This window comes from Prunus avium, chromosome 1 (genome assembly GCF_965620075.1).
Source record: "Prunus avium chromosome 1, drPruAviu1.hap1.1, whole genome shotgun sequence".
NCBI lineage: Eukaryota > Viridiplantae > Streptophyta > Magnoliopsida > Rosales > Rosaceae > Prunus > Prunus avium.
Genome location: NC_142284.1, coordinates 60,353,295 through 60,491,733, shown reverse-complemented (window position 1 = coordinate 60,491,733; position 138,439 = coordinate 60,353,295). Strand labels below are relative to the sequence as shown.

Genomic DNA, 138,439 nt, shown 5'->3' with positions numbered 1-138,439 from the left:
AAATATAAACTTGAAACTGTGTTTGATATTTGAACTGTTTTTCTTTTTTCTTTTTCTTCTCAGGTTGGTGGGTGGACACAAGTTTATGGTGATATCCTATCATTCGCCATCATAAGAGGAGCTTCACACACAGCTCCATCTACACAACCAAAGAGATCACTTGCGCTGTTTAAGTCATTTCTAGGAGGCAAACCACTGCCAGCCCAAGCATGATCAGCTCTCCATGGACCTGTAATTTATCAGCAAATGAATGCACCCTCCGGATCCTCTCCCATAAAACTATTGATCAATAAATTGATGAGTTAGGAATGCCATGGTCTCTAATTTGCAATTCTTGTAAAATGAATGATGTCCCCTAGGTTATATACATTTTTAACATCATTTGAGGTTTGCCTTTAACAGAAAATTGCAGCTAGCAGCGAGAGCATTTGCAAATTGCATGCATAATGAACCCTTTAAATATGAACCACTCGCTGTTACCACATCGTGAAAATACATATGGTTTTATTTATTGATGATGCGAACAATGAGAAATTTGTCCTAAATATTTGGATGACACCTAAAAATTTGTCTTTTTTATTTATTTATTTATTTTAAATATTTTTTTTTCCAGGAAAGGCAGAGATGGGGGGCTGAAAAACCACTCATACTGCCTAAATTGGTCCAACCAAACCAATCCAAGCAATTTGGTTAGTTTTTACGATAGAAAGGTGAAATATGGACCGAACTGAGCAAAATGCAATTAGTTTGGTTCTACTCATTTTAGTCTATTTGGAGGATGTTGTACTAAACATAAGACCTTGTTATCAACACCCTGAACACACACAACCCAGAAAGTATGAAGAATTGCACACCACGCATAGTGGCACACATAACAAAGAAACAACAAAAGAACATAAAGATTTATAGCGGTTGGTCGACAGAGGAGAGCCACGATATGATATTGTGGTGGTACATGCAACTAAACTGGTGTTGTTGTTATGGCATGGTTAAGTGGGCGGCCTAAAACAGAGTTAGGAGATTTGTGTCGTAGTTGGCTGATCATCATATTTGCTCAATAAGGTTATCTACTCTCGTTGATGGAACCAAAATATGAACACCAAAATGGAGAGCAAATAACCTTGTTGAGCAAAATGTGAGTTTTAGGACTTAATTGAGCTATATATTTTTTTGGTTGAAAATTCCATTATAAAGTTGGTCATGTGATGAAACTTGACTAATTTTAATGAAACTTTTGTCTAAATACTACAATAAGGACCAAATTGATGGGCAGACCAAAATATGATGGACTACATTGATTGATTTGAAAGTTAAAGGACTAAAATGAGGACTTTCAAAAAGTTTACGGACTACTTGTGATAACAACCCTAAAAAAAGCTATATCTATATATCTATAAGGGTAAAATGCCTTACTGAAACATTCAAAATTCCCATATTAACCTTGGTCAAAATGTTAAAACAATCTCCTACCCTCCTTTCTCTTTTCTCTTCAAGCACGATTGTGACAGTGGGAGTCCTTCTCCTCCTCCCACTTCCTTTCTCAATCTCTCCCTCACCTAGCTTGCTGCTCTCCTTGTGGTGGGGAAAGCTTGATTGGATTGTGGAGAAAGTGGAGTTTAGATATGTAGCCAGATTACATAGATATTGGCTTTTATGGCCATATCTATTTGGATATTTAGTTTGTTGGTGTTTTTTGTGTGTGCTCTTGTTGTAGGTACTTGGTTTGGCTGTGATAACGGTGACATCGACGACACCAATTGCACCAATGGCGGCGGCTTTATGGGTCTTCTTTTCGGGTTTGCCTTCTTTCAAGCCATAGTCATGGGCTTGGGTTGGTTGTGGTTGGGTTTTAGTTTTAGTTTTGGTATAATAAGTGCATCAACTGTATTGAGTTTGATGTGGGGTTGTGGTTTTTCTTTGAGAGAATTTAGGTTTGTATGTTGCGTTATGGGTGTTGTATTTGATTATTACAGACCTTTATATTTGTACTGCGTTTATGACGTAATTTATAAATACAATCTTCCTAGCGTTTGGGGAAAAAAAGAAGTTAAAATAAAAAACATTTTATTTTGAAACACAAGGGCGAAAAAAAAAACATTTTATTAAGTAAGAATAAATTAGTAGATTTACAAACTGTTTAAATTACGTATCCAAAAAAAAAAAACTGTTTAAATTAAATTAAATATGAAAAAATTGAAAAAAATACATAATCTGCACTTGCGCATAAAACTAGGAAAAAAACACCTCCACAACTGTAAGCATTTTGGATTTATTTATTTATTTAAAAGTTATAAAACTCAAAATTTTAAGATTTAAAAAGTAAAATAAGAACATAAAAAAGAACGTCCCAAGCCAACGGAGTCAAGTGGGAATATATTTTCCCTTTTGTTTTTTGCTTTTAATTTATTTTTCTGTTTTTTTTGAAATAAGCTCGAGGCGGGGTTCTCTTCGCGCCCTTGAGACCAAAACCGAAAACCCAGACATTTCATGCCCAAACGCCAAACCCCTTCGACCTAAAAAGAAAATAGTCGCCAAATCCATCTCTCTCTAAACTCTCGTCACCGCCATGGACGAGACCTCCATCATTTCGAAGCTTGAAACCTCCTGCTCCAGCGGCCTTCATCCCCTCGTCTCCGACTACCTTCAGCCATTTACCCAACTTCAGAATCCCAAGAAAACCAAAAAATCAACCAAATCCCAAGACCAGCAAACCCTTCTCCGTTCGCTTGCTAAGAAGTTCCTCCCCTTCCTCAACCGCACGCTATCCCTTCTCCCCAAACGCCTCGCCGGTTTCTCCAAGTTAGATGACGAATTTACCCTCGAACTCTTCGATATTTACAGGCTTTGCCTCGATTGCCTGGACTCCCTGTCCTCTGTGTTGTCCGGTACGCCCTACTCGTTTAATCTCCAGAGGGTTCGGATGGTGACATGCCTTGAGGCATGTGGGCGGTACAAGGATGCAGAGAGCGAGGGGTTTAGGGTTTTGGAGAGCCTTAAAGCGATTGAATTTGGGTCAAACAGACGGGTCAAATCGGACCGAAGATTTGTGCCAGACGTGGAGAAGGGGAGCGGTGATAAGGATTTGGGGTCTTTGGTAGGAGGAATTGTGGTGACGCTTGTGAGATGTGCGGGCATGAATCAAAATAAGGATAGTGAGGTGTATAGGAGGGTGCTTTGTTTGGTTGAGGAGGTCATGCCGTGGTTCAGGTGAGTGAATTCGATTTAATTTTCGGAGAATAATTTGTGTTTGGTTCCTGGAAAAATAAGGGAAATGGGCATCTCCGAATTATAGCTACTTAATCATTTGTGGTCATTTGAATTATTACTACAGTTCTCTAGGTTTGCCGGCACAGTTTCACTGCCAAAATGCTAACTTGCTGGTTACTTTTTTAGCATTTGAAGCACTTGTTCAGAACTACCAAGAACATAAAATTTGCTTCAATAAAATTAATTATGACTTTAAGGCTATGATAAGTAGTTAACTGATTGGTATACGTGATATCAAATATTTTAGGGTATTAGACGCAAACACATATGAGAAGTTGCACAGGATGCTTGTGTCCTCTCTGAGTAAATGTACTCAATTTTTAGTCGGGGAGCTATCATCGTTTGAGGGAGATCTTGTGAAAATGTTCTGCCTTGTAACCATGACTGAGTATGCCAAGTCATCAATGAACGATCAAATTTTCAAGGTAGCCTATGTTTGATTTTTCAGTTATGGTTTTATAGAAAAGTTCATGTGTTTATCTGATCAGTCTTTTCTTTTCTTCATGCAGTTTGCTCATCGGATCTGTTCATCTTTATTTTTGTTTCAAGAGGATAGATGCTTACTCATTGACATATTATTTTGCGTGTTGGACTCCCTTGTTCGCGAATGTAAGGTAACACTGTCAGAGTTAAATGTATATTTTAGGATTGAGGAATGTGGTTTGACTAAGATGTCTATGTTCATCAATCTTCAGTACCCTTGTCAATGTTAATTTCAAAATATTCGCTTGAAGGCTGAGCCAGTTTCTATTAGATATTTTGACCCCTATTTCAACTGAATGGAAGTACAAAAGGCAGGAACATAATTAGTTGCTTTTCTATGTAAGTCTTGAACTTTTTGATAACATATACTAATTAAGCTAAATAAGGTTATGTAAAAATATATTTGCATGCAGGTGATTATGCTATATCTTCTAGGTTCAAAGTGCTTTGCCCCTTTCGCAAACCTATGATGTCTTGGGAATTATACATCAAGCTCATGCAGCTTTTTTATTTGTTATGTTTTTCTCTGTTGTATCTACCTCATATGATTTTGAGGTGATGCCCCTTTCTGTTAGTTTTTTTTTTTGTTCTTTAACGGGCTCCGTAGTTTTCTGGTTGTTAAGACTTTACATGTTCAATTAGATTTTCTTTCCTTGTCCTTATGCGAGATGAGGATTGATTATTTGTGGGAGAGCTTTTGTGCTTTAATTTGGGTTTTGGTGTCTTTAGTGTTCAGGGAGAGCTCATTTTCTGTTATGTTTCAAATTGGAATGCTGTTGTTTCTATTGTTGTTGTCTTAGGTGTATCTTTATGTGATTTGTGTAGGCAGTTTTTGTTTTTACCTTTTCCCTTTAGAGGGCATCTTGTCCTTGGTATTGCATTGTTGCTCTTCCTATCATAAAAAGCAAAACAATCTTATGCTACTGTTTTTTCACTGAGCTTCTATTTTATTTTTGAAAGTTTTCATCAACTCTGAATTTTTTATTGTATCTAGTTTCTTGGGGTACGATCTCATTATTAGATTTTGTACACCAATTATCTTGATCGTCTAAATGATTCTCCCCAAGCGTCCATATTGATCACTGTCCTCGGATTCTTTTTTTGTCTTATTCTTTCAAATTGCAAAACATACTCTCCTTTTCTTTGCTGTGCATCAGTCCTTCCTCTTTTGATTCTGGTTTTCTGAGCATGGTTTAATTGCATACAAAGTTGCAAAAGCAATTGCAATCTGATGCTTAGGTATGTCATCAGAGACATAGTCGGTATATTTTTTAAAATTGGGCTCAGAATTGTTTTTTCTGATCAGATTATGTCTTGGACGCACATAACTGTAGTACATTGCTAAATTGCTAAATAATTTTAAATTTTTGTGGGGTCTCAAATGGTTTTTAATATTTAGGTTAAAAATGATTTCTTGTTAATATCCTATTTTATCACCTTTGTTTTTTTTTTTTGGTGACATAGCATATGTGTTTTCCTAATTGTATTACAACATTCTTATTATATAATAAGATAGTGAAATATATTTAACTGTTTTAGGGTTTTTTTTTTTCATTACATTTTAATCTAAGGATAATGAAAACGGGAAAATATTAAAGCAATTACAGAAGATCAAGAATTTTTTTTTTTGAGAGAAGAATATTATTTGTTTAATTGAAATGACTTTGATATTATTTGTTGTTTGTTTAGACAATATAACAATCTATATACATTTTATTGAAAAACATTTATCATTTGATCATAAAATTAAAAAATTATCAATTTTCTGTAGAAGTACATGTACATAAAATATCCTAGTTAAAGAATAATATTAGTTTCTGGTCCTTTAAAATTTGGTTCATAGTTCTATTATACTAAAAGTCGCACGCAATATGTGGTTTAATATGTTAGTGTCCTTTAAGCTAGATTTCCCACTTGTGTATGCCTTTTCATTTCATTTATTTGGACAAGTATTTTTCCTTAAGTGAATTATGACTGCAAAATGCAGTTACTTGATTTTATTTTAATCCTTTTGCACCATTTCAGATCTTTTACTTTTACTGAGTTACTGCTTGATGGAAAACCTTTTTATTTTTATTTTTGAATTGTATCTCATAACAAATCTTGCCTTGTATCTTAGATACAATTTACTTTCGGAGGTTGTGCTGTATGTTTGCTTGAACTGTTTAGAGATAATTACTTAAGGATACAGAACTGAAATTAGTCAATTTAGTCAGAATGATCTGTAAAATTTTATTTTGGCAGGTTGAAGTGGAAAATACAGGAAAAGAGTTTGTTGAACTTATTGCTTATTGTGCCAAGAAATGTCGAACTACAAATACAAATCTTTGCAGTATTATTGGGTCCCATTTAAATGAATTAGCGGGTGATTTCCATCAGGTATCTTATTTATTTAGTTTCCTCGTATAAATTTCACTGAACTGGCACTATTTGAATTTGTATGTTGGCATTTGAAATTCAACTTTTTGTGCAGGTTAGAACACCTTTTCATTTGATTCTGAGGCTTTATGCCTCTGGATTTCACTTTTTTGATCGCAGTATGAAGTCAAAAGCTGGTGATCTTCGATCCTCTGGAGGTGCAATTAGAATTTTGCATGATGATGGGGATGCAATGAATCGCTTGTCTGATTTGCTCGGTTTGTTGAGAAGTTATTTCCAAATTGGCTACAATGAAGACTCCGTATTATCCAATTCGCAGTTGATTTCGAAGAGTGCAGCCTCCATGAGTCAACTTCAGAGGGATAGAAAGGACTATATTCTGTCTTACTTTAACGCATTGAAATTCTTATGCCAGCCACTTACGGAGTTAGTAAATTCAGGAAAGAAAGATATTCTTACTGATAACGAAGCTGCTTCTGTTTCTACTGAACTGTGTGATATCCAGGGTGCTTTCCATCAGTTTTATGATGTTTTCGTTTTTTTTCAAACGTGAGTCAACAATACCGTTCAGTGGTTTCATTATTTATTTTATTTTTTATAATATGGAAATTTGGAGGTAGTCTGTTTGAGGAGTTTTATGTTCTGTTGTGTCTTAGTTTGAAATTATTCTGGTTTTCCTTAAATAGATTTTTGTTTGCGTGCTAAATTCCTATACTTCATTTGTGGAAGATATTGGTGGCTGAATGCTGACTGCTAAATGCCTACCCTCATGAGTCATGAATATGTTTTCATTTTATGATAAAAATACAGAAGTCTTATTTCTTTGACTAGGACTTAGCATTTCACTTGTTTTGATGTATTCATTATTCTTATTTTCTTTACTTTCTGCTTAAGTGTAACATAGCAAGATAAATTACCCCTGAGAGTGATTTCCAAAGAACACATGCTTGTACCCCTACTTGAGTGTTATGTTAGGAGTGATGCTGAAGTTGCTTAGGTTTCTTGATTCATAATTTTGTAAGCCTTTTCCCTAAATACTGTCTCACAAGATTTTAGCCAGTTTATGTTTGTTATCAGGCTTCTCTGAAATATGTTTGTCTCTAGGTGCAGATGTACATATGAGGTGGATGGAGATGTATTTGATGACAGAGAAGTATTTGATGACAACAGCATCATTGGTGTCGCTTTGGCTTCTTTTACCCTCTCCATCAGAACAAGGCTTAACATACAGGTTCTCATTCTTATGATATGATACTGAAATGGCCCCAGTTATTTATTTTCTCATAAGTTGACTCTTTATTTTCTTATAACTCTTGCACACCACAATCATTATCTGCTTAACTAGGTTCTCGGCTTGCATTTTCTTATTTCAGAAGAGTGTGGAAATACTTGAAAATGTCATCACCAGTGATTGGATTCAACCTAATGGTCTGAAGCATCTATATGTCTCTCTCTACAATACCGGTGTACTTTTCTACCGAAACAAGGAGTTAAAAGAGGTATTCTTTTACAGAATGATATATTTATGATTGGGATGGCATATGATGTAACAAGCATTGTTTTTAGTCTATAATGATGTTGAATTCTATGATCTTCTACTTATTTGCTTTATTGTACTGGGCTCTGTAACTGCTTCATGTCTTGAATAAATTATTTCTATACATCCGTTTTCAACATTGAACTATTTATAGTGTGAAGTTGCATTTTCTATGGACAATCATTTTATAAAAGTAGCTTTATTAGCTTATTTTGCTTCTACATTTCTTCAGAATTATTTTGTTTTAAGTTCCTGGGATAATACCAAGGCTGGGTTTGAGGTTCCCTATTAGATAAATTTGGCCTTTCCTATTTTACATTGCGTTTGGTAATGGAAGATAATAAATTTGGGAGAAAAGAAAAGAGATATTTACTTTCCCTTATGTTTGAATAGGTAGAAGAGAAACCGAGAGAAATGTTAAATCGAGGACATTTTTGAAAAACCAAAGCAAAACACAAATCTCATATTCTTTCCAAAGCTCTCCTCTTTTGCAGAGAATATAAGAGTGGGCTAGGAGACAGAGATTCCAAAGGTCTCATCTCTTGTCTCCATTTCTCTCCAAATTTGATTATCCAAATGAAAGAAAATTCTCTCCATTTTTCGTCGTTGCAAAGGATCAGCCAAATCGGAAACACTATGTTTGTCATCATTGGATGGAGACTTAAGAGTAGACAGTTCAGATCATTGAACAACAATGCAGGGTAGGCCACACGTAGTGTCCCTCAAATAAAACTAGGAGATGATATAATGTATTGCCTCTTTGTTTTAACTCAAACACAATTGATAAGGGAATAAAGTAGAGTTAGCAATTTTTCTCTATGCCCTTGTTTTGAAAATTGGATGCTAGAGGGATTTAATACCCATACTAGATGTTTCGGACCTGAAGTATAGGATAAAGCCCAATGCTATATTTCAAGCCCTGAGTTGAATATTTGCATTTGTACTTTCACTTGGGTTGGATAGAGTTGCAGACAAGGCACTGATTTATTTCTCATGAACTAATTTTTTTTAATCTTTTGAATTTAGCTATGTAAAGACTTGAGGCTCTTGGTATATTTGAATATGATAATTAATTAAACCAGCTTCATTGTTGCCAATGAAGGAAGGAAACTATCTGATGATTTTTAATGGTTCTTTTTGTTCCTGATCGTGTTCCTGTAAATATCACTTTGTACAGGGATAGATGTTTTTCTTCAATCAGGGATAGTTATTTTTCTTCAATCTTATCGGATTGAAATGCAGCTGTTTTTTTTTATAGTTTCATTGTTCTGTGTATTCTTGTTATGGATGTTGTACCTGTATCTGGTTCTGTAATTGGTGTAGGCAGGTTTTTAGTTGTTTAGGCTCAGTGGAGGATATCTTGTCCACTATACTGTATTTATCTTTTCATTTTATGAAATATAGTTTCCTATAAAAAGAAAAGAAAAACACTTTCCAGAAAGCAATTTGGTACTTTAGATTTCTTTTCGAGACCTTTGTTTTGCTTAACTTTGTAAAGTACCTCTGCAGGCATCAGAGGCATTGAAGTTTTGTTGTAAAGCATCATGGACTTGTGTTATACGTGTTTGTGAGATGTTTGTACACAAACTAAAGGTGCCCCAGGTTGATCTGTCAGAAGATGCTATTGTAGATTTCTTTGATGAGTGCTGTAAGAGAAGTGCTTTTCTTTTGGATGTTCTTAATCAATTGCAAAGTCGTGATGTGAAAAGAACTATATTAGAGAGCTTTGAAAATTGGTCTATTGCTGCAAATTTGTTTCAGAGGCTGCCAGGTCCGTTGTCTTTGGTGAAGCAGTGGGTTAAGGTATCATCTTAGAGATTCCTTCACACTTTTTTTTTGAAAGAAACATAAATTTTACTAATTAACTTTTAACATACAAAACGAACACAGGACTGACAACCAACAAGGGAACATTGAATTTCCAATTATTACACCCAAAAAACAAAAAGCAATCTAAAAGCCAGCTGCCTTCCATTCTAATAGAATTTCAGAAAAAAAGAGGTCCTTAAGTCTCCAGATACAGATACCCAAAATGATGACCAAATCTGACATTATCCCAAAGTTCCTCCACCCCAACCCCACTATAATCTGAAAGATCCTTATATTTCTCTGCATCCAAATAACCCACAACAGAGCTGGCACACTGCATCCCCGTAAATTTTGGCCCTCTTCTCTTCACAAAACGCCACATGTTTAAGAATTGAATTTTTGTTTCCAATAAGAAAGAAACATTCGTTGATTAAAAGAAGAATACACCAAAACAGATGAAAATATTTCCACTGCAATAAAATGATCTTCTCCTACCTGTAGCTAGGAAACATAATCCAAGCAAAATTACATCCAGAACAAGGATCTAGGAAACAGTAGCTCTCCAATTTGACAAAATCAGACAGAACAAACTGCCCCCAAACTCTGAAAATACTGAAGCCTATAAGGATTCCCAAAATTGAACTCTCATGTACAAGTATTCCTTCTCTCCTCTAACAACATTAAACATCCTGCTAGTGCACTCCATCCAAATTACCCAGAAAACAGCCATTACGGCACATGTCCATACCCTGTCCTCCCCTTGTGCTTTTCAAGGAACAAGGAGTAACATCCCCTTGGAATTATCCAGCTCACCTGAGCCTTCCAAAACAATTTCAACCACAATCTCAATCCCACTGGGCAGTGATTAAACACATGATCAAATGATTGAAACCTCCACTTCCTCTTTACACATAATGTCCGAATGAGCAGAGATGCATGCCACTCTCGAGCATATGATAGGTATTGACCATTTCAAGGGCAACTAACCATGCTGAAATCTTATCCTCTGGAGGAGCCTTGGCTCTCTAGATTATCCCATAAGGTTGAACCTCAGGAATATCAACATGATCACACAATTATCTAAAATATGACTGGCACAACAAAAAATAAAAAAAATAAAAAATCCTGAACGTTCCAGCCTCCACCATCTTGAATAAGGTCTTGCAAGCACCAACCTCAAAGTCATTTAAATTTTTCCTGAAACCAAAATTCTAGCTCAATTGCACAAGTTGCTATAGATGCATTATGATGATTGGATAAATTAGTCAAATGTGGAAACATGTCTTTCAATGGGGATTCTCCTACCTAAATATCTACACAAAATCTCAACTTAATCATCTTAAAGTTTTTGTAATGTGTCCACTTACCGTGCTGTTTCTGGTACCGCATTTTTATGTCATATCTAGATGGAATGTAAACGTTACAAGAATGTGGATGTCGAGGATGATGCTCCTACCTTATACAGTTTGCTATTGTCTTCTAAGAAAGTAACAACGAAGACAATTGAAATTGTCTTGGAGCAGGTTAGAACTCTGGTTTTCTTTTCAGTTGGAATTAATATTTGTCCATAGACTGTAGGCTGCACATGTTAATTTCTCTCTCTTCTACATTTCCATGTTGAATTTTTTAGGAACTTCTTGCTTATGAGGAAATGAATGATGTGAACCCTGAGTTTTGTCAGAAAATGCAAATGAAAATTATAGATATCCTACTGCAATACGTGCATGTCACACCAGATAGTTGGTTACAAAAATCAAGAATTTTATTGAGAAAGGGAAGAGCATTAAGGCTCTCTGGCATCAGCGGTCTGAAGGGCTGTATTCAGTGTTTATCAGATGCAATATCTTCACTTGTAAGTCAATTTAGATTTTAGATTTTTTTTGTTTGCTTTTTCGAATTTTAATAGCCCACCTTTAAAGGGTTACCCTTTGATTGTTTTGAAGTTGGGTTTCTGACTGACAAGCATAAGTTACTGTAACAGAATGAGATGTATGATGAAACCTATATCCATGAAATTTCTCCTTGCCATCAGTTAGCTGTGGCATATTGCTTACGCGCACTTTGTACCCAAGAAGCTGAACCCAACTCAAAGGTGCTAATGCATAAAATCTATTTTCCCAAATTGAGTAATTAATGCCAAAAAGCTTCAGATGCTCTTTTTATAAGTTTGTATTTCATTGAATTTTACAATTTTGTCTAATTATTTGATTTGGGTTTGTTATGACTCATGAGCAGCAAGTGCTTGAAGATATCAGTTCTGCCATTAATTTATGGTTGGGCATTTATACTCCAAATAATTGTTCTCCAGATGACAAGTGCTCTATGGTGTCAGAAAATATTATGTTGCTGCTTTACAATGTTATTGATTTGTTATCCATCAAGGTCTGTCTTTTGATCTTCTTAGGTGCTGTACTATTTTCTTTTTTGTGGAAAAACATCAATGAATAATTCAATTTGGGGTTTTGACATGGTATTACTCTTAACATGTCTTCAGGGTTGCATGGACTTTCACAATGATATACATAGGCTTATGATTAGATTATTTAAATGGAGGAATGTCCCATTAGAGAAGTGTGTGGCCAAATTGTGGGAATGTAGAAGGATTAGCCATGGCCTTTGTGCTTCACCTGTGAATGAGGCATTCATCATGAACTTATCAGATCATTGTGGTGAAAATTCAAAGTCTATTGAGTTTTGGGTAGATTGTCTGAAAGGATCCAAACCACTTCTATTAGCGTTCCAATATAATTTCTCATCTGTGTCTCCAAACTTTCCTCGGGGCTCATGCAATTATGAAAGCTCATTTCGATTGGATATCACAATTGATGAAATTAAGGAAGCTGCTTTTGAACTTATTTCAAGTGTAAGTTCATCTCAAGTTGCCACCATGAACTCTTATGCCTTAATGATGCACATTAAATACACTTATATTTGTTACTCTTCTTTTAGGTTCCTGTATCGAGTTCGTCTGCTTACATAGCTGGATATCTCTACTATGATTTATGTGAAAGACTTGTTTCAAATGGAAGGTTAATTGAGGTAATTTGCATTTATTTAATCTTATTTTGTTAAATGTTTATAATTTATTTTCCACTGTGAGTAAATAGATATTGAGATGCTTTTATGCATTTAAACATGGGAATTTCTGCATGATGATTTTGTGTTCATCTCTGTTAATACTCTTTAGGCTCTGTCATATGCAAAGGAAGCTTACCAGTTGCGTGCTAAACTATTCAGAGAGAAATTTATGTACTCTTCTGAACAGTCCAAAACGTGCAATGAAACTGGGGGTAGCGGTGAGAAGTTAACATATCATATTCAGGATATGCATATGCACATATCAGTTGCTAGGGAGTTTTGGTCCTTTGATGCTAGCCTATGTGACTTGGAACGTTGTTATCTTAGTCCATGGAATGTGCTTCAATGTTATCTTGAAAGCACTCTTCAGGTTTTTCTTCCTCTTTCTGTCCATACTTTTAATTTAAAAATTCAAGACTGGACCTATCTTTTATGAAGATGGGTTCTGAATTTCAATCTCTGATATAACCTGCAGGTAGGGGTTATCCATGAAATAATTGGAAACAGAGCTGTGGCCGAAGGTTTTCTACAATTGGGAAAAGCTATTTCCTGCTCACAAAGCTTGCCACTATTTATAATTGTTTTTTCTACTGTATTGGGTATAGCAAAAACTTATCTTTCTTTTTTGTTCCATTGTCTCACAATTATTTCTTCATTCACTTCTGGGTTCAAAAGAAGTGATAATTGCTAACTCACATTTCAATTTTGAATGTCTTTAGGAAAGCTGTACCACAAGCAGCAGCTTTGGGATTTTGCAGAAAAGGAACTTCAAAGTACGAAGCAATATTTTGGGGCTAGCAGCACAGATATTTCTTGCTTGAAGTGCAGATTAATGCTGGAAGTAACTGTGAATCAGAATCTTGGTGATTTATTCCAAAGCATGTTTTATACCACAAGGAATACATCTTTAGAGAAATTATCTCTTGCTGAAAACCTGTACAAATCAGCAATAGCCAAGCTTAATCTTTCTGAGTGGAAAAATTCGGTTAGTTGTCCTGAAGAAGAGTGTGTTGAAAGCACAAGGCTTCGAAAAACTATTCTTAAAGATGTTGGATCTTGTGTTAGCAGTACATTTACACATTCTGAAGAAAATCTGCAGGATATTGGGAAACCCACTAAGGAGGGGCTGAAAGGCAAGAAGGAAGTTAAAAAGTGTAAAAAGACTAACAATGCACCAAAACCGGTGGTGAAGGATCAAGGTACAGTACCTGAGTATAATTTGAGGTCAACTCGGTCAAGATATCAATCTTCTCAGAACCAAAGTGTAAGTGGTAATGGCGTTGTCCAAGTTGGTCATTCAAAACAATTGAAAGGCAATAGCAAGTGTGATTGTCCTGATACTTTTAGTAAGAGGGAATTTCTTTTGGATTTAAAAAGTTGTGAGGTTGCTTTTGGGTGTGATGTAACATGCATTTGCGACAAAATGAGTTGTTGGCAGTGTCTTCCTTTGGAAGTTTTGGAATCTGGGTTAGTTAAAAATTTAGTTGATTTGAAGTGGGAGTTTGTCCGCAGGCGCCTGTCACTCAGGCTTCTCACAGGATTAGGTACGGTATAGCTGTATGTTATTACCCTTTACGTTTTATATCTGCATGTGCACACAGTTGATACATGTCTATTGGGGTGACTTCTATTTGGACTCTGATAGTTAGTAAACTTATCTTTTGATGAAATTTTTTGCTACTATTTTACCCTTAAGAAAATTACTTTTCAAGAAAAATATTTAAAAAATTGAAAGAAAATTGAAGCGATGGCTGGCCTCATCAGCCAAAACCAATCCTGCCTCACGAGTGTTGCCCTTTGGTGAGGCCAGAGCTGATGGGGCTGGTCATGGTGCCAGTACCAGTAGTGTGGGCCGAGGTGGCCATGGTTGTGGTCATCCCATTGGAAAAACGAAACAGCACTTGGGCATTTGTTGGAACTATGAAAGATTTTGTCTGCAAAAGTAAAAGCTTTAACTTTGTATAGATTGTGATGTGAATTTACTGTTCATCACTTTTATGTGTGTAAATAGAATTACTTATCAGTACCCTTTTATTTTATGTCCCTAATTTTGATTTTAAGAGGTCAGAGATCAGGGCCACAGGAGAAACTGAGGTTCAGGGATTTTTAAGATTGTGGTTTCTTCTGCAGGAAATTATCCTATCATCTTCATTTGTATTATACAAAGTTTAATTAGTATTATAGTTTCTTTCTTTTGAATTGGCAAACCTGTCATGATTCCAGACATAGTTTTGTTCTTTCATTTCGTTCTTGCAAGTGATGGCTAAACCATGAGATCCAATGTATATGAAACTTCATTTTGTGTTTTCCTTTATATTCTTTTTTGTTGCCGTAGTAAATTTAGTGACTTTAACATTTTTCAGGAAAATGCTTGGAGTGTCGTGGTCAAATTCATGAAACACATGAAATTATGTTGCAAACCGTATCAATCTTGGTCAGCCGAAACGCATTTTGTCGTATTACCTCATCTGTTTCATTGACTTCCTTTCTCAATTTAATGGGAAAGGAGATCCCAGGGGATGTCTTCAGTGTTGAACGGGCAGAAGTACTGTTGAATATAAGTTGGTTGTCTTTGAAGAGTTACTGTTCTAAGGAAACCAGGTAATCTTAGTAGCAGGTTCTTATTTTTGTTTATGCATGTTTCTATTCAGATCTTAACTCCTTCCCTTTCTCTAGAACTGTAAAATTTAATCATTTTAAGAAGTATAGTAATGGTACAGATATTAACCAGAGCAACTATACTTAAATTGTAAATAATTATTTATGACTGTCCTTTTTCTTTTTCCAGTGTTCAAAATTCGCCATGTACCATTTTCTGGTACTACGGATTCATAGATTATAGTTTACCTTGTTTTTGCTTGTAAACTTACGTGCCATACATTGAGCTTTTAATCATTTGTAAAATGTTTTCCCATCTTCCATACTAAGGCGTGGCTTGCAGGCTGCTACTTGGCTTGTCGCTTTGGGTTTCTTGAATTTGGAAATGAACCAAAGAACGTAGGGTTTACGAGAACATGCTAAAATTAACAAAAAATTAAGTGCAATTTTGTTTTTCTGGAAGGACTGAAAAGGAAACGAAATCATAATAAGGCCAAATGCTTCTTCTAACTTCTAACTGAGGAGGATCTTCTCATTTGACAGGGGATATCAGACACTTCCTCCTTTGTATTAAAGAGATGATAATGCCTTCGTCTTTTAGGATAAGCTGCCCCCTCTTTGTAGTGTGCCTATAATTTTATTGGTTCATAAAATTGCAGCAAACAATGTAAAGTCTAAAATCGGTAGAAATTGCATTGCTTTCAGTAAAAATAGATCTGAAATTGCGTCTCTAGGTGGTGTAGGAAATACAGCTGCTGTGGATAGTGATAGAATTGCCTGTGGATAGTGATAGAAAATCATAGGCAATTTGTTCTGTCTGTATCTCTTTTTCTCTCTCTCTAAAATTATGAATAGTTTCTAATCACAGTTGGTTGCTGAAATGCTGATTTCGACAAATTCGAAGGACTCAAATCACAGTTGAAAAGCTTAAAATTTTAATTAAAGAATCAGGGTGACCAAAGAACAAAGTCTACATTTTTGCTTCTCTTAAGAGTGGAATGGGAATTGGCCCAAATGCTAAGAAAAAAATGAGGACGATTTACGTTGGTACAATAAAAAAAGAAGAAGCTAAGATTGCCACAATTGGTATCATTTGTCTGAAGCCACTTTATTTTTAAACTCTTAATAATTTAGCAAAAGGGAAGTGACATTAAAATGTCAATGTACATGATAGAACGTCCTCATGATTCAGCATATTGTATGATTCTTTTGCGCTGGAAAATTGTTCTAGTAGCTAGCTTGAGAAATTATTCCCTTTACTGAGGAATATGGGCTGTAACTATATATAGGTACCTATGTAGAGACCCAAGATTGAATATTCAATTAACAGGAAGTCACATAATGACATGCAAAGGTCAACATAAGTGCATTTTTCAGAGTTTTAATTTTACTAATTGCTGTTTCCTAGCCATAATAACTTAATATGTTCTTCTCTTTCTGAATTTTTACGTTCACCAGGATTATTTGCTCCGATCTGCCTCGTATTGAGCTACCAAAACTAGTGTCTTGGTTGATGCTAGCCTTTGTTCTCTGCCGTGACGTTCCTGTACTTTTTCAGAAGGTCGAACCTTTCTTTCTCTTTTATGGCCTTGGTTGATGCTAGTCTTGGTTTTTCATTTATATTCCTTGAAAGTCTTTTCATCTTATTGGGTTTAGTATTATCAGTTATATATCATACTCCATGTGTTTGTGAGTTGTTAGTGGATTTTCTTGTGATGTTTTAAGGCATATGTTATGGGATGATTTTAAGGATTTTCTTGTAAATGATGACCCTTGAACACCATTTCTCTTTTATAGGTTCTTCAAGAAAGTAGTTGCAGTTCACATTATAACTTTATTAGTCTCTAAAATTTGCTTGAAAATACAAAACCTTGTTTTGTGAGGCCCCCTTTTTTTTCCAAAATAAAAAAGAAACCATCTTTTCCAACTCAAGTAATTCTAGTTCATTTTGAAAGGCACGACATTGTCATACTGAGGGCGAAGTACACCACGTGGTGTCGGTATGAACCCTGGTTTTCTAATGTTAAAGGGTCATCTGTTGTCACTTTGGATTGCATAGTCTAACGCAGTTGGGGTTTTTTGTTTATTAAAAAGGAAACCTATGTTATGGTTGTTTAATGGGGATGCTTTAAATAATTTAAGCCTTGACTTGTGACTTCTCTTTTTTCTTTTAGAGGAATGCTAGGGAGCCACTGAACATCTGACCTAGGTTCATATATCCTGTGTTTGTAACTGGACACTAAGATTTAAGCGGATCTTGTGGTATGATTTTCTTCTTTTAAAATATGAGTTGAAGGTCTGGGGCCAGGTCGTATTGGTTGTTTAAAACTGATCTTTCTTGTGGGTATATGAGTGATATGAGTAAGTTCTGTAGTATTTTCTGAATTCTGTAAACATGGCAAAAGATCACTGATGGCTTTTTGTTGGTACATGACTTAAGTTCATTAGTGTTGTTTTTAATTCAAATATGAGTAATGGTTGTTTGTGATGTTGTTTGGGGAGCTGACATGTATGTTGTAGACAGTTTTAACACTTGGATTTGTTTCATAATCTATGTAAGAAAATAATTCGGCATTTAACTGGGATTGTTATGGATTTGAGTTTATTCTATAACAACTGCAAATATCTTCTTCCGCTGTTTTTTTATCTTTATTTTTCATTTTTAATATTTTAGCCTTTATTTTCCTTTTCTTTGTTTTCCATGCCATTGCCATTAACGAAACTGATTGAGTTTTGGTGCTCCACAGGTTTCCAGATTGCTTGCTGCTATATTTTTACTTTCCGCCTCTAGTGAGCGTTTTTCTTTGTCATCTTCTTCTAAAACTCTCTGCGAAAACCATTGGGCTTCTTATTTTCATCAAGCTTCACTTGGCACTCATCTTAGTAACCAATTTTTCACAAATGTATCTGACATATGTAACGTTCAACGCCTTGTAAATGCTGAGGTATGTTTATACACTTCAATTCTGTTTATTTAGTGTATTTCTACGAGCAAGTTATCAAACTACATAGTGCTAATCAATTTATTGGAGAGATTTGGAATTTGGGGGATTATATCCATTACCTTGAATGTGGATTTTAGCTCCCAAGGGCAAATAGTGTTTTTTGTCTTATTGACCTTCTTTGATCTGTTCTGGGGCAATGATGAACAACTTTGTTACCACTTCAATATCTTGTGTAGTTGTGAACTGAACCATCATTTGGATATTTACTTCCCTACCGTTTAACACATGCTGCCATTGCTCTTTAATTGGTTTTAAAGTTTTCTAATCTTTATACTTTGTTCTGCCGATTAGCATTTTAAGTCCCAGTCCAAATTGTTGTATTTAGAAATCCGGCTAAATGTTTTTTTTTTTCTGTTTTATTTGACACATACTAATAAGTTGTAAAAAAATTATTTTCGGGGTTCACAGGTTACTGGCTCAACTTGCATGGGATCAGAAAAAAATAATTTACTCAGGTTGTGCTTGTCACTTTACAAAATATATTTTATCATTGATGAACCATTCTAACTTGTTTTTCTTAAACTTCTTTTCTTCTTACCTTGATGCAGGCTTGCACCTGAGTCTATTCAAGATCTTGAAGAGTTTGTAACAATATTTTTTGCAGGCCTTCCTTGCACAACAATCATCTGTATAAGTTTGCTTGCAGGCCCTTATGTTAGTTTGTTAGAAGAACTATTCCCCGTTCCTTCTTGTGTTCATGCATGGATTCTGGTATCACGCCTGAACTCTAAGAGTCAACCTATCGTTATGCTTCTGCCAGTGGATTCAGTATTAGAAGGTAATTTGTTTGTGTAGGCATGAAATTTCAAAATTTGTAGCATGTCTTGTACAAATTAAAACTTAATACACTGTTAAATAATATGCACAGGTTCTGCAGAAGATGCAGATGATGTTGCGGATTCTGGTTCTGGTAGTTTTTCTGAAAGAAAGGATACTGGAAAGCGTTGGCACTGTCCATGGGGTTTCACTGTGGTTGACAAGGTAGCTCCAGAATTTAGGTTGATATTGGAGGAGAGTTTTTCGTCAGCTTCATTAATTTTTGAAGAAGATACAAAAAACGCTTGGACATTCTGGTGGATGTGGAGACAGAAGCTTGATCTTCGCCTTGGTAAATTGCTGAAGTAGGTTAACTCTTTTTCCCCCCTTTGTTTGCAAACTTCCATGGGTCTTTGTTTGCTACTTAACATTCATGTCCATTTATCTCCACCAATCTACTCTATTTTTATTAGGTTTAGTTGAGATAATAAATGACACTAGCTTTGGGTTTTCAATTTATATTTTCTATTAATGCAGTAGAATGTTTATGAAGGTGGCATTCTGCACTTTGTCTTATGTCTTTAACTTTAGCAATTGGTTTTCAATTTGAAAACTATATGTCAATAGGCTATGATAATCTCACGTCTTCTTGCACCAGGAACTTAGAAGATTCATGGTTTGGTCCTTGGAGATGTGTGCTTCTGGGAGAATGGTCAAACTGCAAGCAGCTGGACTTGGTTCATAAGAAGCTGGTGCGGGATTTGAAATCTAAGTGCAAAGTGGACATAGATGAGAGTCTTCTCAAAGTCATTCTTGGGGGTTCCAAATATGCCATTGAAGGAGGTGCATATGTTTCACAGCTTTGTTTTAAGAAAGGTTGCTATATTGGTAAAGCTGGATGTTCTGAGGAAGAGAGATGTTTGACATCACCTGATGAATCTAATGGTATTGAGAAACAGTCTGAGTTGGCCTTCCAACTAATACATGAAGCAGTAAATGAGCTTGAAGGGCTATGTTCTGTAAATAGAGAGCCAATAATTCTAGTGCTGGACTTCGAGGTGCAGGTATGTGTTTGGTTCCTCTCTTTTCTCCTCATATTTACAGAAGTTTAGCTTCCAAAGTTAATTTCACCTAAACCTAAAAGAAATATTAAAAGACTCGTCAAACATCAAAAACTCATTGAATATGAAAGGTTCTTTTACAATAGGAGATTCCTAGAAGTCTTAAAGAGATTGCGTGTTCCTACCCAAATATATTTTCTTAAAACTTGAAAGTAACTTTTAGATTGACTCTTTTACTTATTTATTGTACTACATGGATATTTTATTTTAGACCCAGAAGGCTTTATTGTTGGAGTTGGCTCAATGGGTTTAGTCTTACGCTTCCAAAGAGAATACAGTTCTTTTCTCACCAAGCAGTAGATCTTAAAACGCATATGTTGTTAAGTCGTTAATCATGCTAGAATTACAGTGATTAACCCTTGGAAACCGCTATTTAAAAGCCTGTGCTAGATCATTGTAGCTGTGTGGAACATATAGTGAGCGTTTCAACTCAAGAAAATGCTCTTGTTGTTTAATTGCCTTTTTGTAATCCATGGTCAACATGCATAGCTTATTCCTTCTTGCTAACAGGAAGTTTTTGCAATTCAAGAGTACTTAATACCTTTCCATTTTTTCAATACACCTATTATCATTTAAACAAGCTGATTATAACAGATGCTTCCTTGGGAGAATTTACCAATACTAAGAAACCAGGAGGTGTATCGCATGCCTTCCGTTGGGAGCATCTCTTCAACACTGGAGAAGAACTACCACCATCAAGATCAAGTTGCGGATAATATTACTGCATTCCCTTTGATAGATCCATTGGATTCATTTTATCTCCTGAACCCCAGTGGTGATCTAGGTACCACGCAAATCGAATTTGAGAAGTGGTTTAGAGATCAAAATTTGGAGGTAATATCCTGGTTTCTGTTTCTGTTCAGGAAAATATTGATGCAAAAAATTTGCCAGAATTTAAGTAGAATAGAAGTGCGGAAGTTGGAATCTCTCTCTCTCTCTCTCTCTCTCTCTCTCTCTCTCATGTTACCCACAAGTGTAGTAATCTTACATTTGAATACCTACACAGGGGAAAGCTGGATGTGCACCCCCAGCTGAAGAATTGGCAGTGGCCTTGAAAAGCCATGATCTCTTTATATATTTTGGCCATGGAAGTGGTATGTTTGATTATACTTATTTATATTGTTTATGTGTTTGTTCCACTTATGTTACTTCTGGCCTTATTATTTGGGCATAAAAGGTTTTCCAAGCATCAAACTGAACATTTTTGTCTGCATGTCTTGTGGTACAGGGGTACAGTATATCCCTATGCATCAAATTCAGAGACTGGAAAACTGTGCCGCTACTCTCTTGATGGGATGTAGTAGTGGTTCCCTGAAACTGAATGGGTGTTATATTCCACATGGTCCCCCACTATCTTATCTGCTAGCTGGTTCTCCTGTCATTGTTGCAAACTTATGGGAAGTGACGGATAAGGATATTAACCGATTTGCGAAGGCCATGCTTGACGGTTGGCTAAAAGAACGCTGGAGTCCCTCTGAGGGCTGTGTCCAATGCAAAGTAGCAGAAGAATTTGAAGCCATGAGCATTAGGGGCCATAAAGGTAATGCCAAGAAGAAAGTATCAAAGAAGAAATTGCCTGAAGCTTGCGAGAGCAGCGATCCCCTAATTAAGATTTCTTGTGATCATAAGCCGAAGATTGGATCATTCATGAGTCAAGCTCGCGAAGCTTGCAGTCTTCCTTTCTTGACTGGAGCATCGCCAGTATGTTATGGTGTTCCAACAGGCATAAGGAAAAAAGATTTGTAGCACCATCATGTGGAAATGTGGCATGCTCTCCAAGTTCATCAATTTTGGTTTTTAAGTTTCTAGTCTCCAATTCTGGCAAACCAATTGTTGGAAACCTTTGGTCCGTGTTCTAGCAAGAACCAACAAACATGTGGTCTAATACACATGTTGATGTTCACTAAGTTCCTGAAGTTTCCCACATTTTATTCCAAGTGGCCTTTTTTTTTTCTGCCACTTTTAGCATAGTCTGGGAATGCAGGTTAAATGTGCAGTGTAAATGGATAATGGAAACTGTATATAGTTTTTCTTTCTTAGTGCCATTTGTTGTATTGTAAAACTATTAGACCACTGATAGAGAAATAATCATTGTTAATTCAACAATTTCCACTGCTACATCAGATGCAGTAACTTGTAGAAAGTCTTTACCTTATTTTATTGGTTTTTATGATATATGGAATTTAAATACTTATGTTTTCCTTTTGTTACATAATAATTTCTAGAATATATGGAATTTAAATAGTTATGTTTTCTTTTTGTTACATAAAAATAGATTGAACCCTTGAAGTGTCTTAATCCTAGCCTATTTTCCTAACCTCTCACCCCACCCCCACCAACACACCGCCCCCCCCCCCCCACCTTGAGTTAAACCTGACGAAAAACATCAATGTATTGCCTAGTGATTATTTAAAAATCAGATGAGTAAATTTTTTGTGATAAACAATAATTGAAGTAATCTGTTTTGTATGGTTTGGTTGGTGTATTATTATTATTTTAATTATTTTAAAATTCAAAATTTTAGTTATTTTAAAATTCAAATTTTTAGTACAAGCAATTAGGGTAGGGGGGTTTAGACAAATATTCATTGGGTGCACATGGATGGAGGTAGAAGAGCTTAACCAAATGAGCTATACCCTAATGACGGTTTGGTTTGGGGTTTTAAGTTGTGGTTTTGCTCACTCCTTAACATATTTTGCAGGTACTAAACTAGTAGTCTAGGACTTGAGATGAACTTGGCATGTTTGTAGAATGTGTTGTGGGCATAAACTTGGCATGTCTTTAGTGAACTCTTGAGTATTGTAATGATGTAAGATTTCGAATAATGTTGTTTCTGCTTGGAAATTCTATGTGAAATGTTTATTTATTTAGTGATCTTCACATTTTAGTTATAGTTTTTTATTTATTAAATTCTATAATTAATGTGTGAATCACATCTTAAACCAAGTTTACATAAATCTGTGAGTTGGGACGTGACAAGTTGGTATCAGAGCCTAGTGTTATGTTTTGATTAAATAGTTTTGTTATCTATTGACATGTTAAGTACTTTTTAGGATGCAACCTACTCATAGTAACGACACATGGGGAGGGTTCTAGGTGGGACTCAATAGCCTCATTCCACTAGAGAAAGTGTACCATAGCCGTCTTTGTCACCAGGCCTATTTAGAAATAGTTGTTGAAGCTGTCGACACAGTATATAAGAGAATGTTCTATACACCAGAGATGCAACGAATGGTGGTGAGACATCGTTTGCAAACAAACAATGTTAAGAGTTGTTATCAACCGGATATTAAAGCAAATTCATACAATCAAGTGCTACCAAATGTTGATATAGTGGCTGATACAATAGTGGCTGGTGGTGGCAAATTATTATCAACCACTATATCAACATCTTGTAGCATTTGATCATATGAATTTGCTTCAATATCCACTTGATATTGACTCAACATTGTTTACTTGCAAACGATGTCTCACCACCATTTATTGCATTTCTGGGGTATAGAACATTATCTTATATCCTATGTCGACAAGTTCAACAACTGTTTCTAAATAGGCCTGGTGGCGAAGACGGCTATGGTACACTTCCTCTAGTGGAATGAGACCATTGCGTCCCACCTAGAACCCTCCCCATGTGTCATTATTATATGCAGATTGCATCCTAAAAAGTACTTAACATGTCAACAAATAACAAAACTATTTAATCAAACAGTAACACTAGGCTATGATACCAACTTGTCACGTCCCAACTCACAGATTTAGACTTGATTCACACCTTAATTATAGAATTTAATTATATAAAAAAACTATAACTAAAATGTAAAAAACACTAAATAAATAAATAAACATCTCACATAGAATTTCCAAGCGGAAACAACATTATTCGAAATCTTACATCATTACCACCACTCAAGCGTTCACTAAAAGAGTAGCTCATTATTCAACTACAACACACTCTATAGACATACCAAGTTCATCTCAAGTCCTAGAGTTTTGGTTCAGTACTTGTTAAATCTGTTAAAGGGTGAGTGAAACCACAACTTAGTAGAGACATAAATCTTGCTACAGTAATTGATATAACTAAATTAAGTGACATGCAACCACTCAATAAAATATTATATTAACAATAATAGTGCATGAATGCTCTTTATCTATTCATGCATAATATATTGCTCACGAAATTTAATTAAATCAATCTTTGTAAAGGCCTCCAAGAAACCCCCTACCTCGTTTCCAAAGCCAATTCCAAATAAAAAAAACACTCAAACTACGACTTCTAACTCCTCCTGAGAATTTTATCATCACTTGTTTTCTCTTGTTTTATTTCTTCTTTTCTATCTTTCTCTGTTTTTCTCTTCTCTTTGCATACACTGCTATGCAATGTCGTGTGTTTTCAAAATCAAAGAAAATGACCCCTATTTATAGTAAATACTAAGGCAGCAACCAATGGGTTCTAATGGGTGGAAGATGCACTTCAACTGATAAACTTTGCTCCAAGTTTTAATAATTATTAATTCCTCAACATCACCAGCTCATGCTAAAAAAACATTAGTCATCAAGTGGAATGACACTTGTCGAGTAATCATTCTCAAATAAAAAGGTTTTAGCACAACTGACTTACACGTCAAACTGAAAGCAAGGAAAAACTGCCACCTCCTGCTTGTTTGCATGTAAAGCTTTGGCCAACACCAACTCTACAGCGACTTCTCACTTGCTTAAACACTAATTTTTTAATACCTCCAACACAAAAACACTAACTCCAGTTATTATCAATCCCGTAGGATAAAAGCCCACGTCAAAAACTCTACACCATTTAGATAGCCATATGCATGAATAAATTCACCACTACTAAAATTAAAACAAAATGTTAAGGAAATCATTAAAGTAACGTACAAGAACTATGTGAATAAAAGGAATTTAAATATTATGAACATATAATACATATAATTATTAGAATAGTATTATAAACATTTAAACAGCTATATATACATACATACCCTACTTAGCCAGGTAATTACATTTAGATATATATATATATTTAAATATACGGGTTCTCACAATCTACCCTTCTAAAAGAAATTTCGTCCTCAAAATTAAAATAAAAGAAAAACTTATTGGAATTAGAGAAAAATTTCTGGATACTTCTTATGCATTTCATTCTCTTACTCCCATGTAGCTTCTGTTGTATTCCCATGTAATCAAAGAACTTTGACCAATTGTATTGTTTTCGTATGTAACACTTATTCCTTATGATCTAAAATTTGTATTGATCTTTTCTCAAATGACAGTTCTTTATCTAAATTGGGCTCTCCCCAATCTAGGATGTGTCGGATCAAGTTCATAATTTTGAAGCATGAAAATGTGAAAAACATTATGTACATTTGAAAGTTAAGTTGGTAATGCTAACTTGTAAGCTACTTCACTTATTCTCTCTAAAATTTTAAAAGGCCCAATAAACCTTAGTGCTAATTTTTCAGTATTTTCAAATCTTTTTTCTCCTCTTTGCGCTGAGACTATAACAAACACAAAATCACCCAAGGAATACTAAATAAAATGACAACAAGTACTTAATCGTTAAATTTAGTATTCCCTGGAGAATAAGTATTTATGTTCTCATTTTAATTGTATAACTTCTCATGAACATACCATCACACATTCTACCAATGAGGAAGTAGTAAACACCGACTTCTTCAAGGATAAATAGAACCCATTTTCGTTTGTGTTTTAAAGAGCCTGGCATGCATAGTTGTTTGCATGAACACCAAGGAAAAGGAATAGTAAATTAAAAAAAAGTGTTGATTGTTTAAATATATATATTCCCTTCTTTATGTATTTGAGTGTGATTGAGTAGTTGTTGTGAGTTGAGTCTCTTTCTCTCTTCCACATATATTTCTCAAACTCTAACGCTAGAACAAACTAGGGACGAGAGTTATGTTTTTGTTAGGGCTTAACAAGATTAAATACCAGCAAGACTTTTTTTAGGACATTGAAAATTAGATTCAAAAGGCATTCAAGCAATTGTATGATTAGAAATTCAACATTCTTTGATCCACAAATTGTTGGTAGATTAACCACAAGGTGTGGTGCGGTTGGTAAATTGCCACCTCCAGCTGGCGAGCTACCTAGTGCCTCAATGACAAGGGTTCGAAACCCGTTGGAAGCACTTTGTGGTCAGGGACAAGCCGAACCCCGAGCGGGGAATTTAATCACACCCTTTGGGTGTGGGGACACCTTGTGGTATTTACCCCCCAAAAAAAAATGAGTTGGTAGATCCCTATTTTTTGTTGTTGTATTTATGGGTTTAGCTCGTATTATTTCTTATAAATAAAATCAATTTTTTATTCTTGCCCAATGGGCTCATTTATAGAAATCATTAGAATTGGAGGTATTGGAAAGAATTTAAATTCTCATTCCCCAATATCACTTATATAAATAAAATAATTGAAGAAATAACTCTAATTCAATGGGCTAAAGTGTTATTTTAGCCCTAAAGGCTAAATGGTATATTTAAAGAGTATAGCCGCGCGGCTATACTCGAATATTTTAAAAGTATAGCCGCTCGGCTATACGCTGTAAATATATTCGAATATTTTAAAAGTATAGCCGCGCGGCTATACGCTGTTAGCCAGCCAGCCAGCTTTAAGTTATAACCCATCCTCCTAACCGGGCCTAACCGACCCGTCTTCCACTGCCAACTTAAAACCCTAGAAGCACAGTACGATAAAACTCTTTTCCGCTCGTTGGGTTTCTGAAGTTGCAGAAGCAAAAGCATAGAGCCAACGAGAAGCCGCTCACACCCTAAAAGATGCCCAAGTCTAAGCGCGATCGACCAGGTCTGCCTTCTCTCTTCTTGTTGTTTGGTTCGCGAGAAAACTTAAAGGAAAAACAACAAACTCTAATCCTTTTCCTTTTGTTATTAATCGTATTTTTTGACGTTGCGAACTGTCAGCTGAAACTTTCTGTAACTTAGTTTTTCCATACGTTTGTCTTGGACTAAAGTACAAGAAGAAGCACAGATAACAACCAACACTTGGGTTTTTTGTTCATTGTTAAAAATTGAAAAAAAAAACTCGTATAAAAAAAATTGAAAAAAACTAAGAGAACTAGAAGAGTGTGATTTTATCTGTTTGCTATTACATATTGTATCCTTTTGTTTTCCATGTAACAGATTTTGGGTTTGAAATGTTGAAATTTGTTTCTACCAGTTTCGAATATGAAAGTGAAATGAAATGCTATGGGATATACCCAATTTCAGGAGAATTAGCTTACTTTGTATCTACTGCTGTAGTTGACCTTCATTGTAGGAAAGGGCAGACTTTGGGATTGTTTTCAGTGTTTTATTTTTATTATTATTTTCGTTTGTAACAAGCTTTTGGCTGCTCGAAATTGGTAAAGTGTTAGAAACTGAAAATTTGAAAAGTTTAAAAATTAAGACTTGATTGATATTATGCAGTTTTGATTTTTCTTTCTGCTTTTACTTCTCGCAAGCAATTGAGTGATTGGTCTGATTAATCGGAGGATGGTATGAATAATGTTATGGTCCATTTCATGATTGGTTGGGGTTGTGGCTGCAGTTACACTTTCCAAGACAAAGAAGAAAGGAAGGGAACACAAAGAAACCATTGTGAATTCAATAAGGCAGGCAGCGGAAGATTACAGTTCCGTTTATGTGTTCTCTTTTGAGAACATGCGAAATCTCAAATTCAAGGAGTTCAGAGACCAGCTCAAATCATCCAGCAGGTAAGTTCATTTCAAGATGCCCCATTTGTTGTAGTGGTAACTCAGAACATGCAATGAAAATTAGAGAAACTTGCATGCGAAAGTTAGGTGCTATGCGTTCAATCTTTGGGACCCTCAGAAGAATTAAGAATTCCAGTTGACTGCAGTTTTAGGTTCTTAATTGGGTTGAGCACATAGAATACCTCTGTTCGATGTTTTATTTTCATTATTTTCAATTTATTTTCCTCCTACCAACCTTCACTTACAATTTGTTTGGAAATTAAAGTATGTGAGGAGAGATACAACTTATAGAAGTAGAGAAGAGAGTTTCAACTTCCTTGTGCTTTGTTGGGTTGTCTTTGGAAGCTAATGAGAGTGTGTTTGGGTTGGGGTAATTTTGTAATATTGAATAGTGCAACCACTGTAGTAGCCGGAAGCTTTATGAAGGTGTGCAAAAGCATCTTTGGAAAAACCAGCCATTGTAGCTTTTCCAAAATCAAATAATAAGGCCCTAAAACTATTGGAAATCACCTTTCCTATTGATATCCAACCACACTTAAAAGTGAGTTGGCTGAGGATTGATCTTCGACCCAAATTTTTTTACCCAAAAGATTCTTTTGGATGTGTGATTAGCTTTGGAGGTATGATTATTCTATGCAACAGGTATTTTGTGGAAAGATTTAGTTTTTCTCAATGGTCATCTTTTCTGAGTAAACTAACTGTTCTCATATTGTTAGTTTAACTTATTTGCACTAATGCAGCTATGTAATTATTTAATGGACAAATTCTCTAAAATTTATAAGTCATGGATTCTACAATACGAGTATGTGTATCATGCAAAGTTATTTTTCTCAGATTTTTCCTTGGTTCAAACAAAGTCATGCAAATTTCTTTAGGTCGATCTGATTCCGATGAGATCAGACCAGATCTCCACAAAATTTCTAAGGTAAGCCTTTTGTGCAAAATTTCTAGTGTCTTTTTATTGTTTTAGTTGAATCTCTTGTCTTATGCCTTTGTTGACTTTTCTTAGGTTCTGCATGGAAATGCTGGACTGTGTTTCACCAATTTGCCGAAGGAAGAGGTGGAAAGGTAAAAGTTCACATTTTCTCATGTTTACAAGCTTGGGAAATACATTTGCAGCATTTTGGATAATTACTTGTAGAAGATGGCTGATATGAAGCCAAGTGTATAAAACCAAGGCCACCTAGAAAAATAGTTAATTGAACGTTTCTGGTGGAGATCTGATCTTGTAGGGTACCACATGAGTTAAGTACTTATGTCTAAAGTTGTAATAATTTCAAATTTTTTTTGCAGGCTATTTAACGAATACAAGGAATATGATTTCGCAAGGACGGGAAGCATAGCGACAGAGAAGGTTCTTTTTGAGATTTTTGGTTGTAACTAGTTTTATATGGAAATTTTATGTGGAATTTGAGAGGTCATATAAATGTGATCTGCTGCCTTGCTTTGAACTAGTTGGCTAGCTAGAATGTATCATTTGTGCCCTAGATTTGCCTTCTGAGGTTATATTTTTTTTGTCTTGTTGATAGTGTTCAATTATCCTACCATGAAGTATTGAATATTATTTCAAATGTGTTAGGTGGAGCTTCAGGAGGGTCCTTTGGAGCAGTTCACTCATGAGATGGAACCCTTTCTACGTAAACAAGGGATGCCTGTTCGTTTGAACAAAGGTACCTACTTGTTGTCTTTGTTTTCTAGTCTTTGTATGCACTCAAGAGAAGACTAAATGTGGTTTCCATGCTTGCAGGTGTTGTGGAGCTTGTTTCAGACTTCCTTGTTTGTGATGAAGGAAAGTCTCTGTCACCTGAGTCAGCTCGGATACTGGTTTGTTTCATGCTCAAATTATTGTCTAGGAAGTTACTTTGTTGTTCTTATCGGAATGGGATAACTTTTTTCCTTTATGGTTATAGATGTTCTAAGCAGTCTTAAACGCCATTTATTTTTCCTTCTATAAACTTAGGAATCCTTTTGTTGGTTTATTTGTAGTGCTTCATTTGATCATGTGCGTATTGTTTCCATCAACCCTATTTTGTATATTTTGTGGAATCCGATTGTGGATAAGCGCAAAAGGCACTCTTAACCCCAATTCTTTTCCTTTTATAAACCTGGGGATCCTTTTGTTGGTTTACTTTTAGTTTTGTTCAATCATGTGCATATTGTGTTTGTAAACTCTGTTTGATATTTTTGTTGAATCCTATTGTTGAGCCGAAAATTTTGTGGACTGAAATTTTTGCATTGGCCGATCATGCGACCATGGCTTGCTGATTGATCGGCCATTCCAAAAAATGTCAGCCAGTACTGATCAAGTCCACACCTGATACTGTCTGTATAGTAGGTGCCTGTATTCTTTGTTGATTTTTATTAGTTTGATCTTCGCAAAAAAGTCATTTTAATTTTTTTGGTGCATGCGACTCCCGAATATAGTTTTTATGCACCATTTCTGTGCCCTTATTGCTGATATTGCTGCTGCTATTGTTATGTATTTTCTTTTATTTTGAAATTTGTTAAAATAAATTTGTAGAGATACTAATATCTGCGTGACCTAATTTATATACAGCGTTTGTTGGGAATCAAGATGGCTACCTTCCGACTTCACTTAATAAGCAGATGGAGCCCTGGTGAATTCGAACTCTACGGTCCAGGACCAGATGATTCAGGTGTTGAATCCTCATAAGTGCTGATATGAGATCCAATGGCATATGAATACAACACTAAGGGTTGGGTTGGGGGGAAATCATGATGTGTTTTGTACTCTTGCTGACCTTCGGGCCATTTTTGAGTTAGGTTTATTGTTTTGGTTTTTGGGCGGTTTGTAACTTATTGCACTTTTAACTTTTGATGCGTATGTTTTGACCCTGTTGTATTATCTGGTTTTTGTAAAACCTCTAGTTACTGTAAGAAACATAACCGTTTTTATAAAGTCACAAAATTCCAGACCACCTCCTAAAGGGTGAGATTCATATAAGTGCTTTATGGAGAACTGCTTCCAAGTATTTTTCCAGGAAGCACATGGAATTTTAACAAAAGTTTCGATATTCTTCTAATAAAAGTGCTTTAAACGAAAGCGTTTGAGCAAAAGTGCCTGTATACTTTCTATACAAGCAGTTCCACAAGGGCCCTTATTAGAAATTCTTTTTTTAAGGTTTAGGGCCTCAAAGGGAGGAGAGGGCTATGCTGCTATGAATCTAGGCTTACGTTGGTATAAAATTTGGTTGATCAACGGCTTGAGGGGGATAGCATATGTTTTTATGGATCCCCTTCTCTTTAACCGGTTGATCCTTATGCATCCAGACCGGGAAGGGTCCTGGCCTACATGCAGCTTGGGAGCTCTCGGAGAATGAGCCACTTGGAAGTGAAACTTTTCATGTCTTGTCAAGCCCGAGAGGCTCTGCTTGTTTGTGACTTGCATCCAAATTGGCCCTCAGGGTGAGAGGGAGGATGGTAGCTTTGGTTTCCTTGAGGCTTGGTTTCTTGATGCCTCATACAACGTTAAGATTTTATTTGGCTTATATTGTTCATTGGACAGTACTAACAACTTTGATTAATAATAATGCCATGCCAACACCAGTTTTAGCTGAACGAAAAGAAAGAATGAGTCAACCTTGAAACTCAAAAGGGACCCAAAGTCTATAAATGAATTGTGATTAGATGTAATCAAATGAGGCACGCCAAAAAAAATGAATAAGCCAACTAATGAACACGATATAAAGGAACAGACACGGTACGGTATATACCCTGAGTGGTGGATCAGGTGCTATATTTGAACTGAAACCCTAGTATAAAGCACATATAATATAAACTCATTAGAACCAAATGTGAATAGATGAACCTTTTTCTACAATTCAGCATTCATGTCTTTATCAGAAAAACATAAATGGAAGAAAGAAAAAAGAAAACATGGTTTCTTGATGCTAACACACCCTCATTCACGATGCAGTCAACTCAGCCTTCTTTTTATCCTCCAGAAGCTTTAGCTCCTTATGCCAACCTTCCAGTTTTGTCAACTTGTCCAGCTGCTCTGACTTATTATCTTGCTGATGAGTTTTCTGTTGTTGAGCTTCGGCAAGTCGAATCTGCAAAAGTGAACCTTCATGTAAGTGAAAACTTAATTGACAGCTTTTTAAATCATGTCAAGATAACAGTGTGGCTTCTGATGGTTCTCTACACCAAATTGTAGACTTAAAACAGGTGGGGAAAAAAACTTTAATCATTTTGCAGTGCAAGGACAAATTATATAACTAACAATGAAGCAGACATCTAACATAAAGAAGGGGAAAATGGGATGAAAACTGGTCAAGTATTGTTTTCAACCCAAGAATAATTCCTTTAGTCAAAGGAAAATAGCTGACAACTCACGCATATTTCTTCTCGCTCATCTTTATGTACAAAACCTGAGTTTAAGACAATATTTAAAGCAAAAGAAAGGCATCGACTTAGACTCATGTGCATGGGTGAATGCAAGGAGAAGTATGTTATGCTCAATATCTTACATTATGATGTTTGCTTATTTCTTTCAAGTATTTAACAAAACAAAAGATTTTGAAGAAACCTTAATGATCTAAGGTTCTTACCAGGTCTAGGTTGCAATAATTATTCTACTGGATAACACTATTTACACAACACTCAAGAATAATAAGTACCCCAAAGATTCTCAATCGAGACTGATACATAGCTTTTAATTAACAATTTCACATAAAAAGAAAAAAACTATTTTGACAAAATAATGGCTGGCCAAAGGGAAGAGGCTACATATTTCCTAAGTTGCCAAATGGGTTTCATAGTTATACTCCAACATTGAACACAGATAGTTTATATCATGTCAAGGCAAGGCTAAAAGGATAACAAATTATACCTTCTTTTTAAGAGCTCGAATTTTTTTATCAATATCTTGAACTGGTCCCCCTGGATTCGAATCCTCTGTTGAGTCAGATGGAGGTGTAACTAAAGCAGGACTAGAAGAAACGCCTAACTCGTTCATCTGAGATGTCAATGACTTGACAGATTCTGATACATGGCCTAGATTTTCAACAGGTGCCTCCTCTTCCTTAGTTTCCCCACTTTCCGAGGTTTTCTCCTTTTCAAGAGCAGCCTGCAGAACAGGGATAAACAAAGGTCAACAAGCAGCTTGAATGAAACTAGTAACTTTGCAAACCACAATGAATTGACTGATTTGCTTTTACTTACACTGATTCAAAAAAACAAAAAGTGCAGTTATAAATAACTGTAATGACAGAAATGCCTGAGTAAAGAACAGAAAAGGCATGTCCAAATTGAAAACTGCCTCTTACTTAATTTAAAAGCAAAGCTTTTAGTCTAAAATCAAGTATCCCCATATCTGTGCTTTGTGCTTCCTCTATGTTGTTAGTAAAAAAGAACAAAGATGAATCCTCATTATTAAATCAGCTAGTCAAGGCATGGAAAAACCCCAACAGTCAACACAGGGACCAAAAAAGGGACTATTACCTATTATTTTCGCTCCTTTTAAACATCATTACATTATAATTTCACCCTTGGAAGGCAAAATTGGAAGGGTAATAAGTCGAGGATGTGAGATGGCAAGATATAACGTCTAATTTTGAGCAGAGTTCTTTAAACTGGCCTAATAAAATCATAAAAGGGGTCAATTTTAAAAAGGAATTTTGACCAGTTTTGCCCTTTGCTCCCTGAAAAAATGATCGACTACAATGCCCCTAAACTATGATAAGCTTGCCACGAATTCCATCCAACTTTCTGTTAAAGTTGAAATGTGTGGGTGTGCACGTCACACACCCACACACATTCTCTCTCTCTCTCTCTCTCTCTCTCTCCTTCCAAAATGGTGGCTTTTATAGTTTTATTTCTTATTTAAAAAGAAACTCCATAAAATAAGTTTTAGCATTCAATTAAACACTGATGTAAGAGTTAAAGCAGCTCCAATGGACATAGATTTTGAATATGGTGATAGCAAAGCTGATCATGGAATCTTCAGAAGGTCTCTAGATCATAATATGGTCATGTGGGGTGCTACCAGTTCAAACTTTGCTCAAACTAGATGTCCTATGAGGCATTGGATCTGTTTATTTATACATTAGAACACAGCTTCATGTTTCTGTCCTAATCTTCACTGTCCTGGCAGCCTGTTCATCCTCCATGGTCTGGTAGTAAAAGTGGGGAGAGAAACCCAGCAATCAAACCCATTACACATGATACACAAGAAAAAACCAAAGGAAACAGACATATCCATTCGTTTAGAGAGAGAAGAGAGAGAATACCACAGCTTGTAGCTACTGCATCACACCCGAACAAAATCAGAGAACGAAAACCAAAGAAAACCCAATGATAGGATACTTCTTTTCTACCAAGCTAAAGCCTAAAACCACAGCTTTCTACAATTGCTAGCTCTAGAAGCCTTTAAAAAAGCAGACTTCACTGTTACTAAGGAAATCCTGCAACCAGTTTCAACAAGATCAGCACCCTATTTGCCTCTCTTGACCAAACTATCTAAAGTTAAGATCTTTCCTAAAGCTGTCCAAACAGACCACACAGGGGAGGTTCCTAGGTGCACCAAACTGCGTTAAGGGAAATCCTGCAACCAGTTTCAACAAGATCAGCACCCTATTTGCCAGCAGTAGTACTTCATTCTAATTTCAACTTACATCCCTAAAGCTTGCATCAATATCCTATACACTGCTGCAATGGAGACCCTGTATCACCCAATCAGTAGTGAAACACGTAGTAGCACTCCTCAAACAATCACAACAATCACATCTTCTATTACTTCTTATTTAATTAATATTATAATAAGTATATACAAGGAATATAACCTACCACCATAAAGCTTATAGAAAAAGTGAAAAAAAAGGGAAGTTTCTTTCTAAATATATGTAAAAGACTTCTTCCTGAGCGTTAGGATAAAAACACCAAGAAATCCCCCAAGAAGTTCAATTGAAGAAAAAGAAAAAGCTCCAACATTTGAAAGCTGCTATTTAGGAGATTTGACATACATGGCCTCCATTGCATATCCTTTGGAGAGCTATCAAGAATGCCTTGGCAGAAGAAAGAAGTAAGCCCAATTTGTTTACCTATTCATGTTGATTTTGCAAGAGAGAAGAAAAAAAAAACCCAACAAGCCCCAAGTAGAAAGAAACTGCAGCAAAGAGGTAGTTCAGTCTGCGAGTCTCCTTTTACACAAACATCAACCAGATCTCCTCTCTTGACCAAATTATCTAAAGTTAAGATCTTTCCCAATCCAAACAGACCACATGGGGGAGGTTCCTAGGTGCACCAAACTGCGTTAAGGGAAAAGGACAGATACTCCTCAACAAAGCCGTATAAATAGAAATAAACAGTCACTCACGTCTAAATCAATCTCCATTCATTCGGATGCTAACAATGGACAAGCTTATCTTTAGAAGTGCATCAATTCTAATGGATGTGCTACTTGTCAGACTAAGCCAAGAGAGCATCCATTCATCTGTAAGGCATTACACTTCAAATGCTTAGCCTGGTTTTTGTCATTGCCAGTTTCAGTTCATCCAATGTTGTCAAGGGCAGATAGCTGAAAAATTAACCAGTTTAAGGGAGAAAGAAGAATGAAATATTTAAAGGGTTTGTAGGTCTACATAAACGAGAGAGTCTTTTAGTTTTTCCTCATTACTATCTTTCATTAATTTTGTATTTTATTTCAGTTCATTTTGGTGCCAATATTATTTTTCATCCTGACCAAACCTATGGACCACAAATTTATGTTTAGTTGTAATCTAAATTCCTCCCAAGTCACATAAAAGTTCCAGCTTTTGGGTGAGCATGATGCCTATCAACTCCTCATTAGGAGTTTCACGAACTTTGCATGACAAACTGAAGCACAAAGGATTTTAGCTAAAATCCACTTTACAACAAAGAATGATGATTACAGAACGAAACTCAATCAGAAGAGCAATAAATAAATTTTAGGCAATGGCTCAATAATGGAGATACCTGTATCCGCTTCTCCTTTTTTCTTTCATTCCTCTTTACAGACTTAGTCTTAGGTTTTGTTGTATCCACTGAAGTATCATCAAAACCTGGAGGTCCAGTCTGAGAGGACATCTCCTTTTTCCACTGCATTACAAAAATGAAAAAGAAAAAACTGAACTTCTAAAACCCAACGTTACTGGATTCAAATTACCAACTTCTGTCCTTTTTCTATTTTCCTTTGATATCTGAGCAGCCAAACTTTGCACAAGCGTTATTTAGAAGTATAACCATTAACCCAACCACAAAGAATTCCTGAGAGTTTTGTGAGCAGAAGGGAAAAGGGTAAAGAGAATGATATCATACCAAAGCACCTTTGGATTGGTAAATGGCGACTTCCTCTTGGGGGACATACCCAGCCCGAATACGGATGGGTTTGCGAAGCGTACCATCGGGTCGTCGGGTTGGCGCCAGAATTCTCTCTCCGTCTTTTAGGGTTTTGCTAAGCTCCGCCATTTCCGTTGGCGGCTGATCTTCTCCTCCTCCTCCGCCTCCATTGTTGCAGCTCGCCATGTCTGATCACCCAATCAAATCAGCGAAAGATATAAATGGGTAGGGGTTCTGTTTTGATTTTTTTTTCTTTTTTGGTTTTTTTTTTCGGCTGCAGCTGCTACTTAACTTGGCTTAGTTGGCTGCTAGCTACTTGTGTACTTAAATGAGAAGAGTAACAGTAACCAAACTCGACCCATTAAAAATTTGCGGGTAACCCAAATCCGGTTGACCTCTAATTCTTTGCCTTTTTATTTATTTAAAAAATTTATTCTCTTCATGTTTGCTAAAGAGACGTCCAACTCCAAGATCATCCAGTATCTGAAGTTTTGAGTCTCATTATTCTAAAAAAGAATATTGAAAAATCAGCACATGATCCTTTATTTTACACCTCAAACATCAAAATGATTATGCCGTGAGGCTCGTAAAAATTTCTGTAAAATTGTTGACATGAAACGGCATATGGATTAAACAATATATGTTTTTAAATGATTTAGAAATTAAAAATTATTAAAAACTGAAAAAGCATTAGAAAACAATAGGAGAAAAACTAAATTAAAAATAAAATAAAATTCCTCAAAGAGAATGCAATGTGACATGTTAAGGGTGAAAACATAAACTGGAAATTATAAAAAAGAAAAAAGAAAAAAGAAAAAAAAAAAGTAAAATGAAGCACTCGAGAGAGCCAACTTCACAACTTCCTGTTCGCAAGATTTCTCTCCAGGCTTGGGAATAGATTTCTTCACTATCTAATTCCAAAGTTTCGATCTTTTGTCTTCCTTCTTCTAATTGCTCCGCGGATTCTCAGACACCTCCTTCTCCAATCCGTATTCCTCTAGTTTCAATCTATTCACTTCTCTTTCGCCGAAATTGTAAGCACTCACTACTCTCAAGTCTCAATTGTTGGCTTAAATGTTTTGATATATAATCGTGATTTTTTATTTTATACAGCGGAAATGATGAAGCGTTGGTATCAGGATTCGTATAGTTGATATTTTTCTCATTGTCTTTTGTGTTCCTTTCCATTCTCTGTTGGTGGGTTTCAGGTGCAGTGTTGTGCATTTTGTTTCCAAAGAAAGAAGTAGAGAGATGGAAAAGGGCACAAAAAGGAAAGTTAATAATAAAAAGGGAAAGGAAGAAAAGCCCATTATTGAATGTGATGATGAATCTGACGCCTGGTGGTGGTTGGTCCACAAGGGAATCACAGCTTCATTCTTGTCCATTGCATTGTTTTCGTTGTTGGTTCGAGTGGCTGTCTCACTCCATCCTTACTCTGGTGCTGGAAATCCTCCCAAGTATGGCGACTTTGAAGCACAGAGGCACTGGATGGAAATCACTCTCAATCTGCCACTCAAGGAATGGTATCGTAACAGTACAGTCAATGATCTCAGATACTGGGGTCTTGACTACCCTCCTCTGACTGCTTATCAGAGTTATGTACATGGTCTTTTCCTCAGATTTTTCAGTCCTGACTCCGTTGCTCTCTTCACTTCCCGTGGCCATGAGTCCTATTTGGGAAAACTTCTCATGAGGTGGACAGTGTTATCATCTGATGTCTTGGTATTCTTTCCTGCTGTTTTCTACTTTGTTGTAGTTTACTATGCTGGTCGAAACCCGAGTCGCCGTATGAGTGGCATAGCATGGCATATGGCAATTATTTTGCTTAATCCATGTCTCATCCTAATTGACCATGGCCATTTCCAGGTTTACAATTACATTTCCAATTGCATTCTCCATTTTCGTTTGCTCCCATACAGTTTTTATTCCAAACTGTCTTAGTGTTTAAACCTTCGTCTTTATTGATTTTTGTCAGTACAACTGCATCAGCTTGGGTCTAACTGTGGGAGCTATTGCCTCTCTTCTTTCAGACAAAGATCTTGTAGCCTGTGTCCTATACAGTCTTGCTCTCAATCACAAGCAGGTATCTTTAGATTCAGTTTAAAATCCATATCATGATTGTTTAAGTTTCATTCTTTATTCTTAGGGATTATTATTTTCTTGCTTATCTATGGTATTAAAATTTTGTTGTTGAAATTTTTACCGGACATTTGAACTTTACCTCAAATAAAAGGAAAACCTTGGAGCAGGTTAGGGTGTATTATTGACAGCTAGATTTCTAAACATGAAAGGTGATGGGGTAATTAAAAAACAAAATATACAAGATGTCTTTATTATCATTGGTAATGTTGTAGTCATAATTATCTTGATAAATTTTCTTGTAAGTGCTTTGGAAATTTTCTTTCAGTTGTCCTAAATGACAACCGTGGTTCCTTGTTTTTGGTTTCAATTGAGGCCCAAGCCTGTGGAGGGGGAGGGCCAAATGAATTTGCTTCCACTTATTCACCCAAATGAATTCTACAACACCAAAGCATGCTTATTTATGAGGATGTGGAATCCTCATTTTTAGACCATTTTGATTTAGTTTCGAGGCTAAAGATGCTCCAAAACCTAACAATGTGTAGATTTCATTTCAAAAGAGCTGATCCACATTCTGAAGTCATTCCAAAGGGACAGTTCCAATTTGTTAATTTCTTTTTTATGATATGGTTATGAGGAGCCCAGCTACTGGAAGTTCAACCATGCATGCAGGATTTAATAAGTTGTATCTTGCAGACAATATGTTACTCTAGGCTTAAGCTATTGGTGGATAGTTACGGGTTATTTAGCTGTTGCTTTCAGAAAGTGTTTATATAATCTGTTCATGGAGAAAACAGAAAACATGTTTCTGTTGTTTTGTTATAGTTTATTTCTTTTATCTGAAATCAGAAAATGGAAATTGAAAACAACAATTTAGTTTGCGGAATATAAGCTTGTTTGGTGGTATGTTTTCAACACTTTGAGAACATAAACTTTTCTCCAAAGATTCAACCAACCCAAATTGCCCTCAAATTTTTTTATTTCATTATATCACTAGCATTTAATAGTATAAGTTATTGAAGAAATCTTATGTGAACTTAGCTGAGACTATGTGAATTGTCTTCAGCAGCTCTTAACCAACAAGTTCCAATGGCCAGCCATTGGCCTTTGTATGTGATCTGTATCCCAATTACCACGGGGTTGAGGGTGAGCTTGTGGCCCACTGGGCGTTCAAGCTGATTTGCTAAGTTAAAAAAAAAAATTGAAAAAAAAAATGGTAAAATAATAGAATCAGTGAAAAGGCTAGGTTATTGACTTGGAAGGGTGAGAAAGAAATGTTATGGAGCATGCAAACCAAACAAAAGGGGTATTAAATTAACAATTTCTGGAAATAAATATGTTTGCCTAGTCGCATAGGATATGTATACTGCTTTTTGAAGGTTTCACTTTTAAGACTATTCATGAATGAATACGTTTTAAAAGTACACTTGGTCCAGAATGGCCTGGCTTAATATTCAATTGATTGGCCCAGGGGTTTTTGTGCAACTTACACTGGTGGTACATTATCAAATAACCTTTCTATACAGCCAGAGTAGAGCAAAACAAATAGGTTTCTAGTTAGTCGTTTACTAACCAATTAAATATGCTCTGACCTTTGTCAGTCACCTGAAGGTTGTCTCTGCTTGGGGTTTTCTACTTGCTGAATGTGATATGTTCTTTTGCAGATGAGTGCATATTTTGCTCCTGCATTTTTTAGCCACCTACTGGGTAAATGCCTAAGGCGTCGATATCCACTTCTTCAAGTGTTAAAACTCGGCCTTGTTGTCTTAGGAACATTTCTTATTGTCTGGTGGCCATATGTTGATTCAATGGAAGCCTTTTTGGGGGTAAGCACTATTACAAATTTATTAAGGAAAATAAAAGCACAGAGTTCATTTTGTCGGTTTGCTTGAATGTCTTCTTCTGCTATAACTTAAACTCACAATTCTCTGTGCTTCTGTTTTTGGGGCCCCTTTAAAGCATGACAAATTTATTTAGGCAAATACTCACGCATTTGTTAACTATAAGAATATAGAAAAAGATCTAGGGCACATCTGGTGTTGTACTGTGTGCTGGATTTGACACAGTTATAGGGATTATATCTGGTGCTGGATGTGACACAGTTGAATGTGGATCACATGTCTCAAGCATTGAAACGTGTGACTCATCTGTTAATTTGCTACTTCAGTCACCAAATTATTGATGTTATTGTCGTGTGGGTTTAATTTAAAGCAAACAGCAAGCACAACTTTAAGAAACATAGTACACATTAGGCGCAGTAAATATAAGTTAAAAAGATAATAGTACTTGATTTATTTGTTTAGTTCTTGTTTTGTAAAGAAAGAACATTTTATAGGATACTGGTGTTTATAAAGTAATCAAGATGTTTACCCACAAAAAAAGATATCGTTCTCTGCTTTCGTTTACACACGTGCACACACACACACATGACAGGAGTTAATTTACTTAAGCTTTGGTGAATGGTACAGGTTCTCTCTCGACTTGCTCCTTTTGAGAGAGGGATATTTGAGGATTATGTGGCTAACTTTTGGTGCACCACTTCGGTTCTTGTAAAGTGGAAGAGATTGTTTCCAACACAAACCCTGAAGCTTCTCAGCTTTGGTGCAACTATTTCTAGTTGCCTGCCTTCAATGATTCAGCAGATATGGTCTCCAAGCAAGCAAGGTTTCCTTTATGGTTTGCTGAATAGCGCATTCTCATTTTATTTGTTCTCATTCCAAGGCAAGTGAAGCTTTTCCCGCGTAACAACTTGTGTCCATAATTGATTCATAGTGTACATAAATGCTTATTTCTCTTAACTTTCAGTGCACGAGAAGTCAATTTTGCTGCCTCTCCTGCCAGCAAGTCTTTTGGCAACGGAAGAACCTTTTCTTTTTACCTGGATGACACTTTGCGCCTTGTTCTCAATGTTTCCTCTTCTACACCGTGACAAACTGGTTCTACCTTATCTGTCACTATCTGCTCTTTTTATACTTTTAAACCATTTGTCGAGTGGAAGACGGGACACAAAGGACACAAGCGCCTTCAGATCCTTTGTGACAAGAGTCTTTCTTTTGTGCTCAGTCATTCTTCATGTTGTTTATTTAAGCATGCATGCCCCAGCTAGATATCCTTTCCTTTTTGAAGCTTTGATTATGCTCCTTTGCTTCTCCCAGTTCGTTTTTCTAACTTTGTACACTAATGCGAAGCAATGGATGTTGCCGAAACACTCTAACTTGGTGGATAAAGAAAAGAAACTCCTTTGAACCAATGTATTGGTAATGGGGTCCATTTCCTTGGATTTACATCTTAATATGTTTCTGCTTTAGATTAGGTAGAATAGGCAGCAAGTTTGTGAAAGCACTTTTTGTAGTTGTTGCTTTGTTAAGGGAAACAAGTCAGCCAAACTCTGAACCTCAATTTTGACATCAGACCTCGGCTCATCTTGGTTTGTACCATCCAAAGACCCTTAACGTTGAATGCGATCGGTTGTACTGTTCCTAATCCCCATTCTGTAAAAATCTTATAATGGAGCAAATTCAACTTATTTTGAAGGTTGGTCTTTCTTGCATTTCGTTTGTGTACGTGTACAGCTCACTCTCTATCATGTGGGGATTTGTTTATACTTTCTTCAGTTAGGCTTCTTTGCACCAAAAAATAAAAATTACATTATTACATCCACATGCTCGAGCACAGCCATCAACCAGTATGGAAGAGGATCGTCCCAGGAACAAATTACAAACCTCTTTATGCAAAGGCAACAGCCTTATGTGCAGGTTTATTACAAGAAAAGCCATTGTTTTGTTCTTGAATTGCAACCATTAGTAAATTACATGTGTTAATAATTGTTGCAATTCATAATTTGGCTTTCATTCTATTAGGGGACCCCCACCTGGTTGGCCATTCCAACATGCAGTCCAATATCAAACAAAAATTTCTCCTTTCACATGAAAATCCTGACATTCCCCCCAGTCAAAGGTTATGAGAGCATTTCCAGCAGTTGCCTCTTGCCATGGCGCGGGGGGGGGGGCACTTGAATAGTGGCTGCCCTTGCAAAAGCAATGTTGGTTTCCAGCAGTTGCCCTAGTTTAGGACAAATACTATTCATTTTTTTGTTTTTTTTTTCACATATTTGTTTACCTAAAAAATTAATTTGGACAATATTTTTTTAAAAGATTTTTGGTGTGGGAAGTGAAAAATATGACTAAGTATTTATTTTCAAAAAAATCAGAATTTTTTTTTCGAATTTTGTTGTTGTTGTTGTTGACATCAGCCCCCTTGTTTTGGATCTCAGGCTGAACTTGCCCTCGGGCCAGCCCTTCTTCGTGGCCCCCACCTCGCCCTCGGGCCAGCCCTTGTTGCTGGAATCGATTTTTTGGCCCTAACCCCCCCTAGCTCAAGTCCAGCCTTAGCTGCTGGACTTGCTCTGATGGAGACCCCATGGAATTGTAATATAATGCTTTGTTTGGATGAAGAGATTTGGATTTCAGAACAAGGCTAATTTAATTTTTCCCCCAAAAGCAAGAATGAAGATTAGATTGAGTGTATTTGAAATAACTAGATGTACATTTAAAATGGATTTCAAATGACCATATGCAAAAAATAATTTGAAATCCATTTGTGTTCTTCCTTTTAATATTGTTCAAATCTTGACATACATAGATCATTATAGTCTAAATAAACAATTTAACCTTATAATCTCATATAAATTCATACATTTCGAGTCATTCCATCCAAATAGAGCCTAGCAGAAAGATTGTAAAAGAAAATAAAATTAAAAACATTAAACCACCCTGAAATAAATTTTAAAAAAAATCATCTTTAACGAGTAGGGAACAACAAAATTCAATTCATCCTTTGAGAAAATACAGGGCATTTATACATGGTACAGGATTAATCAAGATTACAACTGCTTTTTTTGTTCTTTTTTCAATACACAACTTTTAGTTAATTTTTCATTTCTCATGATTTCATCTACTCTTGGAAAACTTAGTGGACAACCTAGGTTTTACATACACAACAAAATGAAATTAACTCTGGGGACAAGGGCAAGAAATCTGGAGCCTTTTGATTCTAGTTGGAAGTAGCAAACATTCTACAACACCTCTTTGCATGCCAAGTTGAAGGGGCCAAAGGACCATTGCTTAAGTTAGTTGCGGGGCATTAAGCCAAGTGCCGTATGAGCTTGTACCAAGAGCAAGGTTTTGAGCAACCAAATAAGGTTGTCGTTGAATGATCATTCCCTCTTGTCTTCTTCTGAATCATCTTCATCAAGATCTTCGGTACTTCCACTGTTCTCTTGCTTGACTAAGCCAATGTCACCCTCTGGCTTGCCTCTAGTAAGAGATTGAGATTCTTCATCATCAGATTCTTCTCCCACTTCCTCTGAGTAAGCATACCTATGGACATTTGGCAGTACAAATCAGCTAGTAGGGTACAAGATAACCTAAAAATTGTACGAGATGACATTTTTCTAACAAGCCACAATGTCAGTTACAGATGGAGAGCCTATGTCAAGAATGAGGGAAAATTGAACCAAAAAAGAACAAAAAAGAACCTAAAAAGCATGCAGATGCTTTTCAATTTTAGATGATGCTATAACTATCACCGAGTGACAATACATTAGAACAGATGCAAGCGGATGCAAAAGAAGGACAGTATCATGCTCTCCATAAAGGTTGCCTTGTTGACCTAGAAAAAGAAGTCAAGTTCCTCTGTTTCCTTTTATTCTATTTTACTTTTCTGTTTGATTAGTATTAACACATTAACACGTGCTTTGCACAAATTATAGATAACAAAGACAGACAGTGAAACATGTAACTTTCTTTGCATTTTTGTCCAAATGTAACCCTTTTTAGAAAGACGTTCGACGAAAATTAGTTACCAAATGATAATTGGTAACTACTGTTTACACAACTTTCCTACACGTGAAATATAGAGTTAAAAGAAAATTCTCAAATACCTTTCAGAAGTACACTACGCATAAAATAGAAACATATTTAAAATTAAAATTATGTTATGAAATATGAAAATTTTAGATTATATAACAAGAAATTTATACCGAAACAAGTGCTTTATTCAGTTTATTGTCAAGTAAAAAAATTTCTTAATAGAATGTAATAATTATTCAGTTTATACAAAAGTACGTTATAGATAAGTATATTTCTGCACAAATCATTTGACTGGATTTTGTGGGATTGAAAAAATCCTCACCAGCAAATCATGGCTCCATCCCAGTGATAAAAAATTCTAATAAAGGAAACATTCCAAGAAATACCGTGTATCGCCCCAATTTTTGCAAACATGTACTCCTATTATCATGAAACCATGGCCCTCCCTCCCAATCCTAAACCTAAAATACTTGGTGAACTGATCCCAACATCCCATTCATGCTCCATATATACCCACACCATGTGACATGCCCTTTACTGTGTGTAACACTGCCATATTTCCTCTCCACCATTTTCTAAATAGATTAGATCTCTCAACTGCACATCTCGCAAGAAATTTCCCAAGTAGAGCCTCTTTGAAAGTACTGATAGCTCAAAGTATGGTAATTTTGACTGACTATGAAAAGTACTGTATACTGAGCTCAATCTAGCCAACCACAGTTTCAGGAGCCTTTTCATTTAGAAAATTCAGTAAACAAAGGAAGAAAAGGAACAAAAACATCATATTGATTGCATAAGAATTAAAGATTACAACGCACCGTTGAGAACTCTGAGATGGTGCCCAAAGATAACAGATAACACAGAGCAACGCAAATGCAAGAATATCCCAGAAAGCAGTGATGATCCAAGCACTCTGCCACTTTTCATTGAACGGATCAGTTGCTTTAAAGTACACCTGCAAACCCAAAAAAAAAGAAGAAAAATTGAAAGAATGAAACACAAGCATACATAAAGTTGCTTTAGTTATAGTTATTCTTCTTTTCTCTTGTAACTGAACCTTAGTGTTTTGCGTATTGATTTGATAATCTGGGAATACAAGATAGATTTGAATAAAGTTGCTTTAGTTGTATCTGTTCTATTTTTCTTTTGCTCCACATCACATTAATTCAGAAACACGACCTTCTGAGATGAGAAAGCCAACCTTAAGTTTTTGGGGAAAAAGACTTAGTACCTACTAATTGATTGATTCATGGTGAGGTAAAAAATGAAAAGTATGACTGAAAATTTCTCGAATGACCTAATGCCCCATAACTTTAAGGTAAGTAACAGTTTACAAACACACCTGAGTAGAGAAGGCATCTATGCATCCACGAACCAACAGAGCATACAGTAAGGTAAACAAAACCATGCAACTAGTTTAAAGCTTTAATAACAGCCTCTTTTTTTTTGGGTCCAATAACAGCCTTTCTTATGATGTGTTATTTGGAAAGAAAAAAGAATACATGTGTATAAGAGAGTGATACTAAAAAATGTATAAAAGAAAAAAAAATTAAGTAAAAGACCTCAGACAAGGTTGTAAAGATCTATTCAAGTTTACGAATAGATAAGCAAAACCTCATCTTTTTCTAAAAAGTGGAAACTTATATGAAACTTAAATTCAAAAAAATAGATAAGTTTTACATGTTCCTTCTATTGTTATAACCTTGCTACAAGACAATTCTGCAAACCACATCAAGTTTGAAAAAGAACAATGGGTGGTTAAATGGTTGGAGGATGCTATGTTGATCACACCAACAAATCAACTCAGAACTTTGCGTCTGTTAAATGTATATGTCAAGGTTAGACGTTCCTTCAACTGAAGTCAAGAGAAAAACACATGAAGAACATTGAAAATCATAAGTAAAAGACCACTACGGTCCAAAAACTGAAAATTATTTTGACGTACAATTTAAACCAAGAGTAATATCAAGCTTGAGTGAGACACAACATCCGAAATGCTACAACCATTACAGGCTGAAATTCTACACCATGATCACTGTTAGCTCATCAAACTGACACATAACACAAGTAGGATTGTTCCCCAAAGGAATGCTATCTTTTAACGCCAATGACTCTTACTCTATGATGAAGGGGCTCTGGACATGAAATCAGAAGCCATGAAGGGACCGTGTGGAGTGCATATGCAATCCTACATAATTTCCCATAATGAACTGCGAGCATTCCAATTTGGCTTCAATTAAATTCTTGATAAGAGTAAGTCTCGCCACATTACAGAAAACACATTCAGACCTCAGTGTTTGAATGACAATTTTTATGCAAGTTGAAGATATGAAACACTGAACAACCATTTCTATTGTCAGGTTCTGTACAAGGATGTAGTAACTGATTGTTTCGCTGGGCCTAGTAAAGATAAATAAAAGAAAAGTATTGTATTCCGGAGTTTCCCCGTAAACCTAGTCCTTAATCTTTTTTTATTTATTTAAAGAAACTAAGAAAAGCTAATTACAAAGAGTGGATAAGAAATCCACATTCTGGGAAAGAAACCAGTAAAAACAAGAAAGTACAACCCAAAATATGCAAAATAACATGAGCTAGTCATTAGTACAAAGGTAAATGTGACAAGATTTACTTTCTTTGGGTGAATGAAATTTATTTCTTCATGTCCCATCTACTTATTGTGTGCACACACACAGAGAGAGAGAGAGAGAGAGAGAGAGAGAGAGAGAGAGAGGGTGGGAGGGAGGGAGGGAGGGAGGGAGGGAGGGAGTATGCAAAATTACGAAATAAATAAATAAACAAAAATGCGTATTCATCTTCCAGAGTGCACTAATACAACACCCAAGCATATAAGTTTATTCCGATCCTTAGTAAAGATGAATTCAGTCCATTAAGTTAATGACTATTAATTTGGGCAAATATTTATATACCGTCCAAGAAAACCATACCTCATAAACTATCCATGCGACTGAGGCAATGACTGTCACTGCTAATGCATTTGAGAACTTCCTATACATATCCAACTTAACAGAGCTTCTCTTTGCCTGAGAACAATATATAGTTTAACATTCAATGGTAGGGTGAAAAGAAAATTCAAAGTGAAGCAAGAAACCAAGAAGCAGTGATGCGATTGCAACTTAATTGGAGGAATTTAAATACAAAAGGAGAAACTACAGATCTTTAATGAAAATTATATACCTGTAGCTGCTCCAGTGTTTTTGAGAGAGAGGTAAAAATCCACAATATCAAGAATGCGTCCAAGAAAGCATCAGGAAGAACTAGAAATAATCTGGCTCTTCCTGATACATCATTAATTGTTCCCACATACTCAGTAATGTTAAGCAACTCTGTTGCCAGAAAAAATGTTGTTCCAAGAAGAAGCACTTTCGAGGTAAGACCCCCAAGAGTGGGCCGCACTACACCATAACCCATTGAAACAATGAGGATAAGAAGACGTGAAACTGTTTTTCTCACAGCTCCAACTGTCACAACCAATGTTGTAACAACAATTGGCCTCATCCCCGTATTATTAAAATTTACGTAATCAACATACCAAAGAATCATCTCAAACAATCCAAAAGCAATAACAGCCGTGATGCAGTGCTGAAGTTGCAGAACATCCTTCCAAAACCTCACATACTGAGTGAACCAAATTATACCAAGAACCACGTAAGCAAGTGACATAAACACATAAAACTTCATCAGAGGAGCCATTCGACCAGGTAGATAACCATCAGGATTTTTCCACAAAGTTTTCCCACTCATAACTAGTCCCTTCAGTTTTGGATCACATGCTACAAAAAATAAGTTATACATCCCAGTTTTTGGGATGAAAACCTCTTTATAGTCCATATTTGCATATAGATGGTTCCCACGGAACTGGACATTTAAAACAATAGGCCAGTTAATATCTATTGCAGAAGGTCTCCTGATGACTTCACCTTGCTTACAACCTTCCATCTTAGCAAGATCAGGGGTGCAACATATAGCTCTTTGTCCTCCATAAGCAGAACCACCAATATTATTACGATCAGCTGCCTCAAAAATTATAACTTGTATCAACCCAGTACTATGCTTCATGTCAGAATGCTTATCAGCAACATCCTTGCTCCTCCAGAAGGTGATTTTTTCAAATCTGTTTCACTCGGAAATGTCAGAGACAAAAGTGATGATATAAGATTCAATTAGTGAGGGGAAGCATAAAATAAAGGAATAATCCACACATACAACAACAGCGTATGCTCTCCAATAAATCATTTCATGCAAATTTAAAGGGGCTTGGATTTAGTTCAATTTTCTGCAACATAGAATGGGAGGAGTGTCTCTAAGACTAATACAGATTCCTGCTAACAAAAATGATTTGGCACTGGGTGAATAGAGAGGTGGGACTTAGAGACTAAGAAATGATGCTCACAATAAATAAAACTAGCAAGGGGGGTGCATTGGTCATATGAATACATCGACTTTGGCTACTTCAAAATGAATTTTATGGGATTAAGTTTTACATACATTGTACGCACAGAAACTATTCCCAGAAATGCTTTTCTCTTTTTATTCCATGTTTCTGGATTCCACAAGATCATAGTTCCCCCATATTACATCTTCACCATCTATGACAGTCATCATAAACTTATCTACTAAAATAAACTACATTTTGGTGTGCACTATGGTTGTTATTTGATAATTAATTAGCACAAAAAATGTAGTAGGATGATACTAATTAAAATCCAAATACGTTGCAAACTTAATCTTAAATCTCGATAGTAATAATAATTGGAACGACTCCTTATTCCCTCATACAAACCCACCCTGTTTGTACTCTTGAAGTCCTAACAATACAAGTAGCAAGCCCATTCCTTTACTCCCTATCTTTCAAACCTATTTCCTCTTCCAGAAACAATGGTAATGCAGTTTACCACAAACCACCAAGAAACTTGTCTGAGGGAGAGTGCTTGCTATTCTCTCTCCTGTTCATTGATATCATCACTATATTGTACTAAATTTCCCCAATTATCGTCCACCTGCCATTCAGATAAACTGAAATGAGGTTTACCCTTTTTCACACATTTTCTTGGCTACCCAAACAAAAATATAAAGCCCCAAATCGGTCAAACACAAAACCCACTTGAAAATTCAAAAATCTAAATCGTAGAATACCCAAAAACTAATTCATATTCGTATATAACCCGAAAACTAAATGAAGCAATTGTATATTGAGGAAAGGCCTCAGATCTAACAATAAGCGAGTCCGAAAGCATTACCGAATATAAGAGCCGGTAGGGAGAGAAGCGGCGATCCCTTCGCTGCCGCCGGAGAGAAGGTAAGCATTGCCGACTTCTCTGAAGGTCTGGTTGTCGTAGATGTGGATCGAGGCATTTGTGGGATTCGCAAAGAGTGATAAAAGGAGAAGCAGAGAGAGCGTTAGGAAAATGCCGTTGCTTCTTCTTCTTGTTCTTGTTGCTCTCATTTGGATTGTGAAATCCATAGTCTACGGAGTTTCGTTAGACTGACTTACTGGGTTCTGGTTTTTGAGAGCCTAAAACAGGGAAATAGAGAAACAGAGAGGGAGAGGGAGAGATCCGGCGAGGTTTAGAGAGATAGGAGTGGGTGGGTTATGAGTGAGAAACAAGCAATGTCACTGTCGCTCACTCGACACTGCTGCTGTCGGTTAGCCTGGAGGTAGATTTACGGGCAGTATTGGCGCGTCACCACGGAAATGACGGCTAAAATGTTTTTTTTTTTTTTATAGTATATTTTTTATTTTGGGTTTTTTTTTCAAAATTCTATTTTTGACTGTGGGATGATTTCAACTTCAACGCTTCGAATTGGATATCCATTCTTCTTTCTTCCTCTTTCCGAGTACACTCTTCTCTCTTTCCTCTTTCCTCTTTCTTTTTTATTTCCTTTCCTTCTGTCTTCTTTCTCTCTTTCTTTTTTTCTTCTTCTTTCTCCCCGCCAGTTTTCTTCTTCCTCTTGTCATGGGGTGATTTTTTTCTTCTTTTCTCAGCTGGAAAACTGGGGCGTTTCCCCACTCTCTCTCTCTCTCTCTCTCTCTCTGTGATGGTGACATTGTATAATAGCAGTGGTGACGGTGTTGCTGCGGTGATGAAAGAAGGTGTTGTGGACTCAGCCTAAATTAAAAAATTAAGTTGAGGTGGCAAGTGACATGGACTGCCATATCATATCATGTGTCACATCAGTTGGTATTAAAATGTTAGTAAAGTAGTTGGTGCCGGTAGCATTACTGATTTGAATAAGGGCATCAGCTGGAAATGAAATCCTTCCTCATCTTATTACAACTTGTATCTTAATTTGCAAATTTGAAAGAAAAACATGTAGGTATGTTGATAAATTTCCTTCCATGTATTCTTAATTCAAAAATTGCAAAATTTGGCCAAGTTTGGAAGCAAAATTAAGATTTTGAGTAGGCGATGGTTGGTGAACCCCCCATTTGAAAACCATTTCTCTACCATCAAACAAATTGTGATATGATTAATACTAAATCATGTATGGTATTAATCATATCACAAAAAGGTAACTTAGTTGTAGTCTTTCTTTTATAAAAAGGTAAAATTCAAGACAGATAGGAGAAAAAAAAAAAACAATTCTAGAGAGAGTACATTAGGAAGTTACTAATTGCATTCTCAGAATGTTACTTTGCACTCCAAAATTAATGTTCTATAACTTTAAGATTAAGATACTACGCAGAAAGACTGCAAATGAACGAATGAGAGTGTGAATAACATTTCTCCTAAATTATAATACTGCAATTAATTTCTGCATGTAAGATGATGTGGCGTGGTTTTCTGATAAGGACATTGCATGTCATTTGTGACACTTGCCATAACAAGAAAATGCACATTTAACCACTTGGTTCATCAGTCTAAGCAACTCTCTTTAAACCCCATTATTTATATTGTTTAGATAGAATAATCCATCCAAAACATAAATACATATAGAGTAGTAAATTGGAGACCAAAAGGTAGAGATTCCATCCCTTGCTGGTTCTCCCCCATTTGTTCAAGGATGTGAAGGATTGTTTTTTTGCAGGTTCCTTTCCCTTCCATTGTTTACTTTTAACCACATTTCTTTTTGTTTTTTTTTTTCAGCGAAGATTTTCTTCCTTGCAATTGAGGCATACTTGGAGTAAACTTCAAATGGGAAAACGAGGACCTTGTTGCCACTGTGGAGTTGAATGTAAGTTCTCTTCTGAGGAGCTTAAGAACTTGTTGTGTTTTAATACTTTGGGTGAATTTTTTTTTTCATTCAAAATGTGTTTGTGCCTCCCTTTTTGAAATAAGAAAATGTAGCTATGGAAAGAGTGATTAAAAAATAATGCCTGTAACCCCCAAAAAATAAAACAAGAAAAAGCCCTAGTGATCCAGCCGCACCTACCTTGTTATGACTTCACTCCAGTCACTAGCCCTGCCTTCGGCATCCCCCCTCTCGTGGTTAAGGGAGAGAACTAATGCTTGTTGGGTATTTTGGTTTGACACTACTTCACACCCAAAAGAAGCTACCTCTGAGTTAACATGAACTTATTGTTTGACTATATTGTCATAGGAAAGATTAAGATGTACATGTTCATACAAAAAAGTATGGATGATTAAGCTCAGCTCCAATGCATGGTTCCTTCTAAGCTTGAACTCAGCTTGGGCTTGAGTTGTGTATATGGAAGAAGATCCTTAAGCATAAGCTTGGTTAGACTTGTCTCATTTGTGGATATGAATATGAGCTTATAATTATATATGTTGACTTCCAGTAAAAAAAATTAAAAGAAATATGCAAAAGATAATAATACATAAATCATAAAAATTGATATTTAACATTTAACAAGCACATATTACTAAATGGTCTTAAGATCGTAGCAAAGACTTGTGGACATTTTATGTTTAAGAAATCTTCAATCACAAACATTATACGGTCAAATGATATGAATTTGTTGATAGTGTGACTATTTAAGATGTTCTATTGTTGTGTTACTAAGTAAATTAAGAGTTACTTCTTTACTATACAGCTTACTTTATGTTGACTAATGCTACTTACAATACTATGTTTATTTTCAAATCTTCCTAATTGATATAAATTATATTTATTTTTCTGGGATTTTTCAAAACCTTTTCAAGATCAACTCCCAAGATCGAACCAAGCTCGAAGAGGCATGCTCAAGCTAGATACTCGAATGATTCTAGGCAAGCTTCGCTCAACTCATGTTTGGAACTAACCCTTGCCTATATATGTTTGTTTTTGGAATGAGCCTCAACTTAAACTTCTCTTGTTAAGAAGACAGGCTAATTTACCCTATAACCTAGGGTATTGTGGTTGTTGTGCCAAGTCAAGTGGTACTTTGACCTGGGATCAGGAGCTAGTCCCCTTCCAAGCTATAGCTAGAATAGAAAATCTACCTCCAATATTTCTGCATCTCCTATTGAAAATTTCCCAAATGTTGGACCTTCAAAATCATATGCACATAGAAAGATTCCATGAGAAGAAAAGGAACGGTGTGAGATGGTAAAGTGTTAGCTCACTCACTCTTAATTTTTAATTTTTTTAATAGAAAATTTGGCATAAGTCCAATTATGAGGAGAGATTTTGGGTGCAATCCACGCAGAAATTGTTGTTGATCCAAGTCCTTTGACTTTTGCGCCACATAAGATTACATGCCTATTTCAATTTATTGATATTTACTTTTTTTTATTTTTTATTTTTTGTTCTAGTTATGCACCTAAAACATAAATAAGGTAAATTATGAATTCCTAAAACTGGTAAGTTATTGATTTGTAGGATATTAATTATCATATTTGATTTGAATTTAATTGCAAATCTATTTATTGAATTCTGAAATTTTCCCAAGGTATACCGACATCAAAATTTGTAATAAGAGTTCATTAAAACTTCATACCTTAACAATAGGTAAGGTACCTATGCATACACCTCGTATGCAGTATGCAGGTAATTAAACCCATAAATTACCTTTGGTCCAGGTAATTAAATCCATAAATTACCTCTAGTCTAGGTAGTTATACCCTCTAGCCCAGCTAATTGAACTCATATAATATCTTGGTATGGATCTTTAAACTCAACTGAGATAAAAATTCATACAAAATTTCTTTGGAAAAAAAAAAAAAAAACACTATTACCTGGAAGACATGTATGTATGTATATAAATATGAACCTCCAGAAAAAACTGCTTAAGAAAATTCAAGAAAAAAAACACTTACCAGTAAGGTAGGTACCTATATACATGTATGTATTAACATTATTTACCTGTATGTCAGGTACATAATTTAATGTGGGTGCTTGTCTGATCGATTGGTATAATATGTGAGTCTTTACTTTTTATTGATTAAATTGTATTTTATCTATATATTAGGAATATTATAAAGGAAAAAAAAATTCAAAATTCAAAATTTGGAATTCAATTTCAAGGAAATAATGCATTAAATTTAGATTTTCAATGTGTTTTCCTTATTTACCTTAAAGGGTAAAATCGACACAACAAAAAAGTAATAAATGTCAAAGGACCTACATCTAAAACCAAAAACACGAGGACTAGACCCAATGACAGCTAATCGTTTTGGACTTAGATCTAAGAACCCCTTTTTTTAATTTATAAAAGAGCGATAGTATTTTGTTGATAAGATAAACAAAAATAAGTACCAAGCGACTAAAGTTCTGAATATGGATATAACTTCTCCAGTGATCAAACGCAACAACAAGTTGAATTGATCTAGATAAAATACGCACAACCCAAAAAAATGATTAAAATCCTCAAATCAGCAACTAGAAGCACATATACTAAAACCTGCAATAAAGATTTATTGCGCAACGGAAGAACGACAAATCCATATAGAAAGCCAAAAGCCAAAATGAAATAAAATATCCTAAACAAAAAACAAACCACATCAAACTTGTAAAGAGTTCATGGGAATTATTAGAATAAAACAAACTAAGAAACAAGACCACCACTCCACATCCTCTCGGGCAACCCGAAGAGAGCCATAGGGCCATACTAGCTAAACCTATAGTGTTGCACTGGCCAAACCTGAACCCAACGCAACTCGACATCATCCCCGCTTCGTAGCTCCAAAAATATATTTAAGGCTAACAACTGTAGTCAAATCCTTACATGCGTGGGTCAAAAGAGACAACTATATCATGGCGATGACAATGTTTCACAACGACTGCTTCTACATCACAAAACAAAACAAAACAAAAAACAAAGAATCCAGAGGGAAAAGGAAGGGAAGAAGAGGAAAGGGGATGGAGTAGGAAGGGTTGCCGCTAACCCCCAAAAGGGGCGGCCGCTAGGGATTTTTCTTTAGGGTTTTCTCATAGAGCAGCGATTAGGTTTTCTCAAAAAAGTTTACTCTCTCACTCTAAAATTGAAAGAAAATGAGGAAATGAGAGATGGGAGACTTTCATACACAAAACTTCTTTCTTCACACGAAGAGAGAAGGGATGAAAATAGAGATTCTCTCTTTTCTCTCTAAGTGGATGACAAGGGGAGGGAGGGGCAAGTTGCTACTAGGCCTAAAAATGGACTCATGACATATACATCATTGTAAAAAATCCTAGGTAGCTTTCTAACCTCCACAATTCATTGCCTTTGAGATTTTACAAATGTATCTATCCACTAGTTCTAGATATTACATTACTTATCACATGTGTTTGACATTGTGAAATTCAAAAATTGAGTCATTCATCTAATTTCGACATTTGTAGAACTAGATTATTAAGTATTAATTGTATTAATTATTTGACTTATGGTCATACTAATTAATCATGATTAACTAATAGTCATGCTTGGATTCTTACCACTCATGGTTCCTCTTATGAATAGTGAGTACATTATATAATAATCTCTCTCTCTCTCTCTCTCTCTCTCTCTCTCTCTCTCTCTCTCTCTCTCTCTCTCTCTCTCTCTCTCTCTCTCTCTCTCTCTCTCTCTCTCTCTCTCTCTCATACTTCTTATGAACAGATACCCCGCTTTGGCGAAATGGACCGCATGAAAAACCATTTCTGTGTAATGCTTGTGGATCAAGGTACAGGATAAGGGGAACTCTGGAAAACTATACTCCAAAGCATGTGCACTACCTTCAAAGGAATAGAAGTGGGCCAATCAATGTACATCATGTTGCAGTTCCTACCGAGAATAATTTGACAATCGAAGATGATGTGATCGATTTGACCAATGTTGAAGATGATGATGGCAACTCTTCAAAGCACAATGCCGATATAGAAAATCAAATTCAAGGTTACCCATCACCCTCTCAACTTTTTGGAACTTATATAAGCTTCAACTTTTTTAATTTGTATATTTTCCCCACCAAAATGGTAGGATGTCAATACCTTACAACTTATGCTTTCTAATCTCAACCAAAAAAAAAAAAATTCTTCCACTATACCTTCATTTCTTACTTCAACATACCTTAAAGCTATCCAATCTAATCCAATCCTATGCACACAAAAAACTGCGAGATCATTAAAATACAATTTAAAAGTTAAAACATTGACACGTGTATACTAGTGCAAAGTAGATAAAAAGACAAAAAATACTCTGTCACACAACTTTAACTAGCACCGCTATATTAAAATCAAGTAAATCTTAACCGAGAAAATCTAAGTAAAGGATTGGGGTCCTTACAAAATATAATTGCAAAGTTTTTGTTGGTCTTGAAGTTTATATGTATTGTGGCTGAAAAATGAAAGTATTACATATATCTCATCAAACAGTTTAGCATATTAATTATAGTAAGACCATGAATTTGGGCCATTGGTTAGGTGAACTATAGTCTCAAATCTACGGTCCAAATTTGCTAGAGAAGGTTTCCATATACTCGTATGTATTGGAAAATAAAATAGGTATTTTATGGGTGAAGATTCTTCTTGACTCTCTTATTCTGAAATGAAACAATTATGCAGATGAGTTTCTTGAATATATCTTGACAATATTCAACTCCACTGTATATGCAGGTGATGATGCGGAACCACATATCTTCAAATCTCATATTCCATCAAAGAAGAGGTCAGAAGTGCCTATATCAGCAATTGAAAGCCTTAGGAGGGACCTATTGAATGTGCTAAACTCTGAGGAGTTTTCCAGCCCATCTGAATCGGCAGAGGATGTGCTCATCTATAATAATGCAAACAACCATCCATCTATATCTGTTCATGAAATAGGGCTTGGAGCCATTCTTCTCAAACCACCAACTTCTCCTGCAGAGGAGACATCAGAGCCAGTGGACAAGGCTCCTGATCAGGAAGCTGCTACAAGAAACTCATCTAGGTAAACTACAACAGCTCCTTTTTTCTCTTTCAGTTTTTTCCTTCTTCTCTTGTTCTTTTATTCTGGATTTGAACTGCATTGATATATTGTGATGAGAAGAGACAAATAAAAGCATATGAAAAAAAAAACAAATGCCAACTTCAATATTGTGTTTCTCTCTTTCTATATAGATGTAATATAAAGACTGGATTGGCACATGCTCTGGTGCATAACAAACGTTTTTCTTTTAGGAATTATGTTGTTTTCTCTACTAACAACTGTATTCAATGAGATTCGAACTCAAGATCTCCTTTAATATAGTGGAGACTAGATATTACTAGAGCACATGATCATTATTAGCATGTGATTATTGCTTATTTTAATTTTAACATGTTGTTATTTGTTCTAGTTTGCCTTCTCACACACATTATCAAAGGTGTCATTTGGTTCTAACCTGAGATCATTGGTCTGCAAGCCAAAGTCCTTTTCCACTGACTAGACCCCGTTGGCTTTGGTTATCGGCATTTTAATTAGCATAGAGCATCTATTTTCTTATTTGTCAGGATTTCTCAAAATTTAACAAAAAAACCACATAAAACTACATGGTCTTATCGATATGATTAATGTAAGACCAAGATTTGTGGGATGTGAGCTTGTATGACTTTAGCAATTGAAAGCCTCTAGATTCTATTTGGTACTAAATAAGGAGTAATTATAGTGTGGTATTAGAGTACCGTTACATAGTATAACTCATTCACATATTATAATAGATATTTATTAATATTATATTATAAAAGTGGTAAATATTAACCGTATCGTTCACTTATACACGCGAACGGATCATATGACCATACATAACCTATCATACAGTACTTTCTAAAAAAAAATAAGTAATCTGTAGTTATTGCTTACTTTTCTGTTTTAACATGATTAAAAATTAGATAAGGGACTCAACTTCAAGTAAGAAAGTTAAAGAGTTGTTCCAAATTTTAAAACTATACTGGCTGCCGGGATTCAAATAACTCAAAAAGAAAAGGGTGCTTGTATTTCTTTTTCCACTCAGATGGTTTATTTTCTTGTAAGATATAATAGATACTTCTTCAATATTTATTCTCTCTATGACTAGTGCACTTGAAATTCAGGAAAAAGAAAATAAATTAGTGGGATATATAGTCAAATTTCTAGAATTTGTTTTATTTTCCTGTAAATCTGTTTTATTTTCCGGTTATTAAAAAGTTTATTTCTTAAATTCTTATTTACAGTGACAAGGAGACAGTAAATAAGTAATTGGGTTCAGTATGCATGCAGCATTGGGAAGTCTCACGAAGCTACTTGGTTGTGTGGTGGGCAGAGACAACAACGACCGCAACATATGTGATGCATATGGATATTAGGTCAGGTCATTAATTTTTCAAACTATCTAGAGATTTTGGTTTTAGTATATATGACTTGCATTGCATTTGTTAATAATTCTGAGAATAACTATGTTGTTGTTGGAGAGATAAGAGGTCATTGGAGCAGTGCTCGTATGCTTTTTGTTTTTTTTATTTTGGTGCTGAGGAAGAGCTGAAGCCCAAAATACCCAAGTCAGCTAAAGGAGAGTAGGCCCTGGCTTGCCAAAATGCATATAGTGAAGGCCCCGTAGCCCATGTTGCCCATATGATCTCCAATAATAGAGAGATTGTAACGAGGGGTTATAACTGATGGTTATAATGAGGGGTTTCTTAATAGCCATGGAATCAAGCAAAACCATTATTAGACGGCGGCTAGAGTTCTTCCCCCTTAAAATATGGCACATTTCACATGAGTTAAACAAATCTTCTTCTCAAGGAAAAACACATTCTTGTCTCTAATTACTTAGAAAATGAAACTGAGAGAGAGAGAGAGAGAGAGAGAGAGAGAGAGAGAGAGAGAGAGAGAGAAGTAGGGCAATAATAAAGAAAAAAGAAACTGACATATCTTCATCCAAGCAGCACAATGGCCATGAAAGCCACATATGAAGTAGTTTTGTCCGTGTTGAAGTTTGATTTCATCATTTCCTGATGAGAAAACTTGGTCGCCTATTGTGCATGTGGTGTATAACCATTTTCATCTACCACCGCTACATTGTGGCGTCCATTATGTTGTATTTGAATTAATGAATTAGCTCTTAAGTACTAAACAATAGTTTTCTAGATTGATCATTTACATATTAGACTCCAAACATCGTACGAGTTAAGAAAAATTTCATCCTCCTACCAAATTAAGGCAATACCTTTGTCATAATTTTCCCAATCCTCCAATTTTCATTTCTAAATTTTCAGGTATCATAAATTTTGGTTTATATGATTAATACATATTCTTATGCACCTTACTAATAGTTGTATGAATTGTTGGTGTGAAGAGTAATATTGAATGAAACTGAGTTACTTGGGGCTAAGTATAGTAAGATTTTGTACAGTGATGCACTTTTTTTTTTTAATGACACAAAAAAAAAAATCCATTATTGACCAAATCGATCAGTTATTACCACCTGACCTTAAAGAAAATTTTCCGTTTAGATTTGTTTATAAAATATATGTTACTAACTCTCTTATCATGTGATTTTTCACATGATGCGAGAGATAGACACAAGTAGACAAAAAATGATTTTTGGGCAATTTGAATCTTCTAATTCTTTTTTTTTTTTCTTCATATTTTGTTAGTTGATGAATAGTGGTTAAGAGAGGGAGAGCCACGTCATGCCTTGTAGAGTAATGCCAACTGCCTTTTTTTTTTTTAGTACAAGAAATAGTCTAAACTAGAGAGGAGGGGGGATTTCACACACACAGTGGTGGTGGAGCCAAGATTTGTATGTGTGGGGGGCCGAACCGTAATACAAGTATGGAAGAAAAAAAATATCAATGTTACATCAATATATATATATATAAGGGGAAATGGACATTTTTTTAGAACTTTATACTTAATTTCATGTATCAAAACGAAAAAGTCTTTTGATAAAATCTAATTTCTCTTTAAACCATTTATTTTCTATTCCCTTAGCTCATCGATATGATTATTAGAGGATTAATACTTTCCTTTTCTTTTTATGTCAATTGGTCTAATGGGCCCACAAACATTTTACATATAATTATAAATGAAGTTATTATGAATTGCAATGGGGGCCATTAGAATCGTTATATGGTTTGCATTGCTAAATATATGAACTAAAGCCCAAGCTTTACTGTGTTGAGAACAAATTGTGGGGGGCAGGGCCACCTCAGGCCCTAAACTACCGCCGCCCCTGCATACACACACTATGATGTCTTGGAAATTTGAACATGAGATCTCTGGTTTGCAAGTTAAGGCTCTTTTTCACTGGATTAGACCCATTGACAATGACGACTACCTAATTGAGTAGTTATGTGATGGTTTATGTTTGTATGTCTGATAAGATGGCGAGCTATTGAAAATTTATATTTTATATTTTAATAATCTTTCCATTTTTTAAGGAAAAAACAAGTTAAACAAATCTTCTTCTCAAGGAAAAACACATTCTTGTCTCTAATTACTTAGAAAAAGAAACTGAGAGAGAGAGAGAGAGAGAGAGAGAGAGAGAGAGAGAGAGAGAGAGAGAGAGAGAGAGAGAGAGAGAGAGAGAGAGAGAGAGAGGAGAGAGAGAGAAGTAGGGCAATAATAAAGAAAAAAGAAACTGACATATCTTCATCCAAGCAGCACAATGGCCATGAAAGCCACATATGAAGTAGTTTTGTCCGTGTTGAAGTTTGATTTCATCATTTCCTGATGAGAAAACTTGGTCGCCTATTGTGCATGTGGTGTATAACCATTTTCATCTACCACCGCTACATTGTGGCGTCCATTATGTTGTATTTGAATTAATGAATTAGCTCTTAAGTACTAAACAATAGTTTTCTAGATTGATCATTGACATATTAGACTCCAAACATCGTACGAGTTAAGAAAAAGTTCATCCTCCTACCAAATTAAGGCAATACCTTTGTCATAATTTTCCCAATCCTCCAATTTTCATTTCTAAATTTTCAGGTATCATAAATTTTGGTTTATATGATTAATAAATATTCTTATGCACCTTACTAATAGTTGTATGAATTGTTGGTGTGAAGAGTAATATTGAATGAAACTGAGTTACTTGGGGCTAAGTATAGTAAGATTTTGTACAGTGATGCACTTTTTTTTTTAATGACACAAAAAAAAAAAATCCATTATTGACCAAATCGATCAGTTATTACCACCTGACCTTAAAGAAAATTTTCCGTTTAGATTTGTTTGTAAAATATATGTTCCTAACTCTCTTATCATGTGATTTTTCACATGATGCGAGAGATAGACACAAGTAGACAAAAAATGATTTTTGGCCAATTTGAACTTTCTAATTCTTTTTTTTCTTCTTCATATTTTGTTAGTTGATGAATAGGGGTTAAGAGAGGGAGAGCCACGTCATGCCTTGTAGAGTAATGCCAACTGCCTTTTTTTTTTTAGTACAAGAAATAGTCTAAACTAGAGAAGAGGGGGGATTTCACACACACAGTGGTGGAGCCAGGATTTGTATGTGTGGGGGGCCGAACCGTAATACAAGTATGGAAGAAAAAAAATATCAATCTTACATCAATAATATATATATATATATATATATATATATATATATATATATATATATAAGGGGAAATGGACATTTTTTCAGAACTTTATACTTAATTTCATGTATCAAAACTGTTGGCACCAAAACTGAACAGATAGAGATGAGTGCAACTTACAAGTGGTGAGGACGATCTAACAGATCGATTGAGTGATAGATGCAGATTCTTCTTGTCCTTGGATGCAGATCCTGAATAGAAGAGAGTTGAAGCTTGTGAGGTCTATGGAACCGGTGTGGAACCAGCCTAAGACCCTCCGATGCTAAAGTAAGTTGGTTTTCTAAGAGCCTTTGCTGTTGACAATATATTAGTATAAAAGTCAAGCTGAAAAGTCTTACCCCTGTATTGTAGTGAAGGGGCCTATTTATAGAGGGCATCTTGTATGCTCTTAGTACTTAATTTCGATGTGGGACTCGTGGGAGGGCCCTATGAGGTCGACACGAGTCTTTAGATATTTTGGGCGAGTGCTTCGAGGTTGATTCTGCAGAATCGGTAGGGGATACCGATTGTAGTCTATGTTGGGCCTGTAGCGACCTTTTGCCCACTTGAGACAATATCATCGGTAGCCGATGCTGATTGTTCGGAGCCTTGGGCGCTTGGGTAAGCTTCTAAGATCCACATGTCGCTGTATGAACGGAGGGTCAGATATGGTACAAACAAAAACGAAAAAGTCTTTTGATAAAATCTAATTTCTCTTTAAACCATTTATTTTCTATTCCCTTAGCTCATCGGTATGATTATTAGAGGATTAATACTTTCCTTTTCTTTTTATGTCAGTTGGTCTAATGAGCCCACAAACATTTTACATATAATTATAAATGAAGTTGTTATGGATTGCAATGGGGGCCATTAGAATAGTTATATGGTTTGCCTTGCTAAATATATGAACTAAAGCCCAAGCTTTACTGTGTTGAGAACAAATTGTGGGGGCAGGGCCACCTCAGGCCCTAAACTACCGCCGCCCCTGCATACACACACTATGATGTCTTGGAAATTTGAACCTGAGATCTCTGGTTTGCAAGTTAAGGCTCTTTTTCACTGGACTAGACCCATTGACAATGACGACTACCTAATTGAGTAGTTATGTGATGGTTTATGTTTGTATGTCTGATAAGATGGCGAGCTATTGAAAATTTATATTTTATATTTTAATAATCTTTCCATTTTTTAAGGAAAAAACAAGTGTAGCCTACACGCTATCCTCCCTCTTCTTCTCCCACCAACTCCATCACCGGACCAAGAATAGACAAACTAAAAAAAGAAGAGGCAAATTTTCCTTCAAGTGCGGAGGCCATTGGATATGCGATGGTGGAAAATTTGCTGAATTTGTGTAAAAAAGTCCAAGAAGTTGACAGTTTGGTCATGGTGGGTTTGTTGGCACAATAACGTAATACTTGAATTTTGAGAACAGAAAGAGGTGTATATAATACAATTGGAATTGCTTTCAAAATGCCATAGGTTATTCGATCCCCCCCAAAAAAAAAGGCATGGGTTATGTGCTATCATGACTCTAAGTGTCAAGGTATACGCTTAACATGGTAGTGTGTGTGCTTCGAGAGATAGCGTCGGTGTCCAGAGTGGTATTATACCAGACTCATATTTTTGTTCTTCAAGGTAATGTGCTACTCTGAAGTCTGAAGACTAGAACTAACACTCCAAAAGGTAATATGCTAATTAAAGTGCATTCGCTATCGGACAGAAAGCTACTTATTTCAGGAAAGAAGAATGAGAGTGCGAGAATTAGGTATAATGCAAATCTAGAAACATAGTACGTAACTCCATTGTTTTATTGCATCATAATTTTATATGATTTTTTAACGTCAAGTTCTGAATTTATAAGATTTATTAAAATATGTTAGTTTTCTTTTCTTTTGGATGAGATCCATCAACATTTTATGACTTACCTATAATCGAGCTAAGGCACGACTCCTATAAGTATGGCGTACACGGAAAGGCCAGGGACGGACAATCTTTTTCAGCAAACAACTCAATACAACCCTAATTCATTCTCAAGGCATTTAGACTTTCCAAAGAACTCAAGGTTTTCGTCTGACTACTTTGCTTGCGTTATCAGATTCCGAGCCTTCTGTGGCATAGATCTTGGAGGTCTGATAGCTGTGTCAATTCTGACATTTGTATCGATGTTTCCAATTGATCTACATCAATTGAAGGTGCTGCAATTCTTTTGGCAGTGCAGTTTTTTTTTACACAAATCTAGGTTCTCACTAATTATCACCAAAATTTTGTTCTTTAGTCATTGTATTAGGGAGATTATAAAGTCCTTATTTGTCTTAAGACATAGAAAAGAACTAATATTGAGCCAGCTCTCCACTCAATTCACAATCGTTTGGTTAAAGTTCGATTACTTGACGCATAAGTTATTTTCATTTACATTCAGTCTATTAAGGTTTGCACCAGCATCTCCAAGGGCACATGCAAACGAAGTAGGCAAAAGTGTACTATATAGACTGATGTGGCATGTTGCCTATTCAATTGCCTCTTGGAAAAATTTGTTCACTCCAATGGACTAGGCAAAATGAACTAGTAGGCAATGCAATATTATATTATCTATTTTCATCTTTTACATTTACCTCATTTCACCCACCGCAAAAAGCAAAAGAAAATTATATTTTATAATAATAAAAATATGTGGGGCCCAATATATCTCTTCATTTTGAAGTATGCGATATTTCTTTGTTGGGGAGAGTGTATATTTTGCCTACCCATTTGCCTCTTTCTTTGGAGCATAAAAATATTAATATGGCAAAAAAAAAAGAGATTTACCTACTATTTTACCTTTTTCCCTGGAGATGCTCTAGTGGCACGCTTGCAATGAACACAATGCTCTTAGTCTATTTAAGAGGCTGCGATATTTTGAGGGTATAAACAATAATATTTCTATCAAGACAAGACTACTTATTGTTTATGCTGCCCAAACAGCCTCATCTTAATTTTTTTTTGCGTGGGTGACTTCAAGACCTGTCTCAAGAGTCCAAGTGTGTGTGGAGGTCAAGGGGCAGGGCTTGGCTGCATCGACAACTTTTGTGGCATTATATAAGTCGAACCGCATCATGACTTTTGCAACCACATCCTGACAACCCCCCATCACCCCCATCCCATGCCTTTTGGTGGTTGTGTTGGGACATAGAGAGAAAATTAGGAAAAACACATTGACAACTGCATATTTTATATAGAAACACATAGAGAGATTTGAGGAAAAAAAACCCTCACTTAGTCTATTTAAGAGGCTGCATATTTTAATTGATTGATTCTTAATGTGTTACTATTTTTATACTTAAAAGCACACCATGGTTTTTTTTTTCTTTCTGAAGTTTGGACTTGAAGCAATAGCGGATCCATGATTTGAAAGTTGGACAAGACATGGAACTTGGGTGTGCAGAGCAAGTGTGTAGGCTTCCTTTTATTTATTTATTTAAATTTTGGGTTTGGTTATATCATATGCAGCTTTTTTTGGGAAAAAATTGGGTGGGGGAGTAGCCCAGCCTGCCCCATGCATAGAACCGTCACTGATTTGAAGGGTCTATAATGAATCTATATGTCAAAAACTGGGTCCTACGACTCCCACTACCACCCTCATTAAAAAGGCCACACCGCTCATCTTTATCAGTCACAACTTAACCCCTCTCTCTCTCTCTCTCTCTCTCTCTCTCTGTGTTGTTGTTGTTGTTTTTGGACTTCAAGTTTACTAAACGGTGCCGTTTGAGATCATGGGTCAGAGAAGAGGCAGTGCAGGGGTTGGTGTGGTTTTGATGATGTGCCTGAGTTTGCTGCTGCTGCATTCTGAATGGGCTGAAGCCAGAAGCTACACTGTTGGGGATGCAGGTGGTTGGACGTTTAACGTTGCTGGGTGGCCTAAGGGGAAGCCATTTAGAGCCGGTGACGTGCTTGGTTAGTATATACAAACTCAAAGCATATATATTATTTTCTTCTTCTGCTTAGTAAATTATATACAACTTAGAAGGATGATTATTTGATTGATAATTATTATAGGAAAATTCATGAAGTTGGGTCCTTTGTTCAAGTTCTTTTTCCTTTTAATTTGGACTGATTTAGAGACTGAATTCTGTTCACCAGGAAAAGTACTTCTAAGACAGAGGCCTAGTGAGCCCATGTTTGGCTAATCATCGGTAACTCAAGTGATTAAAAGTATAAGAGTGATTCATAACTCGAATGGTTAAAAGTGTAAAAATAATTTATAACTCAAGCGGTTAAAAATGTAAAATAAAACGAAACTCAAGTGGTTAAGAGGTTTTTATGCTGCAACCAAACTCCGTTTCTTCCTCCCTTTTTAAAAAGGAAAGGAAAAGACCAAAATGTTTCACAAGATACAAAGTTCGTAAAAACTCGCATGAGTTTGGAAGGACTTGGATTTCTTAATTGTCTAAAGTCAAATATACTTTTGAACTAAGCCTTTGAATTAGCTTGTACTTAAGCATAATCTTGATTAATCTTAGTACCCTGACCTCTTGCATATTTGATTATAGTTTTCAACTACGCGTCTTCTGCTCACAATGTGGTTGCTGTGAACAAAGCTGGGTATCAGACATGTAGCAGTCCAAGAGCTGCCAAAGTCTTTCAGACTGGAAAAGATCAGATCAAGCTTGCTAAAGGACAGAACTTCTTCATTTGCAATTTCCCAGGCCACTGCCAATCTGGCATGAAAATTGCCATCACTGCAGCCTAGGCTTATCTCATATATATAATATAATATAATCGCTATATATCCAGTATACTTCTATATAGCTGGATGTATTGTAAGTTTCACTACTACTTTGTGATGAAGAAATAATAGGTCAGTGGTAGAGCTGTTGGCATGCAAACTAAGGGTCTATAGTCCGATTCCCATGACACCGCGTGTGTGTTTGAGAATACTCCATCTCTCTTTTTAACTGTGGTAGAAAAAAAAAAAAAAAAAAAAAGGATTTTTATAGAAATATCACATAAACTTATACCTCAGTTTTAATTTGTCATCTTAAAGAAAAATTTAAGAGAAATATCACCTTAATTTTTCAAAATTCATAATTTGTTATCTGATTTTAACATCATCCAATTTGACATCCATTTTCAAGAGTATTTCAGTCTTTCTATTTTCAAGATATTTTAAAAATGAAAACATAATTATATAAAAAATTGTATTTAATTTTTTTTTTACCTTCCTCCATCCCAAGTGCACAGACCAACCCCACCCACCTAGAAATCCATTCTCAATTCTCTATTCACAACCCCTTCCTCCATTCCCCTTTCCCTCTTCCCCTTCCTCCTTTTCTCTCTACCATGGAACACCTGCCCTCTACACACAAATTCCCTTAGCCCATCCAAACCGAGTCCACCTTTTTCTTCTTATTTTTTCTTTTTGGTATTTTTCCATTTGCATATTGAAAATTTGTGGAGAGAGAGAGAGAGAGAGAGAGAGAGAAGGGGGGTCCTGTGCGATGTGTTTGGGGGGCGGGTGAGGTTGGGGTGGGGGAGAAAGGGAGAGAGATGTCTCTTTTTTCTCTCTTTTTTTTCCTTAGAAATGAAAAAAACTAAATACCCATAAAATGGATGGAAAATTGGGTGGTGTTAAAGTCAGATGACAAATCATGGATTTTGAAAAATTAAGGTGATATTTCTCTTAAATTTTTCTTTAAGATGACAAATTGAAACTGAAATATAAGTTCACGTGATATTTCTATAAAAAAAAAATCAAACAAAAGAAATAATAGTTTGACACTCACTCATAGGGAAAAAAAGTCTCTTTGGTGGCCCATATAAATAATGTCATAATTAAAGTACAAATGAAAAGGAGAAAAAAGAAAGAAAGTGGTACGTGTTATGCTTAACTGGGCCGGCTTTATCTTCTCTTGAAGAGGAGGAAGAAAAGAAAAAGTACCATCCCGGATAAATGATTTAGGTCGCCTTGTATATGGAAAAATGACAATTGCCTTATTTAAGTCACTACCTTAAAACGCTGCTGTCACCAAATTAAGAATATTAATGGTACCTGCTTTTCAGGTCGTGTTCGAATCTTCCTCCCGCAATATTGTGTTTGTTAAAAAAAAAAAAAAAAAAAGGTTCGAATCCTTTTAATTGTAACAAAAAAAGAAAAGATTTTTGTAAGCCCAAAATACCATTTTCTAGCATAAGGGCACACTAGAAGAATTCCTAAGTGAACAATTCTAGGAAAATAATATTGAGGTCTAGTGCTCATTTAATCTCTAGTTTAAAGTTATGGTCTTGCAAAATGCATATGATATTGCATGAATTAAAGAAATTTTCTTCCATTAGGTTTACAGAAACCTAAAAAATTATCCTTGGTAGAAAGAGACTTCTAAAGGAAAAAAGTCTCTACAGAATAATTAACCAACCAAGTTCTAAGTAGGTAGAGAGAGAGAGAGGTTTGGCAATAATAAAGATCAAAAGCTGATTTTATTTTCACTTTATTATATAAAAATGAATACAAGTAAACACCAAGGTAGGTAAATTTGATTATGTGACAGTGGTCCTGGCATGGTGTAAGTAGCGCCACTGCACAGGGCCCCGAATTTTTTTTACTTTATATTATATATTAATATTATAAAAACTGTATATATTCATTTGGTGGAGTTGGTTTCTAGAGCATATCCCTTGGCACAAAAATGTATATATCACACCCACACACTTTCTCCTAAAAAAACGAAGTACTTTCTTCCACTTATAGCAAAACCCAAAAAAAAAAAAAAAATTGCATGCTTTCTTCTCTCTCTTGAACTCTTTTTTTTAAAAAAAAAATTTTAACCGAACATACTAATATTTAACTTTATCAAACAAAAACATTAAAAAATTTATGAATTTGATTTGTGATTGTTATTACATGCTAATTGATGATGAATTTTAGTTATAAAAATAAATTGTTTTATGACATTAAGTCTTGGAAAATTTTTTATTTAGTATTTTCATATTAGATTATTGGTGGGCTTTAATTTAAGTTTCGCACAGGGCCCTCAAAATCTCAGAACCGACCATGTGTGGTAGTTACTGCCATCTTCATCCTAGCAGCACGGTGACCAGGAAAGCCACAGATGTAGTTTTGTCCATGTTGAAGTTTGATTTCATCATTTCCTGATGAGAAAACTTGGTCACCTTCGCCTATTGTGCATGTTGTGTAATCATTTTTATCTACCAACGCCACATTGTGGTGTCCATTATTGTATTTGAACACTGCAAAATAAAATGTCATTATAACAAGACCATTAATGTGTTTTAGCTCTTAATTTAAGTTTTGCACATGGCCCTTAAAATCTCAGGACCGACCCTGTGTGGCAGTTACTGCCATCTTCATCTTAGCAGCACGGTGACCAGGAAAGCCACATATGTAGTTTTGTCCATGTTGAAGTTTGATTTCATCATTTCCTAATGAGAAAACTTGGTCACCTTCGCCTATTGTGCATGTTGTGTAACCATTTTTATCTACCAACGCCACATTGTGGTGTCCATTATTGTATTTGAACACTGCAAAATAAAATGTCATTATAAGACCATTAATGTGTTTTAGCTCTTAAGTACTAAACAAGATTTTTTTTCCTTTTTTTGAAAATTGGCGATAATTGTATTCAATAATTAGATATAGAGACCAAATACCCATGAAGGATTAATACAAAGATGGATATTTTTCCCTTTTAGCCCATCGTTTAACCAAAAAACCAAAAAAAAGACATTCCTTTTAAAATTTGGAGATCATGCTCTCCAAAATAATGCTAAGATGTGTTGGCATGGGGTCTCTTTCTCTTTGCTTTTTTATCATCAGAGATCTTCATAGATCTTCCAGTAGAAAAAAGAAAATTCAAGCCAATAATTAATTATTTGATTGAACAGGCCAACGAGATTTGAATTCATGACCTCCTCTAAAGTGGATTCTGAGTGTTACTAAATGAATTGACATATTAGACTCCAATTAAAAATCGTACGAGTTAACAAAAATTTCACCCTCCTACCAAAATATGGCAATAACTTGTCATAGTTTTCTCAATCCTCAAATTTTCATTTCTAAATTTTGAGGAATCATAACTTTCATCCTGCAATTTTTTTTTATTTTTTCCTTTTTCTGCAATGTGTTCTTTTGGAAAACATTCGTTAAGATCTATCAAAACCCATGAATATAAAAATATTTCAGAAAACAAAGGGAAAATAAAAATTGACATAATTTAACAACTTTATACTTCAAAGTTAGACATAATTCAACATAAAAGTTGGCCAATTTAAGACTTACCCAATGTATCGTGAGTGTGGAATTTCTTGCTAGTAGGCAAGTCATGGACCTTAAAGTTCCAACCATCATCATCTCCAACGGTGTAGTTGGTCGCATCACTAATCTCACAACAAGGCAGCATTATGCACTACAATAACATTGTGGCAACAATTGCACTAGTGCCTCTATAGCTTGGCCCATTCTGAGTTCTAGACCTTTTATAGGATTTGAACATGCCTTCAACATTCTGGGTGTTAAAAGTTTTACCATTTTATGGAGATACACATTTTCTTTAATTCCAATTCTAAATAGAAACACATTTTTATTATGAAAGGTAAAACTTTAAATGTTGAAAACCAGTAGTAATTTGTTATCTAGGTTCAAAATTGCCCACATTCATTCCATCTGTTTAGGCGTAATATAAATTGAGGAAACAATGTAGGCAAATACATGTTTTAGAAGCCCTTAAGTGGACGTTTTCTTGGATTTTGTGAAGCTAATTGGCATTGGTTTTATACAATTGGTGATGCATAGTTCATTGGAGGTAATGTCATTGCCAAAAGGCTCTGTAGCTAATGTATTAATAGCCTGAAGTCAGTATTATTTTTGGTTTTTTTAATGGGTTATCTCTATAACAGGTATTTGGATGACCATTACAAATATATCCTGACTCAGATTTTCCACTATATTGGGTGAATATTACTGCCTAACTGAGATTGCATGTTTCAATTTGATGGACAATTGTAATGGTTGGAAATGAGATTGCATACTTCATATTTAGGAAGCTTCTGCTTGGAACAAGCAATTTTATACTCTAAAATTCAACATTCTATGACCCACAAAATGTTGATGCATCTAGTATAAAAAAAAAAAATGTTGGTGCATCCTTATTTTTGTTGTATTTATGGGTTTAACCCGATTATTTCTTATAAATAAAATTCATTTTTTATTCTTACTCAAGGGGCTAATACCTGAAAATTATTAGAATTGGAGATATCGGAAAGAATTTACATTCCCATTCCCCAATATCACTTGTATACATAAAATAATTGAAGAAATAACTCTAGCCCAATGGGCTAAAATGGCATTTTAGACCTAAACCTTAAAATAATATGACAAAATTGTTTATATGCGGAAAGGTATAGCCGCCCGGCTATACTCTTTAAATATATTACTATTAATGTATAGCTGAGTGGCTATACTCTTGAAATATATGATTTTAAAGGTATAGCCGGGCGGCTATACAGTTTGAATATATTCGAATATTTTAAAGGTATAGCCGCGCGGCGATACTTTAAATATATTAGCGCTTCCAAGCTTCATAAACTCTCTCTCTCAACTCAAGCTTCGATTTTTTTTTCTTTCGTTTCGGATGCTGCGTTGATTGGATTGGATTGGACTCTCTCTGTGAAAACCATCAAATGCCATTCAGCTATTGAAATCTCCACTAAGATAACAACTCTGATGCTATAAAATCTTAAAATCCTTAGAAGAAACTCTCTGATAATCGTTTTCCACGTAAACAAAAAAAAAAATATGCAAAATCAGAAACATGCGTAAATTGGACGCCATGGTAGCCACGGATAGAGACTCGAACTCGTAGTTAGGCGGCCTGGGCGGATCTGGGCGGTGTGGGCGGATCTAGGCGTCGCCTAGGCGGCCTGGGCAGGTCCGAGCGTCCTTTTTTTTTTCCTAATGAAGACAGGCGAAGCTTGAAGCTCTCTTGCTCCCTCTCTCTCTCCATCTCTCTCTTCGTCCCTCTCTCATCAGTAACTTTTAGGGCTGGGCATCTGAGCACCGCCCTCGCCGCCTCCTCTCGTCTCTGCGATTCAGTTGAAATCTCGACGTCACATGGTCAGTTGAAGTCTCGACGTCACATGCCCCCGAACAGGCGTGCACCATTGGCTCGTCGTGAGCAGGAGTGGCTCATCTCCGATCTCTACAATCGGGTAATTTTAGTTCCCTTTTTGTCCTTGTTAGTGAAGATTTGAGTTTATTTTTCATTTGGGTTATGTTTGATTTATAGCTTATTTACATCTAATTCGATTTTATTTATATGAATTCTTGTGTGTAACCTGATTGATTATTTTTTCATAGAAAGTGATGAAATGCTTTTAGATTTTGACATTATGGGTCCACTGTGTTTCCTATTCTAGTTATAGAATTCTTTGGTTTCAGTTTTTCAGTTGTTTTTGTTTTTGTTTTTTTATCTCATTTGAAGTCTCTAGTACTCAGAAGTCTGAATGATTTTTGCTCAGTGATGCTATTCATATGGGTTACTTGTAATTTATGAGATCCTGCTTATGTTGAATTGTTCATTTGATGCTTCTCTGCAATTTTTTTCCTGTATTGGTCCAAAAAAGAAGTCTTAATATGTTAATCAACTTCTATATTCTGTTTAAAAAGAATTCTTGAATATGTAGTCTTTTGCACATCAGCTTGCCATTAGTATGGGCTCTACAGTCAAAATTAACTCATTTTACTGTGACTGATCTTTTCACTTAACTTGAAAAGTTTTGATAAGAGCTTGTTCAGTATGTGACAGTAAATATCATGTATTTTGTACACAAATTTTTTCTTAGACCTCTGTTCAAACTAGTAGGAATTGTTACAGAAGATGTTTTCTGCTCAAGTTTTCATTTTGATCAATTTCATAGACACATTACAAAGGCATCAAATGTCAATGTTTAGCCGTAGGGTTCCCTTTGGTTGTTGTGGTTTTTGTGAGTTTTGTTTTGGACTGGTTAAGCATTACAGAGGTATCTCTCTCTTCATCCACATCTCTCTCTCTCTCTCTCTCTCTCTCTAAGTTATATACAGCCAGTTTTATCGTTTCTTCATATTTGTGTTGCCATAGTTTGGATTTTCCTGGTATTGTCAAGCATATGGCTAGTGAACCATATTGAAGGTTATTATAAGTTGTTCTACTGTTATGAAAAATCAAGCTTTGAATAGAGTTGTCATGAGCTTGCTTAAATTGGGTTCTATGTAGATTATGTTCTATGAAGGCTTGTTAGATTTGACAGCGTCTAAGAAGGAAATATGACATTGCATACCTTACCATGGAATTCTTTATTCATTGATTGTGTTGTGTACGGTAGCAATTTTGTATCTCAGGCTCAGCTATATCATGGAATTCTTTATCTGCTATTTTAGTTAGAGACTTGTGAAGATTTATTCTCATTCCAATTTTGCAATTTGGTTATATACATATATGATGGTGCCTGAAGTGACATTATTGGCGCCCTAATGGAATTTTACACAATTTGCATAATCTTGATGTGGTAGATGAAGAAAGCTCTGGAGCGAATCAAGCAGGGAACACACCCATTTGCATGAGGACAATGCTAATGAAATTAGTGATGCTAGAGATTAGATAGCCAGCAATGTGGATGGATTATATTCGGAATCATTAGTCTTAGAATTTATTTAGTCAAAAATATTTTTATTTAATATGTATTATTTAAGACTTGAAGATCAATTGAGTTTAACGATCATCATATATATGTATGGTATTAAAATATAGATTTTAAAATTAGTATGTTTAGTATAATTTCAATAATGTTTATCAATTGTATATAATAATAAAAAATGTTTATCAATACCTTAGCTAAAAAAAACTTGTTTTCAAGAATTCAACCAAACAAGTTTTCAAATTTTAAAAATTTAAATACTGTTTTCAAGTTGCATACAAAACAAGTTTTTAAATTTTGAAAAACGGATTTGAGAACTCTTTGTTTTTTAAAATAATCAAAGTTTTTGAATTTCCTACTTGGATAGGATACCAAACGGGCCCTAAAATAACATGAAAAAAATTGTACATTTAAAGAGTATAGCCGACCGGCTATACTAGTTGAATATTTTATTTTCAAGGTATAGCCACTCTTTGAATATATTCGAATATTTTAAAGGTATAGCCGTCCGGCCATTTTGCTTCTATAAGCGCATCCAAGCTTCAAAGACTCGGTCTCAAGCCTCTCTCTTTCTCAACTCAAGCTTCGAAATATTTTTCTTTCACTTCGGCTGCTGCGTTTGATTGGATTGGATTGGACTCTCTCTAAGAAAAACATCAAATGTCATTCAACTATTGAAATCTCCATTAAGATAACAACTTTGATGCTATAAACCTTCCAGGTCATCATCTGGTCATTATTAAGGTAAGGCAAAATTTGTGCGGTATCTTTTTCATTTGGTTCCTATATTTACAAAGGTTTCTAGTAGGAGTATATTGCAGCAGCTGTTCTTTAGAACAAATTTATGTAAGTGTTGATTCTCTTGTAGTTGCAGGGAACAGAATATTATGATTGGAAAACAAAGAGATATATATGTTGATTTTCCAATGTCAATCACAGATATATTGCAAATGATGGTTTTGGTCACAAATGACTATATAGAATAAAAAATGGAAAGAAAGAAATATGTGAATCAGATTACATGTTTTTCTCCCTTTATAATCAACAGTTGCTCAGATTATACAGAAATATGTGAATCAAATTACATGCTTTTCTCCCAGTTGCTCAGATTCTAAAAGAAAGATGGGAGTAGATGTCCATCACAATCCGCCCGCGCCGAACAAATCATATTACTTTATGAATATTTGCCTCAAATGCTAGGAATCAGGTTGTTTGGGGTTTTGAATATCAGAAAATCCAATAAAGTCAATGGATGAAGATTTGCAGTCCTATATCTAATCAATAAACCATTTTCCTTTTATTTTTTCAATACTCTACACCTATCTTTTTTTGGCTATTAAAGTTCAGAACGCCTATCATTTGAATTACTGCTGTGACAATGATCCTCTTGTACTTAAATGTGGTGAAGACACAAGTTAAAAGCCTTTGGTTTTTATTATTTTGTGTCCTTAGTATTTGATTTATTGAGCCTGTACAAAATCCTACATGAGCATAGTTTTCTACAGATGTTTAATCCAGCTTACTTGTCTTCAACTATATGTTTTTCGAATAAAAACTTCATGCCGTTTTCCTTTTTATTTCTCTCATCGTTTTATTCTCTTACCATGCATGAATTCTGCATTCAGGCACATTTCTCGCAGTGAGAATTACCAATCATCCAAGCCATGGTAGATATCTGTGCTAATAATGGGTGGATTTCAAGCTCAATTACTTGCATGCATCTTCTGCAAATGGTCGTGCAGGTATTCTTATTAGTAGTTACAATTCTGACTTCTTAGTAGTAGTACTTACCTAGAATAAAAGACGAGTGCTAGTGCGAATTGGGCATTCTGCCTTGTTTATAATATTACATTCTACAGCTAGCATATCAGTTGATTAGTTAGAGATGTTAATTGGGGATGCTGAGCACCCTTGAATGTTGTTAGTCCATGACTCTTTCCTGTATTGTTTATCTTGTTTTTTTTTTTTCCTTTGTCCTCCAAGAGAAGCTCTTCTTTTGTGTTTTTCCTTTCCACAGTACATTACCCTAAAAAAACAGAGGGCCATTTCAGCAGGACTCAAACCTTCAGCTGCTAGTTAACTTTATATTTCTCTTTATTAAAATTGAGTATATTGTGGGCTGTGATTGCCGGTATTAATATATGATTGGATGCAGCTTGCTTCTTTATCAAACCGGCTTCCTCATGAAAGGTTGGATCTCCTACGCTTGTGAGATACAAGAGAGATATTGCACTTTTCTCCCCTCTTAACCTTGGGAATTTCAGGTGCACGTGGGTATGGTATATGTAAGAATGAGATGCTTCTTCTCATCTAACAAGTTGTTTGAAATCTCATTTAGAATAGTTCATATATATATCAATGCCATATGACCACTGATAACTTCAATTTATTCCAAAACTCTTCTCTTCGTTGTCTCATTAGAATGTTTTGTATCCAATTTTTAATATGCAGAGAATATACTGATGTATCTCAAAGCAGACGAGTAGGGTTGTTAAGTGCAATGAGAAAAAGGTTGTAATTGGGTTCAGTTCGTAATTACAATGGATACATTTGAGAAAGTAAATTCTTATACAAGCAATTTTATACTATGAAATTCAACATTCTTTGATCCACAAAATGTTGGTGGATCCCTATTTTTGTTGTTGTGTTCTTATACAAGCAGTTCATTATTTCTCATAAATAAAATTGATTTTTTATTCTTGCGCAATGGGCTAATAGCCGGAAATCATTAGAATGGGAGGTATCAGAAAGAATTTAAATTCTCATTCCCCAATATCGCTTGTATAAATAAAATAATTGAAGAAATAACTCTAGCCCAATTAACTGAAGTGGTATTTTAGCCCTGAACCCTAAAATAATATGACAAAATTGTATATATATATATATATATATATATATATATATATATATATATATATTTATTTATTTATATTTATATTTATATTATTTATAATATATAATATACATATATACCTGTATATACACATATATGTCATATATATTATATACGTATGTATATATATTATAAAATACATATATACACATACATAATATATGTATTTATACATATATACATATATATAGATAGTTTTGAAAAAATAAAAAAATCTAGTCCTAGTCCAAGCATACACCAAATGCAGGATAAGTGTTATCCAACTTAGATCAAGCCAAGCAGTCCCTAAGTATAGTTCATGTCAAGACAGTCTTGTGTAACAAACGAGCCCTTAAGTGTTTAACAGACATGGAAGTTGACAAATCATGAACAAAGGAGAAATTCTTCCATATCACGGGAGAGCATTGTTTTCCTATCTCCAACGAATCACGTCTCCAATGGCGGAACCACACACACGGTTATGGTGGTAGCATTTTAAAGAAAGAAAAAACCTATATATATGGCCCACTAGCAAATACAACACATTAATTAGGGAAATGAAGTCACGCAGTTGTTTAATGAAAGGCTTTGAAGAACAAAAGAAAAAACCTGTATAGCCCACCAACAAATACAACAGTACATTAGGGAAATGTGAAGGCCGGCGGTTGTTGAATGAAAGGGTTTGAAGAACAAAAGAAAAAACCTATATGGCCCACCATAAACAGATTAGGGAAATATTATTTTTCTAAAGTCTGTTTGTATTCTTTACTGCCTTTGGCTGTTGTTTAATAAAATATCCTTTTCTGACCCAAATAATATAGGGAAAGCTTCTCTAATAGTCCAATAAAAACCCTCACAAATACTTCAACCCACAATTGCAGACTCTTAAGTAATTGAAACTCACAAGTGGGAAGAGGTTTGCTTTCAAAAACGAAACAGTATGTTAACTTAATAGCTGTTAAGTTAATTCTATTGTTCTTGTTCTTGAATAGATTACACTTTCAATTATATTGTTGACAATATATTCATTTTGATAATATGAATTTTTTAGTTGCATTTAATATTTATTTGTTTTATGTTAAATATATTTAATTTTTTATTTATATCATTTAATATATACATTTATAAAAAAATTATGGAAGCAGTAAGTTTTGAAAAAAAAAAAAATTAAGCTAGCCTTCCCATCAAAAAATTCATGGTTCTGCCCTTCCACATCCCACCACACATGATAAGGCTGAAACAGTACTATCCTTGTGATACACAAGCTCTTTTGGTGAAGAAAGACATGATTGATAACTATATTATACAAATACAAGATTATTAAGACCTATCATAAGCGCTGCTGCGCTGATCCTTTGCACATGTAAATGAAGGCACCCCGAAAAGTTACTGAACCGACATATTGGCATAAGGAGTCAAAAGTATGTTTGAAATGTCCATTTCACCTCGCAGGCTCTTTTAAGTTGACAAAGAAGGTTCTCTAAATCAATTGATTTTTCTTGTCACATGCTCGATTACTAAATAGGAAAAGCTTTCTTTCTGCATAAGCAACTTATTGCAGACATTGTTAGTAATATTTTGCATCTAATCCATCTTATTTAGATTAGAAGAGTCTTTTTACACAAGAACAATTTTCTAAAGCGGACTGTCCCAATCGTGCACATGCCGCCCTACAAACAGCCATTTTCAGAATCTGGACTCTGCATTGCCAAAAACCATGTCGAATGTCAATGAAACAGATTCCAAATAATCAGCTTGAACAACCAATCTCTTCCTTGATATATTTAACAGCATTTGAGACTCCATCCTGAAAAGTAAAACATCATTTTGTAAATCAGACTTGTAGCACCTTCTATTCATATTTTCAATTTTCAGAGAATAAACACAAATAGTTTTGGGATGCCAATAGTTCCTTCTACTTTTCATTCTTATTAGAATGGGGTACTAGGACTATAATTTGAAATTTCAACTCTAATTGTAGAACTAGATTAAAACAAAATAAAGGGTCCCCAAATCTCCAAATTATCAACACTAATGAAACTAGGAAGATCCAACCTAATAGATATGCAAAGAAGGTACATGTTATACGTTCCCATGCAGTGTAGATTGATTTTTGACAGGCCACCATCAATTAATCTCTAGCAGAGAAAGCTGAATCCCCTCATAATAGTTCAGTGCCTTCTCGAAGGAAAAGGGTAACCTATACCATTAAAATTTGTATACACATCGAATGGCATCACATGTTACACATACCACATCGAACATTGAAAAACTTAAACAAACATGTTGCACACTAACAAAACTAAAAGTCCCCTCCCCCTTCCTCTTCCTCCCCCTTTCCACCAAATCCATTTGAAATTATAGTGCTGTGAAACTACCAACAATTATTACGTTCATAATTCAAGAGTGGGTATTACCTCAAGAGATATTCTCTTAGAAATTTCTACAGCGTGTTCTCTAATTTCGGGAGATAATGCATCATGTATGACCCTGGATAGCAAATTCGCTGCTCCTTGGATTATTTTTTCATCACTTTCTTCTGGAAGTAAGTGGCTTCTTTTCAATGGTTCTGGTGCTACTCCAAGCCAGAACATTCTTTCAGCCCAATAAAACTGATCTAGCAGAAATGGACATACTACCTGCCATCTGAGATAAATTACTTTTCTGCATCATGTATGTTACAAGGGAGAGAGAGAGAGAGAGAGAGAGAGCCCTTCATTGTTACAACTGATATACTTGATCAAGAGAAATACAATATATGTTAAAGGTCAAATATATATAAAGAAGCAAAAATATGGTACTACCAGAACTAACCTGTGGGATTCCTGCAAGTAGTGCTGCAGCAGTAGTGCCACTACTTCCACATTTACAGAAAACGAATAGTAAATACTTTGCTCGTTACGTATTTCCTAAAATGTTATGTCAGAAAAAAAAGGCTGAAATTCCCGAGTCTTTCAAGTTGTAAGGAATTTCAATTTCATTCATGTTATCTTAATTGATCCAATCACATACATTAATTTTCTACTATTTCAATGTAGTCCCAACCATGGATGCAGAGACTGAGGGCAGACGGAAGCTTTTGGTGTCAAGTTTCTCATGCTAAGATGGCCAAATATGCTGCTAATATACAACAACAATAAATAACTCACGGATGGGTTTGGGGACATGGTAGACAATGTTGACAGACAGGAACCTTTTCACTGTGTTCCCTCACTCTCTCCTCTTGCACTATAATCAGAAATCCTCTTTTTTCTGTCATTGCTGCTGCCAGAATTGTTTCTTTTATGTTCTCCCCATCCCCTCTCTTCTCTTTTGAACTAAAAAACCAGAAACCACTAGACTCTGAAAACCCCAAATACCCACAATGCCAAGGAAAATCCAAATATGGGTCTCACGAAGAGATTCAAATATTGGAGTTGGGTACTATGTAACTGAAAGTTTTTCAATAATATGAGAAATGCCAAGGTGAAAAGGAATCAGTATGGAAATAATTTGGGTAGCTGAGCATGATTCAGGTATGCTGGGGCTATAGTGGAGCTGAGGTTTCAAGCGGACAACTCTGTATGGTGTAATGGTGATGCTGTAGATGCTGGAGCTGTTGATGGACGGCTGGAGTCCAAGTGGTCCCCCCTCGGAACATAAACTACATTCTAAAGTTCTGAAACATAAAATCTATGTTTCTTATATCGAAAAGTCTAAAATGTTAACAATATGTCTAGCCACATCAGCCCAAAATCTTGACATCCCATTAACTTCCATTTGCCTTGGTTTACAGAATTACATCATCCATGACTGATATTACATTGAAGTAACTTGAAGGAAGAAAAAATTAATATATTCGATTAGAGCAACATAGACAAAATTGAAATTCCATACACGTTAAAGGACCAAAACGGTACTTAAGCCAACGTATAAAGTTGGACTACTCTCACCTTCCCCCATGATGAATTGCAGCCGCACATCGAGTAAACAGCCACTTGTATGGTATGGTACTATTCAACAAGGTAAGAAAATGTTATTCGGAGAGGAAAAGAGTAGCCAAAGACCAACCGATTGGACCTAACTGATCTAGAAATCGTTTGAAATTAAACGGGTGAAAAGCATGATAGCTATTCTATGTTGTAGAACTGCAGTTGTAATTTTAAAGTAATCAAATCTTATGTACGATATTGGGAAAATATTTTCAGCTTCTGGAAAAAGGTTGCCAGGTGCTAGGATAAAAGTGGGAAGGCGCACAGCATAATTCACAGTTCGAGACATGTAGATAATATATCCACTAAAGAAAGACATAGAGCATATAATGTTAGCTACAGTTGGTTGAATAACTAAACATTGCAAGTTCCATTGTCCTTACAGGCTTCTGATGATGTCAATATTGTTTCTGATGTAGGATATAAACAGCATTGTGGTTTAGGAAAGATGGATCTAATCTAGCTAATTTGGTTTAGCCAATTTAGGGGATTGAGCAAATTAGTTTATTTGATTGAGGTGACTTATATGGTTTGCCGAATTATTTGATTAAATTTTTGGTATGGAGGATTTATAAGGGTTTGGTTTTTGTTCAAATGATGAATAGAAACATATGATCCTCTTATTCTTTCAACAAATAAAAATCCAAAATCTTAGAAAGCTCCAAATAAGAACCAGTGACGCACAACTTTCAAGAGGTTCCTGCACTCATCATTTAAGGTTCATGCACAAGAGTCTAATACATAAAAACCAAAAAATGCCATGCAAACTAACTTTTGAAGAAATAAGGTAGTAAGAAGTCACAAAAAGGCACCAAGAGGGTGCAATCCATGTAGACAATAGCATATGATATATATATATAAAATGAGAAATAACTATATAATTATTCAATATAAGAGCCATGTATTGCATGCAAAAAATGTTAAGATAGAAATGTCATTTGTCTATCACAACACATTATGCAGAAATTAGCTTGGAATGCTCACCCAGAAAAGCAGAAGAGTCGATCATTGAAGAGAGAAAGGCACTCGTCATTAAACTGTTTGTGCATCACATATGATGATGATTCAGCAGCAATCGCTCGGATTGCTGTATCTAAAGGCATGTAGCCTGCTGTAAAGAGGATAAAGCGGTAACCTGTTATCTCCATGACCGTTTGGAGAAGTCGAAGAAAAGCTTGAGGGTTTTTTAAAAATCCCATGCTGCACATACAATGGGACACTCAATATCAGTATTTCGGTACAACATTACAATTGTTGTCCATTAACATGTAAGGAATAAACTGTCCAACTAGACGAAAGCTATTTACACATTTACACACTCAGCTGCAAGACCAGAGCATATAATAACTCAACTAAATCACAGAGTATAACCTGATACTCTTGTACTGTAATTTCTAAGAATGCATTAAAGCAGTTGCTAATGAATTAATTCGAGAGAGAACTTGCCTACCAATAGAGCTTAGGCCAATGAAAACAGGTGGCATAGGCATCGGAGTCTTCAGAAAATAATCTAAGTGAACATGGGCTGAACACAGTTCATCTTTTGTGTAAAGATGCCCTGAAGAAACAATCCTTGAAATTTCACAGCACTGCTTACATGAAAACTGCCATTCATTGGGGAGAAACCAAAAGCCACAAACCCGAACTTTTGATGGCCAATAACCTGTTAGAATCCTAAAACCACTGAGATGATCGACATAGCAGGAACAAAATGTGACTGAACAGATCAACCTTGTTTAATAAAAGAGACAGGATATGCTATAGCAATTATGGAAAATCACTTTTTGAATGAAGTCAGATGCATCAATTATAGTAAAAATCACCATGCTGACCTGGCACTTATGCAGTATACTAATACTCCCACAGAACTCATGGGAACTACTACTACTCATGGACTGTTACTAGAAAAGATTCTTGGAGTGGACCACTAATCATTGCTGGTTATAATAACTATGTCATCTAAGCTATTCTGGTGTAATAGAAACTTTTTAAGAATCACTTTCACTGTTTATCAAATTATACCAATTATTGTGTCATTCCATAGGCTTTTCCTTGAGAACGCTAGGCTCCAACAATGAAAACTAAGGCAAGAGCAGTAAATAAAACAAGATTTGAGAAAATTGTTAGTCAGAGAACGATTATCTACCTAGTGGCATCATATGCAAAACCATCACCTTTGCAATTATCTTATATCAACCTATGAATTTAGTAGTATTAAACAACCTGCATCCCCACCCCAAAACAGATGTACTTTATTTTTGGTGTGTGTATAATTTGTTTTTCTTTTAGTCTTTTGTTTTGTGGGGGATAGCAAACACAAACATGAAAGAAAGTTGTACAATATTGAAAATTGTACAAACATGCCTACCAGGGCACTCAACAACTTCTTTGCTAAATCCATACCTGTCACATAACAGGAAAAATTTCAGAATACTTGAAAATTAAAGAAATTAAATAAGTATAAAGAATAACAATTCTGCATTCATGGAGATATTGTATGAAAAATAAAAGTTCATTTGTTTAGTTGAATAGCTTGATGCAACTAGTCATTATGAAACAGTTTTGACTTTCAGTTGTGATTTCTAGCATTCTATTGGTGGTGCCTCTCATATCTTCACTTGTAGCCATCGCAAGGCTTATCTCGTCCATGAGATTTGAACTCATGACCTCCTCCAACAAAGTGGAGACTAGTTGCTACTAGACCGAAATGGAATTGGCGAATTTTACATGAAAACACTCTCACATGCGTAAGTTGGAAACTCAGAACTCACAAAAGAAGGGGAGATGGAGGCCTATCGTGCCAAGTGGGTAGACCTGTCACTGGATCCTGCATTTAACAAAGAAGCAAATGCATAAGTTCCAAGATAACCAGAGAAGCTATGTGCTTATGAAAATTGTCAGCTCAGGTGATATGAAAGTATATTTAATGAGTCAAGAACTCATTGCCGAAATAAACCGAATCTGTCAATTTTGGTCTGTAAAGACTAACTGTTACAATATACTGAATGCATTAAGAGATTTTGTGTCAAAGATATTAACTGTAAAAGGGCAAGGACTCATATTCAAATTGTCACACCTCCAGGATCCCCAATACTCAGTGAAAAGTGGCCACATCCAGTGAATCACATCTTTCCAACAAACCTATGTGCATACAAAGATGAAAAGAAGAATGTTATTTCTGCAGATCACAAACTCATATTAATATAAAGAAGAGAAAGGACTAAAATTAAATTCACTTGTAAGTGATGCGTACACCATCAATTTATGAGACACATACCAGAAAGATCAAAACCACAAATACGAGCATTATTTCCAAATAGTAAATCTAAAAAAACTAAAGTACCTTGCTGATGTCAGCTTCCTTAAGGTATTTATACAAAAGTGGAAGTTCCTTTTTAAAGTGGCGCTCAAATGATGAAGGTGCACTGGAAGAAATTAAACAAAAATTAACTTCACATGATCAAACCAAAACTCCAAAACATTATAAATAAGTACCTACTTGAAAGTTCTTACAAAGTTATTCACTTTTTTCATTCCCTGTATATACCTCAACAAAAGAATGCTATCCCCAATATTGACAATATAAGGATATAGAATAACCTCTTTCTCACTTTATATAATATTATATATAGGTAAAGTCAAATACCGCTTTCGGGTATCTTCATACAATTATGTTCAAATACAGATTTTCCTTTGCATATGATAAGTGGAACTCGTTATCCAGTAACATTTCCACATGGCCCCTAACATAAATAGAAGATGTACTACCTGTATGGAACGACATAAGGTGCAGCAACCATGCAACGGACACGAAAAAGTTCCGCAAAACTCCAGCCTTCCTGGATCATCACGCAGTGAAACCAATTTAGGTAGTACATCATTATACCCACTGTCTAAAATTCTAATTGAGTATAATACTAATCAAGGTATATAAGTTGTTGACAATACAAAAATCTAACATTGAATATTCTAAGCTTTTCATCTCAATGTTTCAAATCATCAGCCTCTTCATCCATGTGTTAAGCCCAATTTTCCACATGTGCTCGATGTCCCCTACTACAATTGATCTATGTGTTTCGCTCAATCTGCCAACTAATGGGGGGACGTATTTAGAATATAAAAGTCCCACACATGTATTCTATGCCTGGCATCTTATATATCAGGCCTCTCCATGCATAATCCTAAGTTGATGTGTAGACATTTAAGATGTTTAAGCAGGCATTAAATCCCATGTATGTGTACTATACATGACAGAGAAGAATTTGAATGGAAAGCCACATAACCATACAGGACTTCTAGTTTTTATATTTAACACCCTTTACTTTCAAAAAAAAATTTGCTTTATATTTGATTCTTTTATGCCAAAAATGTATTAATCTATATAAGAGATACTTTGACTTAAGTTTTTCCATAAAAACAAAAAACCAAACAAAACAAAGAAAAAGCTTAACTGGGAAGTACCAAAGCAAAGAAATTTATCACAATAAAATCACCCTCCATGCTTGGGCCAGATCCAAATATGGATTCAACTACCAAATAACATTCTTGTCTGTGTTCGCTAGAAAACATCCTTTTCTGCAGTGAACATGGCAACTCCACAGAGCCTGGTATGATAAAAGATCCAAAGAAAACGTTACATAGTTGTTAGATTGTTCTTTAAACAAGCCAGAGCAAATAAGCTCTGCTATATTAAGAGAAAATGAGAGAGAATTCAGTAATTTGAACCGGTAGGATCATGTTTCTGATGGATAGAGAGAACAGGTGATGATGAAATTGGAAGATATGAAACATGTTTTTCAGCCAAGTGACACCTTAAGTTCTGCACGACAAGTGACAACCAACAAATTTAAAATACTCAACAAAATTGCTAAATACACATCAAACAAAAAGGAAGCAATGATGAACCTTTCCAAAAGTATGATAAGTTTTATAAATATATTAACATCAATTCTTCATAGTTTGATAGGGAATTGGAGCTGAAACAAGAACAAAAAAAAAAGTAGAAGGAAATGCTCATACAACTGTTTCTTTTCTTTTGGTTATTCTGTGGATAGCTAAAATGCCAATAAGAAGTTGACTTGCACCATGTCAATTTAGGATGAGTAATAATTTAGGGTCATTGTGAGTCATTGATTTGTGTTGACCGTACTGTGAAATCAACATATCAATAGTGATGAGGAGGGAGTTTCGCATCTGCATAATGTAGGTGAAACAACCTATATGATACATGCATAAAGACATACCATACCCATACATATATAAGTAACTAAAACAAGTACTCAACCCTGAACCCTGAGAGAGATCCACAATCACACAACACTCACTTAAGTGTTTTAGTCCTAAACATAGAAATATTTTCAACTACTTATTACTTTTTTCAGCTGCTTGTTTCTTTGTTGGGTGAGTGAGTGTGGATGTGTGGGTGTGTGTGTTTGTGTTTGCGTTTGTGTTTGTGTTTGTGTTCGTGTGTGTGCGTGTGTGTATGTGGACACAAGCACGTCATTGTCTTTCGTAATGTGTGTACTTGGAAACTCTATCATAGAAACCAACATTCCAGTTTTGTGGACTAAAATCAGCCTTAACTGGGACAAATTTATTTAGTAAATGTGATTGTTGACTATCCCAGTAAACCTAAAAAACAAAAACAAAATGCAACGTCTAAGAAGTGTTAAGGCCTTCAATAGTATGAGACAAAAATGTAAATTCTGTAACTCAAACATCAACCTGCATTTGAGCCATAGAGAAAAATACAATCCCCTAACACAAGAATACTAAAGGGTTTATTTAACAAGGTTAAGGATGCGTTGAAAAAAAATAAAATAGAGTCAATTTGACATAGCATAATATTAAACATGATTGTTTTTTTATGCAACCCCACTGGAGTTCCGAACAGTGGACAATGCAAAATTGTGGGCTTTACTGAGAAATGCGGTATCTCTATTAACACTAGATATCATGTTTGAATGAGTTTGCTAGTGGCATAACTCTGCTTGCTCAGTAATTTACCCTATCTGGTAACCATTAAAGAACAAGGGGTATCTTTAGTGTACCATTTTTAATGGTGTTAGATTTAGATTCTCTAAATAGATTTCATTTCATTTACCCTATTTGGAGTTCTTAAAATCTAACATTAATCAGCAGACCACTCAAAGCCTGGAAAGCAAGTTAAAGCAAACCTCATGAGCTGAATGCGTGATTAGAACGACGTCGTATTGTCTCTGGTCACAAGCAAAAGCCACAGCAATGCCCTGCAAAGTGAAACACAATAAAACAAAACGGAGAATCAAAAACTCCACCAAAAAACTGTCAAATCATTTTGCAACATTAAATTTCTTGCATTTTCCCGGACCCAAACGGAAACAGGTAGAGAGATGAATGGAAGAAAAGGATGACTTACAGCAATTGGGTAGACATCGCCTTTGGTACCGAAGGCCATGAACACAGCAACAGGTTTCGTCCTCTCAGACTCAACCTCCATTGCTATTCTCCACTGTGAGGTGTAAAGCCTGAGACTTCAAGCTGAAATCATGTGCCGCAGTGGCGGAGCCAATTTTATGTTTATTTCTTTTTGGCTTAAATACAAAAATGTTCCTGTGTTTTACCATGGCCAATTTAGTCCCGTGCTTTCAATTTCACCAATTCGGTCATGTGTTTAGTATCATTAGTCAAATGTTCTCCATTCCATTAAAGTTTAAAATTTTAAAAATTATTTAAATATTAATTAAAAAAACATAACTTTTGAATCTGAATTTTAGAGGAAAAAAAATAGAAAAATTGAATTACTATTTATTAAGTAATATAATTCATAAAGTTAATTAAAATATTTAATACTAATTATTCACTAAATAAATAATAATTAAAATATAATTACTAATTTAACTTATTAAAATAAGGCAAAGATATTACTTAATTACTAAAAATAAAATTTTAAAAATTAATTAACCTTAAACATACAAAGTTTATATGTATTTGTGAAAAATAAATATCTTCTGAAGAAAGTTCGTCGACACATATCTATCCCAACGAAATTTTGTCGGCAAAGGTCACTTAGTCAGGAGATATTTAATCTGGCAAACATTTGTCGGCATAGACCTCTGTTGATGAAATTTCGTCGGAAGAGGTTTTTTTATATTTAAAAAAAATAAGAAAAAACTGAGTACAACCAAGCCACGTGCCTATAATATTTTAAACAAAAAATCAGAAAAAACCACACGTAAAAAAAGAGGACCCTCTTGCGATTAGGCGCCATGTGTCAAAATTTGTATAGACACCCGTCTATATTATTTTTTGGAAAAAATAGAAAAAAGGCGAGTATAGCCGACTGGCAATACTATTTTTTTTTATAAAAAAGGGAAAAAAAAAAAAAGGGAAAAAACGAGCATAGCCGCGTGACTATGCTATTTATACATGTAAAAAGAGAGGACCCCTAGCGATTAAGTGTCCACGTGTCAAAATAAGTATAGCCGGGCGGCTATACCATTTATTCCTTAAATTAGAAAACAGTGAGTCTCACGGCTATACTATTTTTTTTTTTTTTTTATAAAAAGAAGAGGACCACTTTACAACTTCAAAGTTCGGTCACTATATAATATATTATTTTTATTCAATAATATGTGAGAATTTTTTTTATTTGTATAACACTTGAATTTTGTGTGTCTTATTGAAACTTTTGTTAAAAATACATGTATTAAACATGAAAAATACGTAGGTACATGTACACTATTAAACATGAAAGTGCTAAATTATTTATACAGATAATAACTCTGGGTGTCTTAAACTACTCTTATCGATAAATGAAAATCGTGGAAAAATATTTATAAAACAAAAGGATCCTAGTAAATTACTTATTTTCATTTGGGTGTCTTAATTAAATTTCTCCATAGCCCAAGAGCCTATAATATTTTAACCATATAGCCAAGCGGCTATACCCTTTAAGTAGCATAATTTTTTATATTTAAAAAAATTCAAAAAAAACTGAATACAGCCTGGCGGCTATACTATTTTAAACAAAAAAAATATTTAAAAACAGAGTATAGCCGTGAGGCAATACTATTTTTTTTATTTTTTATTTTTTATTATTTAAAAAAAGAGGAAAAAAGAGGACCTCTCTACAACTTAAAAGTTTGGTCACTATATAATATATTAATATATATTATTTTTATTCAATAATATGTGAGAATTATTTTATTTGTATAACACTTGAATTTTGGGTGCAAATTACTTATTTTCGTTTGGGTGTCTTAATTAAATTTCTCCAGAGCCCAAGAGCCCCAAGGCACAGGTCTTTGATTAATTTAATTATTATTAATCAAAGCCGAGTCTATAGCCAAGCCCATTAGCCCAACTCTCCAATGTTAACCACACTTACTAAGCCATCATAGTGCTTTGTTTTTAAAAACTTTTATAGGAGTGTGGATTTTCGACGTGGGATTTTCACAAAGAGCACCTCAAAAGATACTATTTTTAATATATATATAAATTGAAAATGTAGAGGCGAAATGTGGATATTGCAAATGTAGAGGCGTTAAAGAGATGCTCTAGGTCGGCTAAAATAAAAATAAAAATAATGGTGGATTTTAAGTGCGAATCGGCAAGCATATTATTAATCACGATTTACGACTGTTAATGATTGGATAATGATTAATTTAAATCTAAGAATGATGATAAGTAACACACACATAGAGTGAGGTCAGGTGTGGCAGGCGGACAGAACAGAAGAGTCCACAGAGAAAGTTTGGTTGTTTTGTTTGTTGGTTTGGTTTGGTTTGGAAATCTAGAAAACCGTAAAGAGCCTAGAAACTAATTAATTAAAATAATTATAAAAAAAAAAGAATCTGAAGAAGAAGAAGAAGAAATCAAATCAAATCAGAGCGGTAGAGCCTGGAAATCCGGTTGGGTTCCGAGGATGATGGCGTCTTCGAAGATGGTGGTGTCAACGACGAATTCGGATCTGCCGCACAGAGAGTCGTCTATATGTTCGCTCTCCACTCTCATGGCCGACGACGACGACCAAAACGACAAGCAGCAATCCATGACCATGGACGACATCCTCAAGAACATCTACAACACCAGCACCACAAACGACATGGACGACAACAATCATCATCATGCGGAGCCCAGGACCGTCGACGAGGTCTGGAAGGAGATCGTCGCCGGCGGAGTGGGAGTGGAGGAGGAGGCGGCCGCGGAGGGCGAGGGCGGCGGGGATCAGGTGCGGGCAGCTGCACCGGAGGAGATGACGTTGGAGGACTTTCTCACCAGGGCTGGGGCGGTGAGGGAAGATGACGTCACCGTTGGTGCCGGTGGGGTTCCGATTGGGTACGGGCAGTTCCAGGTGCAGCCGCCGCCGGCTCCTGCTCAAGGGCAGGTGGTGTACGGAAACGGGACTACGACGAGTACGAGTGGAGGCGGCGGGGGAGGAGGTGGAGGAGGGAGAGCCGGGAAGAGGAGAGCTGTGCAGGAAGCTCCGCTTGATAAGGCCACGCAGCAGAAGCAGAGGAGGATGATCAAGAACAGAGAGTCGGCTGCCAGGTCCAGGGAACGCAAGCAGGTTTGATTCGCTTTTGCTAGTGACAATTCTTAGATTCAATTTGGTTTTGTATGTTGGGAATTTATTGGAAATGAAATGCCAATGCTGAAAAACATAATTTGTTCGAAATTTTAGGCTTACACGGTTGAGCTAGAATCTCTGGTAACGCAGCTGGAGGAGGAAAATGCGCGGCTAGTAAGAGAAGAGGTATAATTCTTCATCAACATCATCATCTTCTGCTGCAAAATTTGGTCATAAACTTGTACCATTCAGTTTAAAAGACAGTTTTGGTTCTAATTCCATGAACACCATTGTAGTTTATTCAAAATCAGTTACTGATTTCTCACATTGAGACATTTTTTTAGCTCCTTGGCTAAAGCTTCGTTTCTTTTGACTCGTAAGTTTTGGGCAAGGAACTGGGTTCTGTAAATGTTGATGATTTATAAGTGATGACTGCAAATTGATTGCTCCCTGCATAGCATGATGATATTTTACCTTGTAACTTTTATTTAGTTTATGCCTAGATCATAGTCTGTTCTGAATTTTCTGAGATATTGGAATTCTGAATGCAGGCCGAGCAAAAGAAGGAGAGGTTTAAGCGGGTATGTACTTTGTTGTCTCATGACTACTTTCTCAAACTATGTGAAATAAAATGTTCGATACAAGCGCTGAGAGAGTTTGAGAAATCATCTAATAATTTTAATCTGGCTGAATATGTGGGTGAATGCTTGATAATTTGTATGTATCTGGTGAATTGTGAACTGTCTTTGTGTGTTTATTATAGGGGGTTGTTCTTTATACCCAAGTAAGCAGGGTATTCTACTTGACAATATAATGCTATTTTAAAACAAATTAGAAGATCTATGCAGAAACGAAGTTGCAATAAAGAAATTTAAGAACAAATTATGAGATATTTTTCATGTGAGTTTTAATGCGGAAGTCTTAAGTCGGCTACGCTGTTTATACTGTAAACAATGAAAGACTGGTAGTTTGAATATTTGAAAAATAAATGACCTGATGGGGGATACATTGGAGCAACCATTTTTATGCTTATTGTAGTTACAAATATCTAATATTTATTGCTCAAGCCTATCCATGTAACATGCAAATTCATGTGACAACTTTTGGTTCTGCTATTTACTTTTGATTGTTGAACTTATCTTGCTCTTTTATGGTTCTTGTGGCAATTCGGTGTCCAAATTGATAATCATTGTTCAATAATCTTCAAACTGTCAATGCTTTTGAGTATACAATGACAGGCTTTTTCTTTTATGATGCTTTGCTGTCCATTGTGATGTCCCAGTCCAATGAACCCTAGTTTAACAACTAGTTCACAATGTTGGTGTAGTTAAAAATGTTCACATTGAATGTAGTATGTAACTAGACGTTAAACACTGCATGCTGTCAATATGTTTCTGTGTTATTTGGACTGAATAAATATTAAACATAGTGTTCTTAGGCTCTGCATGCTGTCTGTAGTATGTAACTAAACCCTGCTGGGTGTTTCCTTTTTATTTGGTGATAACTAGATATGAATAAATGAGGTCCTACAAAGTTTAAGTGCAAACTAAGATAAATATTCTTCTGAAACTATCAGCTTAAAAAACAGTGGAATTGACTACAAATTGTAACATGATTTACCATTCATGTGATCCTTGGCTCTCTGTTTACAACCCATATTGAGGTCACTGGGTCAAATTCCAAACAATACTAGGAAAGAGGAAAGATAATCCAAGGAGGGAGAAAAGAGGGTCAGAATAATTACCAGTAATAACGGGATGGGTAGAAATCATTTAGGTGCACAAGATTCAGATTATTTTTTATAAGATGTAACCTGTTGTAGATGAACGGAAATCCGTTCCAAAAGGTTCCATTTCCTCCTTGAACCTTTCTGATGCAAGAGAAACAAGGGAGAGAGCTCATACTCTTCCTGTAATAGGCATGACAGCCTCCGTAGATTCAAATTAGAGGGCAGCTAACTTCTCATTATGTTCAAATGTCTTTGGTACTTTTCCATGATGTTATTGTGGTTTTTACCAATTCAAAGATGATATCAACAAAATTTCTGAAGCTTTGAGCATGTTGTTTAAGTTGACTTTGGGCCTGTATCTGGAACCTAAGTTGTATGTTACCCCTTTCATAAAGTGGACTGATTGTATTAACACTATTTATTTATCTGTTACCCTTATACAATTCAAGACAAGATAAACTGTTCATAATCTGGATTTTTTTTCCACGCTAATATGCAATGTGATCCTTGATTTAGATCAAATTCAACCACATAATGACAGTGAACTTGCTCATATCGTTTCTTCTTTATATACAAGGTAGAATCTTAAAAGTGCTAGTAAACGATCTAACTCTCTCTCTCTCTCTCTCTCTCTCTCTCTCTCTCTCTCTCCACATGCAGCTCATGGAGAACCTCATTCCTATTGTAGAGCAGCGGAGACCACCTCGTGTTCTTCGGAGAGTGCATTCAGTGCACTGGTAGATGCGGTACCTACTATGTGGTCTGGAGTCAGTTATATAAAGGAATTGCACGGAGCAAGAAGACGGTCATAGGTTTAGTAGATAAATACTGAAAAAAGGGGGAAAGGGAAGAAGGGAAAAACAGTCTGAGGGTTGATTAGCTGTTGGTGGTAATATCTTTAAGTAGTCGAAGTGGATTTGTAAAGAGAAGCATGGTACAGCTGAGGATTTGAATTAATTTGAATACAACTAATGGTGGATGCCCTTCAATCGACGGCTTGTGGGAGATCCTTGACAAACATCTGCCGGCTCTTGTAGTTAATATTGTAGAAAATGAAAATAACCTTCTCATTTACAGAAAGCTTGGTTGCCCTTGATGCTGATTGAAGGCCAAGCTGATAGAACTAGAGCATGGACTAATATATAACACTAATGTTACTTTACTCCTATATGATATTTTAGAGTCAGAAGCTATATGGTACATCGTACTAAACTTCCTTTACGATTTTATATGAGAATGATATACAGAAGTTTAATAAGTATTGGTTTTAAATAGATCAATCTCTTGTTTAGGGGAAACACTTGTGTGAAATGGGGATAGCAATGTTTTGTTATTCCCGACCAACCACTGTATATCACATGTGATAACTTTTCTATCTAGCACTTTGTGATTGGTCGGGGATAACAAAACGTTTCATACAAGTTTTTCTGCTTGTTTTAGGGCTAAAATTGCCTTGGTGTGTTCCTTTTCACCTGAAAAAAGCTTGTTTGTTTTACTTTAGAGCATGTTTACTTATGAGTAATGAGAGAAGGACTGGGTATGGGAAGTCGTCATTCCCATTAAGCTGTTTCAGGAACAATGCATGGGTCCTGAAAGAAGAGACTCCTTGAATGAAGAGTTCCAAGTTTTGCCTCTGGGTGGCCGGGTGGGGCTCTTGCCTCTGGGTTTTACGTTTCAAGGTTTTTTTTATTTATCAATTTTTCATTGTTTGGACAGTTGCTCATTTCCAATTGACCGCATCTTCATTTCATGAGGAGTTCATCCTCTCCTCTTTCATCAGCCAAATATTATCCCATTCCTATTGAAAGATTTAACATGAACACAGGGTAACATGCATTTCACATAAAAAGGGAATCTGGGGAGTGGCCATTTGACAAACTTGGTTTTGGTAGGAGAAAATGTTGAGATACTAGGAATGAGAGGGCCAGAGTTACAAATATATATATATCTTGCAGATTAATGTGGCTGTTTATACGATAGTTTGACGCCAATGAATCTACAATATATTGTACAAATCTCAAACTCCATGAGATCAAGGTTATGGTTAACATCCAAACGTTAACACAATCAAAGATCCGCTGACCATGAATATGATAAACAAAAGCAAAGAACTTCAGAACACATAACACATCTGAAGAAGGAGCTAAAACACTCCAGAAATGCAACCAGATTGTATATATCGGAGAATACTGAGTTAGCGCAAAAATGTAAGTAAATTTGAATAGGACTTTTAAAACATAACATATACAAACCAAACTGTGACATACAGACCGGGGGAAGAAAAGAAGACGAAATAATTTTACCAAAAGACCCGGAAAAAGAAGTTACTATGTTTGTTCAAGAAATTAAAGAAATACTTTCAAGATGCTTGTTTAACCTCTGTATTGTTGCTGATCACCATCTTTACTTCCTCTCTCCTTGCAAACTCAGAAATATGCAAAACAACAATATGTTCGGAAATTTGTACACTGCTCGGTCGAAATTTATCTACTTTGAGTTACTCCAGATTGTTTGCCCTACTCAAAAGTTCGAGACCCGCAGTTCTGCAATTCATAATCCTACGGAATACTTCCCTGATTTGTCGTTCCAGAGGATCCAGTCCATGCTTAAATTTTTCACAAATCGATGCTAACTCCTGCAGTTCTTGTTCAACTTCCACTTTCTGTTCCTCTGTCAATGGAAACTGAACCACATCGACCAAGTCTGTCATGTGGCGTGCACATCTCTCAACATGATAAATCTCCCTCAGCAATCCATTAGAGTTCTGGCTCTCTCGCTTCTTTGATTCCTCTATTATCCGTTCATGTAGTGAGATTAATGGGATACCCCAGGAGTACTGCTGTGGGATTGAAAAATGAGTACTAAGACCTCGATCCTGACAAGGAATTGCAGCCACAAGAGCCGACAAAACAAAAGTGAGCACAGAACTCATTGTGTAAACAGAGCCTGCAACCCCATTGGTTACAATAATCTCATTCCCACGAGGTGCTATCAAGTTGTTTGCAATTGATTGGAGCTGCTTAGCTGCAGACCAAGAATTGGATATGCTCCATGAGTGAGAGCGGGAATGCCCAGATGAGTTCCCAGATGAGTGTTGACGACGACGAGCATCCTTTCTTGGGTTATTTCGCCCAAAAGACCAGTTCCGGTGAGAAAACACAGACCCAGAGTCTCTCTCATCAAGCATTTCAAGTGTCAAATCCATCAAAGCCTTTCTTGCTCGACGGAACTGGCCCTCAGAAAATGCCCTCTTTCGAGATTCTAAGGCACACATTACGATCTCTAAATGCTTATGCCATGTACGAATCTTCTCAATCCCATCACGAGTGGCATTGCAAATATCAAGTGCCTTCAAGCTCCTATCTAAGTATTCATCAGCCCAATGGTCCAAGGGAGGTTTAGAAACCTGTGCCTTGTTTTTCAACAAGAGAACCCTGAATTCATCTAGGCAGATAACAAAAACATCCAAAAGTTTCCGAATCCACGCAATAGAGAGCAATTCATCAGCACTAACAGCTGACAAGTCATGAAATAGATCTACAACAAGTTTTTGAAAAGATTGCAGCTCTAATTCCTGTTCACTGGACTCATGATCAGCTTCAATGGAATGAAACGGTTCTCGCCGACTCCAAATCGAGCGACCAAATGAAGTCAAAGGTGAAGAAGAACCCGGATTGTGCGTAGAAGGCATGGTCACAACCCACAAGATTCCAACAACAAAGGCCTCAGGATATTCCAAAAACTACAGAATTCAAAATAAAAAATCAATAGAAACCCGTCTCTGATTCAGCTAAATTTGATGCATCAAACCATGAACATTGCCAACATTTCGAAGTCCACCTACAGTTCATTCAGGGTTTATCAGCTCAAAACTCAAAAGCACAAACTTTCAACACCCCAAACTCACAAATTTTAGCATTATTCTTAACTAAGCAAACCATCAAGCTTTAAACCTCGAAATCACAATAAAAAAATAATCCACGGAAGAAAACAAAAAGAACCAATCTTTACTGGAACCAAAATTACCAACACGAACAACTGAATGCAAAGAATTTCAAACCCTGCACATAATTGGAGTATATACATCAACCTATACCCTTAAAACGCAATAATACTAAAAACCCAGATCCAGAAATTCTCAGCTGCCATGAAAGAAGCCCAAGAAGCAAAGGATCCAAGGAGAACCCAACAGCCAAAAAAGAAGGAGTAAATGAAAAGAAATGTAGAAGAAAGGAAGTACCTTTGCTCGGAAGGGTATTTCAGCTCAACTCTCAGGAATGTTTTTGTGAGAATAATGAAGACAGGCAGACATATGCGTACTGAGTCAGTGACTCGGTCAAAAAAATATATATACAAACAGTGGATCTTCAGACTTGGGGCAAAGGACCTCAGCGCTCTCGCTTCGATCGAACCCAAAATCCAGGAGCGAAAGACACGGAAATATATTTTGTCTTTATTTAAAGTTAAAACTATCTGCGTATACATACATCATGGAAAGTAAAACTCACAAGAAGTGAGAAAAAGTATGGGTAAAGACATTGTTACTTACTAAATGACCCCTAACTTTTAATTTATTATTGACTTAACTTAATACTAAAAACATATAAGGACAAATAGAAGGGCACCAAGATAAAATGGTCCAGTCTCTCAAAAATTGGACAAATCGGTCTAGTTAATGTCCAACAGTGACATGAAATAACTCTTATGTCTGGATAGTGACATTGAACAACTCTTGGGTCACTGTTCGACACTGATTGAAGAGTTATTTCATGTCATTGTTAGACAGTACCTAGATCGGTTTGTCCAATTTTGGAGAGGTTGGACCATTTAAACATTTTGTCTTGTGCAAAGGACTTTTTTTTTATTTTTATCATTCTCTTAATACTAAAAACATAAAATATACATTTTATATTGTTTGTTTAATACAACATTTTATATTGTGTTTTTTAAAATACAAGTGGTAGTCTAAACTATAAAAAGAATGGGGTTTCTCATACATACTACTAAGCTGTCATGGGGGTTCGAATCTTTTTCTACTAGACCATGAGAGTTTAGTCCATGAATACATGATTTTTGGGGTGTTGAAAGTTTGTGCTTTTGAACGGTGTAAAAACCTTTTTTTGGGGTGTATTAAACGGTGTAAAAACCTTTTTCTCATACAAACTACAAAATTAACATGCATCAATGGGTCTAGTCCATGAACATTGCCAACATTTCGAAGTCCATCCATTACTATCCAGTTTTTACACCGTTTAATACGTGATTGACAAATATTCAAAAGCATGTATTGGAACCAAAATCATAATGAGCCAACTCTAAATGGGTCGGGCCACTCTAAATGATTCAGGCCAACTCGACCTGACTTATTTGACACCTCTAGCCAGCGGTCTAACCTTAGCACATGCCCAATCACCAATTGATATGTGTAAAGATGGTGGGGAAATTGTAGTGGCAATGAATGATTAGCTTGAGTATTACTTTTAGGCTTGAGGTTCAAAGTGCAGATCTCCCCCAACATCGCTTGTAACAAAATAACGAAATTGTAGATACATGATTCATTTGAACTTCAAATTACAAGGTATTTATAGTAAGCCAAAGTTTAGACTGAAGCATTCAGATACATGGATGGTCAGAAACACTCGATTATTGGATTTTGGATGCTTAAATTTGAAGGACTAAAGGACACTAGTTTGTTGGTTGCCATAGGGCCTATATATTACTGTTGTGTGAGGACAACTAAGAAACTATTCTACGTAGGAGCTTGATCTTTTTCCTTTTTATTGAATGCAAGTGATAGTCTAAATTATAAGGGATAAGGGGTTTCCTCACACACACTACCAACCATTGTGTTATGTAGGTTCAAACTTGAGACCACTACTTTGCAAGTCAAGGCTATGCTTTATTTTTGTTACATCTATTTTTGTGCTTTTACATATGGTTGCGTCTTGAAAGCCACCTAAAAGATGGTACCATTTAACATGATTTAGAGCACTTCTACCCATTTGTCATGGCAAAGAGTATGGGCGTGTACTGGTCACGTGAATAGTGCATGCCCTTTTTTTCCCCCACCCATTGCCATGGCAATCACTATTCACATGAGATTATAAAAATATGATATGATGAGAGGAATTTGTATGAAGTTTTGGTGTGGAAAGTGAAGAACATTGGTAGGTATTTATAAATTAAAAAATTAAATTCTTAAGTAATTTTTCACAATTTTTTTCTTCGCTGACTACATCACTTTCTAGTAGCAGCACGAGTTGGTCTTGCCTTTAGATTCGCCCGGTTTTGATTGAGACAACTCTTGCCCGGGCTATATTTGCTTGGTGTGGGAGGTTTTTCAGTCCAGACCCCTTTTGCCATGGTAAGGCAAATGGGCGATATATCAAACTAACAGATGGTGCCATTTCCACACATACATGCTTATGTTCATGATGACGGGTACTCTTCTAAGAGGAGTATCAAAACAACATAAAATCTCTTTACATGTGGAACAACATAACTGACATCACAATTCTCATGTAAAAGTTAAACTGAAACAGGACTTGAGAGACTGCATGCACAGTTGCACATCAGAAAACCTACTATGAGTTCCGCTGATCACTGCAAAGTTCGAAAACAATGAATTCAATTTGGCATGTATGATGGATCTAAATACAATACAAGTAAATAAAAATTCGTAATTTAGTCCTTTCAATTATAGATAGGTTACAAGGAGGCTGTTTGTTTCAGCATAAATGCCAACACGTTGATCACAACTATACTAATATGAGTACAACAGTAAAGATCTTTTATGTGATCCATGAAAGATTGATATCTCATTGCTTGCTTTGCTTTTATATACAGCCAGTAACCCAGTAACAAAATCTTCTCTTCCCCTCTGTCCTGAGATAGCAAGTTTGGCACTACAAAATACGTTTATCCTCTCCACGCGATGGATACATTTATCCTCTCCACGTGCAAGTATTCTACAGAACCCACAGAAAAAACATATTAGATTGTCTCACTAGATTAATGCGGGGTAAACTTTTATCACTGCAAGACTCGGTCAAACAAACCATAGATGTTTTCTCCAAAGAGATTGGCAAAAAAGAGTTCATAAAAGGAGGTAATACCAAGCATTAGCCACCAATGTGTATCATAGGCCTATTTGCTGTCTTTGCAATGTCAAACATTCCAGCGTGTGAAGCTTTCTTCCTCTTCACCTAAAGCAAACATAAAAAAGTCTTCAAAATATATGCAAGGAAAATTTGAAAGCTGAATTTGCATGAGAACATGAACTTAATCAAATAAAAAACAGTTCCATGACTGAAGTATAGAGCAAAACAATTGTCATGCACATACCGCTGACCCGATTATTTCCCTGAGTTCATGATCATTAGCACCCTGACGAAGGGGATCTCTTAAGCTCACCTGCAAAATAAACATTGAATATGAATAACAGGAAAGCATTATCTAAAAATTTATATTGCACGTATAAAGCAAAAGGCTTCCAGGAAAGCTCATTCGATACTGTAGGAGTTGGTCTAGTTAAGGCAAGCCTACCACATAGAAGCTTGTTGCCTTAGCTTCATCACATTACTACATTACATTGTTGGTAAAAGTCCAAGGGACACGTATATGATCGGCCCCACAAAGAACTACGAATCGCCTCTAAATTCTTTGGCATATTTGAGTTCAAGCAATTGAACTGCAAAATAAAAGTCCCCCACTTTCGTTTATAAGCACACACATGAATAAGTGGCCAACTAGATGTAAGCATATGGGCGGCAAATGGGCAGGTTAAGGCAGGTCATAAATGGGATTGGTGTTGTTAGCTAAACTCTGTACTACGTGTTGTTTCAAATACCAAATCAATGAGGCAAACTACATAATATAATATGTAGAGCTTGGGAAGCCACAAGGAAGAAGCTTGAAATGTCCCATATAATGCTCATGAATAACCTAAAGCTAATATAAATAGACCACAAACAAAAATAAAAGCAAAAAAAAGACAAAATGACTTTGCCCTCTCTTAAATCTCTCTTCATTTAATTACTTTTTGCACCCTTATCCAATTACATCACCCCTTCACATTAACACAACCCCTTCTTCTTCTTCTTCTTCTACTTTTCCTGCCTTTCTAACAAATCTAAATTATCAAAATTATCACCATTATCAACAACAGCAAGAAGGAAGTAGAAATATGAAAGATAATGATGAAGTAAACGTATAGTACAAGTTAAATTATAGTTGGCAAAAAAAAAAAAAGGAAATTGGTTGAGAAGATCCAACTCATCACTAACTTGGGAATTGTTTGTTTTTTCAATTTTAGCTTAGAATTTTCAATTCTGATTTTAAAGTTACTCAATCCATGCTTAACATGAATAGGAGTTTGGTATATTGATGCGGACATCATTAGTTAGTTTCCTGATTTATTAGTTTCCTAGATTCTCCAGTTTTCCAGATTTCACTAGGATTTTAGTTTCCAGATTTTAGTAGGGTTTGATTTAAGTTTCCTAGTTTATTTTACTTAGTTCCTTGGTGGATTAGGATTTCCTTAGTAAGGGATTTTTATCCTATTGTCTCTAGGTTTTACTTGCTATAAATACCCCCCATGTAGTTCTTTAAAATTCAGTTGTTGAGATATAAAGAAAAGCTTATTTTCCAGAGATTGGAGACTACTTGGTGTGAAGCCAAACCCCTGGAGTGATTCCAGACCTATCCCTTTTGTTCTATTTTCTGTTTTCCATTGTTTTCGCTTCCGCTAAACTACCTAAATACTCAATTCACCCATATCCTATGTCATATATTAGTCTATATGACAATACCTTCTCTAAGGTCACCTTTTGTCAATTCTGTTGGGTTCTTCTATATTGTCTTGGCTGCAATTGAACACTGTGTATATATATATTAATGAATCGAAGGTTTGTTTACTGGTTATAGCTTAATCATGTGTTTCATTTTATTCTTGTTTCTCGCAAGGTCCCACTTGCCGCCATGGCTGCTAAGCTAGTCAACCAGAGTAATATCTTAAGTAAACTTGTCCTTGAAAGTCATTTTCTCAGGCAAGCTGTTTAAATGTAGCAGGGCTTTCCTTTTATCATTTCTGGAAAATAAAGGCAAGAAGAAGGGGATGGTGTTAAAGGATAAGTGTGCAAAACATAATTAAATGAAACAAAAGTCAATTAAAACTTATTCTCAATAAATACTTATATAAAGAATAAAATAATTAGTTTGTTTAATCTTAGCCATTCTTTGTACTTTAATCTAATGGCTGAAAATTTGTGTCAAAACTTGTGTACAAAATATGATGCCATGGATCCGCTCCCTATTATATTATATATATATATATATATAGAAATTCTCCTATGCGGACATCCAGACGTTATTATCGTGTGGACGCCATGTATTTTCTACTACCCCTCCCTGCTTTCCTCCTTGTTTACAATGGCATCCGCACGATAATAACTTGCGGACATCCGGATAAGAATGTGTATATATATATATATATATATATATATATATATATATATATATGTATATATTCTGATTGTATTGTGCATGTAGAGATATATTAGTGCTTACAGTTGGTAGCCCACCAGAAATAAAAGCCAACTGTGCCCATTGCAATCTCTATAAGTACGCATGTCCACAACCTTTTACGTGACTCTTGTTATCTTCTAGACTTTCATAAAGCAACATGTACAGTTGTTGACCCAAATTTAAAAAAAAAGATATAGCTAAAAGGATTCAATATTAATGCAGGGGATCATTGTCATAAAATCTGTACATTCAAGGCTTAGCCTTGACATCTGCAACATTGGTTCTGCCATAGCCCAACTCATCCCAGCCATAACTTTTGTGTCTCCTTGATTATCTAGCATGATTATTTTATTATTTATCATGTTTTTCTTTTATTAGGTAAGTCGTAGTAGGATTAGTTTTCTCAAGGAATAGGAATGCTAGGGTGCTGTATTATAGTATAAATAGGCTATTAAGAGACTCTTGTATTCGGTTTTTATGAATATAAATCCAGAATTCAGTCTATAGAGTTTCTTTTGGGATCTTTGCCCTAGAACTCATTATCTTGGTTCCAACTTCTATTTTATCACTTTATCCATCTATCCTCTGTGTTGTTTATTGCTGGGATTCTGTTTCTACTGTGTTTTGGGACAGTTTTATTCGCCTTTCCTTTTTAATTTTTTGGTCTGGTCCCGCATCACTGGTGCTCTATCCAAACTTAGCCCTTCACTTGCAGAAATATAGACATCCAATTGTAAAAAAAAAATTGGATGATTTAAGCAAAGATAAGGTATGCATAGATCCCCAGAAAGTATGCCTTAATAGCCCATGGCAGCTAAGCATTATTGGAAATGATGATGCAAGTTTACGAATTCCTGTAATGAGCCAAAGCTCAAAGGCAGATGACTCACCTCAGAAGGACCAAATAAGCAGACTTTGAAGTTTCCATCAGCTAAGAGTCGCAATCTATTGCATCCAGCACAAAAATGCTCAGTCATTGATGTGATAAAAGAAACTACACCAGCATGCTCATCTACCCTGAAATTCTTGGCCGTATCTGTTGGGTGATCCTGAAGTCTCTTTAGACCTGGAAACCATTTTACCTGTTCAAGAAAAATAAGTGACTTAAGGTATGTATTAAGGGGCACTCAGAAATCAATTAGTAGGATTACCGGTGAGAGTTCTACCTTACCACTCTATCCAACATTTCCGAGTAGGGCACCAGTTTTTTAACATTCCAAACATTTCCATCAAAAGGCATGAATTCAATAAATCGAATATTAATCGGTTTATCACGTGTCAGCTCTACAAAATCACAAATCTCATCATCATTGAATCCACGCATCACCACACAATTTACCTGAATAGAAGCATAGAAAACATATAAACATACAGAATACGAATGGTACTTGTGCATGAGACTGTGTTAAGTGTATGCATGCATATGTTGATATGTGTACATCATAACCTCCAATTAACAAGAACCTTAAATAATAGGTAATATTAATCCTAAACCTATAAATAAAAAGTAGGGAACATAATAAATTGCGTAAACAAATAATCAATAAGAAAAATTCAAAGAAACGAGTATATGAGTGTAAATTGAGAGGAAGAACATACCTTAACAGGATTATATCCAAGGTCTATGGCAGCATTAATTGATTCCATAACCTTTTGATGCCCTTTACGCCTGGTCATAAATTCAAACTTTGCAGGGACCAACGTGTCTAAACTAATATTCACAGAAGTAAGGCCACATTCTTTCAGCTTGGGAAGTTTTCTTGCAAGAGTAATTCCATTGGTGGTTATGGCCAGTGTTTTTAATCCATTCAAGTTAGACAAGTGTAAGCATATGTCTTCGATATCTTTCCTTATGGTTGGCTCCCCTCCAGTCAAACGAATTTTATCCACTCCTGAGCTGACAAACAGATTTGCCAAGCGAACAATCTCATTCTGTGAAAGAATTTTAGGGCTGGGAGTGAGGTCCACACCATCTGCTGGCATACAGTATTGACATCGCAGATTGCAACGTTCTGTCAGGGAGATCCTCAAGTAAGTGTGGAGCCTTCCAAATGAATCAAGCAACATATCAGAAACAGGGTTGTCTTTTGGAAGATCTTCTGGTACCTTAGCACAAGAAGTCGAGCACATCCTTTGTGCGGATGCATTCATTTGATGACGAAGTAAACCCTTAGAATCACTGTTTCTGGAGGTGAGACAAGACCCAGTTTCGAAGTCCACCTATTAGAAAGTAAAAGCAGTACCAATCAAATATATTTCACTGCGACGGTGGATATACTAACTCACCCCATGATTGAACAGAATAGACATGATCAACTTGAAACTAATAGGTGGTTCGAAACAAAGACTAGTCTTTACAGAAGTAAAGTTCTATAAAAGGGTCAACTTCATATACGAAAGTTTTGGATTTGATTCATGAAACTTTGTAGTATCATTTACAATTTGACAATAGCAAGTAGAACATCCAAGCTGCAAGGAAATATAGAACACAATTTTCAAAACAAAAAATAAAAACCAATATTCATTGGAATCAGATCGTTGAGTTGGAGATTAATTTTCCTTTGTTGTTTCATCAATTGACCCGGAAATACATTAATAAGCAAATAAAGTTGCAAAATAAAAAGATAGCATTTTCACAGTATTTTGGGCTACCCGTTAAACATAGAACAGAGCTAAAATGTCATAGAAATACAAACATACGAAGGGGTTGTGGGCTGCCTCGTTATCAAATTAATCAAACACCCAACAGATTCATTAACAGAAATAATACAAGAGAGAGAGAGAGAGAGAGAGATACCAAGAAGCAATTGAAATCTGCAAAGCCCATACGCGAGCAGGCAAACTTGAATGCATGACGCTTCATCATATTTGTGTTTGAAGCGACGGAAAAATAAGACGATTTGAAAGCAGAAGGCAGTTTTATATGTAATATGAGTGAGTTTTGCTTTGCCTTCTTCTCTCTTCATGCGTCGAAAGGCCGCTTTGGCTTGCGCGCTGGCAGTAGCGGAATGCCTTCACCATCTGTGATTTTTTGCTCCCAATGTTTTATCCTTTTGCTTCCAAATGTTTATCCTAATTTTTTTTTTTGTTGGAAGAGATGTTTTATTAAAAAACAGATAAAATTATATAAAACCCCCTAAATTATAAGGTTATTTTTAAGTTCATACTCACCTTTAGAGACATTTATGAGTACATACTCAAACTCCTGAGAAACCTACAAATTACCCCCTTAATTAGCCAAATCGTTAATGAATCTGTTAAATGCTGATGTATCAAAGGTGGGACCCATTTTTTTATGAAATGGACTTCCATGTGGATAAAAAATTAATTCGATATTTAAAAATCAAAAATTTAAAAAAAATCAAATATTCTATTAAAGGAATAAAAATAAAAATACAATAAATAAAAATCTTCAGCAGCCTCCCCTATAGAGGTGTCAAACGGGTAGTGCCGGGCCAGCCCGTCCCATTTAAACTCATGCTTTTAACATTTTCGTGCCGTGTCGGGTCGGCTCATTTAATTTATCGGGATGTGCCGTGCCGGCCCATTTAATAAAATCATTGATCCCGCCTCGGCCCAAAGCCCATGTCCACATTGAAACGAGCTGAGCTGGGCTCGTGTCATGCCCGTGCTCGTGCTCGTGCTCGTGCCATACTCAGGCCCAAGAATCAACCCATTTAATTTGAATTTTTTTCACTTGATTTTTTTTTCCCACTAGATAATTCAAATTATAAACATTAAAAATATAATTAGAGGCAAGAAATGATGAACTATTTGAAAACATTAATCAATCAAACATCCAAATAATATGAAGGGGTGGAGGGCAAAAAGTGTCCAACTCCACAAAGTCCACTTCAACTTTTCATCTTTAAACAACTTATTATTTTATATGTGAAGAAATGTCTTGCTTTAATTATAAGATAAGCGTATATGTCATATGTATTGATTAGATATAAAGTCCAATGTTTAATTAATTAAGGACACAAGTAATTTCCCTAAAATGAAAGACATCAAATATATGTTTATGATTTTTTTTTTTTTTAAACATATAAACAATGACATTAGATGTCAAATTATTGCATTTTGACTTTTTGAGAAGAAAAAAAAAAAGCTAAATGGGCTGGGCTTGGGCCGTGCTTGAAGCGGGCTTGGACTTGTGCCATGCATGAAGTAGTCTTGTGATTGATTTTTGGAGTAGTTCCATTGTAATATGTGAGACAAAAGCCGTTCAACGATGTGCACTACAATCAAACGTAAAATAATCTAAAGGCCAGTACACGTTCTTCATCAAAACTCGAATTTAAGGGATACTAATTGTTAGAATTGAATTATTTGTAAAATCCAGTTTGATATAAATCTTGTTCTTTAATTCCCCAATATAATGCTAATAATAGCTAGGATTTTTAGAGAGTTATTTACACTAACATTCCTTGAGGTTTCTTATGTTTTCACAAAACCCCCTCATCTCTCAAAAATTACACAAACACCCCCTGAGGTTTCAGTTTGTTTTCACAAAACCCCTTTTCGATGGTTGTTTGTCCAAAAATTGATGATTCCATTGAAAAAAAAACTTATAGAAATGACAAAAGTAACCTCAATGAAGTATATGCAATCTAATTTTAAAGGCCAACTTCGTCATTTGGAGAATTCTTTGTATAAAATCATAAATTTTTGAATGAAAAATCGATGAAAAAGAGTTTTGTGAAAACGATTTAAAGCCTCAAGAAGTTTTTGTGTAATTTCTAAAAGCTCAAGGAGTTATGTGAAAAAACCGAAAACCTCATAGGGTGTTAATGTAAATAACTCATTTTTAGAACATGCTATTTGTTTGATGAGAATTCGAAAAGGAAAGTGAAAATTCAAGTGACTTAAGCTGAAGCAGCTACTAACTTATCAGAAGGGGAAGAGGTCGCACAAATCATATGCCAAAAACAGAGCTGTTAAAATTGACTTGTTTGATAAATTCCTAAGGAAATTGGCATTGCAAGAGTCCAATTAAGACAAGACTTTTCCCATCACCAACACCTTGTCCTACCAACAACATGATTGTGACATCCACCAGCATCAAATGGGTGACGACCATCCAGCACCACCAGAAAATAATGCGCGAGTAAAGGCCAACCCCTCCGAACACCCGAAAAACAAGGAATTGGTTTGTGGAAATCAAAGCGTTCGGTAGCCACGCAATACGAATTAACACCAAAGGGACAATACAAATCATGAACCAAGAATCAGGGTAACAATAAGCTCTGATATTAAAATGCTGTTAAACCCTGTTATCAGGGTAGAAACTGAGTTTAGAACAAATTTAACAAACAATTTCCTACCATAAAGTTACAAGAAAGATAAATTCATATCAGAAGAGGAAAAGAAAAGGTGAGAAAGAGAATGAATGATTGTCAATGGTCTTTTCTGCTTACCAAACCGTCTATTTACTCTTTTCTATTCACAAGCCAATTTGGTGTCAAAGCTGCTCAAGCAGATGGCAAAAGCCTGAAATGCAGATAGAGGATAACGATAATCCATTGTGAACATGTCTTTACCAACCTTGCCAAACTGCAAGATTATCTTATCAAGCTCAGGTGGCGTTGGCTGAGATGGAGTGGGTGCACCAGCAGCAGGCTGAGTGGCAGCAATCAACTGAAAGTTCTTAACAGAAGCAACAGTTACCCGACCTCGGAAGTTCAGACACCAACACTGTAGTTGTTCATGCCATCGTGGAGGCTTGTTTTTCAAAACCAAGGGTCTTGTCTTGCCATCCTCATCATCTCGGGGTCCAACAATTTCAGAAAATCGTGCACTACTGAATTCAACTGAGTGGTCAAGAGACTTGGAGAAAGACACACTTCGGAAGGAGTCTTCCAGGGAGCGGGTAAGGAGTTCCGGTTGGCCAGGGACAGTACCTCCTGCATCAAGAGATGAGACCGGGATAGAATGCATGATGCAATGCATCCTTCTAGGGCCACGAGTGCCTAACACATTTAGCTCATATGTTATCTGAGCAATGTTATAGCTGCCAGTCGGGACTTTTGGAGAGACTTTTTTGGAATTAAATCTACGGCTCGTCCGCCCTTGTGGGGGAATGTGTTCAGAAGCATATGCAGGCTGCGTATCATATACAATGAATTTTGTGCCAAGAAAGTTTGACCTGGGAAAAGAAACAAAGTTGGATGCTTCAAAACAAAATTTCTAACAGGTTATACAAGCCAACTTATAGCTGCCAATAAAACAAATAAATGATTAAACATTACAAGATCAACTATTCTTGTAAGTCTATCCTGTCATACCCATCCCTATTAGTACTACACAATAGAAGACACGTCTATTCGTGCTTTACATTAATTGTTTTGACGCATGCCAAGAAAATTACATTAATGAGAGCTCTTTTAAGAAATTTATGTTATAATTTATAAGAAATAACAAACTAACCAAAAACAGGATTAGAATCAATAGATATTAAACCAACTGTTCGTTTGAGAAATGCGAAAACAATGTGTTACTTTGATTGTGTATTCTTGTGAAGCAACCAACAACAACAAAATTACATTTTCAGTCTTTTTAAATCATGTTCTTAATTACCTTAACTTTCCAATGTAAGTGCTGCTTGATCTTGAAATGTTGTCAGCATCCATAGAAATGACATATTCTGTACAAGTAGTTCGTCGAGTCCTCTTTGCAGAAAGAAGGAATTTCCCATTCTCCACTAGCAAAGCTGCCATATTGGAGAGACAAAATAAAACACGAAATTAACTTGGAAGCCATAGGTAGAGTTCAGAGAAACATGGGGACTATAGATGGGCTGGTCTTGATCAGGACAGCATAACAATCCATTATTCAAAATGGTAAACATAATTTAAAAATCTTGGAAACACATTTAAGAAAAAGGTTGACAGAACATGACTCATGATTTGTAGGACATTTCTAACAGAAAACCAACATGTCTGACATGAAAATGGTAGATGCGTATGCTGATAGTTAACATATCTATTAATCTTGCAGACTTTCAAGGACTATCATGCAGTTTAAAAGGTAGTTATTTTTGTTTAATGCTTTACTGCCTATTATTATTATGCATGCTAGGAAAGACCAAAAGATGTATAGAGATGCATTGTAAATTCACCAAGGCATGCGTCCAACTTTATCCCTGGTCCAGAAGTTGGCCACTTACTTTGACACCCCCGTGTTCACTAATAGTATGTTAAAATGAAATAAAAGAACCCATTAGGAAAAATGTATTAGCAACTCACATTTTCACAACACCATTAAAACCTTGCAGACTGACAAATTAATTAATTATTTTTATCAGACCACACCATTACATAACCTACCCTACTTTACATTAAGGCATATTAGCTTCTTCAGTCTGATGAAGTTGTGACATAAATTACGATACTTAACACAAGGAAAAGGGATGGAAACATGACATTTTTGCTAATGATAACATTAAAGACAGCTTAATTGAAATTCTAAAGGACTACAGAAACTTGAGTGTTGGACCATAAAGTTGCAGAGCTTCCCATGTTCAGCATCAATATCAGCTGCCAAGTCTAGCTATGATTTACTTTACTACCCGAAAGTCAGTTGGGAAAGACAGCACCTAATACGAGTTAATAAATAATTTGGTATTCACTGGACCAAACTTTCCCCTCTCCCTTGTGTGATTAAAATAGGCAATTAAAATAAAGCAAGCATGCAAGTTATTTAGAGTCAAAAAAGTATAACTGGTCCAGTGTTTAAACCTATGTCGACAGACAGCAGATAAAATCTTCCACTGCAAAATAATGGTATTTCAATGAATAATCTTACAAAAGTTCGTATACGAAACGCTCTCTTGGATTCTCTTGAGAGGGTTTATGTATTTTTACCTAATTTTTCTCAATCAAAGGGAGGTTCTCTTTCAAACTATGATGATTAACTGGTGAAATAATCAATTGAAAACTGAGGAAGTGAATGGGGGTTTATGTAGGCTTTGAGAAGAGGTGGGATCAAAGTGAACATTCATTCTCACTACTTAGGTTTATCCGAAATGCCAGGACTCTTCATGAATATTCCATATTCATGTTCACCATACAACTATTTAATTGGATTCATCCTCCATTAGAGGAGAGAGGCTATCTCAATCAATACATGACATGCACACAAAGTTTTTCCTTACGGTTGACCATGTTTGATCAGATCATCATTCAAATCAAAGATATCTACCTACAATAGATATTCAGCCCTTTTCCAAGTCAACCTGAATAAATTAAGGACTCCTACATTTCATAACAAGACTACTTGAAATCAAAAATTGGTAAACATTCATATATATATAGAAGATGAGGCATTTTAACCTGATACACACCAGCATATGAATGGAAATCAATGATTGACAAGCATTAAAAGTGAGATTTTTTGGGGCGCTGAAAAATGAGACTATTAATTGATAAATAAATGCTAACTCACATTTAGAAATATTTGATCAATGGAGAAATGGGTCGACAGGCTACTATAGCCAGCAACAAATCAAATGGTTAGAAAAGATGCTTACCAGGGCTAAGACACAGGAACAGGTGGTACGTTAGATTAGATTTATCCCTTTTAATGAAGCATTGAACGAGTCCATCTCGTGGACCAGGCTGAAAAACCAAACAAAAAAGAAAATTTGGTAAGCGCTTTTCCCAACATCATAGGATGTCCAATTGCTTTAATAAAAAATTATTATCTCCCACAAAATGCAACATATACAGAATCTTAGTAACTTTGATTTCAATACAAACTTGGGAAAGAAAAAACATATCGGCACAAAGTCAAGATGTACATCAGATTAAATGGATTAAAGGATTCAACCTGCTTCAGCGACACAGGAAAAGTGAGCTTCCCGCAGATCTCAGGACTCTTAACAATTTCTTTGCACATGGTCCTCCAAGAACGACAAACTGAGGCGCATGCAACAACATGCTTTCGAGAAGGCCATGTGCTCTCACTCTCCTCCAGCCTCCTAATTACATCATACAATAGTTCTGGGGGAAGGCTAGCCCAACGACTGTTCTGAACAATGAGAGGCTGGTCATGTAAATCATTTAATGATCCATGAGATTTTCCTCTATGATGGCCCATCAGCCTGACTTCAAAACCCCGTCTGGACAAGCTTCCAAAACCATCCCTAACATCACGAACTATACTACGGAATGACATTCTTGTGGTGGAAAAGAGTACCAAAAAATTGTGTTATCTTCTTTAAAATCTTCTGATTTCCACTTAGCTTGTGCATATGGCTGGCCACAAACAAAAAGTGACTCTGTGTCAATTGCCACCAAAAAAATACTTAATGGAGAACAAGATATAAGATAATATAGGAAAGGCAACAAAAAAGTGAAAGAAAAGTAGAAAAGGCAGATTCATATGGGTTACAAAGTAACCTAAAGAACCAAACTTTAAAACCATTTTCAAACTCAAAAAAGGCTAATTACGATCTATACGCCATATAAGCTAATAATGTCCATGGCATCCATCAATATAGACCATAAAAATGATAATCTAACTGCATATAGAACAGATTAAGAAGGCATACTGCTGTCAGAAGTATTGGTTAACTTCATCCACTGGAAATCCAATTCCTAGTTTTCCAAGGAGAAAGAAATACAAAGCAAAAGAACCCATATTTCATAAGAAGAAAAATCATATTTAGGACAACGTATTTTTATAGCAACTTATACACAAATACTCAAGTAAAAATAATAGATCATTGATACATGAAGATAGAGCGAGTATAACAAGGGCAGTCTCAAAATTTAGACCTGACGTTCATAAATAATTTGTTATTTTTATTTTTGTCATGCTATCTTCTTTCCAAATTTGTTGAACTCATTTTAGCAAATGGTGAGGTAAAAGAAGGTGAACTTGCGCATCCACCAAAAACAAAAGCTTGGGACTTACCTGTTAACCAAAAAGCCCAAATTATCCCAAAGCTTAAACTGCTCCACGGCTTAATCCCAACAATTCAAAGATCTGCAAAGAACAAGAACATCTTAATGTTAAAAAAGCTAAAGACTTGAGCAGCTAACTTAAACCCTCGACTTTCCTGGGCATTTTCTCAAGAAAACCAGGTGGGAAAACTAAAAATTGCTCGGAAAATCCTTACAAAGCTTGTTATAATAACAACAAAACCAAACAAATAATAGATCTGCACCTCAAACATCAGCTGAGCAAAGACAAACTTAACCAACAATCAAACAATCATTTCTGGTTTTTTTTCTTCTTTTTTTTTTGGGGGGTTTGCAAAATAAAAAGAGATCAAGCAGAGCAGAAGAAGAAAAAGGAGGTCAGGTCAGAAAAGTAGAGAACCAACCTTCTTCATTATCATCATCACTCTTTCTACCTTTTGGGTTCTCTCTCTCTCTCTCTCTCATATATACGGACTCCAAGCCCACATTAAATTGAGTTCACGAACCAGAAGAAGAAAAGGGAGACATGTCCTCCAGAGTATTGTCTTTGGGTTTTTTTCTTTTCCTTTTTCTTTTTTTCTTTTACTGTGTATTTTATTTTGAATGAATACTTACTGGAGTTTTCACTAGTATACGTTTGGTGTGGAATTTTATATTCCCACTCACAGAAGATGATGACCAAATGGGTGTGTTTGACCTTTTCTTTTATTTCAAAACTGACTGACGACTGACGAGGGGAACAGGTTCTGCAGAGGGTTTGGTTTTGTTCTTCTGTATTCATCATCATCTTAGCTTCCAACTATATTCAATAGATTCTCCCATGTAAGTTGTAACCTTATCTTTCATTCTTTCTTCTCTCTCTTTCTTTCCAAATCTAAAATTAAGGCCGTTAATACCATTTGTTTTTTTCTTTAATTATGTTTGATTTGACTTGTATAAGAATGTAAAACAAAATTTGTTTAACCAACGATGAATCCAAGCCTACTACCTTTGTCGTGTTGCTTGTGCTTCTTTTTTTTTCTTTTTTCATGGGCCTACTGAAAAAGTTTTTTAAGAAAAAATGTCAAAGCAAATGAATCAAACTAGGATTTTTTTTTTTTTTTTTTTAAGTCAAAATCAATATTGTGGTATGATATTTTCCCATTATTTTTCTAATACACTGTAAACGAACATTTTCTTTTACGGCCCACGTTTGATGATGAAAGTTTTTCTCTCCACCCCATGGTTTAATGTTCACATTCTAATTGCAAACCCGTACTCTCTTCAAATGAAGAAAAGTTGAAGGAGAAGGCAATGCATTATGAGTCGTCTTTTTGTTGTAGGAAGATATAAAGATTTTAGAGAAATAAACTCTCAACCCACTACTAACAATATTGATATCATCTTAAATTTAATCACATGCATAATCTGACATGTGTGAAGTTTTATTTAAAAAGTCTTGATACTATTAATAGTGGAACCATTCATTATATGTTTATTTTATTTATCAACTTTCTGATGTGAAACTTCATATTCTTCAAGACTCCCCATCACATGGACCATTCATTAATACACCAGGATGCACCAATTCCACATCGGTAGCTTTTTTGTTATTTTTTTCAATTCATGGTTTCAAATTTGGTGTTTGTTTGATTCATCTTCAATTCAAAGTTTTTGTTTAATTCAGGTTCAATCAAGTACAGTCAATTATCCAACTCTGATACCATGCAAAGATTTTAGAGAGACAAACTCCCAACTTGCATAATCTGATATATGTGAAATTTAATACAAAAGACCTTGATATTATTAATGGTAATACCATATGTTATATTTTATTCATCAAGCTTTCGATGTGAGACTTCATATTCTTCATGAGTGGTAAGTTAACCTTGACTCTTCAAAACATTTAATTTTACTTTAGAAATACAAAACATACACTTTTACTTTTTAAGTCATAAATATATAGACATTCTTCACATATTTTTATATTTTTCATTCTATTTCATAATATTACATTAATTAAATTGGCAAGTGAGTTGTGACATAAATTATTAAAGTAGCAAATAAACATTTTCAAATTGTCACATAGGTCAACAAAATTTAATTTGAAAAGTTTAGTTTGCTAGTTAGTAAAATACGAAACAGAAAAAGTACGAATAAAATATGTACGTGTTTTATTTAGCAAAATACAACTGAAAAGTTCGGTCACTATATAATATTCTAATTTAATTATTTTATTTTATTTTAATATATATTATTTTTATTCAATAATATGTGAAAAATAAGTAAATTTTATTTGTATTATTCAAAATTTTGTACAAAACACGTGTATTAAAGGTGAAAAATACATGTACATGTGTATTGTATATTTGCTTTTTAAAAAATGTATATTTTACTGAATCTTTAAGCTATATATAAAAACAAAAGTATTATTAAAATATACATATATACGTGAATAATATGAATATTAAATAGAAAAATACTAACTACTATTATTGGAGATGCTCTAATTGGGCAAGCCCAAATGGATGAAGTTCATAACTACTATAAAAGACATAATTTAAAATAAATAACATACTTTCTTTAAGTGCATAAGTCACTTCCATTATTATTATTATTTTAAAGGAAGAGAAAAAGGTGCATAAATTACATATTGTTTTCTATGATCTTTCTGATGTGCTCCCCAATTTTCTTTGGCTTTTACTCTAGGTTCCCCTCAACTTCAGAATCTGTACATACAATAAAACACAGAATTAGCCCTTCTGTTCATACCAAACCAAAAAAATTTCACAATAAAATAATAAGCACTCAATCTGGCACTTGGGCAAAAGAAGCCTTAAAGTTCCAAGGTGATAAGGTCGATGGAAGACTTGGGATTTACCTGGACCGCACCTAATCCGGCACTTGCGATCACATCGTTGATAAAGTCTCGCTGCATATTTACATAAATAACAAAACAAATCAGTCACTACATTACATACGAATACAAATTAACCAAAACATTATGTTTCTCCCTTCAATATAAATTCCCTAACATGAAAAACAATCTAGTTTCTCACTACTCTCTCTCTCTCCAATCTAATATTCAAGATGTCCAAAATTCGAATCCACTCTAAACAGTACAATATATGTGAGTTACGGCAGTTGATCAGGACAGTGAGCCTATGCGCTCGCATCCAAGTTCGAGTTCCGCTCTCCGGTAAGTGATATAAACAAACAAATTTATGAATATGCTAGGAATTGTTTATAGATTAGAAATCAGAAATTACATACTGTTGCTTTGAACACAGCCGGTGTTGCAAGCATCATAGCAGTCAACTCCAACAGAATCTACCACCTTCTCCATACAAGAAAACACCGCACACAGAACCAACAGAGCAACCGCCATCTTCTTCACCGTCGACATTTTTCTTCTTCTTCTTCTATTGCTCTGAATGGTTTCCTTTTATGGACACCACATTTGGAAACTGCCCATGATTATGCACTGGAACTACGAAAGTGCCAGTAATGAAACACAACGGGTCCCATTCTTCTTTAATGCGGACGGAGTCGCCCATTTTGACCATGCATGGGTTTGCTTAGATCTATGTGTGTACACCTGTGTTGGAGGTTGACACGTTACATATGCTGTGGAGGTGGTAGCCTCATAACTTAGATTAACTCAAAAATAAATAAATAAATAAATGACATTAACAAAATAAAACAAATTATATAAACATAGACAAAAGTTCCTATTTGTAAACATAATAAAGATTTTCAGCCGTTTTACCCTTGAATAATCACAATTTAATTCTTACTATCAAAATTTTCTACTTTCATCCACTTTTCTATCCAAAACTAAGATATTTGAGTTTTTTTATTTATTATTATTAAAAACTAAGATATTTAGAAGAAAAAAATTTGAAGAAATCCCAATATCCCTTTGAAACAGGGGGTTCATATTCAAACAGATCTCTAATCAACCTTATCAACCCAATCCGAGGGCAAGAGGGTGGGGCTACAAGTGGACCGGTCGGTGGCTGCTAGTGCAGAGTGGGTGGGTGGGTGGGTGGGTGGGTGGGGGGAGGAGGAGAGTGTTAAACTTATATGTATTCGCTAATGGGCCTAAAAAAATGGGCTTTCCAAGATTGCGGCAATTGAAAAAAGGGCAAATCTAATCCAAGCACACACACGAGGCCCAAACAACAAAAGAAGTCGAGCTCTGCAAAACAAAAAAGAAAGTTTTGCTCACTGAGGTTGCAAACAAAAAGGAAGTTCGCTCCCCGCCCATGGGAATGGAGGGCATTTCGTGGCCAGCCGTTTACCTTCATTGGGAGAGCTCCCGCGGCGAAAGGGATTAGTCACTGCTGTCGGCGGTGGATACCCTTGGGTCTCACCTAAAAACAAAGGAAGTTCGCTTACTTAGTGCGTGTGGTACGAAAGAAACAAGCTCGACAACAAAAAGAGATTGTTTGCTCTTGTAGACTGAGGAATTGTTTGCCTCACCGAGAGAGCAAGAGTCTGAGACCGAACGCGAGGTTAGAGATGCACCGCCCAAGCTATCAGAAAGCATCTGAATGTCACATTTCCACGATCCAGATTGGCCAATCACAAGTGAAAGTGTAAGATAGAAACTATGAAGGTTGATGTGACGCATGTCAGAGCACAACTAGGATTTTTGTCTTCGCCGGAGAAATACAGAGTCTATAAATAGAAGAAAATTCCATGAAACAGAGGTCTAGCACTAATCAAACAAATCAAGCCCAACTACGGCCGATAATTTGTTCCAATCTCGGCCCCAATCGCTCGAGAAGAAGTCAAGATCATAGCGCAGAGCACCATTCATTCGCTCATTTGTAGCAACACGACCACTTGTGACCGTGGTACTGGCACGCCACACACACACTAAGAATGACGTCTTTATTAGTAAGTGTGCTCGAACCGCTTGATTATTTTATTATGAAATAATTAACCACATGTCCGAATAGATTCAGAGGTCAAGAGAGAGAGAGATGCTAGGTCGCTGAGCTAGGTTGTGCCAAGGCCTTGTTTGGTTAATGGAAAAGGAGGATTGGGGATGGGAAATCAATTGCTTTCCCATGTTTGGTAAGTCCAAGCATGAGAAATGGTTTCCTGACACATGGGAAAGTGAAAATCCTCTTCCTAACTTAGGTTTTGTTTTCCCTCCTTATGGGAAAGTTGGAGAAAATGCGCCAACATTAAATGCACAAATTTCATGACCATTTTGTCCCCATTAATAATTTAGAATTACAATATATCATTAAATACATTCTTTTTTTATTTGATTTAATAAGGGTATAATTAGAAAATTATACAAACTTTGTTTTCCATTCCTATTCAAAACAAACATGGAAAATGAATCTTCTATTTCCCATCTCTTGGGAAGTAATTTTCTCTCAAATCCGTTCCGTGAACCAAACGGGGCCTTAAGTCTTCCGAAGCAACTAGAAAGAGATTTATTTAATAAAAAAGAAATCATTACAGATGTAGAAAGACATATCCATAAGTTTCCACAACTCAATCATATGTATGATGGAATCATAAAAAATTTGACCCTTTCGAACATTGTCTCTACAAAGACACCCCTAGAGATCCCAATATTCCAAACATCATAAAATATTTTAAACGTGACAGTTGAAAGAAAGTTAGAAAATCAAATATAAGGTTGATTTGGCAATAACGAAAAGTTTACTGGTAATTCAGGCTGCTCTCACTAAAAAAAAAACACATATATTACAACAATCTCATAACAAAAAAGAAAATTAATATATTCTTTTTATCTCCATACCTACCCTCTTTTCCCTCTTTCTATTTCATTTGTTAACTTCATCAAATAATTCGTAATCTAACTGTTGTTCGTTTATAACAGGAGATATAGGCATTAGCTGCCTTCCTCGAACGCAGCAGCATTTTGGGTTGAAGTCTCTATTCCAAGTCCAAATAACTGCACATATATCTCTCCGAATGCCAATCAAACAAACCCTTCTAGCTAGTTCAAAAATTACCAAGCAGAGGCGACTGGCAAACGAATCCATGTTTAGCTTGTGTTTGATGAAGTTTTTAACCTCGTGAGGTCGTACTGTGAATGGGTTGAGGAGTTGTTGAAACAATTTCGATGGTATGAACCTCTGAAGGTCGGGGGGTTTCTATTGGTTCTACTCGAGTCATCTTCCTCATTTCGATGCTCTTACCCCAAATCACCAGGTACAACCCACATATGATTAGAAATCCTCCTAGAAAGCTGTAATTCCCAAAACAAAAGAACAACATTTTACTGATTAAAATTAGCTGTTAGTAAAGGTAGGGTCAATTCCATGTGTCAATAAACACCGAAGAAACATGAATCGGAATAATTCTAATACTCAACGTGATAAGTAAACATGCTATTAGTTGAATAAAATAAAATCAAAAGAATAGAAAATGCACCTTCCCAGATACAACTTTTCTCCCAGCAACAAAGAGCAAAATATGGCAACGAGGACAAGCAGGACAGGACTAAAACTTGCTACAAACAGTGGCCCTCGCATGTTTACACACCATGTCGTCATGAACACCACAACTCCAGAACCCAATATTCCCTACATCACACAACAAATTAAACATTCAAATAATGGCAATCAGCTGCATGATAACATGGACATTAAAATTATTTTTCTTCTTGTTTTAACTAGCAGAGAGAATATAAAAAATAAAATAAAATTCCTAACCCAGAATCAAACGTAAATAAATGCTATGTTTGTATTGAACTGTAGTAAACTTAATTATTTATAAAAGCTTTGCACTGTAGCATGATTTTCAAACCTCATGGGAATGCAGCAAAAACAACGATTTGTAATTAAATTAAAAAAATGATTTTTTAAAATTTATTATACGTACCGCATAAAAAACTCCAAGAAGTCTAATATTCCATCCCAACTTCCATTGGCTCCAATCCCTCTCCGTGCTAAGGGCAAAAACCACACATTGAACTGTTCCCATGACGGACATCAAAGCTGTGTTTGACAGGGGGCATGGGTAGGTCTTACTCAATTTTCCCTGCATTTATAAGCAAGTAGTTAATTTGACTAATTTAATTAAGAAAATACATGTAGATAATATGCATGTATAGAAAGAATCAGATTTCTTATGAAATCTTAAATCGATGTCCATTCAAATCCCAAGAGTTAAAACCTTCAATCTAAGCTCATAGGGTGATTCTACTCTCTATAAGCTTTCCTTCTTAGTGTCAGCTAACCGAGAGGCGATAAAATGTACAACTTTTTCCAATATAAATCGGTCAGGTCGAGTTTTTTTTCTTTTCTTCTTCTTCTTTTTCTTTTTAAGAATGAACTCGGTATAAACAGGTCAAATCAGAAACCATCTAACCATTTGATTATTATCGTGAACACAAAAGGTCCGTCATCTAAGACACAAACCTGAATTATGAGCCAGGCTGAAGTGGACAAACAGCTTAGCAGAGCTAACACAGCGCCCAAGACATAACCATTAGAGTGATGAGGGTTTGAAGATGAAGTGCTGCTTTGGGGCATGGCCAAGAGGCCAGTATGATGCCAGACGTTTATAGTGATGCCTTTGTAGAATACGAAGAGCATTGCCCCTCCAATCCCGACCAGTGTTCCGGCAAGTTTCGCGATCCCTTGGAGGCTTCTTAGCCCCAGCTTCTCCTGTCGAAAGCATACGGCCAGTATGAAGGTGAAGACAGGAATCAGATTCACTATCGCCACAGTAAATGTTGTTGGTATGAATACCATACTCTCCAGGTATAAATTTTGAGCCAGTGTCATCCTGCAATAATAGGGCACCTTATTGTTAAAACATCCTGGCATGCTAACATTTCCCAAAATATATACTGTAATTAATAGGAACGAATTAAACTTACCCAAATAGCGCACAGAGAAAAATTTGAGCTAGCACAGTCCATGTCATTTTTGGTCTTTTGTTCCTGCACATAGATAATGAAAAATGATGAAAAAGATTGTGAAAATGCAGCATCGCCGTCAAACAGACTACATCTAGCCTTGAAAAAAATGCAGAACACGGCCGATATAGGGAAACGTCAGTCGCCAGGCGTATTGCAAAACTCTTTTAAATGCCGGGTAGAACTAGATTTAAAGAGAATGAAAAAAGAAAAAGAAAGAAAAAGAAAGAAAGCAAATGGTAGAGGCAAGAATTAACCTTTCAAATACAAGAGCAAGAGGTATCATAACGGCAGAGGCAAAGAGGACACGGTAGGCACTGAAGACTTTTGAACTCATCCCATCGTTTGCTATCAGTTTGAAAATTATATTCAATCCTGTACTTAGAAGATGACTCACAAACATTACCAACACTGGTTTCAACCCATGTAGCGCATTACAGATGCGCACGCACACCATCCTATTCATATATTATCAATTCAAAATATGCAATATTGTTGAGAGAGAGAGAGAGATGGCTACTGAGACAAAAAATTTGTGTGTTTAAAAACAATTCTCAAATATTTTGGTGTAATTTGAAATGGAATGTTCTGGGGCATGGAGCCAAATCGGCTGCAGATACTTGAACACACACACACACAAACATATATATATATATATATCATGAACCGTGTGAATCTACGGGTACGTAGTACATTTGTCCTAAGTTAAACAGGATTTTATTCTGAATTTGAACCGAGCAAGATCTTTTCTCAAGATTTAATTTTTTTTTTGGAGAGATTCTCAAGATTTAGTTTGTAATTATGAATAGTTGTTCCCAAAATAAGAGATATTTTCGGATATAATCACCAAAATAAGAGATTAATGGTATATCCACCATATAAAATTAATTTCTCAAATATATTTTCAACTTTTAATTAATGGTACATCCTCTACTCCTTCTAAAGCTTTACCAATTTTTTGATTCTCTTTCTTCTTTAAGGTTTTTTCTTTATTTAATTTTTTTTTGGTTGCTCGCACTACACCAAATTGAAGCTTTTACGACTTGATATTTACGGCACACTTTTTGTGTGTGTCGTTAATAACTAATATTTATGACATATGACAAAGCACACCTTAAAAAGATAGGCGTTAAGAACTGATATTTATGGTATTGAAAACACGCCTTAAAAAAGGTAATTTTTGTGTCTTTTAACGGCGTGATTGTATATATGCCGTGAATGCAAATTTTTTATATATATATTACGGCGTGTGATTGAGTATGTCGTAATTTGTAATTAAATTATTTTTTTGGCCGAAAACCCTCAATATATTTGCAATCCACTTAAAATATAAGAATTTTTTAAATTTCCCTCGTTTTATTTTTCATTCAAACGTGAACATTCTCATCACTTCTCTCTCCATCTCTCTCTCACAATTTGTGAATTCTCTCTAACAGTTATCGAGAGCTCCAGTTCCTCGTTCGCTAGAAGACTATTGCTGGAGCCCCTATTGCTTCGAAGCTGAATTCTCAGTGACATTCCAAAAGTGCGATTCTCTAAAACCCTAACCTCCAATGCTTGATTATGAGTTTTCTTGTAGCTTTGAGCTGATTTGGATTCTGGATTTCCTTATCTTGATTTTATTGTGGTTATTTTTGTAGATTCCATGTGAATGTTTGATTTTATTTGATTGAATTTGGTTTCCAATTTGCATGTTTGATTTGATTTGATTGAATCTAGATTTCATGTGTATTTCTAATTTGATTTTGATTGAATTTAATCAAAATCAGCCTAGGTTAGGGTTTGTTGAGTTTTATAAAGTACAAAATTGGACTTCAACGTAGGATTAATTATGGGTATACGATTAGTATGATTAGAGCTTTGTAGTATGACACACTTAATTAACAACATTAGTTGACAATATGATGTGGCAGCTGATGTGGGTATGCCACCTCAATTATAGGCAGATGTGAAAATATAAATGAATAGAGAGAAAATAGACACTACAAAAAAAAAAAGTGGTAATAGTCACCATTATTTGGTTTTTGTCACCAAATGTCACCAAATAATGATGACTGTTGCCACATTTTTTTGTTTTTGTTTTTTTTGTTGTGGTAGTGAGAGTGGTGAATTTAACTAAAATTTAAATTCAGTATATAATAATTTAAAAAAAGAAAGAATTTAGATTGTCATTTTAGTTTTAACCTCATTCGTTGATAGTGGACTAATCCAAAGGTGTGGAACTTGTGTCAAAATTTGTGTAAAAAACAAAGTGCCACCAATTTGTTCCCATTTATTCCCTAAAAACATTGTGGATATTTATTGATATTATTCCCTAAGTGGGGAAAATAAATCATGTTGTCCACTACCGTAGTATTCTATAATTTATTCTCCTATTGTGGATTGTGCAGGCAGTGTGCTTGCCAAGGAAAGGGAGATTTTAACACAGAATTTCATATGCACGGATAACTATTCCTAATCTATTTGAGTTAAGCTCCTTGATAATTTCTCAGTTAAAGATGCATATGTTTGAGTTTTAAACTTCTCATCGGATCTAACAAAAACTCCAAATGGGGATAGTTGGGCGAAATTTAGAAATGGTCTATATGGTTTATCTACAAGTCAATGTATGTCTTAAGACATTTGTTTTCCCTAAGAGACAAGTGGCCACATAAACTGTGTCTAATTACTTGGTGGCCACTGGATGGTCTGTAGCCAATGTTATTTTGCAGACACAAATGTATAGTATCTGTGGCTATTAAGTAACAAAAAGCCCACCATTTTCATGCACATGGCCTTCTGATATGTGGTTTTTGCTTCATTTTTCTAGTAGTGTCATGTGGTTTTAATTTTGTTAAAATAATACCACTGATTTTTGTTTGTTACCAATTTTAGTCAAATCTCAAAATATGTTGAGAATGTACACTGAAAAAAATTAGAATTTATTTGAAGTTGAAAACATACATGAAGGGATTGAAAGCGGTCTCAAGTTCAAAGACCCTGTAACAAATTTTAAATTGGAGGGACAATGTGGTTGAGTTCTATGTTATATTTCTTTGTCTGGGGAGAGAGTGAAAAGACTTTACCATCCAGAGACATTGGTGTAACTTCCCATATATGTGTAATATTCATTTCCCTTCGTCAAATTGCCAAAAAGAGGAAGACATATATATCTTCATCCTATAGTTTAAAACGAGACTTGACTAAGGCTTCACGTCCTCTCAACCATTTCCTTCTCAGAATTCACATCTCCCCGAATAGATGTAACGACTTGGATTGGTTGAGAATTGGATTCATATTTGAGACTTGTTTGGGATTCTAATTGAGTCATCTTCTGCAATTCCTTACTCTTACCCCACAACACCGCGTATAATCCACTCACAATCATCAGTCCTCCTAGTATGCTGACATTTGCAGATACAAAGTATAAATATTCAGCTTTTGGTAAATGAAAATTGAGTTAACTACAGAAGAGGAGGATCATTTATGAAAAGCCCAAAGGTAAAGATATATTCAAAATCTCCAAGGCAACAATAGATATGTCATACCTTCCGAGGTGCAACTTTTCATCCAGTAACAAAGACCCTGCAAGTGCAACCATCACAAGCAAGAGAGGCTGAAAAACTGCAACCAACAATGGCCCTCCCTTCTTTACAACCCATGCAATTAGGGTCACAGCAAGTCCTGAGTTAAGAACTCCCTAAACAAAATTTCAAATAGAAATAGAATCTGAGAGGCTTACAACTGAAATAATTAATTATCTTTAGTGTGTCGTCCAATGATCTCATGTGAAATCAATCATATAAATGATATTCTAGATTCTTTTGTGATTGTAAGAACATGTGAGCGGGTGTTACGAATCCATCCAAATTATAGCATGCGTACCATCATTAGTACAATATGCTGGGTTTCTGGTTCAAGTAACATGTTATCATCCAGGTAGATTCGTAATACCATGTCGGCATGCTGCCAAAGAAAACTTTCTGGCATTGACCTAAAAAATTGCAAAACTGCTAGTTTTCAATATTTACCGAATAAGAAACTGCAAGAAGTCTAATATCCCAGCCCAACTTCCACTGGTTCCAATCCCTCTCCACGCAGAGGGCAAACACTACGGATTGAATTGATCCCATCAGGGACATCAGAGCCGTACTTGAGTAAGGGTAAGGGAATCTCTTGTTTAGTTTTCCCTGCACTGATAAATTGAAATAAATACATAACCAACAAATAATGAAGAGAAATAAAAACACTCAAGTAAAGGTGCCAAATGAAAGAAAAAACAATGTTTGAAGAAGATTGATAACAATAATTATGATAAAGCAGTTAATAAATAAAACAATATAAAAAACTAAAACCTGAATTATCAACCAAATAGCATAGGACACACAGCTACCCAAAGAAACCATGGAGCCCAACAAAAGACTTCCAGAACTTTTGTGTGATATTGATGCCTCATGGCTATTTGGCTGGCTGTGAAGATCAAAACGTGTAGACCAGATGTTAATCTCTATGCCTTTGTAGAAGGTGAAGAGCATAGCCCCTCCTATCCCCATAACTGTTCCCACAACTTTTGCTTTCCCTGCATTAGTGTCTATGGCCAACTTCTCCATTCTGAAACATGAAAGTTATAAATTTAAGCACAGTGAAAATTCATTAAATTTTATGCAGATCATTAATAAAAGGTGCCCTGCAAATACATTACCTGAAAAATATGGCCAGAATAAAAGTAATGGCTGGGACAAGATTATACATGGCCACTGCATATGTTGCTGATGTTAAGGCTATGCTCTCGATATATAAATTTTGAGACAGTGAACCCCTGAAATAAATAATGTGTACTTAATTACTGGAGATATGAATCCCACACAAATTTCTTGTGAATTGGTATCAATTTAAAATGTAAAGAATTAATTAACTTTGAGACAACATGATCACTGTTAAAAAATGTATTTTGCAGTGAAGACATTTGTATCACATAAGAAGGATTAATTAAACTGCAAAACCAAAAGTACTTAGAGTGGTCATGATCGAAGATTTAAATAATTTGCACTAAAGACAAGAAGAAGAACACTTAATTACCCAAATAGCCCACAGAGAAAAGCTTGAAACAGTACCATCCATGTAAGTTTTGTTCTGCAGTCCCTGTAGATTGATAATAATTATATATTAATTGCCATGTGTAATGAGGAAAAATCAACATAAAAGGCTGGGACCAACGGCTACACCCCTGAATTTACACCCCCCACTGGAGTAAAAAACATATTTACACCCTCCGGAGGTAAAAAGGGGATGTAAAAGTGGCTTTACACCCCCGAATTTACACCCCCCACTGTGGATGCTCTTATAACTCGAGTGAATAAGAGCATTTACACTACATCATATGAGACAAATACAAGAGATAAAGACAGAGGCAGCAGTATTAACCTTTCAAATACGAGAGCCAAGGGAAGCATAAAGGCAGCAGCAAACATCATACGGTAGGCAATAAGAATCGTAAAATTCATGCCATCGTCAGCCACTAGTTTGTACAAGATATTCATCCCCGCAAACAAAATCTGAACCAGCACCATTACCATCACAGGCTTCATCCCATCTGCCACTTTATAGTTCTGCATTTTTTCCATCAAATTGATGACACTATTTGCCATCAATATTTTGATTGTCGAGTTGAGAGAGGTAAGAAAGAACGATGGCTTTTGCTGTATTTATAGTGTTTATGGTTTAGGGCAGGTCTAAAAACTAATGAAAACGATAGGAGGATCAACTAGTTCACATGCTCTGCTCTCAAGTGTGTTGTGATTTCTTTGTTTAATATTTATTTATTTTATTTTATTTGTTTTATTTTTTACGTTGTTATAGCATATACCAGTAGAACCACTCACAACCTGAGCCCTGATGGCGGTTGCATCCAGGATTTTAATTGGGATCTCTTGTGATTCATGATTTGTGGCCCAATCAGGATTTTAATTTGCTTTTCAGGTACTGGCACTTTCTGCTTGAGATATTTTGCCTCACACGTTGAGATCAACAAAAGTTGAGTCATTTACAATAACACCTCTTAGGTTTCAAATATTACGCGTTTCAAATTGTTTTCACAAAACTCATTTTTGTTGATTGCATGTGCAAAACTTGATGGTTTCAATAAAAATAAAAAAACTTGTGTACATAAAAAAATCAACCTCAATGAATGTATGTACAATTTAATCTCAAAGGCTAACTTTGTTATTTGAATATTTTTTTAAATAAAATTATCATTGGAAATCAACGGAAAGAGATTTTATGAAAAAATTTAAAACCTCAGGGGGGCTTCGTGGAAAAATAAAAAACATGAGAGGATATTAGTGTAAATAGTTCTAAAAAATTAGACATTAATTGGAAGATGCTAAAATAGCCACCACACTTATAGAAATCAAAATACTAAATTTAGTAGGGAAAAATAAAGAAAAAAGTCTTCTGTTCTCTTAAAAAAAAAAAAAGAAAAAAAAAAGAAAAGTAAGGTATGTTTTGTAGAAAAAGAAAATAAATGACAGCCTCCCAACAGTTTATAAAGAGGCAATCAAACTCAGTCAGATTCGTATGAAGCAACACCACCAGACAGACATATTGACATTGAGCAGGTTGACTCCCATTTATTTAGGATCATGTTTTTTGCACCGTTTTAAATTGCTTCAGTTGTGCCTAGTATTTAGGATTTCATTTATTTATTTATGTACAAGTCAATTGAAAAACCAAGCCTTTCGAAAATCATCGGTGTATATTCTAATCATCAGTATATATTATCCTCACACTTGCAATTAATAATAAAGGCTGATGTTTTGGGTTCTAGTTTTTCCATTTAGTACTGTGTTGTTTCCTTTGGTGCCTAGTGGCTTAGGTGTTGCCTCCTGTTGGTTGTCCTCCTTGCAGCACATTCTTTTTCTTGAATACACTTCCAAAGGCCAAAAAGAATGGATGCCTTTCACACCCAAAAGAAAATTTTATAACAAAGAAAAGAAACGGATGCCTTGACATTGAAGACCTGAGAAATCGAGGAACGGATATCCAAGCCCTTTCGACAACAACTGAAAAAGGAGAGGGTAAGAGGACCGAGATTTAGAGCTGGCAAACGGGTCGTTTTAGCGGGTTCCGGGTCGTTAACGGGTCAACCCGTTTTCTTAACGGGTTGACACGAACACGACCCGCACATATTCGCGAATAACACGACACGACCCGTTATGACTAATGGGTCATTTTTCATCCGTTTCACCCGCTTCACCCGCTTAACCCGTTTCACCCATTTAAAAAATAAACAATATTTTTGCTGGAATTATTAAATAAAAACACCTCAACTTAGAGATATAATACAAATAAAGCTGAAATCCTTAAATAAGTCTTCCACATTACACATTGGCAAACAAAAAAACTCTTAGACAACATGAGTTTCAAATTAATCTCAATTGCTTCTAGGGCTTGACTCTTTATCTTCCACATTTGCAGTACTTGTATCCCCACCCATTGAAACACCAATAGACTCCTCATCTGTGAGTCTCATAGCTTCGGTACTCTCTGTAACATCCATAAGCTTCAAAAGAAAAAAAAAAGGACATAAATTCAATATCAATTACAGTAATATAAAACTCACGGATGGAGTGTTTCAAGAATCAAAATAATAGCCTAGTGTGCAGCAAATCAATCATTATCATACCCATTGAATATCCAATAAACTATCTTTCAGCAACTATCTTTTGCTGTTTCCGTATGGATATTGTTTTACCTCTTTTCAAGTTGCAATTGTTTGGTTTTTTTAAGTAGCAAGTCTTCATCTAAACCAATAAATAAATCAAACAAAGAAAATAGGAAAGTAGAAATTAATAGTGCTGCAAGTTGACAAAATAGGTAGAAGCCACTAAACTAGTAAAGGATTGGATTGATCGGTTGGTGTTTTATTATATTTCCCAATTTCTATGAATCAATGAATCTTAACCTGAGCCTACTTTGCTAAGAGAAAGACAGAGAAGGAAAAGACAGACGGCATAAAAGAAAGCAACCGTTCCAACTCAATTTCATACCTTTTTTCGTTGGAGAAGAGGAAAGGTAGTTGATGTTGATCCTTGATCGTTTGGTTTGGATCTATGGAGAAAAAGAGAGAACTTTTTTTTCTCTTGAGAGAAAGACAGAGAGCGGTGTGAGGAGGAGGAATAACAAAATTGAAGCTTCCTTTCAAGTTCAACCTAGGTTAATTTTATAACAAAAATTACAAAAATGCCCTTGCTCTTAACGGGTTAACGGGTGATTCGCAAAAAATACTGACACGACCCGTTAGCTTAACGAGTGACTAACGGGTCCACCCGTTTTCAACCCGACCCATTAAGCTCGACCCAAATACTGTTATTTTCGTGCGAATTCGTGTCGTGTTAACGGGTCGTGTCCGATATTGCCGGGTCTACCGAGATTAATTTAGGGTATTATTAAACGGACTCTAAAATTAACTGAGTATATCCTAATATTTAATTCAAAATGTAAAATTAACTATGTACACCCTATTTAACTACCAAAAATACCCTTGATACACCCCTAATACGCTCTATCACACAACACTAGATTTGAAAAGGATCAAAGAACTTGAGGCTTATTTAAACAAAATAAATTTCGGATAATTTCAGAGTGCAAAGAAAGAAGGTAATGGAATGGAAGTTGTTGCATATAGAGAAGAGTGTGATGATGAGGACGACTCAGGTCGTGATAGTGATCTTCATTCCATTGAATTAAACACATGAACAATACCAACACGAGCTACAAGCGGAGTTATGCTTGTGGAGATGATACTGAATATGATTCAAAAAGGACTTCAGTTGATAAACAATTTAAAGGAAGAAGATCTCTCTTTGAAAAAATTCAGTGGGAAAGCATATGCATAAACAAAAATTCCAATGGAGTTGATCCGATATGCCACATCAGCACTTAACGCCACATCAGACATGCCACGTCAGCACTTAACGGCAAAATCATAGCCAAGGAATGAGCTGACCAACCTCACACGTGCAGGGTGGGGGATTGGGGAGAGGAAATGACATGTCCAGCCGCTCGGGTTGGGGGATCGTGGAGGGGGAATAAGTTGTCCAACCACACGGGTTGGGGCATAATATAATCTTACTGAACTAGTTGGTCATACGTGTGTAGACAGCCCCCAAAGAGCAATGCATCATGACACACTGTCCAAAACGTATATGTGTGCCCTTATGGAGTTAGCAGAAGAAGTGTATGTAAAACAATTGAGGGGATACGAAACGAAAGGAGCAGAATAAAAAATGTGCAAGCTTCAAAAGGCCTTATATGGCCTAAAGCAAGGACCGCATGCATGGAATAGTAAGATTGACAGGTAACTTCAGTAAACTGGCTTTCAAAGCGACCCAAGTGAACCATATTCATATGTAAAAAATGAAGGTGTAGATCACTTGTTGGTTTGCCTGTACATGAAATCTTATCTATACAGGTATAATAAGTATAGAAATGGTCCAAAGATTCAAAGAAGCAATAATGCAAGAGTATGAGATGACAGATTCAGGTTCAACAAATTTGCATCCCCTCAAGAAAATGTATCTTCAAACCTGCTTTCAGCAGATGATAAATTATCAGATTAAGTTAGTCCAACTCCTCCATTAATTAATTCATAGGTACAAACGAAGCACACAATTTGAAACCCAGAGGGTCCTGTTGAATCCCATTATGTGTTTATTTGGTTATAATAACTTGCCAAACCTCAATTTGTTGTTCGAGTAGCGTCCGTAGGAGCATTTGAGATGGAAAGTGCATTAGGCGCGACATTTGTATTGTTGTTGTCACATCTTAACTGATCTTGAAACCTTATTGATGGTAGTTGAGTCATCATCTTCATCTCTTTGTTTTTACCCCACAGCACCATGTATAACCCACACACAATTAGCATTCCTCCTAATATGCTGCAAAGCATAAGCAATATATACAGACGTTAGTAGAACTTTTTTTTAAAGGGACACTAAAACTACTCTAATTAATCTACGGGAGGGGATCCAAACTCGGAGAAAGGGATGCGAACCCGATGCAACAGGACAGGCACACTGCCCTAGTCATATGATCTAACCCACATTGTTAGTATAACTAGATCTCATGTAATAGCTAGCTCATGTTCCTTAACTTATAGACTTACATGTTTTTCGCTCAGGATTATTTCCTCTATTATACAATTACCCAGAATAACAAGACTGAAATAAAAATTTATATAATAATATTGTGGAGAAGGTCACTTGTGTGCCTATATATTATGATAGGAGTTCTATATTTGCACTCGTCCATAAGGATTAATGTATGTGTTTTTAATTCCATTGATTTATTTTTGACCTATATCCTAATTATAAGTCTAATTCTAACTTCATTTCCCCACCCTCCATTCGAGATAACTCACAACGGAGAAATCCAACTTTTGACCTATATCATGTATCTTAATTCTAACTCATTTCCCCACCCTCTCTATTCGGGCTAACTCCAACAGTTAAGACCACGCCACTATAATAAAGAGACTGCCTATTTATATAAGTGAGTCCCGCATCTATTAGAGTTGTGGTATCAAAATATTACACCCTTCATTGAATAAGTAAACCAAAGGAATAGAGAAACCATGTATACCTTCCGAGGTATAACTTTTCATGCAGAAACAAAGACCCAGAAAGGGCTACCAGCAAAAAGCAAAGTGGGTTAAAAATCGACACAAACAATGGGCCCCGCATCTGAACACACCATGCAATTACAGTAAATACAAGTCCGGTGGTCACGACCCCCTACATCACACAACACAAAGTACACACAATATATATTAAACAATATTTAGCTGTTGCTAATGCCAAGAGGATGAATTGATAAATTAAATATAATTAATATGTAATTAACTTCCATATTAAAGATTTTTAATCTGAAATTAGATCATATACCGCATATACAGCAGTAAGAAGTTTGATGTCCCAACCCAGCTTCCATTGGCTCCAATCCCTCCCCCTGCATAGTGCAAAAGCTACGGACTGAATTGATGCCATTAAAGACATCAGAGCGGTGTTTGAGTAATGGCATTGGCTAGGGTATGTCTTGCTCATTTTCGCCTGTATATACGAAATTATCAAAACACAAACTTAACAAAACAACGGGATTAGACGGAAAGTTTCAGAGAAATGGGTCAGTGACCCACTACTAGCAACATTGTCCCTAACTTAACGACCTGCATTTTCGGCAGGTGTGGGGTTTTATACAAAAGTCATTGGATTAGATGAAAAGTTTCCGATGTGGAACTTCATATTCTTCAACAATCCCCACATGCCACTCTATTTCAAGGTGGCCAGTCTCAACCGCTGGTTTGTTGTGGCACCATGAACTTGACCGGTTTCCTCGATTCAGTACGATTTAGTATTGAATTTTGCAAAATTATATCAAAAAGGACTAAACCGGCCAAATCAGACCGATGTAGAAGTTGGACTACTCCCCCCTTACCAATTGGTTTTGAAGTGGAACCTCAACTTCCTTCAATATTATTATAATTTAAATATCGACCACATATTTAGACAAAAATCAATTTGCTCAACAATCTAATCTTTCCCAGACAGTCTCACAAATATGCATTTCCAACACTATCAATTTGCTCAACAATATTAATTGAATTTGTGGGAAACACACCTGAAATATCCTAAACCCTGAAATACCAACCAAATAGATGCTTATGTCAATTGAATCTCGAACACATCTTTAGATAAAAATAAACTTAATCCACGATCCAGATTTTATTTTGCCAAACAGTCTTGCAAAAATGCATTATCCCTTCATATTAATTGAATATGTGGGAAACGAACCTGAAATACCAACCACAATGCAAAGGATGTGCTAGACCCGAGTGCCAAGAAGGAGCCCAACAATTGACTGCCAGTGTTTCTATGTGATGACGCCACGTGGCTGTTTTGATGGGTATAGTCATGTAAAAGGTTGACATGTTTTGACCAGATGGCAATTTCTTTCCCTTTGTAAAACGTGAAGACCATTGTCCCTCCTATTCCCACAAGTGTCCCCACAGCCTTTGCCCTCCCTGCATGCGTTCCAAGTGCCAACCTCTCCAACCTGCATTATTATTGCCCGCATAATTCAAATTATAGTCAAATTAAAGCTGGAAAAATGATTTTTTTTTCCTAAGTTAGGAAGGGAGAAGGGTTTCTTCACACGCAACTTATCAAGATGCACGCACATTATCATAGTGTATAGAGATTCGAATATAAAACTACTGGTATGTAGAAAACATTTTTCACTGGATTAGACCCGATTGGGCTGGAAAAATTATTTTATTTTTAGGTATTAAAGTCTATTCTATATAGAATTACCTGAAACATATTGCTATAACGAAGGTGATGGCTGGAACAAGATTAGTGATGGCCGTAGCAGATGTCGTTGATGTTAAGGCTACGCTCTGTACGTAAAAATTTTGTGATATTGTTGCCCTGAAATATATATATTATATGTGAGAAATAAAATTGAACTTGTACACTTTTTTTACAGCTAAATTGAAATACATCAAAAATCATCGAATTGAATTCTGAGAAATGCTTTCACAAAGCTAGGTTTTTAGTAATTTGGACCACACTTACCCCAATAATCCTGAGATAAAAGCCTGAAAGAGTATAGCTAATGTAAGTTTCGGCCTGCTCTTCCTATGGATTATGAAATAACCATGAGTGATGGGTCAAAGGATGGCCTTCAACTTGGGTAAATAAATTAAATGCAAAAAGAAAAAGAACTTTAACTTGGAAGAAATTCAATTAAATTAATGAACCTTTCAATTATAAGAGCAGCAGGAACCATAAGGGCCGCAGAAAACATGTTCCTATAGGCAACAAGGACAGTCAAATTCATTCCAACTTCTGTTGTCATCTTGTAAAATATATTCATCCCTGTATATGCCGCCTGAACCAGCAACATCATCATCACTGGCTTCAACCCCTCTACTAGGCTACTGCTACAGAAAATGTGCTTCTCTCTCATTATCTCTGCCAGAGAGAGAGAGAGAGAGAGAGAGAGAGAGAGAGAGAGAGAGGTTTTAATGATTTGTTTGGGGTTAGTGAGAAGCAGCTAGCTGTGTTGTGTTGGCCTTATAATCATTTACATTTTATTTCTTGGTTTCAGAAGCAGAAAAGCATTTACATATTATTTCTTGGTCTTACGTTACGTTAATTATCTGGCGATTTCGACACACCTGTAGGTTTGAGAGACCATGCAACTCAACTCCTTCCCACAAGATTTACACGTGCAGGGTGCTGATGATCATAATCAACAAATTCAGCGGTTGTTACTTCTGGTAACAATTCTCTGGTTTTTAGTGGGAGGTTTAAAGCTTTCCATGGATTCTTGTTGTGAAGGGAACATTTTGCCAATTTCTCCGTTTCCTTGATAAGGAGAACCAAATAAGGGAAATACAAGTTTTGCGATCTTAAGGCACGTATTATAAGGGAAATACAAGCTAACACGAGTGTCGATATGTCCGAGTGGTTAAGGAGACAGACTTGAAATCTGTTGGGCTTCGCCCGCGCAGGTTCGAACCCTGCTGTCGACGTTTTCGGTAGAAACCTTTTTTCATTTTGCCCTCTAATTTTTATTAATAAAATATTAGGAAACACCAATATTAATTAAGCATGTGTAAAATGTGCTGCACCAATATTAATTAAGCATGTGTAGAATGTGCTTTATACTTGTTCAGTTTCATCAATAAATATTATCGCTTTTTTTTTAAAAAAAAAATTTTAAAATTTTTTAAATAAAGTTTAAGGTTTCTTTCTGAAGTGTAAACTTGCTTTGCAAAACACTTAATACCGAAAAAGAATAAATAGAAAAAAGCCATTATAATACATTCATTACTAGTGTATGAAAGTAACGTAGACAAAATGTAAAATGTGACTAATGACATTATAATAACATTAATTACTAGTATTGGAAAATGCAAAGTAGAGACTCTCTCCTTCATCAACTTTTGTGTTTTGTTTAGAAAAATGAAACATTACATTATAATAGTATATTACAACAGAAATTTTCATTTCACATTAGTACACGTATCTCTCTCTCTCTCTCAAAAGAAGCTAATCTATGTCTTGAGCTTGACGGATGTTTTTTCTTTCTTTTTATCTGGAAGGCTTTGTTGGGCTTTGTTTGCAAAACCATGTGCCATTCCATGTCACAGATTACTCAAAGGATGATGGGAAGCCTTATTCTCATCCACAACAATTCCGAAGCATTGTTGTAGGAGCTCTGTAATACCTCACATTCACCAGGCCAGATTTTGCTTTCTCAATGAATCAAGCTTATCAATTTACACACAATCTCATGGAATCAAATGTTGCTGTTAAGAGTGTTAATGGTTCATATCATCACTGTAAGCCGAGCCTTTCAGAGAGCACCACATGGCCACAAGAGACCAGATCGCCTTTGTACCGACCCAACCAAATTGACCACCCCGGGTGTCAATAAAAGGCCTCCTAGCCGAACTTGTCAGGAGATACCGTGTGAACCTGTGGTCGGGCACTCATACACCGACCCGACCACTGAGATGTCGTGTGACCAGAGACACATGCATTGATGTTATGACATGACCAGACCCTTGTCAAGTCAGTCACTTCATGCGCCTAATGCTAGCATGGTGATGAAGAGAGATCATTTAATGTGCTTCACTTCCAAGTTAGGTGTCGCCTTGCCACTTGATCCCTGATAACCAGCATGGTGACGGAGAGGGATCATTTAATGCGCTTCACATCCAAGCCAAGTGTCGCCTTGCTACTTAATCCTTAGTAACCAGCATGGTGATGAGGGCCAATAGTTGCTCTCCAATCCCACCATTGGGAAAGGAGAAAGATAAAGATCTCTTTTTTGGGAAGACTGAATGAGAGATGATCTCTCCTTCTGGGACAAAGGAAATAAATATTCTCATCTTGAAACTCTCCATCCCTCTCTCCACTCTAAAAACACTTCTAACTTAGCCATTGAAGGGGGTTCAACTGGGATCAACCCAGTCTGCCCTTATTTTGATAGTTGCTTGAAGTGTGCAGGTCACCTCCAGAGAGCAACTTACCCACACATTCAGGGATACACCCTAACCTTGACCCAAGTCAAGGCCACAAGCACAACGAGGACCCCCAGCTTACAAAGAGAATCTTGAGGTATTTGAAAGGCACCATTGATTTTGGAATTCCTTTTCAGCCAGGGTAGCATTGTTCTTAACTAAATGGATTGGAGTTGCACATAGGCCCAAAACTTAGCATGATTAGTCACTATGCTGTTAGGAACAGAATATAATTCATTGGTTAATCAGTTACCCTTACACACATAAAATATCCCAATATCATTTGTATAAAAATATTTAACATACATATATTTATAACCTCCCCAAAAATTTACTTGAAGGGGATGGATCTATATACAATATCTTATATACACGGAACAATACCAAAACTCCCAAATATTTGGGTAATTGGAATTGGGATACCTACAAAAGCATTACAATAATTAACATTTTTGTTATCACATTATTGTAGCTGGGTTTTCTTCAAATCCTCCTTTCTTCTACAGTATTTGGAGCATTATTATTTGTTAGGCCCTCATTGTTGCTGCTCATGCCATTAGGCATTATAACAATATCAATTGATCCAGAATCTTGATGATGAAAGCTTGCAGAGGGCGCCACTGATTGACTCATCTTGTTTATTTCTTTGCCCTTACCCCACAGCACAGCATATAAGCCGAACACTATCAGTACTGCTCCTAACACACTGTTATTTGCAAATTAAACAAATAATTAATAATTAAATTCAAATGCAAGCAAAGCCCCAAACGTATATACATATTTCTCGTTCATTACTTTTATTGTTTTACGACGTCAATTCATGATAAATTTTCAGAATCTCAAGGTCGGCCCTAGTTGAGAGATCGATCAATCAGTTCTATAAAAAAGTGGTATATATTATACCTTCCAAGGTGCAGCTTCTCGTCCAATACCAAAGACCCAACAATGGCAACAAGCACCAACATAAGAGGGTTGAAAACAGATACAAACAAGGGGCCTCTCATGCGTATGCACAAAGCAATACATGTCACACTTAGCCCAGTGGCCACAACTCCCTACATAAAAAAAAGTCATGAGCATAGCCATATTCAATTATTATTAATTGACTACATATAAGATCAAATCGCAATATTTCTAGATGAGGGTGATGGAAATTTAAGAACAACAAATAGTAGAAGAAAGCTTAGGGTGGTAATACCGCGTATGCCACTGTGAGAAGCCTAATATTCCAACCTAATTTCCATTGGCTCCAGTCCCTCTCCATGATGAGGGCAAATCCAACGGCCTGGATTGACCCCATTGCCGACATTAGAGCAGAGCTTGAATAGTGGCAAGGGTACTTTTCCCCCATTTTAGTCTGTTGCACAAACAGAAACAAATTTATAAATTAAAAAAAAAACTAAATATATATTACTCTAATGTGATCAAAATATATATTACTAATAAGAATTTCAAGGGCACTGAGCTTTGGCAGTGTCATGGCCGGATAGGGAGGAATGAAAAGGGGGTTTTTCTTTTTTCTCTCTAGGGCATGTTTAGGAATGCTTTTGTAAGGACTAAAAGTGTTTTCTAACAATCAAAAGCACTTCTAATTGAGTTTGACACAACAATTTTAAAGTGCTTATGAGTCATGAAAACGATCTCTGTACTTTCAAATATTTTTCTAAAAGAAGCTCTTGAATTTTTAACAAAAATTTCAACAGTCTTCTAATAAAAGCGCTTATGAATATACCCCTAAATTTGTATGTGAATGTGTCACCTGAATAATGAGCCATAAAGCGAAGCCAAAACAGCTCCCCAGGGACAGTAGGCAGCCCAATAGTCGATTACCGGCGTCTGCATGAGCTGATGCTGCCAAGTGGTTGATTTGTTGCTGACTACTATGCAAAAGGTCAACATGTGTAGACCAGATGTTGATCTCCATACCTTTGTAAAATGTCAGAACCATCGCTCCACCAATTCCCATTAATGTTCCCAACACCTTTGCCTTCCCTGCTATGCTTCTTAAATTCAGTCTCTCCAACCTATATAACCAAAGCAAACCAATCACAATTCATCAATTTATGCAGAGAGTTAAAACAACATTTACTTCAACACTAGAAATCTTAGATAGGTTCGATTTCCACTTCCTTTAATATTATTTGTATGAAAAATTTATTAATATAAAATCCTTAATGAAACCAAACACAACATAAATTTACCTGCAGGTGATGGCGAAGATGAAAGTTAAGGCTGGGATGAGTTGGGCTATGGCAGAAGCAAATGTTGCAGATGTCAAGGCTAAGCTTTGAATGTACAAATTTTGTGACAATGATCCCCTGCATTAATATTGAACCTTTTTAGCTATATCTTTTTTCATTTGGGTCAACAACTGTACATGTTGCTTTTTGAAAGCCTAGAAGATAACAAGAGTCACGTAAAAAGTTGTGGACATGCGTACTTCAGAGATTGCAATGGCCACAGTTGGCTTCTATTTCTAGTGGACTATCAACTGTAAGCACTAATATATCTCCACATGCACAATACAAAAAAAAAAAAAAAAAAAAAAAAAATATATATATATATATAGTTATTCTCTTATTTGGTTGTCCACATATTATTATTGTGGGGATGCCACTGTAAATATGGAGGAAAGCAGAGAGGAGTAATAGAAAATATATGACGTCCACATAATAATAACGTCCAGACGTCGATAAAGGAGAATTTCTGTATTTAAGTTATTCTTTCACCTGGATGTCATAAATATATGCTTTATACTATTTCTATAAAAATAAAAGTAAAAATTTTCTTCATATAATTATAACCCAGAACAAAATAATTTTGGTAATAAAGATTGAAGAAACACAATTGCACAGGGAAAAGTTGCTTACCCAAACAAGCCAGACAAAAATCCTTGCAAGAGCACCATCCATGTGAGCTTTGGCCTGGCTTTCCTGCATGTAAATAAAACAAATTTAACACCAATTGGTTTGAAACATGTAAGTGGTCAATGTGGCAATATGTCAAAAGGTAGCACTTAGGATTTGATTTCCTTTTCCCTTTCTTTTCTTTTCTTTTCTTTCTTATTTTCCCAGAGTGTTTTTGTAAAGGAAACTTCTCTGGTGTGTATATGATGAACTCATTGAATGTTCTGAAAGATATTACTGAAACCACGTCATCAACAGAGCATGCATGATGCAATTAGGGAAAGCTCTAGCAAATATGACATTATTGAATATTTCTTCGTTCTGAAAAACGCAAAAGATGGAAATAACTTTTAATTTATTCTTATATCTAAGAAGAGAAATGCAATATTAATATTCACCTTTCAATGATATGAGCAATAGGAAGGAGGAAGGCGGTTGCAAAAATGAAGCGATATGCAACAATAATCCTTGAGTTCATTCCATCATTAGTCGCCAGTTTGTAGAAAATATTAACCCCAGCAAATGAAAACTGAACCGCCACCATTAACAACACTGGCTTCATGTCATGCAAAGCATCACAAATCTCATGAACCCCCATCACCAAACACACTGGAGAGAGAGAGAGAGTGAGAGTGAGAGAGAGAGAGTGAGAGAGAGGTTTGAGTGATAAAAGAGAGAAATTGAGGAGTGAATTGGGCTGACTGTATTTGAGGTTTTAAAGCTCTGTGGCTCTGGCTTCTGTGGGAGCTCCCCACGTCACCACCTACGTACCACATGGAGGCCTATATATTCAACTAGCTAACTACAAAATCTGAGGCCGAAAGGAAACAGCTACATACAGAAAGAATTTGTGCAGCAAATTACTAGAATAATCCTAGCCTACATACAGAAAGAAGTTGTAGCCAACTTTGCATCTAGAATAACCCACTATACATGTAACTTTCTGAGAAACTACCGACCAAAAAAACTAACAAAAAAATTTGAGCCACTAAAAGGGAAACTAAAGCAAAAGATGGAATGATATATATTTACTAGTCTCATTTCAGTGGTGTAACTGTGTTGTGAGTCTATTGACATGTTGTAAAAATTATTTAGTAAATATTCTATCGTTTGTCAAAAACAAAAAAAAACAAAAATTCTAGCGCAACAAAACAACAATGTACTCAGGTGTATTTACGCTATTATCTAATCATTTGTCAACCACAATGTTTAAAATGCAAATTACAACCTTTTTGCATAACGTAAACTTAATAATAAACTTAAATATTAATATTTGTAATTAAACTTTGTTTGTACTCGCCTACTTTGCTTTCACCAAATGTAACTTCTATCATTCATATATCATTTATGTAACTTTTAGTATGTGTATATATATATATATATATATATATATATATATATATATATATATATATATATATATATATATATATATATATATATATATAGTGCTAACTTGTTAATAAGTTAACACGACACTAACAGTGTTGTGGCTCACTCCAGTAACTAGTTAATAAGTTAATACGACACTAACTGTGTTGTGGTCCACTCTCACTAACTAGTTAATAAGACTGTGTTGTGGCCCACTACACTAACTGTGTTGTGGCCCACTCCACTAAAAGTGTTGTGGCCTACTTCACTAACTAGTTAATAAGTTAATACGACACTAACAATGTTGTGGCCCACTCTACTAACAGTGTTGTGGCCAACTCCACTAAAGGCCAGTTTGGCATTGCTGTGCTATGAAAATAATCGCTGTCAGATTTGCTGTGAAAGAAATCAGCTGTGAGAGAAAGTAGTTTGGCGTTTGGTAAACTTTTTGTTAAGAGTGTTGTTGGTACTAATTCCTGCGTAATCCGAAAATAATTCCTGCATAATCATTAAACCTAGCGCATCTTCGAAATTGATTCCTGCATAATCAGAAAATAAAAGCACCTTATTAGCTGCTTTCCCTTATAGCTTTCTTTCACAGCAATTTTTAATAATAAGTGATTTTCTCATAGTTTACCAAACGGGTTGGGCTTCCCAAAATTTTTAAAAAATCACTTATTACCCCAAATAAGCAATACCAAACTGGCACTAACTAGTTAATAAGTTAGTTAATAGTAATCATCTCTTAAGAATTGCCAAATTGTCGCATGAGCATGAAATGGTATGAATTAAGGGAGAATGTTTCAACTGAGTATTCAAATACTATATGAATTTGAAGGGAACATGCTTGATATCGAAATTGACATCTAATTGATTATTCTTTCGGAAAAAAAAAACTGTATTGATGATATGGGCCTCATTTAAATTAATAAAAAAGATAGATATATGTGTAATAAAATAATTTGATATTTGATATTTTGAATAGACTTAAAAAATTTACGAAATGTCAGGTTGCCATCAAATCGAAATTTAACAATTTTTATTT

At 35.6% G+C, this 138,439-nt stretch overlaps 16 protein-coding genes, 1 long non-coding RNA gene and 1 other non-coding gene across 33 annotated transcripts in view; 7 read left to right on the top strand and 11 right to left on the bottom strand.

Annotated features, from left to right (window-relative positions):
• Positions 1 to 406, top strand: part of LOC110764821 (serine carboxypeptidase-like 45) — a 3,265-nt gene extending 2,859 nt beyond the window's left edge. Inside the window, exon 10 of the mRNA XM_021967856.2 lies at positions 64 to 406. Coding sequence (XP_021823548.2) covers positions 64 to 213 — 150 coding nt within the window. The 3' untranslated portion in view covers positions 214 to 406. The remainder of the gene's footprint in view (positions 1 to 63) is intronic.
• Positions 407 to 2,439: 2,033 nt separating this feature from the next.
• Positions 2,440 to 22,201, top strand: ESP (separase). Of its 3 annotated transcripts, none has more exons than XM_021967916.2 (27): positions 2,440 to 3,207; positions 3,515 to 3,692; positions 3,777 to 3,881; positions 5,995 to 6,129; positions 6,224 to 6,678; positions 7,240 to 7,360; positions 7,503 to 7,628; positions 9,176 to 9,469; positions 10,882 to 10,998; positions 11,106 to 11,327; positions 11,457 to 11,567; positions 11,711 to 11,857; positions 11,970 to 12,338; positions 12,425 to 12,514; positions 12,663 to 12,923; positions 13,029 to 13,152; positions 13,273 to 14,097; positions 14,917 to 15,154; positions 16,610 to 16,712; positions 17,899 to 18,096; positions 18,565 to 18,611; positions 18,705 to 18,934; positions 19,025 to 19,277; positions 19,571 to 19,976; positions 20,628 to 20,867; positions 21,040 to 21,127; positions 21,262 to 22,201. In XM_021967916.2, exons 1-27 carry the CDS (start codon positions 2,567 to 2,569, stop codon positions 21,777 to 21,779), a joined length of 6,642 nt encoding a protein of 2,213 aa, XP_021823608.1. In that variant the 5' UTR covers positions 2,440 to 2,566; the 3' UTR covers positions 21,780 to 22,201. The 3 variants fall into 3 exon arrangements, with proteins under 3 accessions (XP_021823608.1, XP_021823607.1, XP_088103102.1); XM_021967915.2 differs by having other exon boundaries at positions 7,234 to 7,360; XM_088246976.1 differs by lacking the exons at positions 2,440 to 3,207; positions 3,515 to 3,692; positions 3,777 to 3,881 and having other exon boundaries at positions 6,003 to 6,129; positions 6,289 to 6,678; positions 7,234 to 7,360.
• Positions 22,202 to 26,711: 4,510 nt separating this feature from the next.
• On the top strand, positions 26,712 to 30,709 carry LOC110764858 (Ribosomal protein L10 family protein). The gene is made up of 8 exons (XM_021967898.2): positions 26,712 to 26,863; positions 27,605 to 27,770; positions 28,605 to 28,695; positions 28,780 to 28,838; positions 29,064 to 29,124; positions 29,350 to 29,440; positions 29,518 to 29,594; positions 30,328 to 30,709. The coding sequence occupies exons 1-8, from the start codon at positions 26,836 to 26,838 to the stop codon at positions 30,442 to 30,444; spliced, it is 690 nt and encodes a 229-aa protein (XP_021823590.1). The 5' UTR covers positions 26,712 to 26,835; the 3' UTR covers positions 30,445 to 30,709.
• An 835-nt stretch (positions 30,710 to 31,544) lies between these two features.
• On the bottom strand, positions 31,545 to 36,380 carry PYM (partner of Y14-MAGO). The gene is made up of 4 exons (XM_021967919.2): positions 36,069 to 36,380; positions 35,727 to 35,849; positions 32,623 to 32,859; positions 31,545 to 31,843 (listed from the first exon to the last, which is right to left on the bottom strand). The coding sequence occupies exons 1-4, from the start codon at positions 36,273 to 36,275 to the stop codon at positions 31,697 to 31,699; spliced, it is 714 nt and encodes a 237-aa protein (XP_021823611.1). The 5' UTR covers positions 36,276 to 36,380; the 3' UTR covers positions 31,545 to 31,696.
• A 506-nt stretch (positions 36,381 to 36,886) lies between these two features.
• Positions 36,887 to 41,718, top strand: LOC110764879 (ALG6, ALG8 glycosyltransferase family). 2 transcript variants are annotated; one of them, XM_021967922.2, is made up of 6 exons: positions 36,887 to 37,123; positions 37,298 to 37,955; positions 38,065 to 38,172; positions 39,833 to 39,994; positions 40,637 to 40,889; positions 40,974 to 41,718. In XM_021967922.2, exons 2-6 carry the CDS (start codon positions 37,341 to 37,343, stop codon positions 41,411 to 41,413), a joined length of 1,578 nt encoding a protein of 525 aa, XP_021823614.2. In that variant the 5' UTR covers positions 36,887 to 37,123; positions 37,298 to 37,340; the 3' UTR covers positions 41,414 to 41,718. The 2 variants fall into 2 exon arrangements, with proteins under 2 accessions (XP_021823614.2, XP_088102691.1); XM_088246565.1 differs by having other exon boundaries at positions 37,203 to 37,955.
• A 1,203-nt stretch (positions 41,719 to 42,921) lies between these two features.
• On the bottom strand, positions 42,922 to 49,791 carry LOC110764854 (Lung seven transmembrane receptor family protein). The gene is made up of 5 exons (XM_021967893.2): positions 49,297 to 49,791; positions 47,234 to 48,170; positions 46,984 to 47,079; positions 44,857 to 44,993; positions 42,922 to 43,546 (listed from the first exon to the last, which is right to left on the bottom strand). The coding sequence occupies exons 1-5, from the start codon at positions 49,518 to 49,520 to the stop codon at positions 43,384 to 43,386; spliced, it is 1,557 nt and encodes a 518-aa protein (XP_021823585.1). The 5' UTR covers positions 49,521 to 49,791; the 3' UTR covers positions 42,922 to 43,383.
• A 14,620-nt stretch (positions 49,792 to 64,411) lies between these two features.
• LOC110764869 (basic blue protein) lies at positions 64,412 to 65,778 on the top strand. The gene is made up of 2 exons (XM_021967910.2): positions 64,412 to 64,846; positions 65,443 to 65,778. Exons 1-2 carry the CDS (start codon positions 64,666 to 64,668, stop codon positions 65,640 to 65,642), a joined length of 381 nt encoding a protein of 126 aa, XP_021823602.2. The 5' UTR covers positions 64,412 to 64,665; the 3' UTR covers positions 65,643 to 65,778.
• An 11,079-nt stretch (positions 65,779 to 76,857) lies between these two features.
• LOC110764861 (UDP-Glycosyltransferase superfamily protein) lies at positions 76,858 to 85,991 on the bottom strand. Of its 6 annotated transcripts, none has more exons than XM_021967900.2 (15): positions 85,818 to 85,989; positions 85,597 to 85,668; positions 84,146 to 84,239; positions 83,882 to 84,024; positions 83,189 to 83,259; positions 82,764 to 82,845; positions 82,460 to 82,561; positions 82,192 to 82,247; positions 81,789 to 81,823; positions 80,867 to 81,083; positions 80,405 to 80,620; positions 79,382 to 79,441; positions 78,264 to 78,306; positions 77,867 to 78,088; positions 76,858 to 77,256 (listed from the first exon to the last, which is right to left on the bottom strand). In XM_021967900.2, the coding sequence occupies exons 1-15, from the start codon at positions 85,896 to 85,898 to the stop codon at positions 77,200 to 77,202; spliced, it is 1,551 nt and encodes a 516-aa protein (XP_021823592.2). In that variant the 5' UTR covers positions 85,899 to 85,989; the 3' UTR covers positions 76,858 to 77,199. The 6 variants fall into 6 exon arrangements, 4 of the variants coding, with proteins under 4 accessions (XP_021823592.2, XP_021823593.2, XP_088103033.1 ...); XM_021967901.2 differs by having other exon boundaries at positions 78,264 to 78,303; positions 85,818 to 85,988; XM_088246907.1 differs by lacking the exon at positions 76,858 to 77,256 and having other exon boundaries at positions 77,901 to 78,095; positions 85,818 to 85,991.
• Positions 85,992 to 88,087: 2,096 nt separating this feature from the next.
• Positions 88,088 to 91,973, top strand: LOC110764844 (bZIP transcription factor 12). Its single transcript, XM_021967886.2, has 4 exons — positions 88,088 to 88,970; positions 89,085 to 89,156; positions 89,522 to 89,551; positions 91,360 to 91,973. Exons 1-4 carry the CDS (start codon positions 88,326 to 88,328, stop codon positions 91,438 to 91,440), a joined length of 828 nt encoding a protein of 275 aa, XP_021823578.1. The 5' UTR covers positions 88,088 to 88,325; the 3' UTR covers positions 91,441 to 91,973.
• Positions 91,974 to 92,831: 858 nt separating this feature from the next.
• LOC110764870 (protein ROH1D) lies at positions 92,832 to 95,155 on the bottom strand. Of its 5 annotated transcripts, XM_088246445.1 has the most exons (3): positions 94,940 to 95,155; positions 94,726 to 94,760; positions 92,832 to 94,539 (listed from the first exon to the last, which is right to left on the bottom strand). In XM_088246445.1, the coding sequence occupies exon 3, from the start codon at positions 94,388 to 94,390 to the stop codon at positions 93,197 to 93,199; it is 1,194 nt and encodes a 397-aa protein (XP_088102571.1). In that variant the 5' UTR covers positions 94,391 to 94,539; positions 94,726 to 94,760; positions 94,940 to 95,155; the 3' UTR covers positions 92,832 to 93,196. The 5 variants fall into 5 exon arrangements, with proteins under 5 accessions (XP_088102571.1, XP_021823603.1, XP_021823604.1 ...); XM_021967911.2 differs by lacking the exon at positions 94,726 to 94,760; XM_021967912.2 differs by lacking the exon at positions 94,726 to 94,760 and having other exon boundaries at positions 92,832 to 94,441.
• A 2,210-nt stretch (positions 95,156 to 97,365) lies between these two features.
• CNX2 (cofactor of nitrate reductase and xanthine dehydrogenase 2) lies at positions 97,366 to 103,284 on the bottom strand. The gene is made up of 7 exons (XM_021967908.2): positions 103,022 to 103,284; positions 101,824 to 102,444; positions 101,396 to 101,563; positions 101,115 to 101,306; positions 98,044 to 98,112; positions 97,815 to 97,904; positions 97,366 to 97,667 (listed from the first exon to the last, which is right to left on the bottom strand). Exons 1-6 carry the CDS (start codon positions 103,088 to 103,090, stop codon positions 97,821 to 97,823), a joined length of 1,203 nt encoding a protein of 400 aa, XP_021823600.1. The 5' UTR covers positions 103,091 to 103,284; the 3' UTR covers positions 97,366 to 97,667; positions 97,815 to 97,820.
• A 2,160-nt stretch (positions 103,285 to 105,444) lies between these two features.
• TLP10 (tubby like protein 10) lies at positions 105,445 to 110,898 on the bottom strand. 4 transcript variants are annotated; one of them, XM_021967871.2, is made up of 6 exons: positions 110,555 to 110,898; positions 110,143 to 110,214; positions 109,054 to 109,504; positions 108,755 to 108,842; positions 106,804 to 106,936; positions 105,445 to 106,372 (listed from the first exon to the last, which is right to left on the bottom strand). In XM_021967871.2, the coding sequence occupies exons 3-6, from the start codon at positions 109,399 to 109,401 to the stop codon at positions 105,667 to 105,669; spliced, it is 1,275 nt and encodes a 424-aa protein (XP_021823563.1). In that variant the 5' UTR covers positions 109,402 to 109,504; positions 110,143 to 110,214; positions 110,555 to 110,898; the 3' UTR covers positions 105,445 to 105,666. The 4 variants fall into 4 exon arrangements, with proteins under 4 accessions (XP_021823563.1, XP_021823561.1, XP_021823564.1 ...); XM_021967869.2 differs by having other exon boundaries at positions 109,054 to 109,481; positions 110,555 to 110,896; XM_021967872.2 differs by lacking the exon at positions 110,555 to 110,898 and adding an exon at positions 110,396 to 110,547.
• A 2,132-nt stretch (positions 110,899 to 113,030) lies between these two features.
• LOC110764826 (uncharacterized) lies at positions 113,031 to 113,701 on the bottom strand. The gene is made up of 2 exons (XR_002527934.2): positions 113,403 to 113,701; positions 113,031 to 113,061 (listed from the first exon to the last, which is right to left on the bottom strand). It is a non-coding gene; the product is annotated as an uncharacterized LOC110764826 (long non-coding RNA).
• Positions 113,702 to 116,189: 2,488 nt separating this feature from the next.
• Positions 116,190 to 118,504, bottom strand: LOC110764851 (WAT1-related protein At1g68170-like). The gene is made up of 6 exons (XM_021967889.2): positions 118,305 to 118,504; positions 118,009 to 118,071; positions 117,545 to 117,914; positions 117,006 to 117,164; positions 116,556 to 116,707; positions 116,190 to 116,370 (listed from the first exon to the last, which is right to left on the bottom strand). Exons 1-6 carry the CDS (start codon positions 118,502 to 118,504, stop codon positions 116,190 to 116,192), a joined length of 1,125 nt encoding a protein of 374 aa, XP_021823581.2.
• A 2,505-nt stretch (positions 118,505 to 121,009) lies between these two features.
• On the bottom strand, positions 121,010 to 123,641 carry LOC110764852 (WAT1-related protein At1g25270-like). Its single transcript, XM_021967891.2, has 7 exons — positions 123,451 to 123,641; positions 123,106 to 123,168; positions 122,729 to 122,845; positions 122,382 to 122,637; positions 122,058 to 122,216; positions 121,575 to 121,726; positions 121,010 to 121,430 (listed from the first exon to the last, which is right to left on the bottom strand). Exons 1-7 carry the CDS (start codon positions 123,639 to 123,641, stop codon positions 121,238 to 121,240), a joined length of 1,131 nt encoding a protein of 376 aa, XP_021823583.2. The 3' UTR covers positions 121,010 to 121,237.
• A 4,027-nt stretch (positions 123,642 to 127,668) lies between these two features.
• On the bottom strand, positions 127,669 to 131,092 carry LOC110764853 (WAT1-related protein At1g25270-like). The gene is made up of 7 exons (XM_021967892.2): positions 130,844 to 131,092; positions 130,659 to 130,721; positions 130,395 to 130,511; positions 129,876 to 130,137; positions 128,970 to 129,134; positions 128,668 to 128,819; positions 127,669 to 127,964 (listed from the first exon to the last, which is right to left on the bottom strand). Exons 1-7 carry the CDS (start codon positions 131,050 to 131,052, stop codon positions 127,766 to 127,768), a joined length of 1,167 nt encoding a protein of 388 aa, XP_021823584.2. The 5' UTR covers positions 131,053 to 131,092; the 3' UTR covers positions 127,669 to 127,765.
• Positions 131,093 to 131,538: 446 nt separating this feature from the next.
• On the top strand, positions 131,539 to 131,620 carry TRNAS-UGA (transfer RNA serine (anticodon UGA)). Its single transcript has one exon. It is a non-coding gene; the product is annotated as a tRNA-Ser (tRNA).
• Positions 131,621 to 133,399: 1,779 nt separating this feature from the next.
• On the bottom strand, positions 133,400 to 136,764 carry LOC110764865 (WAT1-related protein At1g68170-like). The gene is made up of 7 exons (XM_021967907.2): positions 136,422 to 136,764; positions 135,988 to 136,050; positions 135,319 to 135,435; positions 134,877 to 135,141; positions 134,316 to 134,474; positions 134,021 to 134,172; positions 133,400 to 133,823 (listed from the first exon to the last, which is right to left on the bottom strand). The coding sequence occupies exons 1-7, from the start codon at positions 136,619 to 136,621 to the stop codon at positions 133,601 to 133,603; spliced, it is 1,179 nt and encodes a 392-aa protein (XP_021823599.2). The 5' UTR covers positions 136,622 to 136,764; the 3' UTR covers positions 133,400 to 133,600.
• Positions 136,765 to 138,439: the final 1,675 nt, after the last annotated feature.

What these genes read in the sequence shown, in the direction of transcription:
- ESP (XM_021967915.2), top strand. Translation starts at nt 2,567, where the DNA reads ATGGACGAGACCTCCATCATTTCGAAGCTTGAAACCTCCTGCTCCAGC. An exon ending in CAGGCTTCTCACAGGATTAG is followed by an intron (nt 14,098 to 14,916) that starts GTACGGTATAGC and finishes AACATTTTTCAG; the next exon opens with GAAAATGCTTGGAGTGTCGT. An exon ending in CGCCTTGGTAAATTGCTGAA is followed by an intron (nt 19,278 to 19,570) that starts GTAGGTTAACTC and finishes TTCTTGCACCAG; the next exon opens with GAACTTAGAAGATTCATGGT.
- LOC110764858 (XM_021967898.2), top strand. Translation starts at nt 26,836, where the DNA reads ATGCCCAAGTCTAAGCGCGATCGACCAG. An exon ending in CAGCTCAAATCATCCAGCAG is followed by an intron (nt 27,771 to 28,604) that starts GTAAGTTCATTT and finishes TATTTTTCTCAG; the next exon opens with ATTTTTCCTTGGTTCAAACA. An exon ending in GAAGCATAGCGACAGAGAAG is followed by an intron (nt 29,125 to 29,349) that starts GTTCTTTTTGAG and finishes CAAATGTGTTAG; the next exon opens with GTGGAGCTTCAGGAGGGTCC.
- PYM (XM_021967919.2), bottom strand. Translation starts at nt 36,275, where the DNA reads ATGGCGAGCTGCAACAATGGAGGCGGAGGAGGAGGAGAAGATCAGCCG. An exon ending in ACCAATCCAAAGGTGCTTTG is followed by an intron (nt 35,850 to 36,068) that starts GTATGATATCAT and finishes TTTGTAATGCAG; the next exon opens with TGGAAAAAGGAGATGTCCTC. An exon ending in TTCGAGCTCTTAAAAAGAAG is followed by an intron (nt 31,844 to 32,622) that starts GTATAATTTGTT and finishes TCACTTTTGCAG; the next exon opens with ATTCGACTTGCCGAAGCTCA.
- LOC110764879 (XM_021967922.2), top strand. Translation starts at nt 37,341, where the DNA reads ATGGAAAAGGGCACAAAAAGGAAAGTTAATAATAAAAAGGGAAAGGAA. An exon ending in TTGACCATGGCCATTTCCAG is followed by an intron (nt 37,956 to 38,064) that starts GTTTACAATTAC and finishes GATTTTTGTCAG; the next exon opens with TACAACTGCATCAGCTTGGG. An exon ending in TTATTTGTTCTCATTCCAAG is followed by an intron (nt 40,890 to 40,973) that starts GCAAGTGAAGCT and finishes CTTAACTTTCAG; the next exon opens with TGCACGAGAAGTCAATTTTG.
- LOC110764854 (XM_021967893.2), bottom strand. Translation starts at nt 49,520, where the DNA reads ATGGATTTCACAATCCAAATGAGAGCAACAAGAACAAGAAGAAGAAGC. An exon ending in CCTACCGGCTCTTATATTCG is followed by an intron (nt 48,171 to 49,296) that starts GTAATGCTTTCG and finishes CGAGTGAAACAG; the next exon opens with ATTTGAAAAAATCACCTTCT. An exon ending in AAACACTGGAGCAGCTACAG is followed by an intron (nt 47,080 to 47,233) that starts GTATATAATTTT and finishes TATTGTTCTCAG; the next exon opens with GCAAAGAGAAGCTCTGTTAA.
- LOC110764869 (XM_021967910.2), top strand. Translation starts at nt 64,666, where the DNA reads ATGGGTCAGAGAAGAGGCAGTGCAGGGGTTGGTGTGGTTTTGATGATG. An exon ending in TAGAGCCGGTGACGTGCTTG is followed by an intron (nt 64,847 to 65,442) that starts GTTAGTATATAC and finishes ATTTGATTATAG; the next exon opens with TTTTCAACTACGCGTCTTCT.
- LOC110764861 (XM_021967900.2), bottom strand. Translation starts at nt 85,898, where the DNA reads ATGGAGGTTGAGTCTGAGAGGACGAAACCTGTTGCTGTGTTCATGGCC. An exon ending in AGGAAGCTGACATCAGCAAG is followed by an intron (nt 82,562 to 82,763) that starts GTACTTTAGTTT and finishes GTATGCACATAG; the next exon opens with GTTTGTTGGAAAGATGTGAT. An exon ending in GGCCTAAGCTCTATTGGTAG is followed by an intron (nt 80,621 to 80,866) that starts GCAAGTTCTCTC and finishes TTGTATGTGCAG; the next exon opens with CATGGGATTTTTAAAAAACC.
- LOC110764844 (XM_021967886.2), top strand. Translation starts at nt 88,326, where the DNA reads ATGATGGCGTCTTCGAAGATGGTGGTGTCAACGACGAATTCGGATCTG. An exon ending in GGTCCAGGGAACGCAAGCAG is followed by an intron (nt 88,971 to 89,084) that starts GTTTGATTCGCT and finishes TCGAAATTTTAG; the next exon opens with GCTTACACGGTTGAGCTAGA. An exon ending in CGCGGCTAGTAAGAGAAGAG is followed by an intron (nt 89,157 to 89,521) that starts GTATAATTCTTC and finishes TTCTGAATGCAG; the next exon opens with GCCGAGCAAAAGAAGGAGAG.
- LOC110764870 (XM_088246445.1), bottom strand. Translation starts at nt 94,390, where the DNA reads ATGCCTTCTACGCACAATCCGGGTTCTTCTTCACCTTTGACTTCATTT.
- CNX2 (XM_021967908.2), bottom strand. Translation starts at nt 103,090, where the DNA reads ATGATGAAGCGTCATGCATTCAAGTTTGCCTGCTCGCGTATGGGCTTT. An exon ending in TTGGATATAATCCTGTTAAG is followed by an intron (nt 101,564 to 101,823) that starts GTATGTTCTTCC and finishes GCTTCTATTCAG; the next exon opens with GTAAATTGTGTGGTGATGCG. An exon ending in GGGAAATAATCGGGTCAGCG is followed by an intron (nt 97,905 to 98,043) that starts GTATGTGCATGA and finishes TGTTTGCTTTAG; the next exon opens with GTGAAGAGGAAGAAAGCTTC.
- TLP10 (XM_021967871.2), bottom strand. Translation starts at nt 109,401, where the DNA reads ATGTCATTCCGTAGTATAGTTCGTGATGTTAGGGATGGTTTTGGAAGC. An exon ending in TTCCTGTGTCGCTGAAGCAG is followed by an intron (nt 108,843 to 109,053) that starts GTTGAATCCTTT and finishes TTGGTTTTTCAG; the next exon opens with CCTGGTCCACGAGATGGACT. An exon ending in GTTCCTGTGTCTTAGCCCTG is followed by an intron (nt 106,937 to 108,754) that starts GTAAGCATCTTT and finishes CCAATATGGCAG; the next exon opens with CTTTGCTAGTGGAGAATGGG.
- LOC110764851 (XM_021967889.2), bottom strand. Translation starts at nt 118,504, where the DNA reads ATGGTGTGCGTGCGCATCTGTAATGCGCTACATGGGTTGAAACCAGTG. An exon ending in CTTGCTCTTGTATTTGAAAG is followed by an intron (nt 118,072 to 118,304) that starts GTTAATTCTTGC and finishes ATCTATGTGCAG; the next exon opens with GAACAAAAGACCAAAAATGA. An exon ending in CAGCCTGGCTCATAATTCAG is followed by an intron (nt 117,165 to 117,544) that starts GTTTGTGTCTTA and finishes TTATAAATGCAG; the next exon opens with GGAAAATTGAGTAAGACCTA.
- LOC110764852 (XM_021967891.2), bottom strand. Translation starts at nt 123,641, where the DNA reads ATGCAGAACTATAAAGTGGCAGATGGGATGAAGCCTGTGATGGTAATG. An exon ending in TTTCTCTGTGGGCTATTTGG is followed by an intron (nt 122,846 to 123,105) that starts GTAATTAAGTGT and finishes TATTTATTTCAG; the next exon opens with GGGTTCACTGTCTCAAAATT. An exon ending in TTCTTGCAGTTTCTTATTCG is followed by an intron (nt 121,727 to 122,057) that starts GTAAATATTGAA and finishes AATTTTGTTTAG; the next exon opens with GGAGTTCTTAACTCAGGACT.
- LOC110764853 (XM_021967892.2), bottom strand. Translation starts at nt 131,052, where the DNA reads ATGAGAGAGAAGCACATTTTCTGTAGCAGTAGCCTAGTAGAGGGGTTG. An exon ending in GTTATAGCAATATGTTTCAG is followed by an intron (nt 130,138 to 130,394) that starts GTAATTCTATAT and finishes ATAATAATGCAG; the next exon opens with GTTGGAGAGGTTGGCACTTG. An exon ending in GAAAAGTTATACCTCGGAAG is followed by an intron (nt 127,965 to 128,667) that starts GTATACATGGTT and finishes TATGCTTTGCAG; the next exon opens with CATATTAGGAGGAATGCTAA.
- LOC110764865 (XM_021967907.2), bottom strand. Translation starts at nt 136,621, where the DNA reads ATGGGGGTTCATGAGATTTGTGATGCTTTGCATGACATGAAGCCAGTG. An exon ending in CTTTATGGCTCATTATTCAG is followed by an intron (nt 134,475 to 134,876) that starts GTGACACATTCA and finishes TTTGTGCAACAG; the next exon opens with ACTAAAATGGGGGAAAAGTA. An exon ending in GAGAAGCTGCACCTTGGAAG is followed by an intron (nt 133,824 to 134,020) that starts GTATAATATATA and finishes TGCAAATAACAG; the next exon opens with TGTGTTAGGAGCAGTACTGA.